The 131,546-nt window shown below is 48.7% G+C and overlaps 3 protein-coding genes across 12 annotated transcripts; 2 read left to right on the top strand and 1 right to left on the bottom strand.

Moving 5' to 3' along the window:
* The first annotated feature begins 34,277 nt into the window (after nucleotides 1-34,277).
* C23H12orf76 (chromosome 23 C12orf76 homolog) lies at nucleotides 34,278-40,324 on the top strand. The gene is made up of 2 exons (XM_059249476.1): nucleotides 34,278-34,450; nucleotides 39,093-40,324. Exons 1-2 carry the CDS (start codon nucleotides 34,318-34,320, stop codon nucleotides 39,176-39,178), a joined length of 219 nt encoding a protein of 72 aa, XP_059105459.1. The 5' UTR covers nucleotides 34,278-34,317; the 3' UTR covers nucleotides 39,179-40,324.
* Nucleotides 40,325-43,175: 2,851 nt separating this feature from the next.
* Nucleotides 43,176-75,794, bottom strand: Ankrd13a (ankyrin repeat domain 13A). 4 transcript variants are annotated; one of them, XM_059248852.1, is made up of 15 exons: nucleotides 75,651-75,794; nucleotides 61,906-62,038; nucleotides 61,152-61,276; nucleotides 58,550-58,595; nucleotides 57,542-57,685; nucleotides 56,687-56,876; nucleotides 53,040-53,106; nucleotides 51,781-51,862; nucleotides 50,438-50,499; nucleotides 49,790-49,923; nucleotides 49,245-49,402; nucleotides 48,073-48,180; nucleotides 46,599-46,759; nucleotides 44,936-45,003; nucleotides 43,176-44,348 (listed from the first exon to the last, which is right to left on the bottom strand). In XM_059248852.1, exons 1-15 carry the CDS (start codon nucleotides 75,771-75,773, stop codon nucleotides 44,153-44,155), a joined length of 1,797 nt encoding a protein of 598 aa, XP_059104835.1. In that variant the 5' UTR covers nucleotides 75,774-75,794; the 3' UTR covers nucleotides 43,176-44,152. The 4 variants fall into 4 exon arrangements, with proteins under 4 accessions (XP_059104835.1, XP_059104836.1, XP_059104837.1 ...); XM_059248853.1 differs by having other exon boundaries at nucleotides 49,790-49,920; nucleotides 75,651-75,787; XM_059248854.1 differs by lacking the exon at nucleotides 75,651-75,794 and adding an exon at nucleotides 74,824-75,044.
* An 814-nt stretch (nucleotides 75,795-76,608) lies between these two features.
* Nucleotides 76,609-125,011, top strand: Git2 (GIT ArfGAP 2). 7 transcript variants are annotated; one of them, XM_059248847.1, is made up of 20 exons: nucleotides 76,609-76,802; nucleotides 80,260-80,393; nucleotides 82,738-82,850; nucleotides 83,354-83,459; nucleotides 85,203-85,289; nucleotides 85,401-85,531; nucleotides 88,449-88,543; nucleotides 100,474-100,519; nucleotides 101,507-101,558; nucleotides 104,460-104,532; nucleotides 104,787-104,884; nucleotides 105,988-106,099; nucleotides 109,135-109,277; nucleotides 110,888-110,992; nucleotides 115,513-115,761; nucleotides 117,653-117,742; nucleotides 120,933-121,015; nucleotides 121,545-121,733; nucleotides 123,440-123,503; nucleotides 124,195-125,011. In XM_059248847.1, the coding sequence occupies exons 1-20, from the start codon at nucleotides 76,751-76,753 to the stop codon at nucleotides 124,405-124,407; spliced, it is 2,235 nt and encodes a 744-aa protein (XP_059104830.1). In that variant the 5' UTR covers nucleotides 76,609-76,750; the 3' UTR covers nucleotides 124,408-125,011. The 7 variants fall into 7 exon arrangements, with proteins under 7 accessions (XP_059104830.1, XP_059104833.1, XP_059104832.1 ...); XM_059248846.1 differs by having other exon boundaries at nucleotides 76,610-76,802; nucleotides 101,510-101,558; nucleotides 110,888-111,037; XM_059248845.1 differs by having other exon boundaries at nucleotides 76,610-76,802; nucleotides 110,888-111,037.
* Nucleotides 125,012-131,546: the final 6,535 nt, after the last annotated feature.

Raw genomic sequence — 131,546 nt, 5'->3', positions numbered from 1 at the left:
ACCGTGAGCCTTTCCCAGGTTTGCGTGGGAGTCCAGCAAGACCCCGGGGACAGCCAGGAGGACCCGGAGGGGATGTCAGCACACTGGCAGTGATGCTCAGGGAACCCGAAGACGGAGCGAGAAAGGATGGGAGAGAGGAGCAGGAAAAAACAAGCTCAAGGCAACTTATCTGTGTGTGTGCCTGAAGGGCTTGCTGCAGGTCAGGGCCCAGCCCACCCTGCCTCTGCACCCAGAGGCTGAGCTCAGTCCCCGCCTTCTGCTTCCCATAGCATCCACATACGCTGCTGTATGTACTGTCTCTCTTGACGGTTTGTCCTTGATTAGCGTCATCCTTAGTTCAGAGTCTGAATCTGATTCTAAGCAGATGTTCCGTTACATTTACTGGCTAATCATTTAGAAAGGACAATATCTAACTAAAAATGATTTGAAAATACAGACGTGCTACCATTAACAAATCACTGTGACTAGCCAGGTAACATTTTTGCTTCCCGTTTGCCTTTTCTGTCCAAAGTCGTGGCTGCCCAGGTCAGCTAGCTCCAACAGCGTGACAGTTCATCACAGAGTTCGGCATGTGGTGAGTGCAAGCACTCCTCATCTGGCTGAACCAGGGATGTGGACCAAGGACGCTGTGCCCCAGACTACAAGGAACAAGTTGGCTTTGAGCTGTTTGTCGCTGGCCCTTGGGTGTGTCCCCTAATGAAACTGAGCATCTGCGTCATGTTATTAGATACAACAACAGGGCTCTGATGTCCATCGGCTATGCATGTGGGGTCAGAAGGACCAGAGTGCTGGAAGATGTTAATCTGTCAGAATCTCTATCCTGAACCAAAGCACGTGAGCTGTGTCTGCTTCTACATGTACCTTCTGGTTAATGTGTCTAATGTGACCACATTGTGATGATGGGCAGAGCCTGGGAAAACCCACAGGCTATCCTCCTACTAGACAAAGGCTTAGGATCCAGCCCTTGGTGTTTAAGTGATACCATGCCTGAGTGATGAACGTAGGTGTACCTCTGAGTATCAGTGCCAGGATCTACGTTAAGTTAGTCTGGGCCGTTCATTTCTGTACCATCTCCCTGTGGGAATCTATTTTGTGAGGATACACACAGATCTGCACACATTCACAAGGACTCTCTCCCAGAGGCCACCATGCCCTCATGCCCACAAATCCACACACCAAAATGACGTGGCTGCTCCTGGGGACAGCAGTAGTCTGTATTCTTCAATGGATCACAGGTTCCATTCACAAAACTCCTGTTCATTTTATCCAAAAGGAAACTGGGAGCCGCCAGATGGATACTGTTCGACACAACCATGCAAAAAAGTTCAACCTTTCTTAACATGAACTTTTTTCTCAGTGTGTGAGTTAGTTGGGAATATGTGTGGTTGTCGTTGTCTGTGGAGTCTCCCAGCCGTTACAGAAATAAAGACACTAAGAGGGCCGGATTGAGCCAAGTCCCGTTTGCACAGCACTTCAGTGACACTAGGGTTGGATGGAAATGGAGGTGAAGGCCATGACCCCCAAGTGAAGTGCAGAGAGAATTTAAGGAAACGGAAGGGTACTGTATGGAAGCACTCTCAAGTCCGTCTTGGGTAGCACATACAAAATTCTATCTGAAGCAGGCAAAGGTATGCTGAGCAAAATGCTCACTGTGCTAAAGTTGGCAATAGATGGTGAGAACAACTGGGCATCAGTTGGCAACACACCTGCACTTTACCGTCCTCCGCAAAGGCAATTCTGCCAAGTCCTGTACACGGTATGTAGTTTCAGGCTTGAAGTTGATTGACAGACAGAAACCAAGTGAACAACGTTTCTATCTCAGACAAGGACAACTTTACCTTCATAAGAGGCAGATCCTCCTCCTCACAAGGAACCATCTCCATCAGGACCTTCAGGGAGTCAGAGAGGAAAACAGGAGATATCAGTGTATTGCTCTTGCTCTGGAGCCTCCCAGGTGGGGACACAGGGCTGTCGGGTGGATGGAGGCCACCAGTTGGCACAGAGAGGTAGCTGCTGCCTACACTTGGTGTCCTGGGTGCACAAAGGAATTGAAAAGAATGGAGTCATTTGCAAATGAAAAATGGATACAGCAGGGTAGTGGTGGTGGCGGCGGCGGCGGCGGCGGCGGCAGCGGCGGTGGTGGCGGCAGCGCACGCCTTTAATTGCAGCACTCGGGAGGCAGAGGCAGGCGGATCTCTGTGAGTTCGAGGCCAGCCTGGTCTACAGTGCGAGATCCAGGAAAGGTACAAAGCTACACAGGGAAACCCTGTCTTGAAAAACCAAAAAAAAAAAAAAAAAAAAAAAAAATGGATACAAAAGTGGAGGGCTCTGTTACAGGTAGGTGAATCCACGAGTCAGTTGAGAACCACTGCTATCCCTCCCTGCTTTCTCCCTACGTTGCCAAGTTCTTCAGTGACTCTCAGGGGTGGGACTTGGAGTGTAATTGGTGGACTCTTACTGATTCACACCAGCGATGTGACTAGGGAAGATCCCGCGTAAGAAAACGCACTGCCTGACCCCACAGCCATCCAGCAGCAGGAAAATGGGCCCTGAGCAAAGAGCAGGGCTGAACTGCCTGTGTCATCTCATCCGCCTGCTCCACGAGGCCTGAGGGACTCAGTGCTGAGATGGACTGGAAGGTAAGAAATAGGGTGGACCATAGTGTACATACTTGAAGTCATATTTTTAAAGTCAGATTCTTTTTCTAATCAGAAATAGCTCTTAATCATAATCTTACTTTTTTTTAAAGAGTGTTTATAGCATGTTCAGTTTTAAGGTCACGCTAATTTCATCCCAGTATGAAATCCTGTTCTCAGAATCAGTTTTCTCTCCATCCACCTGGCAAGCTCTAATCTCTGTTCCATCGCTATGGATGTGCCAATGGTTCTGGACATCTCATGCAAACAGATCTGCGCCATGCTGTGGCATCTATCATTCTTAGTGTCTTATGTCAGTAAGAGGTGCTGAGGGGTCATCTATATCGTGGCATGCATTAACAATGCCCCAGGGTTCTGTTGCCCTACACGACTGTCCACACATCTTTGTCCCTTCTGTCCATAGCTGACTTTGTCTGTGGCCCTCTACACATGATAATGTTAGTTCTCTGCCTCTCTTGACCTCCGCCAGTTCGATATGATGTGAGTTTCATAAAGTTTTTGGTTTGTTAAACTCTGGTTCAAGTTTTAATTAAGATCTGAGAGCTTTGGGCTCTCCCCATGTCACAGGTGACTGCTGTCATCCCTTCCTAGATTCTCTTTATGCCCATGCCCTTGTGCTTGATAGCTTATGTATGTATCTTTACTATGACGCACACTCGATGCTTATTATGTATCTCTACTGACTACGACTCAGACCCATTGCCGTCAGTCAACTGCTCTAAACGCTGGCTTTCTTCTGCCTGCTCAGATCTACCGCAGAGGGAAGTCATAGACTGAACTGTGTCCTCCAGGGTACATGCCTGTTGTTCAGTATTCATCACTGTGTCTTTATCTGGAAAGTGGGTCGCATTAATTAAGATGAGCTCGTCCTGCATCGGTGTGGGCTCTAAGTGAATGACCATCACTGTGATGACAGTAGGAAAGTGTAGACATAGAGACGCAGAGGCAACAGGGACATGGGATGACAGGCTGGGGGTAGAGTGGTGCACCTGAAAGCCACGATCAGCCAGGGACTGCCGTTAGCTGTGTCAGAGGAACAGCAGTTGGCAATTGAAGTTCAGCTGTCAGCCCACCAGAAGAAGAGCTCTCGGATGGGTATGGCTCACTTAAGCAAGGCTTGGGAGAATACAGACTCTAGAATGTATTTCGCATCTGTTGTGTCCCTGCATGCTTGCTGCTACAATGTATATGGTGTGGGGAGTCCCCCATTGCCTGTGTTGTAGTGTGTCTATCTCATGATTACATCTTGATCTACTGTGTTGGGGTCCACAGAGGTTTCCTAGTGAGATCTGAGCTTGCTTTACACAGCAGGGCTGCATTAGGGGATGGCTTGACCATGTGCATGGTCACCAGGTGTCTGGAATGGTCTGCACTGGGCTGTGCCTGGGGAGAGGTTTTTTTTTTTTCTCCTCCCCTTGGCATTCCTTTAAAAGCCCTTTGGCAGAGACAGTCGGGGCCCGATGGATTAGGATCTAGGCCGTCCTGAGGCTATCCTGTGTTTTCTGTCTGTCTCTCTCTAGCTATCTTTTTATTTAATTTTTCATGCTGCTCCTGCTCAAGAGTACCCTGGGAAAATGTGGGTGGGATGGCCCCCTATACTACTGGGCATTTAATTCTGTGAATTTTCAGAAAGATGATTTCTCCTTAAGCTGTACTGTCTAATTGACACAGAGTTTTGATGAATAAAAATAATACTGGGATATATTTCATAACTAAGGCCTCTTGTTCCACGAGGACTGTGAGACACTTAGGACCTGCTGTAGATCACAGCTCAGATTTATGATTTAGGAAAACATTTGTGTCCAGGAGCCAGGCTGGCTCAGATTCCTTTAATCTTTATGCTGAGATATGAAGTCACAGGTTTCTGTACACCATTAGCTGAAACAGAGCTTCAAAGGAGCTTTAGATTAGACCAGGTGCCTTGCTAATGGGTTTTTAGATAAATGTTTCCAATTTTTAATTCACAAGGGACACACAGCTGTACTGTCTGGCTAGGCTGTAAATTCAAATACAGCCCTATTATTATTGTTATTGAGACAGGGTTTCTCTGTGTAGTTTTGGTGCCTGTCCTGGATCTTGCTCTGTAGACCAGGCTGGCCTCGAATTCACAGACATCTGCTTGGCTCTGCTTCCTGAGTGCTGGAATAAAAGGTGTGCACCACCGTCACCCGGCTACAGCCCAATTATTGCTAGCTGGCAAAGGATTAATTCCTTGCACCCATTCCTGATCTCATTTTGTGAAAATAAATTCTGACTAGTCAAGGTTACGGAAAAAAAACTTGACTCTGTAGTCCCAAGTGAGGGCTGCAGGTGTCCTTGGATAGTCAGAAGCTTAGACCCAGCCCCTTGCTTGCTCATGACAGGCTACTTAGATATATTGCATGAGAGCTGTCAGAATGTCTCTGTTTTCAGACGTATCTTTACCTTTGGAATGTGACCTTTTTGTGACTCTTATTGCCTGAAAGAGTTTGTTGGGATAGATAAACAGTAAAAAGATGTCATAGGACAGAATATAGAGGAACACTTGAGAGAGAACAGCATGAGAGAGAGAGAGGAGCAGTGAGGTAGTACAAAAGAGAATGTGTGTTTTCTCCTTCCTTAAAAACCCTCAGCTGAAAAGTCCTACCCTCGCCAACCATCCTTGTAAACCCTGGGAGCAGCCTTGGGGCAGGTTCCCCGAGGCTGTAACAAGGGACTTCAGCAGACGCTGTGAGGAGGCAAGGACAAGTGTCTACAGCTTTCAGAGGAGACTGGGCACATTCAGGGTGGGATGGCCAGAGAACATGGCTCTGCCTTCAAACCAATGAGTCCCATCTGACCCCTTGACACAGGAATTTCTGTCCTCCAGAACGAAGTGAACAGTTTTCTGCTTGTCTAAGCCACACAGTGATTTGTTCTAGCAACCTCAAGACCCTACCAAAAGCTCCTCTGTCAGGAGTGAAAATTCAGGTTGATATTTTGCATGTTGATTCTGTTATGGCTTATATCTTTTATTTTCTATTTTAGGAATGTAGGCAGTGGAGAAGGTCCCTAGTGAGTGAGTGCAGTCCTGAGTGAATGTGTGTCTTGATATGAGCTGGCCATGTCAAAGACTTCAGAGCCTCAGACCCATGGAGGAAGACATTAATGCCTTTCCCCTGGGGTGAGTGAGATTCAGAGGCATAGCAAAGCTGTCCTTGTAGGACCAAGTGCAAGTATTGACAGTGTGTGCAGAATCTGCCCCCACCCATGGCTTTCTCCACTCTGGATATTTATGGCCTGAAGAATGCCACCCCCACAGAGACTGTGCCTATCAAGATTAGCTATACCTGTCTCTGTTCAGTTAAAAACCATAAACCCTACTTCCTTGTTGGTCTCTATGTAATAGCCCTGCCTCCTCGACAGCTGTGTGCCATAACCCCTCCTCCCTGTTCTGCTCGATACTGTAGTGAGTGCTAAGCCTCTGGGGTGCAGTGTAGGTTTCTCCAGCCTACAGCCCAGACCACTCAGTTCCCCCATATCTGTGTGCACCTGTCTATGTTTATCTTTTCTTCATTCTCTCACTGCCATAGCCAAGTCTGTCCTATAACTGTTTGGATATGGTGCAAGAACATACTGTCCACGCATTTAGATTTTAGGGATAGTTAACTTAATTCTTTGAATGTGTTTTCAATAGATGATTCAGCTTCTGTCTAATGTCTTATGTCCAGACTTCTTAAGGGATTGTATCTATTGCGCCCTCCTGTGTGTGTGTGTGTGTGTGTGTGTGTGTGTGTGTGTGTGTGTTGGCCTGTGTTGAAAGGTTCTAAGAGCATCTGTGGGTTTTGTAATTCTCTAGGGACTGGATTCAGCATGTACTCAGACAAATGGATAATTTGCTAGAGTAGAAACACACTAAGTAAAATGGGGTGGGGGGCGGGGGGAGAAATGCATAAGCAGAGTCCAGAGGACCAGCACAGATCTCCAAGTACCTTGTCCAAGCCAGTTACCTTGGAATTTGTGACATCCTTGTAAAAACTATATTACAGAGAAGTGCACTGGCACCTCAGTCATCAGGGCACTGGAAGGGGACAGTGGACTTGAGGGACTGCCACTTTGGTGCCCTCTTCCTCAGAAATGCTTAAAATCTAATGTGCCAGGGGGAAAAAATCAGGTGACCACTGTGAATGACCAGTAGTCTGCTTGATGCCCAACTGGCTCGGAACTCAGGGCATTCCGACCAACTGCCCGTGTGACAGTTGCATAAATAATTAGATCTGTCTGAACCGGCCAAACCCGGAGGAGAGTTAAACTGAAGGGGCTGGGAGGAGCTGCTGGGTTGGGGCTGGATGGTTCAGGGACGTCTACGGGCTCCCAGGGTCGTGTGGACTAGATCTGACCAAACCCCTGAAGCAGCCTGGACACGCGTGAGGCTGAGAAATGGCTGCAGCTGCAGCACTGTGAGCGTGCACCCTCCTGCTCACATCCTGGCTCACTGGCACTCGGCTGCTACTGTGCCACCACGGTGGCATTGCCGAGAGGAGCCCAGCCAACCCTGCACTGGGTAGATAGCAGGATGCCCTTGGTGGCTGCCTCCCCCCTGCCTCGGGTTCCCATGACAAGGATCTCTTGCAGGCACTGCAGTCTTTCTGGGTTATCCTGTTTGAATGTCTTAGCATCTTCGTCTCATGTGCCCTTCAGCCACAAGCTTAGAAAGCATATTCAAAAGAGGAACACTGGTACCCAGGGAAAGCATCCCCGTGCTTCTCCAGGTGTCCAGGTGCTCTTTTCTTCTGTTGTCCCCCAGCTGCCCTTGGGGGCCAGCTGAACCACAGCCAGATTGGGAAGAGGGTCTTACAGTGTGGCGCAAACTTAAATTGCTCAAGGGTCAGACTCCGGGATTATTTTAGAGAGAAAAGACAATACAGTGGCCCAAAGTCCAGGCAGGTGCCTCCTGGCCTGTGTTCAGGTCTCGATTAGAAGCCACGGGGCATGGGAAAGGGACTTCATGTTCTCTTCTCAGATGGTTCCCTGCTTATTTACTGGAATGTCCCTTTGGTTATCTACTAGTCTCAGGGTATAAAGTTTAATATATTGAATGCATATGAAGCCTGAGGGAAAAGGACTAGGGCTTCCTGGCTATGCCTAAGCAGCCAGTACTACCGGTCTGGAGAGAGCCTGATGTGTGAGGCTGCTGCCTCTAGCCAGAAAACTCGGGTGGCCGTTGGTTAGGTTCAGCATGGTACTGTGAGCAGGGTATTGCGAAGTTCCCCAGGAGGAGCTGTTGTCATCCCTGTGGTCCCATAAGCCCTGTGGAGTGAGGGGAACGTTATGTATTTGACAGTCCATGAAGTGACTTGCCCAGAGTCACACAGGTCTCGTAGACCAGATAGAAGAAATGTACTTGGCTCCTTGGAGACATAGAGCATCAACCAGAGTCCATGATGATGCTGTGGACTCCCTCCCAAGGGCTTCCCTCACTCCTTTTCCCAGAGTGTCTCACCCTATAGAGGCTGTGGAGAGAGAGCAGGCACCCCGAAGGACTGCTTGACCAAGAGAATGGCGTGTAGCTGACCCAGACTCCTCCCTTTGCATTGCAGTCCTGCACCAAAAGTCAGGGTGTGTTCCCCAAAGGGAGCCGCTTGAAGGAGAGAAGTCTAGTCTACTCTAGGTCCTACTTCCTAAGAATTTCCCTTGTCAGAGGCAAGGGTGAGCCTCTTGAGGATCATTGGTCTCCTTGGCTCCTGTGTGGCTCAAAACTCAAACCTCTAAAACAGTCCGTGGCCCCACCACGGTGACTCTGCTCGCTTGGACTCAGCTGAAGAGCCCCAGATAAATCATTAATTGTGATGACTCAGGACAAAGCGGTACCAAGGCTACTGAAGGAAGCTGACATGTATCTATGGGCATCTTTATTGATCTCATACGTGGTCTAGCATGAGGGCGGCCGGGCTGAGACCAGGAAATGTCTGCACCCACACTGAGTGTGTTTGCTCCCCTCACCTCCTGCTCACTGAAACTCATAGTACCTCTCATCCTGCCAAAACCCCACAGGACCAGGGGGAAGAGTCAGTAGCTACTGCCTGTGACTGGTGGCACATCATGGTTCATGCCGAGAGCTACCTAGACCTTGCTATCACCGAATGTTCCTCTGTCACTACATTAACCTGGTAGCAGGGTCCCTCTAATACAGTCCTAGTAGGACCCAAACAGCAGGGATTCTGTCCTCACCCGCCCCATGGGTGCCCCACTCTGAAATCCCAGTCTCTCCTGTCTGAACGTATTGGAGACTAAACTGCTCTTAGTGATGTCAGGTTTTGACAAGTGTCTTCAGCTGTGGGAGGGCTGTAATTCAGCTTTCCTGTGGCGTTGGTTACTGAGGGGGCATCAAGAGTGTCCTGTCCCAGGGAAAAAAAATGGGCGGGCTTCCCTTCAGATCTGCACTCAGAAGGAATGTTACGAGGTTGGCACAGTTGAAAAAAATGGACAGGCTTCCCTTCAGATCTACACTCAGAAGGAATGTTACGAGGTTGGCACAGTTTCTTCCCGGATGTTTGGTAGAACCCAGAGGAGGCTCCCTGGGCCTGAGGTCTGCCTCTTAGAAATTTACACTCGATATAAAAGAGACACATGAGCAACATTCAAAACGGGAGAATCAAACCCAACATTAATACCCTAAATTGCCCAGGCAATCTAACCAATCCAAGCCCCGCTTTACAGAGAGGAGAGGACATGCACCCAGGTGGCCGTGAGCCAGGGATGCAGGTCATTAACCTCCCAGGTGTCGTTATCTCCTGGGAATTAGCAGCAGCACGGAAAGGTGGGCAATGTCCCAGGGGAGATTCAGTGACCAGGGAGGAGGAGGCTGGCTGGGAAGCTGCTGTGTAGTTCCAGAAGGCTCCTCACATATCCTGTTACTCACATCCAGCAGCCACCGAGTCCTGTCGTGGGACATTAGCTAAGGATGTCGTGTTATGTGGGAAGAGTAGGACCATCCTCCAACAGTGAGGTTGCCTGGGCTCTCACTGGGCAGGCTTCAGGGGCGGCTCTGACAGGGACCTGAAGTAGAGGAAAGGGCATCTCTAGGACCCTGGGGTGGAGAAGCTGAGTCTCAAGTCCATGTGGACCGGCAGAGTCTGAGGCCTGATGATAACTGGGCAGAGCTATGCCGTGCCCCTCCATGTCTACCCTCTATAGGGGCCATCTTGAAGTCTCCATTTCACTATGGGCTAGCCCTTCATGTTTCTCGAAGTATTTTATTTCTGATAGCCCCACCCAGCTCACTTGGGCCTTTACCTAGAAGCAAGTCCCTATGCCGGAGGAGGATTTCTCAGGACATGCATACATTTCATGAATTTTCCCATGATCTTAGCTTTCTCGCCTGGCCACACACAAAGCAGCCACACCCATGGCTCTTTCCTTGATCCTGGTTTCCTAAAATGGAAAGCCAAGGAAGCAGAGGGGCGCGTGGGATTCCTTTGCCTCTGCCATTCCCTCCTCCTGCGCTTCATCCATTCCTGATTGTGTGTTCAGTGTCAGAGGCCGCTGAGAAGCGCATTTGTGGAAGTACACCACTGGTATACTTTGTACCTGAAATACTGGGTAGAACTCAGAGGAAGCTTCCCTGGGCCTGAGGTTTTTCTTCCCAGAAATGTACGCTCGATATAGAACAGGCACACGAGCAAGGTCAAATAGGGAAGAATCAAACACAGCCCTAATTCCCTAAATTGTCCACTAAATATCGTCAGTCTAGCCGTTCTCCATTTTTCAGAGAGGAGACGACACGCAGCCTGGTGGCTGTGAGCACCAGGGAGGCAGGCCGCTGGCCTCCCCGGTGTCAGCGTCTCAGGATAGCCTTTTGCAACAGCATAGACAGGTACAGGGAACAGGCAGGTACAGGGAACAGGGAGTGGGAGGCTGGCTGGGAGGCCCTGCAGTTCCGGGAGGCCTTTCAGACCTCCTGGTGCTCAGATTCAGCGGCCACCGAGTTGTGTCTTGTGACTGTAGCTAACGATGTGTGTGGGATGACATTGACTTTGTTCGCTCTCCTTTCTCCTGAGTTACACCCATTCCCTTTCTCCTTGCCCACTGACTCCTGTCCCAGACATCTCTAACAGGAGACTCTGTAGCTAGAGTTTTCCTGCCTGGCCCACAGTCAGGACAAATCTCTCTCTCCCGCCAGTCCCACAGCCGTCAGACCCAACCAAGTAAACACAGAGACTTATATTGGTTACAAACTGTATGGCCGTGGCAGGCTTCTTGCTAACTGTTCTTACAGCTTAAATTAATCCATTTCTATTAATCTATACCTTGCCACGTGGCTCGTGGCTTACCGGCATCTTCACATGCTGTTTCTCATCGTGGAGGCTGGCAGTGTCTCTCTGACTCAGCCTTCCACTTCCCACCTTTATTCTCCTCCTTGTCCCGCCTACACTTCCTGCCTTGCCAATGGCCAATCAGTGTTTTATTTATTGACTAATTAGCAACACATTTGCCATACAGAACATCCCACAGCAAGACTCTAGAGGACTATAGACAGCCTTTGCTCCCAGGCATCATTGGCTCCATTACTGTAGGTCTGAAGCCCTTGCCATGGGATTAGGGATAAAACAAATCCCATATTTTATCCCCAATAACCTCAGGGAAGCCTGTTAACTCTAGCAGAGAGAGCCAGTGGGTCTGTCAGGGCTGAGGTACAGGTCCTTCCTGCCCATTCTCTGGGCCTCCTGCCTGGCCACAAAAGGAATCAAGGCACAGCTGGACATAGTCCTCTCATCGTTGGGTGAGACGGAGGCTGAGCTGAGCCAGTTCACACTTCTCTTTGATGTCAGTCCTCAACTCTGTCCTGAACTCTCCAGTCCTGGATCCTGGAGCCAGCCGACCTGACGCTGCGGTGTGGAGATTCTCACCCACCTCCTGGCACCTGCCAGAGCATTGTCTCCGTGTTCAAGGCTGTGCCTGGAGAGTCTTTCCCTGGGAGATTCCTTCCACTGAGTCACACCCCAAATCTAAGTCCTGTGTGCCATTCAGTAGATGTGCTACTGAACATATCCCAGAGCTTTGAAAATCCCTGTGACAAAGGATCTGGCCTCCTAGGAAAGATCCTGTCTAAATAGCAGAGCAAGGAAGGATGGGGACAATCGGAAACATCAGCCTGAGGCACACGACCCCCACGACGGGGTCATGGAAACATGGCAAGAGCAGACTTCTGTGCACTCTTCCTTTTCCTGTTCACCACACAAACCCCTCCCTCAGTCTCTGAAGCAGAGGGTGCACGCTGACTGCTCTGGGCACAGTCTCCCATCTCTGGTGTTGCTCGGACCTGAGTGACGTCACCCACTGTGGTCAGAATCACAGCTGGCCTGTCGGTGGTCTGCCTTCTGGAACCACAGGCATAAGTAGGGTGCTCCAGACTGTCGCTGCTGTTCCAGCTGAGGTCTTGGTGCCTCACACACCATCACCTGCTCTTTCCTTTGGGTTCTCAGACCCACTCTGGGCCCTGCAGAGTCAGAGGCCTTCAGCAAGACATTGATCACCCTTGAGCTTACTGGGAGTCGGAAACCCTCAAACAAAAGACAAGAGCTGCAGCCATCACCCCTCAAATCTACACTCTCCTGGAAGATGGGTGGTATGACTGTGGCATTGGACGTCTGTGTTTTGATATTTAATTAATTGGCTAATGAAGTAATGTAGTTTCAAACAGTACAGCCAGGTAGTGATGGCTAAGCTGGGCTGGATGGCAGAGACCTACAATCCAATGAACAATTAGACATGGCTGCTCCCCCAGTGCCCTGCAGAGGAGTGGCTAGATTCATGTGCTCCTGGGGCGAATACACGAAGGCTAGACACTGTGTAAAGCAGTGAGTTCCATATCCACACCTAGTGGAATTTCTAGCAGAGTCAAGGTTTCATGCAGGTGTTAAACTGGGTTAGATCGGGCAAATGGAACCAGAGCAGTGGGTGCTGGGGGTGTGTGTACTGTCTTCAGGAGCCTGGCCTCTTGCTCCTGACCCTGCTGCAGAGCTGCAGCGGTTGCCTTTCACCTCTACAGTGTGGGCCCCAGTGGGCTTGAGTAGCTGAGTGGAAAGCGCTTCCCACATCTGAGAGAGCTCCTCACACGTGAGCAGTCAGCAGACACTCCCGGGAAAAAGCAGGCCGTCCAGGGCTGAGCAAGTGGGAGGTCTGGATCATCAGGGAGACAGCCTGCTTTTGCGCTGACCAGCCCAGCTCCCTCTACCCATGAGTAGCACACCAGGTTACAAATGATGATTCAAGGCATTGTAGAGACAGTGTCAAAGTCATATCTCCACACAAGAGAAGGAGGAGTGTGAGATGGAGCAGCTCCCGTCACCCTGCTGGTCTTTCCCTGTGCTAGAGCCCAGACACCATTCCTTCTCCCTTCTCTGAGACTAGGAAGTCTGTATCTCTCCTGGCAGCATGGTTTCACTCTGCCTTCAGTGTAAATATGTTCGTAGGCAAAACAACCCTTGGTCAATGAAGTCTACTCAATGCCTGGCTCGAGAGCTACTCCCAGCACTGGGTAATAAGTAGGAAGCTACTCTTGTTGTTTCAAGAGCTCATTAGCTGCACGTGCGTCTGCCTAAAGACCAGCACACACAGGACACTGGCACCAATGCAAAATGTTTCAGCCACACTGTGCTAGAGATAGCACTCGAGGTTTGGGCGGAAAGCGTTCTGGAGAGAGAGGAGGAAGCCAGTGGGGATGGGCTCCAGTGACTCAGTGAGCTTGCTGGTGGCTGGTGCCAGCATGGCACCTGGCACTCAGCAATGGTCCTGAGAAATGGAAGATTTCTAGCAAGGGATTTCCAGGTCCGCACACCTCCAAATAGTCCCACCCAGTTGACATCATCTTCCTCGATAAATCATGGCTGGCCTGAGAGGTCCATAGAATATGGCCAAGGAGACAGTGAGACGTTAAAAGGCTGGGTCAGGAAGGCATGATGGCTCCCCCCCCCCCCGCCCCCTCTGTCTCTTGAACTAGTTTCCCATGGCAGAAACGGAAGTTGGTGACTTTTCCCCCATTTCCTGCTGTGTGCATGCCCAGTACTGCTCCCAACACATGTCACATGAGTTGACCTGCTCTGTATTTCATGTGACATTTTCAAACTTCTCTTAGTTTCTTTTGATTCCTCGGTTCTCAAACCTCACAACATGTGTGGACTTCCCAGCTGTCTGCGCTCTGTCTAGTGCAGTTTTGAGCTGAGAATATGCTCTGTGCGTCTGCGCTGCTCTCACAGACCCGCTGGGATGCGCTGGGCGGGGGCAGCGCTAACCCCACGGGCTGCCCAGGAATGTCTCAGGTGCTCTTGAGGCCGATTCTTCTGTTGCTAGCTGCAGCGTTGTGTGAACGCTGATGCGATCCAGGCGACAGGTGAGGCTTTGCCTGTCCGTGAGGTTCTTCCTGCCTTCCCATCTTGTGCATTTATCAGTTACTACGAGGCGAGGGCTGAGTCTCTATTTCTTCTGCCGATCTACGTGTCTTTGCCTCCTACAATGTGAGACTCTCACATCAGGGAACCCGGGGGTGTGGGTGCTGGGGATGGTGACTTTGAGGACCGACCAACTGAGCCAAAGGTGAACTCTGTTTGTCCACGATCATTTTCCTACTGCAATGGCTGCTTTGCTTGATGAGTCTGAAACTGACGGGTCTACATTTGATTTGTGTGAGCAAAACAGGCTCCTTTCTCACCCCTTTACCTTTAGCTTGTGTTTCTGTATTGGAAGTTGGCTTTTGTATTTACAACATGTAGCTGGATCCTGCTGCTGTTTAATCCATGGTGCTAGTCTCTTACTTTTAAGTGTATGTTTAGGTCACTACCATTTAAAGAGATTTCTTAAGAGGGAAAAAAAAAAGACATGACACTGCTGATTTCTGTAGTAGGAAGGTTTCTTGGGTCCCACTTGGCCCCTCACGGACCTGCAGCCATTTATAAAATAATCACTCAGAGGTTTAATATTATTTATAACTGCTCAGCCGTTAGCTCAGGCCTATTACTGACTAGCCCTTACATTTAATTTAACACATAATTCTTATGTATATTTAGCCATGTGGCTTGGTACCTTTTCTCAGTTCTGCCTTGTCATCTTGCTTCCTCTGTGTCTCGCCAGTGACTCCTGACTCAACCCTTCCTCTTCCCAGCATTCTCCTAGTCTGCTCGTCCCACTTATACCTCATGCCTGGCTATTGGCCAATCAGCGTTTTATTAAACCAGTGTACAAGTGCATTATCCCCCAGCGGATTCCTGCATGGGGCACTTGTCAGGACAAACTGGAACTACAGTCCACACGCACACAGTTTTGAAAAGCAGAACAGGCTCAGAAGGACAGTCCACGTAGGGACCCCGTGGGAGGAAGTTGACTTTTAAGCTGTTTTGAAGGCTATAACGAAACTTTACCGCTGAGTGAACCGTAGACTCTTAAGAACCAGGAAGGATTGTGGGAAATGTCTAAGCTGCCATTTTACACAAAGAAAAGGCCTGCTGTTAAGACTGGAAGCAGTACTGTGACGTTTTATGAGTAACATGTGCTCGTGTGTGTCTGGGCCTGAGGGCAGGGACAGTAGTGGGCTGGCCAGGGAGTGGGTCACTATGATGTGAGAGGAGAGTACGCAGAAGGGGGTCAGGTGCTACTGTCACGTGGAAGGGAGACTGGGACAGGTGCTGTGACTGAGGCCCTGAGATGCCGAGTGGCTTGGTCTTCCCTTCAGAGAGAGACAAGTTTTTTTGGCATGAGGGGGGAAGAGCTGCCCAGCTAAGGGCAAGTGAGGCATGGGTGGGTCCTGTGATGCAGGCCTTACAAGGAGCAGATTGAGCAGGGTGTCAGGGCTGAAGCAAGGAGTATGCAGATGGGCAGGGGCGGGGGCAGGGAGGGGGTTGAGGGAAGGAGGAGGCAGGATAGCCATGCTTCCTTCCAGACATGGGATGCAGTAGCTTTCCAAGGCCCCTAGCCTGGGCATCCCTCTCCCTCCAGCTCCTGTGCCATGCTGGCACTGGAGGGGTGGCATGAGGGCCTGGGCAGGCAGAGGGGAGAGCAGGAAAGCGTGTGGAATGGGTACTGGTGGGTCTGGCATAGGGTGATGACTCTAGACACAGTCTGGGTGATGATGGTAAGAGACAGAGTCTCCTCATACAGGTGTGAGCATAGGAATCTCCCATTTTCATCCCTAGACCTTTCTCCTGTGTGTGATTCATGTGATAGTGTCTGCTACTGTCTGACACCAGAGAAACCCGTCAGGTCGACAGGGTGTCCTGTCTTTCTTCCTAGAGGATGCTGGGTGGCAGCCTGCAGTAGGACGAGGCTCCTCCCTCCTCTGAAGTGGCGGGAATCCTTAGGTTGAGTTGTATGACTGGATGGTAGCACATTGGGTACTAGAGCTCACCTGTGGGGTCCGGAACTCTGGTGAGAGCTGTCTTCAGAGCTTTATTGTAGAACCCCTGGCCTGGGCAGGAAGGATCCGGCATCCGTTGACCGGGAGGGACTTCCATACGGAGTTGCATTCCCGTTGAACCCCTGCTCTGCTGGCTTACTGTTCCGTTTGCAGTGATGCTAGTCTACTTGCTGGCCCCTTCCGTCCCTCTCCGCTCTCCCGGGGCTCTGAATGCAGTCTTCTTTTTGCAAGGGTCTTGGGCACGCCTGGGCGTGCATGGTGCAGACCTACAAACTCTCCCACCTCTACCAGAGATAAGTTCAGTAAAAAGTGCACCGGGTTGTGAGGTGAGCTCACCTCGGCAGCCTCCTCCAATGGGGAGGCCTGCAGAAACCCGCAGGGACCCAGGAAGGAATCCAAAGCGCTTGGTCATGGAGTGGTGTCTAGAAAGCACACTAGTAACTACACATGCAATGTCACTGGATCCTTGAGACGTCCTATAAGCTTGAGCAGGGGCAGCTGTGGGCTGGCCATCATTCGAGGGAAGCTGATGATCCACATGCATTCTCAGGGTGGCAAACTCTTTTTACAGGTCCTTGCACCCTAGAGCCTGGGCAGGCCGGAAGGACAAAGGCTGCCCAGGACACAGGCAGGTGGGAAGGCTGGTGCTCTGATGTAGAGAACCTACCTATACCTTCTCTTTCACCTGCTTGCCGTTGATCTCGGCAATGTGTGGCCCACGGTTGGAACCAATATTTGGAATGTGTGAGCAGAGAAGTGGTAGGTGGGGACAGACGTGCTGCCCAGGCCCGTGTCACAGATTCCCCAGGACACAAAGTGTGTGCACACCCCAGGTTGCTGGCGTGAGAGGCCAGGGGGACTAGAGTGCCCAAAGGCTGCAGATCTTCCCTCTGGGCCTTGGAGGCCTCTGATCCCCTGAGAGGGTGGAGGGGCTCTCCCTGAGGGCCCTGAGCTAGAGAGCAGGACTGGGCCTGTTCCCTGCTCCAGAGCTGTGAGCACCACTCAGGAGCAGTGCACCCCACAGAGGGGCAGCTGCTGGCTGAGTAGCTCCTGCAGGAGGCAGCAGCCTTGGGCACAGCTCCCGGGGGTCCTCCTGCCCTTACCCTGAGAAGCCACGGCAGGGTTGGGGAACACTGACACCAAGACAATAGACACTACTCAGAGATGTTGAGGCAGCTGAGCTGTGGACCAGGGCAGGCTGGGAAGGCAACGCTACCCCGTGAGCCTGCATACCCCTGCCCCATGCTCTCACAGAACTCTCTGCGAATGCTCTAGGTCCTTTATCTCCTAGACAGAGGAGCACTGCACCCAGTCTCTCTCCAGTGAGTGTGCCAGTGTGCTCAGGTTGTTCTGGGAATAAGTAAATGCTGCTCTCAGCAGATGTCCCTGGTGGGAAGAAGTGACCTTCGGATTCCCACTTCGCATCCTTCTGGAGCATAAACAGTTAATGAAACACATCACTTTAACCTTTCCTGTTTCTTAAGAAAACATTTCACTGTGTATCTCCGGCTGGCCTGGGACTCACAGGGATGAACAGTGAGTGCCACCACCGCCAGTCCACACACATTGTTTAAAGATAGTCCTTTGAATCCCTCTCCTCTTCCTCTTCCTCTCTTCATGCCTGCAGACTTGAGGTTGGCACAGGGAAGACTTATCCCTGCACCAGCTGTGCCTAGCTTGGGTGGGCCTCAAAACGAGTCATGGAAATGCCTTCTGCCAGTTCCTAAAAATCCTGCTGAGTCTGCTTCAAATTTCCGACTCCATTCAGACAAGAGAATTGTCCAGTCAATCCTGATATTTCTTTCTAGCATGTCAGGTTTAAAGGTCCCATTCTACTGTCATGTCCCTCGACAAAACTCTAGCCTGAGCTCCATGATGACCATGATGGCCGTTGATTTAGACTGCTTCCCCCTTCCTGCGTGATGGCTTCTTCCCTGGGTGACCCAGGTGCCTGCTCATGCTGCCCTTGTCAGCGGGCGCTGTTTCATGGACATCTCTCAGATGAGAGAGTTTGCTGTAAGACAGAGACCTCTTGGGAAACAGGGACCTTGTTAGGGTCCTCTGGGGGCTGGGTATAAGGCTTGTCTGCTGGCTCTCTACTGGTCTGAAACTGGGGCCATCACACGGGGAAGCTTCCCGGCTCCCTCTGCAGGGCTGACTGTGTCCTCGAGGCTGCTGTGGGCTGAATGGTCCCCCAAGGTGCATATGTTGGAATCGTAATCCTCAGTGCAACAGGCTGAGACACGGGGAGTTCTGGAGGTTCTCTCTGATTGGTGCTGCATCCATGAATGGATGACTCAGTGGCTGCAGGAGTGAGGGGAGCATGGGGTCCTCAGGTGGACAGATTCAGCCCAGCATTATCATCTTGCCTGGGGAATGCGACAGGTGGACACAGTGGGCTGGCCTAGCTAGGCACCAGCCCCTCGATTTCAGACTTTTCCAGACTCGAAAGCTAAGAAATAATACCCAGTCTCTGGTCCTCCGTTATAGTTATATAAGATGGACTAAATGACCAATTAGAATATTCAGAGGTCCCTATGCACAAAGACACAGTGGCACCACAGAAACCCAAGTATGAGCCTTCTCCTTTAAACCATTTTTATTTACATAGCATGACATAAGTGATCAAGATATGTGGAAACAAATTTACATAGTATGGTAGTTTGAATGTAATTTGCCCCCATAAGCTCATGGGGAGTGGCACTAGTAGGAGGCATGGCCTTGTTGGAGGAGGTGTTGTCACTGTGGGGGTGGGCTTTGAGGTCTCCTATGCTCAAGCTACGCCTAGCTTTGTTCAAGATGAATTAGCTCTCAGGTCCTTCTCCAGCACCATGCTTGCCTGCGCTCCGCCACGTTCCGCCATGATGATAAACCTCTGAAACTGTAAGCCACCCAATTAAATGGTTTCCTTTAAAAAAAAAAGTTGCTGTGGTCATGGTGTCTCTTCACAGCAAGAGAAACCCTAAGACACATGCTGACAACCATATTCCAGAGTCATCCTTTGTATCATAAAATAGAAAAATGACATGCCATCAATATTCTTAAGTCATAATTTTATGACTTCCATGTGACTATTAACTATGTATGGCAAGAGAAGGAAAAGATTTTTTGAATTTTTAATTTTATTTGATTTTTTGAGACAGAGTCTCTCTGTGTAACAGTCCTAGCTGTCCTGGAATTTGCTTTGTAGACCAGGCTGGCCTCAAACTCATAGAGATCTGCTGGCCTCTGCCTCCCAACTGCTGGGATTAAAGGTGTGTGCCACCGCCGCCCATGGGGAAATGAAAAGTTTAGCCACTTCTGATTGACACTCTGAAAAGCAGCATCAGTCACTCCTCAAGACGGTCACAGTTGATGACCTTGAGAGGCTATCTCCTGGCTTCAGCCAAGTAGAACTCTGAGGGTGTTTGATGGGCCAAGACAGCGTTCTTTTCATAAGTGTAATTTTGCTGCTGTTATGAATTGTAACGTAAATATCTGATACGCGGGATGGCCTTTTGTGACCCCCATGAAAGGGTCTATTGACCTCCAAAGGGGTCACGACCCACAGGTTGAGAACTGGTATGCACAAAACTGCCAAGAAATGTATGGTTTCTGTTCCCTCGCTGGTCATCTGAAGGCAAGATGGGTCACCAGCCGCTCTACTGGAGTCACCCAGGGTTCCCATCTGCTCAGTGCCAAGGTCTGGCCCAGAAATACAGGCTGACCACTTGCAGGCAGCATTTCCGTCTGCACTCAAAAGGACCTGGGTTTTATCAAGTTAACCTAAGTGACTTTTCCTTGGATTATTCAAGTCCATCTACGAAGTGAAAGACATAGGACTAGTCTTTATACAGTAAAGAGTTAAAAACTTTTAGACCTTAAAAAAATGCACAGTGCTGTGGAATAACCCTTCTCGACACTGTGAAAACGTGTTGCTCTCATTGTTAATAAAAACCTGGGGCTGGAGAGATGGCTCAGAGGTTAAGAGCACAGGCTGCTCTTCCAGAGGTCCAGAGTTCAATTCCCAGCAACCACATGATGGCTCACAACCATCTATAATGAGATCTGGTGCCCTCTTCTGGCATGCAGGCATACATGCAAGCAGAACACTGTATATATAATAAATAAATCTTTAAAAAAAAAAAAAGCTGATTGGCCAGTAGCTAGGTGGGATTTTGGGGGCAGAGAGAATGCTGCGAAGAAGAGGGGTCATGAGGGGGTCATGAGCCAGACTTGAAAGAAACACCGTGGGAAAGTTCATAGATGAGGTAAATGAGCCTTAGGGCAGCACGTAGATGAACAGAAATGGGTTAACTTAAGTTGTAAGAGCTGGCTGCAGACTAGCCTAAGCTGTCGGCTGAGCATTTATAGTAAGTTTCTGTGTGGTTATTTAGGGAGTGGCTGCCAGGACACACAGAGAAACTCCTCCTACAGTAGTTTTCCCAACTTTAGGAAAATACTTAAGACAGCCAATTTGAGAGAATAAAAAACTGAGTAATAAAAATTTAAAAAATCGGTACAGAAATTTGATGGGGGTAGTGAATGCACAGGAAGAAAAATGCATTTTTGTGAAATTGAGCCAGTCCATCTGAGGAAGCTACACCCATAAAACTGAGTGTGAACGCACCTCCGAAGCAGCTATGTGAGTTTTCCATCTCAGAAGACCCCCGGAACGCCTCTGCTGCTTCCAGCTCAATGAGTGTCATTTGGAATGGAAAACTAGATGTGCCTTGTCACGGGATGGCAGTGGTGATCGATCACCAGGAAATATTCATGTGAGCACCTGCACCCTCTGGGGTGCTCCTGTAGGGCGCTGTAGGCCAGTATGTCCTCGGGTGTCATGAAGAATACATGTTTTAAAACTAAACCCTGAACTCACACATATTAATCAAGTGAGTTAGGTGAGCTAAAAATGACTTGCTCTCTTTTTATTTTATTTGCTTATATTTTGATTTTCCTTTTTATACTGGGGATTGAACTTAGGAGCCCATACGCTCTGTGTGTGTGTGTGTGTGTGTGTGTGTGTGTTGGGGGAAACTGTACCACTAAGGCATTTCCATAGCTCCTGCAACTGTGGTAGTATTGTGTTCCCCAAAATGTTGTGCACCCTAATAAACTTATCTGGGGTCCGAGAAGAGAACATCCACAATATTAAACATAGAGGTTAGGCAGTGGTAGCACATGCCTTTAATCCTAGCATTCCAGAAGCAGAGATCTACCTGGATCTCTGTGAGTTCAAGGCCACATTGGAAACAGCCAAGCATGGTGACTCACGCCTTTAATCCCAGAAAGTGAGCCTTTAATCCCAGGGAGTGATGGCAGATAGCAGAAAAGTATATAAGGCGTGAGGACCAGAAACTAGAAACTTTTGGCTGGTTAAGCGTCAGGCTTTCGAGAAGCAGTTCAGCTGAGAGCCATTTGGATGAGGACACAGAAGCTTCCAGTCTGAGGAAACAGGATCAGCTGAGGAACTGGCGAGGTGAGGAAGCTGTGGCTTGTTCTGCTTCTCTGATCTTCCAGCATTCACTCCGATACCTGGCTTCAGGTTTGTTTTTATTAAGTCCTTCTAAGATTCCTGCTGCATGCAACCCTCACCGTTTAATTTTGAAGAATGTCTCACTAAGTTCCCAAGGTGGCTTTGAACTCAGTAGACACACCCTGAACTTGAGGTCCTTCTTTGTCAGCCACCTGGGGAGCTGTGTCACCAGGCCTGGAAAACTTAAAAGGGTGTAACATTAATATGTTCAGAATGAAAAGAGGCTTATTCTCATTTTGAAATTGAAAACCTACATGGCAGCACTATTTCTGGGTCTCTAGGCATTTGTAGATTAAAATTTTAAATTTGTTTCTGATTCAATGTGTGTGTGGGGGGGGATGGGGGAGGAGAGATGCATAGCTGTGCACCTGTTATCCTGGTGTTTATGAGGCAGGGAGAGGAGACTTGGGACTATCCTGGGCTATGTAGCAGTACTCTCGGTTAGGAAGATACCACGTAAGCCATTTGCAGGTGGGATGTCAGGGCCGCACCCACTTATCCGAATGTGGAAACAAAGCTGTACTGTCAGTTCGGTGCCTGTGAACTCACTGGATCCATTCTCCTCCTGCGACAGCCCCGGGGCCTTGTTAATCCCTTCGCTCAAGTCTGGCTTCTCTGAGTGAGCTCATCCCATGGGGCATCAGGATTGAAGAGGACCTAAATGATATCTTTTTTTTTTCCTTCCTTTTTTGAAGAAAGATGAAGTTTAGTATCCAGTAAGTTGAAAGAGGAGAAGCAGGATTATATCCAAAGTGTTTGAAAGTTGAAAACAAAGTGGTGAGGATCCCAGTAGACAGGGGATTGAAAGGATTCAAGAGAAGAAAGCACCAGCTTCCCATCCCCCCCATCCTCCAGGCTGGGGCCTCACCAGTACGACCCTGTGGACTAGAGAGATGGTGTCTCAGTCACTGTCCTCCTGCTGTGAGGAGACACCATGACCAAGGCACCTTTAAAAGCAAGCATTTAAGGAGGCCCACAGGCAGGCCTGGGGCTCCAAGGAAAAAACATGGTCCTGCCTGGGCCTTGTGGCACTGGAAGATGGGCAAATGTATGGTATGGTATGATAGAGAGAGACAGAGACAGAGAGACAGAGACCGGTTCATGTCCTGGACAGAGGCATATCTGAAGAGGTGGAAACGGTTGAGGAGCGGGCTGAGGCGGATGGCTTGATTGTCGCCCAGGGCCTTGTTGATGTCTGGGCCTGGGCTGCTGCTGGGGCCCATGTCTGAGTTCAGGCTCTGGTGCAGCCACGGTCTGTGTTGATGTCCGTGGCTCCTGATACCACCAAAGGCTGAGAGGACAGGGCTGTGCAGAGTAGCTCCACCCCTCAACCCACTGGCTGCAACACTAGGGAGAAGTGGCCCTGCCCCTCACCAGCTGAAGCGCTTGGCAGAGAGGGTCCTACACCTCACCTGGACAGCACACCAGAGCTGACCCTGTTTGCAGGTCGGGGGGGGGGGGGGCGTGGGTGAGCTGGCCCCGAGGGTGTGACAGTTGGGAGAGCAGGTTGTGCCCCTCTCGTCTTCCATGTGGTAGCGTGGGTGAGGGAAAGATATCTCTCCTCCCCTTGCCCCTCGACACCTGAGGCAGTTTGGAGACCTGACTCGATCCCTCACCAGCTGCAACACTCTGGAGAGCAGGCCCCGTGCCTCGCCTGGGCAGCACAGTAGCATTGACCCTGTAGACAGGGTGCAGGTGAGCCAGCCCCCTGAGGGTGTGAGGGGGCATAGCTGGTACCACCTCCCTTGTCTGAGGTGTGGTGGTGGGGGCGAGGGAAAGATGCCCTCCCCCCTCATCTGTCTACTGCCTCCAACTGGTGAGGGAGCTGATCCCTCCCCTTTATCAGATGCAATACTCTGGAAAACAGGCCCTGCACCTTGTCTGGGCAGCACAGTTGGAGCTGACTCTGTTGAAGGGGCACAGGTGAGCATGGGAGACCTAACCCTATCCCTCATCTGCCACGCGGCAGCATGAGAGATGCCCCTCCCCCCCTATGCCTGAGGTGGTGGGAGAGCTGGCCCTGAGGTCATGAGAGCAGGAGAGCTGTTCCTGCCACCCACCAGCTGCAGCGCTCAGGAGAGCCGGCCCTTCACCTGGCTTGGGCAGTAGGTAGAGCTGGCTGGCCCTGATGCTGGGACTGGAGAAATGGCTCAGAGGTTAAGAGCACTGGCTGCTCTTCAGGGATCCTGAGTTCAATACCCAGCACCCACATGGCAGCTCACAACTGTCTGTAACTCCAGTTCCAGGGGATCTGGCACTCTCATATAAATATGCATGTAGGCAAAATCCCAAAGCACATAGCATAAAAATAAATTGTTAAAAAAAAAAAAACCAAGAGAGTATCAACTGTATCCATGGGGTGGCTCATAGTCACCTGTAACTCTGGTCCCAGGGAGTCCGATGCTCTCTGAGGACACTGTGCAAATGTAATGCAGAGACATACACTCAAGCAAAACACTCAGTAGAATGAAATAAAATCTCAAATTTAAATGACCTTGTGATGTCAATGTTAGGTCTGACCTAAAACTGGCAATTTAATCTTTGTATGGAAAAAAAAAAACACTCCTAGGGTTAAGGATTTTAACAAGATGAATGCCACCTAGAGAGAAATCTCCAGTGAGAACTTAACCTTTTTTCTGCTGTAATTAGATTTAAAAAAAAAAAATCTGACTTGGTTAGGGATGTGTTACAGAACTTAATGATGAAGGGAAGAGAAAACCTCGAATTTCCCCAGCATAAGACCAGAGCTATTGATAGCATAAAAGCAACTGCAGATTGGGGGGGGGAGGGGGGTTGGGGGGCAGGGTCCTATGCCTTTTCTTCCGAGAACCAGTGGCGGTCAGGACATGGAGGGATGAGAGGAGCCTGGTCTGGCGAACACTGAGTCTGGCACGTGCTGTGCCTGCCGGAGGCCGCATGCCTCGGAGAACCTGCCTCCAGGATCCTGCCCTGTTTGAGTTCCTGTCCTGACTTCCTTCAGTGAGGAACAGTGGTGTGGAACCATAAACCAAATAAACCCTTTAAGCCTCCTCAGGTTGCTTTCTTTGGTCATGGTGTTTCATCACAGCTAGGGAAGCGATACATATGTCATTCTCACGAATGAGTTCATCGCCAAGGTCACTCCAGGGGAGTGAAATGGTACTGCTTCCTGGACGAGGGGTCCTGTGTCTGGGCACCTGTGCCGAAATAGATGGGGCGTCCCCTCCTCCACTTCAGCTCACACACAACGGCAATCTGTGACTCCAAACCAGTGCCGCGTCTTCTGTCGTTGGTTCTCAATATAGCAAAGCATTTGTCAATTTTGTGGCCGGTTTAAGAATCTGCCCTGCTTTCACACCAACCATAACTGCTCTTTCCTCCTCCTTAAAATGTTCGACTTTGTTGATCGCTGCTCTAACCTCTGTTATTCCTTTCCCTCTGCTCACTTTGGCCTTGGGTTCTTCATTTTCCCTGATACCTCCAGGTCTATTTATTGAATTGCTTATTAAGGGTCTGTTTTTCTTCCTAATGAATTTATTGCCACACACTTCCCCTTTAAAACTGCCTTTGCTGCATTCTAGAAGCTTGATGTGTGGTATTCCTGTTATTATTATTTTTGGGTTGTTTGTTTTTGTTTTTTTTCAGACAGGGTTTCTCTGTAAAACAGTCCTGGCTGTCCTAGAACTCACTCTGGCCTTGAACTCACAGAGATCCTCCTGGCCCTGCCCCCCCCCCCCCCCCCCCCCCAATGCTGGGAATTAAAAGTGCGTGCCGCCACCGCCCGGCAACATTCCTGGTTTCATTCGTCTCAAGCTATTACCTTTTCCTTTTGATTTCTCCTTTGTTCCAGCCCAGCCTAGGGAAATAAAGAGGCCAGAAGGATTGATGGTGTTTGATATAAAGGGAAACAGGGCTTCATAAAGTTGGGGATATTTTAAGTGTCTATATGGGAAGTGAGTGGAACTCTGGGAAACTCAGAGTGGGATTTCAAGCCCTCTCAGATAGTCTGGAAGTTCAGGTGCAAGTTCTAACCTAGAGCCGCTTTGAAGCTCCACTCACCGTGAGTGCTGGCGGTTCTCACTCTCCTGCAAGCCTCATCACCGTGGGAAATGCTGACTTGGGCTCCACGGGTGGGCGTGGCCTCCCGCCCTTCTGTCCCTGGTTGGCCAGCCAGGGCACGGGGGCGGGGCTGAGCGCTTACTTCACTCTTGGAGCTCTCTTCAGAGACAGTGGCTGCTGGCCTGTCACAGACTGCGTCCAGGTGGGTCTCCTCAGCCTCAACCCAGTGAACACCGCACAGTGTTGCACGGGACATGGTTCCCCTCACTCTATGGTCCCTTGATGCCAGTGGGGGAGCGTGGAGTCTCTCCTGTCTCAGCCCCAGAAGGATCCCTAGAAGCTCTCAGGGATTTCACAGCCTCCTGCAGCCCTCCAGGATTCCCGGGTCGAGGAATCGTTTGCTTTGGGAGTTTGCCAAGAAAACCATCCTCTCAGGTCGGGCAAAATGTGTGCGCGACCTTTCACCTGGTGAGTGGGCTCATTTATGCAATACTAAGTAAGGTCTGGGAAGCTTACAGGCGTTGCTTTGGGTTTTATGGACCAGTGTCAAGACAAGTGGCCGCGGAAAATAAATGTTTTGTAACTAGATTCCTGTGCGTGAGTTCTGCGGCTTTTAAAAGATTACTACAAACCACAAAAATAGCTATTTAAGGGTAACAAACAGGCAAATGTACGCTCCACTTATGACAGTGATCTGTTTATATGGAATAGATAACTATGTAGGGGCCAAAAGTAAAACGGGTCACTAGGGGATGGGGACTGGGGAAATAGCTGAGTTACCGTCTAATGGACATGAGGTCTCCGTTTGAGATGATGAAATAGTTCTAAAAATGGGCCATATGTGTTGATGTGCCTAAAACCTCTGAATTATACTTAAAAGTAGCTAAACTGATTCATTTCACATTATGGATTTTCACCATCTTAACAGAAGTGAGATTATCAGCTAAGGCGATTTTAAGATTGTGTAAGAAGGACTGAGAGATGGCTCTATGGTTAAGAGCACTTACTGGGTTCAGTTTCCAGCACTCACATGGAGGCTCATAATTATTTGTAACTCCGGTTCCAAAGGAGCACCAGGCACCCATGCAGTGCACACACATACATGCAAGCAAAACGTTCATATACATAAAATAAACTAAACCTTAATAGTGATTGTATAGGTTGGGTGTAGTGGGGCATGCCTTTGATCCCGGCACTCAGGAGACAGAGGCAGGTAAATCTCTAGGAATTTGAAGCCATCCTGGTTTACAAAGGGAGTCCCAGGATAGGGCTATTTATAGATACCCCATCTCAACAACAGTAAGTATTCCTCAAGAACTGGGATGGAAGGAGGCCCGCCTATAACTCATTGGTCTAACTCTGGTCATACACTCAGTTCTGACCTAGTCTTTGCAGCCAAAGGGATGGAAGATGCTTATTGGCTACTGGATAGTGTGTATGCTCCTGGAGCAAGGACTCCAGAACCCCATGGGTAGGAAGAGAGGGGTGCTTTCCATCTGGTCACCAACTATAACTCAAAAGGGAAGAGATCCCGTAACAGAGGCTATTAGGGTCCAGCTTCTAATAGTCTTTTCCCGGGGGTTTCCAGAAGAGACGCTACCAATGGTGAGAATTAATCCGAGAGAATGAGTTTAAGTCCACCGAGCTCCTCGGTCCACTCACTTTATTCTAAGATGAAATTCTATCCACACAGCTTCAGTTCTGTTCTCATGTAGCTCCTCTCTGTCCCTTGTCCTGTCCTCTCATAGCTCTAAGTTCTTTCCATTTCATTCTCAACTTCCCCTTCCTTCATCCCTCCATACCCTACCATCAGCAGTCCTCTGGCCCTGCCGCTTTCTGGTCCGTGGGGGTGAGTCTGCTCGGCGTGAGGCAAGCTAGGAAACCTGCCTCATAGCTTGAGGCACCTGGTGTGTAAAAACCCTTTTTGTTCTAAGTCTGTGAGAGAAAGGGGGGTGTGAGCTTAGTTTGCACAAGAAGCAAAGCTATGTACCCGGCCTAGGTGGTGTCTTCGTATGTGTATTTGCATAGTGGGTAGTCTGGAGAGCTTATTCTGTCTGCCATTTGTCCTTGGGTGCTTTTGTCCAGAGCAGCCCTGGCTTTGTGTGCTTGCTAAAGGAGATAATTGCCGAAGGCAGACATCTGAATTCTAATGTTAAAAAGAAGCAGCAGAAAGCCTGGAAGCAGGGAGCCTTGCCTGTGTGACTGTACCCAAACACCTTAGCTGTATATGGCTAAGGGATGATTGTGGCTGCATTCCTGCTGAGCTGCACCTGGCCTGGCTCCAGACAGTAGCACCTAGCCCTAATCCATCCTTTGTTTAACCAATACCTTTTGTTTCTCTAGCCACCCTATGTAAACATTGTCTGAGAGTCTCCTAAGGATATAAAACTTGGTTCAGGAAACCTGGAAAACCGTGGTACCTGAGAAATCGAGGAATTTGCACTTGGCATTGTGTCTTTGGGAACTCCTTACAGGTTGTTTTGAGCACGTGGAAATTAACTGGCTAAACTGTAAATAGAAAATAAAAATGCCTGAGGTGAAGGGAGTCCTTTGAGGCTGGACCCCCCTCCAGCCATGAAAGGCTAGATTCATTCTTAAGATGCCTCTGAGTCTTCTTTCCATGGATCCCCGTGAACCCACCCACCCACACTGTAACAAACAGCAACAAATGATCAATCTACCCTGTTTTGAAGTTCTTAGGAAAAGAATCAATTGGGAAAGCTGCCATAGCACACAAGAAAATCATTGCAGGAACCAGCTAATATATATATAAAAGCTAACATCACCAAGACTCCTTGAGGCTTGGCTTTTAGAAGAGCCCTGCTTCTTCCAGGTATTAGCCTTTGCTATAGTCAGCTGAATTCCTGCTTCATATTTCTGTGGCCCAGAGCAATCTCGGAGAGCCAAAACCAGCCTCTGTCCACCACTATCATACATTTGAATTTCAAATAGATAACAAATGTGATATTCCATGAGGTATTTGTGATGTACTTTAACACTTTTTAGTTAGTGTAAAGGACAATGGCTTTAGGGGCTAGAGAGATATCCCAGCAGATACATCACAACCCCTTATAACTCCAGGTGCTACAGGATGTACAGCAGCCTCTAGTGGCCACCACAGACACTGCACTTGTATAGCATGCATTCATACACACAAACATGAGTGTGCACGTGTGCATGCATGTATACACACACATATACGCATGAATAAAATTAAGGGTGCTGGAGAGATGGCTCAGTGGCTAGAAGCACTGACTGCTCTTGCAGAGGACCCAAGTTCAGTTCCCGGCACCTACATGGTGGCTAACAACCATCTGTAACTCCAGTTCCAGAGGATCCAACACCCTTCTCTGGCCTCTGTGGGCATGGCAGCTAGGTGGTACACAGACATACATGCATGCAAAATGCCCATATACACAAAATGAAAATAAGCCAGGTGGTATGTGAGATGACTCATCCCTAACAGGCTTGAGGGCCAGCCGGCCCAAACCAGTAATAAGATATTTTCGAGAGCCAACCTGGGTCTGTCTAAGGGCCCTAGCAACAGCAGCTGAGACATGATCTGGAGATGATCTGCACCAATGAGAGACAGCCATGTCACACCAGCAGATGCATATTCATCAGACCTTCCCTTGGAGTGGGGTGGGGCGTATATAAGGCTTGCCTCTTCCTGAATAAACTGAGCTTGTTTCAACATTGTACCAGAGTCTGTGTCATTGACTCTGCACCTACTTGGCCCCCTCCCCCAAAGGGAACAACAGCACAGGACCCTGCCACATCTGGTGCTTGAACAGGGACTGTTTGTCTCCTTTTCCTCATGCATGGCACTGGTTGAGAAGCCCCCTGGAGCGGTGTATTTTGGTGAATAGGCCCCTCTACATTGTGTGCTTTTCATTCCTTCAGCAGGTAAGCACTGGGACCTACCCCGCACACACACTTTTCTTGTTTGTCTTATGAGTCTGTCTGTACAGTAGGGTGGCACATACTTTTTGTTCAGGCTCACCTGGTATTTCCATGTAAGGACTGGACCCTCAGGAAATGGAGCCATGGTCTGACTATTTTTAGTTGTGTGTTTTCATGAATGCATACATATGCTTGTGGGTTGTGGTGCTCTTCAAAGGCTGGTAGTCAATGAAGGGTATGAACTTGCTTGGCAAGCTAACCTAAGCCAGGCACAGTCCATTATGCTGAGCTCTCTGGAGGTGGGATCAACAAGGTTAGGGCAATGCACCCTAGCTCCCACTGAGCATGTCCCATAAAATAATAAAAAGGGGTGGATATGTAGGATGTCTTATCCCTAACAGGTTTGAGGGCCAGTCGGCCCAAACCAGTAATAAGGTAATTTCTGAGAGCCAACCTGGGTCTGCCTAAGGGCCCTAGCAACAGCAGCTGAGATGTGATCTGGAGATGACCTGGACCAATGAGAGGCAGTCATGTCACACCAGCAGATGCATAGTCATCAGACCTTCCCCCAGGGTGGGGTGGAGAGTAAGTATATAAGGCTTGCCTCTTCCTGAATAAACCGAGCTTGTTGTTTCAACATTCTCCCAGAGCCTGTGTCGTTGACTCTGTGCCTACTTGGCCCGCTCCCACAAAGGGAATAACAGCACCGGACCCTGCCACAGTGGTAGTGGTGGCATATGCCTTTAATACTAGCACTAGGGAGGCAGAGGCAGGCAGATCTCTGAGTTTAAGGCCAGCCTGGTCTGTAGAGCGAGTTCCAGGACAGCCAGAGCTACACAAAGAAGCCCTATCTCGAAAACGAACAAAAACTTTTTAAAAAACGAAAATGAAAGTAAAACCTCAAATTTTTTTAAAAAAAGACAATGGGTTGTATTGATATTTTCACACATATATCATTGTACATCATGCATATTTGACCCCCCACTATTAGGAATGTGTTTATACTAAATACCATTCCTAGTCTGAAATTAAAATTTAACTAAGTGTCCTATAACCCCAATAGAATTTTCAATCCAGTTACATAGACAAGATGCTCTCAGATATGTGATCTGGTGTTCCACTTGCATCATCTTAACTTTTTAAGGTCTCAAGAAAAGTTGTCTAATGAAGACTGTGTGTGGATCCTGTTTCATGTCAGCATGGTGACTGGAGGAATACCACAGTGAGGTAAATTATCTATGTGGAAGGGAGGATCTGAGAATGCAGATGTTTCTATTTCAGCAAGGGAAAGGACAATGGAGGCAATCTCTCAAAAAGCATCAAATGGTCTAGAGCCATGAATATTTGGTGGTTATTATTACATTTAATTCTGAATTCACTGTGTTAGGAATTTACAAGTGTCTTAGGGTTGCTATAGCTGTGATGAAACACCATGACCAAAGCAACTTGAGGAGGCTTAAAGGGTTTATTTGGCTTATGGTTCCACACCACTGTTCATCACTGAAGGAAGTCAGGACAGGAACTCAAACAGGGCAGGATCCTGGAGGCAGGAGCTGATGCAGAGGCCATGGAGGGGTGCTGCTTACTGGCTTGCTCCTCATGGCTTTCTCAGCCTGTTTTCTTATAGAATCCAGGACCACCATCCCAGAGATGGTACTACCCACCAGGCTGGGCCCTCCCCCATCAAATCACTGACTAGGAAAATGCTCTATAGCCAGATCTTATGGAGGCATTTTCTCCGTTGAGGCTCCCTCCCCTCCAGTCAAGTTGACACAAAACTAGCCAGCACAACAAATGTAAGTCAGTAGGTGGAGTAAAGGGCTATTTCCCATCCTTTGGTTTCCCTTCAGCCCTTTTAGGTGAATGTTTCTCCTTTAGTGTTGTTGTTCTATATCCACTCAACAAAATGTCTTAAGAAAACTGCTCTGTACATATTCCAGGACTGAGGATGTTGTCTCTGCCATCTCACAGTCTGTAGTTCAGTAGGAGAGAGACAAATACCCACAGAAAAAACTGTACCGATAGTGCTGGAAACGGCAGCCCTGTGAAGATGAGTGGTTGCGGAGGTCGCTTGAGAGATGAGGAAAGGGTGTTCCAAGGGGTGGACATCGGGGCCTTGGTGTATGCAGAGGCCTGCTATGTACAGTTCCTAGGGAGAAGTTGAAAATAAAGAGAATAACCAGTCCCGAGGCAGGAAGAGAACAAGCACACAGCCTTTGGTTTCTTCCATATCTGCTTTCACTGAAGGAAATTCCCATGGGAAGAGTTAAATGCTAGGCAGCATAAGAAAGCCTGCACCTCAGGAATCCACCGACTGTTAGAGTGTGTGATTTCTAGGGCTCATTCCAAACCCACTCTTCCCAGACAGACACCCAGAGTAATAATCCTCAGAGTTCCCATATAAATCCCAGTGCATGGTGTCAGCTGCACACTTTTTAATATTTGATCTTCTAAGAGTTCAGAGGAATTGTCTTACTGGCATTTTCTAGATACAGACAGTGAGGCTCAGGGGAGGTGACATGCTCTGCTCCCTGCTTAGATTTGTACAAGTACCAGAAATTCTGCTGTCAGCATGAGCTCATCCATTCACCAGAAGTTAATGAGTCAGGACCCTGATTTGTGGTAAATAAAGGCATTCTCCTTTCTCTATTCATGGGGGGTGCTCTTCACACCCTACAGCCCACCTGTTCCCAAGGCTAGATGACTAGACAAGAAACCTACCAGCCTCATGAGACTATGCCACCCTGATGCCTAAACTCAGCACTTAATCATTACTGTTATTATTATAGCATCTATCACAATTTAAATTTTTTTATTTTATGTGTATACACATGTATGTCCATGCACCATGTGTGTGCACTTGGTGCCTGCAGAGGAAATGAGAGTGCATCAGGTCCCTTGGAACTGAAGTTACAGACAGTTGTGAGCTACCATGTGGGTGCTGGGTATTAAACCTGAGTCCTCTGGAAGAACAGTCAGTATTCTTAACTACTAAGCCATCTCTCTAGATCCACAGTTTTAGTAGTATTTCCCTTTCTAGTTGCTTATTGAATATCTGTCTTCCTAACTAGATTGAAAGTTATATGATGACAAGGGGTGAGTGTTAAGATGGATGGATGGATGGATGGATGAATGGATGGATGGATAGATGAATGGATGGATGGGTGGATGGATGGATGAATAGATGGGTGGATGCATGGATGAATGGATGGATGAAGATATTCTTTAGGATTGCATGTACTTGAGTATTATCATCTCAAGTTGACATAATGCTTTCCATTGCTTCTTAGCCTTGCTATGAACAATGTCTCAAACCAAGAACTCTACCTGAGTCCAGTGCAGCGCTGGCACTTCCTGCTGGCTGGGGTCCTTTGCTTGCTCTCTATATATTAGGGTAGGCATGGAGAGACTTCTCCAGTGCTTTTAGAACCATGTATATACATGTTACACATGTACGTTTGTATGTGTGTGGGTGCACCTGGGTCTGTGGGTGCGTGTGCACAGTATGTGTATTCGTGCTTGTGAAAGCCAGAGGTTAATGTTGAATGGCTCCTGCATCACTCTCCACCTTATATATTGAGGCAGAGTCTGTCACTTGAACCCAGAGCTCATCTGTCGGCTTGCTCTGGAGCAAGAGAATCCTGCCGTTGCTTCTCTGCACCTGGTACTCTTCTCCCCTCTCCTTCCTTACTCTTACCTCTGCTCTGAGACCCTGCTAGCTTCTACTGGTTATGCCTCTTTTTCATGTTACCAGCTCAGTCTTCTGTGAATATCAAAAGCAGACATGCACACACAAACACAAAAGACCACTGGAGAGAAGCATTTTATTACACCTAATGCTGAGACACCACGGAAGGTAGCACAGGGGAGTGTCTCTGAATGTCTCAGAGTGAGCTGAATAGTCTGCTTATTCAGCCAGAAAAGGAGTGTTGTGTTTGTACCAATCACAGCAGACCTTCATGAAGCTTGTACCAATCACAGCAGACCTTCATGAAGCTCTGCTAGGGTGGGTGGGAATGGCTTCAGGGAGAGTATCACAAGCTGTTGGAAACAGTGGTGGCTGATGTTTCACTTTTTGAAGGGGGAGTTGGGGAGGGGAGGGGAAGAGGGGGAGGAGGGAAGAAGAGAAAATACGGGAGGAGCCGTCTGTCTCATAACTGGCCCTAACACTTAACTAAGGTTTAGTTCCCTTGGTCATTAAGTGAACATTCATCCAACACAATATGCTACCCTCGTCTCCGGACAGAACAGCAAGCAAAACCAAAATCACTGCCCTCGTGGAATTTTACATGCCAGTGTAGATGGTATATGTATATGTAGATATATTTTAATAGTTAAATACGTGTTAAGTTCGTCAAATGGTGATAGGCTTAAGGCAATGAGGTTAAGCGTGACGCTGGGTAGAGTGGGTATGTTTTTGAGAGACGGGGAGGCTGCAGTTTTAGAAAAAGATGTTCAGATGTTCCTTAAGAGAGTACGTGTAAAATGGGAATGCATAGTCTGTTTCTCCAGACCACGGTGACGATTTAATACGATTTAAACGCATAGGTTTATAAAGCAAAGCCTTCCACAGGGAAGGCTGATGTGAGCGCTTGCGGTAGCAGTGGAACATTCCGGGCGGAACGTTGATCTCCTGCGGAAGTTGGCCTGGGTGCCGTCTTAAGGCCGGACCACGCCGTATGGGCGAAACCTTGTCCGGTCTATCCCGGGTCCCCCCGCCCCGTCTAGTTTCCGTGGCAACCACGCAGGCCGAGTGGGCGGGCCGCGGAAAGGGTGCGTTTAGGGGCGGGGCCTGCGGCGGAAGCGGCGTCCGCGGGCTCCGTGCGGGGCCAGAGATGCTGCCTGCGGGGCGGCTGCGGCTGTTCGCCGCGTTCTGCAGCCTCCTGCTGGGGCAGGCCCAGGCCCCGAGCCCCGGGGTGCCGCCAGAGCGGAGCCGGCCTTACGCGGTGCTGCGCGGGCAGAACCTGGGTGAGCGGCGCAGGGCGGGCCGGGGCGGAGCGGGATGCGCGTTTGCAGACAGAGCCGGGCTCGGGGAGCTGGTTCCGGCCTTGGGGAGCGCGCGGGCGGCGCGGGAGCTGTCCCCGACCGCTGGTCCTCACGAGGCCGGTTTTCCTGCTGTCAGCCCCCAGCCTTAGGAGCTGGCGCTCTTGCCCTGTGTGCTGGCGGCACCTGCTGGCACTGGAAGCTGGAGACCTGGGTTTGTGCGCTCATGTCCAGCTCTATGGATCCAGGCTAGGCAGTAGGGCTCATCCTGCATCCCTCTTCCTGCCAGATAGGCCCGTTCTCAGTGATGGCGTTTGTAACTGACACGTTTTAGCATTTCCTACACATCAGGTGTTGTGCTCAGCGCTGTTTACCTGTATTTGGGGCGGGGGGGGGGGCTTCATTGTAAGCTAATGAGAAAAGTAGGGCTTTTCGGTTTTACAGAAAAGGAAAATGAAGCCCAGAGGTAAAGTTAAGTTACTCAAAAACAACCGGGTAGGGCGTGGTGAATGCCAGTATTTGAGTCTGGGGTTTGTGGGGGCTTGAAACAACTTTGGGGAGTATCTACTACATACATGCACACACATACGAGTGCATGGCCTTGAAGAGCTCTGGTGCTGGATCCTGGGCAAACCAGAGTGAATCTGTCTGTCCTGCCTCAGCCCTCCCTTCCCGCCCCATTAGTACATCTGTGTATCTGAAGTGAGTGACCACCAGGTATCGTTTCTGGATTGTCTTTCATGTGCTTGGGTTCTCCCGCGTTTTGACCACGTACTTTGTACCTATCTAGATTTCCAGCCTAACCCTTTAGGTTTGTCAGCCTCCATATGACCGACACCTTAGATCACGTGGTTTTTGTTTTTGTTTTTAGATGGGGGAGGGGGAGAGGCTGTCCTGAGCCTCTCCTTTATTATCCTTTACTCTCTGGATGCAGTACACCCACCTCTTGTAGTCCACATAATCAAAATGTTTCTAGTCCTAACCTTCTTGGTTGAGACCCCTACTGACGAACAGCAAACTGAGGATGCTCCCAAACTATTACCTAAAAAAAAAAAAAAAAAAAGAAAACAAAAAACCCCACAGAAATAGTTTTATGAAAGTTAACACTGACATTGCAACATCCAAGCAGGTTGTGGGTCTGTACAGAATGCTTTGAGGTGGCCTGCTTAGTGATCATGCATATATCTAGAGGTCTGGGACAAAGTAGAATTGTCCTTTACTACTTGGAGTTCAAGGAATGCAGCCCTAGGCAGTTAAGGGCAGTGGGATTTTTTTGTGCCCCCCCCCCCCCCCCCCGGGTTTCTCTGTGTAGCTTTGGTGCCTTTCCTGAAACTCACTCTGAAGCCCAGGCTGGCCTCAAACTCACAGAGATCAGTCTGCCTCCCACTGCTCGGGAGACAGAGCCAGCCTGATCTCTGTGAGTCCGAGGCCAGCCTGGTCTACAGAGTGAGTTCCAGGACAGTCAGGGCTACACAAAGAAACCCTGTCTCAAAGAACAACAACAACAAAATTGTCTTTTAAGGTTCTTTTTGGAACCAGTCTGGTTACTGATGTGCCATGCGAGAGAGGTGGTACAAGGATGATAAATAGAGGAGCTTATCAAGCTCCAAGTGGATATGAATCCAAATGATATTGTATACTTAGCACATGGTTTTAATTAAGCTTTTTCCTTTCTCCCTGTTTGGAGTGTGTATGTGTGTGTGTATGTGTGTGTGTGTCCAAGTGTCCAATGAGGCCAGAAGTGGGTATCAGATCCTGGAACCGGAGTTATAGGTATGGTGTGTTGGGTCCAGTAGGGGTGCTAGGTCTTTGTTAAACACACTCTTGGTCTTAAATAAGCTAAATGCCCTATTTCCAGATAGCCCAGGTCAACTAAATACTTGGCCAAATTGTCAAAAGTCTTGAATTTCTAATTACCTAAAGTTATGACTACAACTGGACTTAAAATTCTCTTGCTCCATTTAAGCCATTTTCTTACATTTTAGAAGAGGCTTTAAAATAGTAAAGGGAAGGGAATCCTGCTTCTTAACACAGAAGCAGGGCTGGAGAGATGCTTGGCAGGCAGTCCTGGCTGTACTCCCAGAGGGCCTGAGCTCAGTTCCTAGCACCCATAATGATCTTAAAATTACATCTGGCTTCTGGAGTTGTGGCATGTTCTCTTTGTCATTTTTTTTTTTTCTATCCTTTCTTCCTCTCACTCCCCAAGAAAAGCAGCTCTGTGTGTAATAACTGGGCTAAGAGGAGGTGACGGGGTAGATAGAGGTGGGGCAGGCACAGGTGCTCTGAAATGCCCGGCTTGAGAGCAGTCAGGTCTTGGCTTTTTCAGAGGAACTGGACCTCGACCCGCACAACCATAGTCAAGGCCACTGGAGCCTGTGTGGGCCCACACACTTGGAACTGAGCATTTATAAAGGCGCCTCTGCTTCCTAAAGGTCACAGCACTTTGAATGCCACAGAAGATCGCTGCTGCTGCTGCTGCGTACAGTAGGTGGCTTACGTTAGTAGCTTAAAGCCCTGGACGGCCAGGCTGAGGCCACTCGTAGGGCCCACTTCCTCCCTGAGCACCTTGAATGTTTTAGACATGAACTTTACTCTCAAAAGCACAGCTGGGGGCTGGCGAGACAGTTGAGCAGTTAAGAGCACCAGCTTACAGAGCTTGCTCTTACAGAGGCCCTGGGTTTGATTCCCAGCACCCACATGCCAGCTCAAACCTTCTGTAACTCTAGTCCCAAGGAATCTGACCCCCTCTTGAAGCCCCTGCAGCCACCAGGCACCCACTTGGTGCCCAGGCATTCGTGCAGGCAAAACCCCCCCCACACACACAAGTAAGTTTTAAAAAAATACAGTTCGGGCCTGGAGAGATGGCTCAGAGGTTAAGAGTGCTTCCTGCTCTTCCAGAGGTCCTGGGTTGGTTCCCAGCATCCACTCTGGCGGCTCACAGCCTCTTGTAATTCAATTCTAGGGTCCAATGTCTTTTCTGGTCTCTGCAGGTATCTGTACACACATGGCATACACACTCACATGACACATAAATCTTTTTTTTTTTTTTTTTAAGATTTATTTATATATGTATACAATGTTCTGCCTGCATGTATGTCTGCAGGCCAGAAGAGGGCACCAGATCTCATTACAGATGGTTGTGAGCCACCATGTGGTTGCTGGGAATTGAACTCAGGTCCTCTGGAAGAGCGATCCATGCTCTTAACCTCTGAGCCACCTCTCCAGCCCCGACACATAAATCTTGAAGATTACACACACATGCAGTTAATTGGGCCAGCAAGATGGCACATCAGGTAAAGGTGCTTGCTGCTAAGCCCAGTGACCTGAATTTGATCTCTGGGACACACACTGAAAGAAACAGACCCCTGAAATTGTCCTTTGACCCCTGTGCATGCACAGACACATACAAAAATACTAGTTTTAGCTGGGCGGCAGTGGTGCGTGCCTTTAATCCCAGCACTCGGGAGGCAGAGGCAGGCATATCTCTGAGTTCAAGGCCAGCCAGGTCTACAGAGCGAGATCCAGGACAGCCAGAGCTGTTACACAGAGAAACCCTGTCTTCAAAAACCAAAACCAAACAAACAAAAAGAGTTTTAAATTTTTTTGGTTTTTTTTTTTGAAAGCAGATTTGTAAAGTGACGGTGTTTTGGTGAGAAGCCCCTTGTCACGATTCATCCAGCTGCTGAACTGCCTTATTTATCAAACCTTTAGGCTTTAAAGATGAACGGGCTCCCTGGCTCGCTCATTGCCCATCATCAGGTGCCTCCTGCAGCAGGAGCTAGAGGATCTCTTTTCCAACTAACCAGATCACGGTGGTCTTTGCCTGCAGCCTTCCCAAGGCCTTTCTTGACCTTTAGTGGGGGACGGGCCTGGCAGATGCCTCAGTAAGAGTGCTTGCTTGGTCTACAAGCCTAAGGACCTAAGTTCAAGTCCTTAGCACCCACATAAAAAGCTGCACATGACTGCCTATGACGAACCCCAGCATTAGGGGACAGAAAACGTGCCGGCTGCTCAGCTTGCCCAGCCGAAACCCAGCAAGCTTTGGGTTCAGTGGGAGATCCTCTCAAGGCAGTACTGAAGGGGACAATAGAGGAAGAGATCTGACCTCTTGCATTGGCCCTGTGTACATGTGTATGGCGTGTGCCCTTGCACACCCACATGCATGCACCGCATGTGAGCATCAGTCTAGGTTCCTGTCTGCAAGGCCCTGTGTACATTGGTTTCCTGATACCTCCTGTGTCTCTGCGTGCTTTCTGTGATGCCTGTCTACTTGCTGCATGTGTTGGGCTTGTTCTGGCCCCCAAGGCCCTTGCTTTGCTGACCCGAGTTGTCTCTCACAAGGAGCTCAGAGTATACATCACCTCAGGTGCCTCCTCCCCTTCCTGTCTGCTGTTGCCCAACCTCGCCTGTCAGATGCGGTTCTTCCTGGAGCTCAGGCTGTATGAAGAACGCTCACATTTATTTTCCCGAATCTGTGGGGCGACTTGAGTAAGTGCCTGTTTGTGGCTAGTTCTGGCCCCCAGCACAGTAAGTACCCTTGGTTTAAGTAGCAATTGGAAAAGCACTGTCTCTTAATGAAGTCGCGGAGCCTGGAGCTTTCGAGAGGTAACCGGTTTTCCCTTTGCAGTGTTGATGGGGACCATTTTCAGCATCCTGCTGGTGACCGTCATCCTTATGGCATTTTGTGTCTACAAGCCCATCCGTCGTCGGTGATGGCTGCACGGGATCACCCTGTTTCAAGGTTCTGGGACGGGACAAGTTATTCTGCACGTGAGCCGCTGGAGATGGTGGAATCAGCTTCTTGGAAGTCACCGTTGATCTGATGGGGTGGTAAATGTGACGGGGTTTGGAAAGGCACCCAGCAGTAATTGTTACCCTAACATCAGTTATTGGCGGCTGAGTCAACGTCTCAGTGTTTCTTTTTGTTTGGCTGTACTAGTTAAAAGTAAAGCCTGAAGCCTCAAGTTCCCTGTAAAGATGTGTCCATTGCAGTGTCCACCGGAAGAACCGCACTGGAGAAGAGGACGCATCACTAATGCTTGAAATAGTAAGAAGACTTAATATGTAGACATCCCCTGCTTTCAACCATTCTGTCACTGTGTGTTAATCACACATGGGGGCCAATAAGATGGCTCAGCAGGTAGAGGGGCTTGCCACCAAGCCCGATGACCTGAGTTTGATTCCCAGCACTCATCTGGTAGGAGAGAACCAACTCCCATGGGTTGTTCTCTGACCCCGCATATGAGTAAGTAAATATAAAAACAAAGCCCACGTTTTTGCTCTACTGAGCTGCCCTAGAATACCCTGGGTGCCAAGCCCGCGTTCCTTGCCTGCATCGGCACTGTACTTGAATGCCCACAGTTCTGCCAGGATTGTATCCTCGGTCTGTAACCGCAAGCCCCCTTGGTCTGGAAGGCTCTGGGTTGGACTGGAAATGCTCGTCTTTCAGAAGAACAACTCCACCTGACCCAAACATATTGATGCCCCTCTCACCCGCGGCTCCGGCCTGTGCTAGCTTTTCAGTGTCTACTGTGCAGGCTGCTGTGTTTACAAGGCTGCCAGCTTTTCAAGTGCTGCTACTGAACTAGATTTCCCTGCTGATGTTTTCATCGTGATAGTGATTATTAGTATTTATTTGAAAGGTGCTAGATTTAATTTTGTTATAAAATTGTTGTAATGCTTAATCTTGCGTTCCCTGCAAGCACAGCACTGGTCTTTTTTGTCTTATAATCTAATAACCTGTACTTGATGTGAATTAACTGATGAGGAGCACTGTAACTGTTGGGGTCTTGTCTGTAACCCTGTAACACTGAGCCATTAAAATGTCCAGGTTAAAGAGAAATCCTGTCTGCTGTTTTATTCATCATTATGTTCTCAAGTGTTTAGAATGTGGGGTGGGGCTGTACAGATGGCTCAGGGGTTAGGAGCACTTGTTTTTGTACAGAATCCAGGTTTGGTTCCCAGAACCCAGATGTTGGCTGACAACCACCTGGAACTCCAGTTCCAGGGGATCCAGCGCTGCTGACCTCTGGTGGACACCAAGCATATGTGTAGTAAACAGACATCACAAAGGCAAACCACTCAGTCTTTTTAAAAATTTCAGTGCAGGTGTGTTTGGTTTGTTTGAATCTGGTCTCATTTGTTTAAGGAAGACCTGTGTAGTGGAATCTAAACTGGTATGTGAAGTAAGGATGAGCCAGAATCACTCTGGGGCTGTGACAGCAGGCCTGTATTTTTGTTCAAGGCCAACTATAAGAAGCTTACCCTCCCCAGAGCCCCAGGTTCCTTAGCAGCAGTACACCAGCACTCTGAAGCCTAGGTGATGTTAAATACTGAAATGTGGGAGACATGGTCACAGCCAGGCTGCTCTCCCCAGAAGTTCCAGGTTATTGCCCTGCTGGATGAGGAATATATGGATACTGAGACTGAGTCCCAGGAGGACAAGTCCAGCCCACTTCATGAACAACCTCTTTTGATATGCCGCTGTAATACTTGTTGCCATTTTTAAGATTTTAAAAGGAAAGAGAAAAATCTTGCCAAGCCTGTGGTCCTTGTTATTTTCACTTGGTAGTAACCAGGAGACGTGGATGAGTCCCAGGGCAAAGAGTTAGACTATCAGAGACATCTGGTTAGAAATAGAAATTGTGGGGCTGGAGAGATGGTTCAGCAATGGAGAGCACGTATTGCTCTTCCAGAGGACCCGAGTTGATTCCCAGCATCTACATCAGGCGGTTCACAACCGCCTCTTACAGCTCCAGGGAGCCCTGGCTTCTGAGGGCACCAGCACTCGTGTGCACACCTACCCTCCTCAGACATGTGATTGTTTCTTAAGAACAATCAGAAATTGCCAGGCCTGGTGGTGCACACCTTTTATCCCAGCACTCACAAGGCCGAAGTAGATGGGTCCTCTCACCAGCCAGGGCTACACAGATGGATCCTATCTCAGGTGAATCGCTTTATGAAAGGGAACGCAAGGCTATAAGGAGTGATGGTCATCTGACCATGAACCTCAGCCAAACCACACCCCAAATATTACCCGTGTAGCCACTGAACACCTGAGCGGTCCAAAGCACACAGGTGTGAGCAAACGCCCGTCTCTTAGCACTGAGTTCATCTCCAAGTGCTGCTTGAGGCCTGGGAACTCTGGAGCAGTCACAGTTTCTAGCTGACTTCATTCTTAAACCCACACCCTTTTCTAGACTCGGGGCTAGGCAGCACTGTGACACCATCACTTACTGTCCCATGGTCACTTAAGATGTCTACAGTCCAGTTCCTCTCCCTTGATGTCCTGATGGTCAGGAGGGGCCTGAGGCCAAGCTGCTGCCTGTATGTTCCTATCACTCACTGTTCAAGTCAATTTTCCCTTCACACTTAACTTTGTACAGCAGGACAAGGCAGGAACAGACTCTCAGAAACCTGTTTTCATGCCAGCAACGTTTCCAGGTAGAACAGACTGGGGCGTGAGCCTTGGTGAACTGCTTGGTGTTAAGTATGCATAGGCTGCACACCCACCCCCTCCCCGTGGCCTACAAAGGGGCTGTTCTTCATGATGCTCTTGTGGCTCAAATACTGCTTACGCCCCCAAGCACAGCTGCTCTTCCCATCTTCCTAGGACAGCAAAGCCCCTTCCAGAACCCTAACACCTTTATCTAGCCACTGCCTTTTTTTTTAAGGCCCTGATTTTCACTTGAATGCCTTAAAAATAGCGCCCACCCCCCCAGCACCCTGGCTTCAAGGAGGGAGTCCACTTGAGCGGTGCTGATGTTGACCCATTTTTCCTTCTTCCTGAAGACACCACACTTCAAGGAGGTGCATGAAGAGGATCCAAACAGCCCAAACACTGGATGCTTCTTTATCTCCATCTGGCACAAGTTGTGAGGCGATGTTGACTGTGCCCTGGGCAGGAAGGCTGTGTGTGTGTGTGTGTGTGTGTGTGTGTGTGTGTGTGTGTGTGTGTGTATGCTACTTTGTAAAGGGCAGCCACTGTGACGGAGAGTGCGTGTCCCGTGAACCTCCAGTGACAAGAGGATGCTCCGCGGAAGAGACAGGACTCTGGCCCTCAGGACTGTGAGCACCCTCTATGGAAGCGTATTTATTTGCCTTTTAAGAGAGAACACATGGGGAAAGCAACACGTTGATGCAATGCTCAGTCCCTTTTTAAGTGACTTCCTAGGGACACAGTCAGACTTCAGGAAAGCAGAGCAATGGAATGCAAACACGGGAGTCACCTGGGAGTCACCTCGGAGAGTGACATGGCCCAAGGACTGCCGTTCCCACAGTATCTTTGCCCCCAGCAAACGCCAAGTAAACAGACCACCAAGCTGTACAAATGCGATGCCCATACTGGCCTATGTACAGGGAAGGAATTCTGGTTAGACCATGACAAAAGGCAGATGGCTATGAGGAATTAAAATCACAATTCTTTTTGTCTAAGAACATTTTACTGGCAACACTGACCGTATCAAACAGACATTCTTGGGACCGGTGGATTCTCTTCCTATCCCAAAAGAAGCATAACAGGAAACAGATGCAAAACATCTGTTTACCAGTGGTCAGCGCAGCCTGTGGGGGTGACGCCTGCACCAGGTGAGAGGTGCAGGGTGCCCTTGGCTGTATCCCCCAGGGGTCGGTCTGTTATGCAATAGGTATTTACAGGAGGGTTAGACAAAATAGTTAACTACTAAAGGTATCCAAAAAAGGCCTGAGAAAATCTGGTTAAAATGCATAACCTTGTATTGCTACTGATGGGAGTAGACATTTTTATATCTTTTAAAAATAATAAAAAGTTTCTGTTAAAAAATATATTTATCCAGAAAGATGTTGATTTGAACTCTGAAAAGCAATGAGTTGTCCCTTTTCCCTTTTGGATGAAGAACCTCTACTCCATGTTAGCGTCCCTCTGACTTCAGGTCCATCCCGTCCTCTGAGGAAGCCAGGCCATGCAGCTGGCTCTCGGCTGGGCCAGCGCTTCGGTGAGCTTGCCTGCTTTGAGAACCAGCCATGGACTCCCCTAGCTGCTCCTCCAAGGACAGGATTAGCTGCCTTCGGTGTAGCCTGGAGGATGCTGCTCCCAAAGGAACCGTCCTCAGTGTGTGGAGTGAGGTGGCTTAAAACTATTAGTAATTTTTAAGGCTAAGGCAACATCCGTGGTCATTTGTATATCTTAATTTGATGCAAATAGTTAGCCATAATCTAAAATAGATCCTGTGCATATCCTCTTAGCTGGGGTAAAGGGCACGGACAAGGTAGAGATGAGGAGGTGTAATGGCAACGTCCTATCCTAGGGACCCTACAGGAAGGGAAATGAAGAGGTCAGCATAACCCGTTTCTTTGGTGAGCACTCTACAAAGGCCGCTGCTCCCGTGTAGAAAGCACCCTGACCCTACAGGAACTGTTAGAACTCCTGATTAAGATGTATCTGCTAACCTGCAGGGCTTGGCGTCTGTCTAAAGCTGGTAGTAAAAATGTGACCTGCAAGCCAGGACAGCTAATGGAAGGTGACAATGCTCCCCTCCCCTCAGCCTGGAGATGGGGCCTGCCAATGCTCCCCTTCTCCACTCTGGGGAGTCCCTGGTCCTGCTCCTTTGCATAAGGAAGGGGCAGCTGCCGTCTGCAGGAAGTGTAGGCCCTCTGCCCATAGGGTCTCAGCTGACGAAGCACTCCCGTGCAGCCCCTGGACAGAAATGTCTATTTCTCGGTGAGTGACAGCTGTAAGACTTGCTGGAGTTCGGCCTCTTCCTCCTGGAGCCTTAGCTCCTGCTCCGCCAGCTCTTTGGCAGACAGCTGCATGGCCAGCTGCAGGTCACTATCAAAACGGCTCGACTCACTGAGGGCACCTGGGCACGGGCCTTCCATGGTGGTTAGGAGGCTCTCCTGGATGGCCCTAGGGTGGAAAACGGGACAGTCATTCCTGTCCTGGAGGCGGTGGCAGCAACCATCTTCTTACTGACTACTGAGAGCACACTGTACCAAGCACTCCTGGTGAGGAGGAGGTGCTGGGCCGACGTGACCCAGCATCACCCAGGACTAAGCTATGAGGGACTCGGGCTCTCCGAAAGCAAAGGCGAGGTTCTTGACCCACACTGCTCACACGGGAAAAAGGAGGCACTCGCGGTCTCCCAGGTCTGCAGCTCCTCCCCAGCCATCTTTACCCTGCATACCCTCCCCAGCCATCTTTACCCTGCATACCCTCCCCAGCCATCTTTACCCTGCATACCCTCCCCAGCCATCTTTACCCTGCATACCCTCCCCAGCCAGCCCCGCAATCACACACTGACAGAAGAGCAGGCCAGTCAGAAAACCCCTCCCCTGTGAGCCAGTCAGCACTCGGTGCCCTCCAGAAACGCACTCACTTCAGAGCAGGTTCAGTGAGGAAGCACAGAAGAGGAACGGCAGAGCTGACTCTGTACCGGGTGCCTGTGCCCACCTAGGTCTGACAAAAGCCACATCCTGAAAAGTCCCATCCCTTACCTCTCATACTGGGCTTCGTAGCTGTGGGTGGGGCTGATCCCTCCATTTGAAGCTGGTCCCGAAAGTTCCTGGCAAAACCAAAGACGTGTATAAATACCTCACAGAAGGAATAGTTGCCAAGATGACCAGGAAATGAATACAGTGAGGACGAAATGTACAGTATTTATAACCTGTCACTGATGGTGACTGCCAGGTTGTATACTTTTCTACCGTATGGAACGGCATCAGCCGTCACCCTGGATTCAGGGCCACCACCTTCTCAGGCTTCACCTAGTTCCAGCCTAGAACCACTAACCTGGGGCAACATTCAAACAGCCAAGGCAGGGCATGCTTTAGAGACAAACAGAAGACACAGTTCGGTCTTTGTGGCCCTGGACTCTAGCTATTGTAGTTACCAAGGTTTCACAGCTGTTGGGAGAGCACGGCGAAGCTCGTCCGCACAGGGACAGGAAGTGCTGACAGTTCTGTCTAGGGGCTGGAATACAGGGAGCTTCCCAAAAGCAGCCTGCCCAGTTGTCAAAAAAGTAAATAAAACCAACCCTATCCCACCCCACCCCCCAAAAAAAGAGGGTTGGAGAGATGGTTCAGTTCTTCCAGGACCCAGGTTTGGTTCCCAGCACCCACGTGGCAGCTCACAACCATCTAAAACTCCAGTTCCAGGGGATCCAACACTCTTCTGGCCTTCTCGGGCACCAGACACAGACATACATGCTGGAAAAACATCCATGCACATTAAAAAATGAATGAAAAAAAACCACAACAAATGAATTGGGAATGGGTCTGTGATGGCAATGGGGTGTAAAGACGTGCGGGACTAGAATTGCTCAAGCCCCAGAAAGCTCTGTGAGCAGTGACAGGCTCATGGACACTATGCTCACAGCTCAGAGGCTCCAGCAGAGCAGGAGCTAGTTCACCCAAGAATTCCCAGCATGCTCTGCAAATTCCTGTGAATGGACAATGGGATGAGAGAAGAAACCAGTAACTGGACAGCACAACCCGGGGCACAAGAACACTGTGGACCGCAGGAGCCCTGTCATAGGGAAAGGAAGGGACAAAGACAGTGCTGACACTCCGTTGTCCTCAGCAGGCTGGGGGCTGGCTATGTGCCCAGCGGGACCTCTGCTCAAGCTAGGCGCTGTGGACAGCACAGACACCCCAGAGGGTGGAAGAGCAAGCCTCCCGGAATAGCGGAAGATCGCTAGAAGCCGCAGGAGGGAGGGACACGCCCCCCCCCCCCCCATGTGCTCTTTTCTTAGTTCTGACTGGACAGAAAGAGTTGACGGAGGAGACTCAACTGTCAAGAGTGGGCTCATTTACCACACCCTGACTGAGCAGCCGTTACACAGTGATCGTCTTCTTTGGGGAACCGGGGTGAAGGGCCACATCACTACCTTAACTGAGACAACCGACGTAAACGTGATACTTCAGTACTAGAAGATTGTGAAGCACACCTTGAAAAATACCCAAGGCTACCCCGGTGACCAGTTAAAGGAAGTCTGTGTGAGGACAGCTTATGAACGATGCCAGCGGTGACGGCGAGAGGTAGCGGAGTCTCTTTGGTAGCGAGCTTTTGTGAAATGACCTGACAAACACCGTCACCATGCCATGCCAACCTTGTTACTTAGAGCAAGTCTGAGCTAGAAACTTCCGTGCTGACAGGTACCTGGCTCCTGCTGGACTCCAACAGGCTCTGCTGGATGGCAAACTGCATTATTTCATAGTCCTCATCCTGGAGGTGCACGTTTCTGCCGTTGTCTTGAACATGATAGGACTCGGGAATTTCAAACACAGACTGATCAACCTCAAAGCTTGTGACCTCAGAAGCTGAAATACAAAGGCAACTGTCTGTCCAGTGTCTTCGCTCATTAGTCAATTCAGACAATTGTTTTCTTTCAGGGTTTTTTTTTTTTTTTTTTTTTTTTTGAGACAGGGTCTATGTAGTTCAAGCTGGCCTCAAACTCAAAACACAGCCCAGGTTGGCTCCAAACTCATAATCTTTCGGCCTCAGACTATGGTGTGTTTTCAACTATGTGTGTCGGGGGGGGGTGTTGTTTCCTTGACTGTCCTTTCCTGACATGGGGATCTCACTGTAATACTCATGCTGACCTCAAACTCCTGGACTCCAACCCTCCTGCCTCAGCCTCCAAGGGCTGGGTTACAGGCCTGAGTCACGTGCTCAGCTTAAAGACATCTCAGGTGAAAAAGCATGAAACTGGGACCACCCAGGAGCCGGGATGCGGCTGAGCAGTGCAGCGCTGGCCTGGCACGTGAGGTGCAGTGCGGCAAATAATAAAACGTGAAAGATGAAAGTGGTAATAATCAAATTGCTATTGGAAGACTTTAAGAGAGTAACTGTGACAGTAAAATTCACCAGAGTATGGTGTCATTGTCCTTGATCTTTCCTGTGGAAACTAACGCATGATCCTAAGGAAGGGAACTCGGTGGACTGTAAGGTCCGAAGATTCTCCTCCCTAATGGAGCCAACTGAGCGACCTGGAACAGCGGCCAAATGCACCTTTCCTCCTCCGGTTCTTCCAAGTCCTTGTCACAGTGACACAATTGACCCAATGCCATAGGTTGTTCCATTGCATCTGAACTTTCCTCTTCTGCATCACAGACCTGCTACATTTCAAATGTCTAGTCTATGACATCCAATGTCTAGTCTATGATATCCAGTGTCTAGTCTACTGACATCCAGTGTCTAGTCTACTGACATCCAGTGTCTAGTCTATGACATCCAGTGTCTAGTCTACTGACATCCAGTGTCTAGTCTACTGGCATCCAGTGTCTAGTCTACTGGCATCCAGTGTCTAGTCTACTGACATCCAGTGTCTAGTCTACTGGCATCCAGTGTCTAGTCTACTGACATCCAGTGTCTAGTCTATGACCTCCAGTGTCTAGTCTACTGACATCCAGTGTCTAGTCTACTGACATCCAGTGTCTAGTCTACTGACATCCAGTGTCCAGTCTACTGACATCCAGTGTCTAGTCTACTGACATCCAATGTTTAGTCTACTGACATCCAGGGTCTAGTCTATGGACATCAAATGTTTAGTCTACAGACATCAAATGTGACATCAAATGTTCAGTCTAATGACATAGGATTCTCAAGTCACAAACGCAGTTCTTCAGTTTACCTGTGTCGGCCTGGATCCCCTCCACATTCTGACTCTCTTCAGCAGTGCTACAGCCATTAACATTTCCAAATGTAATCCGTGCGTTCAAAACGTGAAACAAGGGGATTTCTGACAAAGTAAAAGCTTCTATCAGGAGACTTCACCGAAAACAACAATCATTGGCTAGCACTATACAAAGCACACTCTATCAGCAGGTTTCCGTCAGGCTTAGGGCAGCACTACACACACACACACACACACACACAATTATTGAAGTATTAACAAAATGTTAAAAAAAAATCCAAAAAGTTCAAAATAAAATTATCCAATTTGAAGTTTGCTTACATTAAAGGTATGACATCAAAACAAGATTCATACTCTTTATTTGGGTACTGGGTCAAAGGCATACGCCACCACTCCTGGCCCTTCTCACACCCGTTAGTACCATCTATACACAGACCTACTGGCTGGAAAACTTTTCATTTTGATAGCAAAAAGGAATCAAGCATCATGCCAAGTCTTAAAATCCAGTCAATTCAGATAGTAATCCTGGCCTCTCCATTCTTGTTCTTGCTGTGGGATGTTCTGTATGGCAAATGTGTTGCTCTGATTGGTCAATAAATAAATCACTGATTGGCCATTGGCTAGGCAGGAAGTATAGGTGGGACAAGGAGGAGAATAAAGCTGGGAAGTAGAAGGCTGAGTCAGAGAGACACTGCCAGCCGCCATGATGAGAAACAGCATGAGAAGATGCCGGTAAGCCACGAGCCATGTGGCAAGGTATAGATTTATAGAAATGGATTAATTTAAGCTGTAAGAACAGTTAGCAAGAAGCCTGCCACGGCCATACAGTTTGTAAGCAATATAAGTCTCTGTGTTTACTTGGTTGGGTCTGAGAGGCTGTGGGACTGGCAGGTGAGAGAGATTTGTCCTGACTGTGGGCCAGGCAGGAAAACTCTAGCTACATGTTCTTTTTGGTTTTGTGTTTTGAGACAGCGTCTCTCTATGTAACCCTGGCTGGCCTAGAACTCACAGAGCTCCACCTGCCTCTGTCTCTAAGTGCTGGGATTAATGGTGTGCGCCACCACCGCCTGCTACTAATTTCTCTAATATGCTCCATTTCCCTGACGTGCACTGGTCCCCCTCACAAACAGGCAAACCTGCAGGTACCCCTCAATTCTATTTAACCATACCTATTTTGACAGGGAATCCAGGAGGAAAGTCCAATTTGATGAAATCTCTCAATCTTGCAAAATGAGCGCTGGTTCGAGCCATGAGGTCAATGATAGGAATGACCTGTTCCACGAGGGAGAGCGGGAACTCTTCGCACATCCACAGTGTAGCTTTAAACCTGTACGGTTTGACAGAGGAGGGCTGAAGCCAGCTCCCCGGGTGGGAGAGGCAGGCACTACTACTCAGCAGCCTAGACACACCACCCTCTGGAACCTCACACCTCCCTCATTACCCCTGAACTGAGGACTTGTGAGGGACTGGAACCCTGAGGAACTCAGCTCCCCTGAACGCTGACAGAATTTCATTTGATCAGCTGAGGTTTACTGGCAATGAATAACATAGAGCGCTACAGGACAAAGGTGCTCTTCTCTCTCAGTTCTCTAGACAAAGGCTAAGCGGAGAGCCGTTACTGTTAGATTTTGTCAGGTTAAATAACTTCAACAATCCCTTTAAAGGGAAGGGCAAGGAGTGGCCAAACCCAACGGAAACCTCGTCCTCTACTCACTTCTGTGTTCGGATCGTCAGCTCCTTTGGCCTTCCAATGTCCCTGTCTTTCAGATCAAAGTCTTCGTCAAAGTACTCGTCGGGTGTGATGGCCGTGGGGTTGTTCACGGTGGCACACTCCGTAGTGAGGTCCTGCTGAGCCAGAACTCAGGGGAGTCACAGCTGCCCGACTAAAGTGCAGCCCCACAAGTGGCTTCACTAGAGTCCGGTTACTGCAGGAACAAGCAAGTCTAACATGACAGCCCGGGTTTGGTCCACACCCTCTTCCCATCTTTATGTGCTGGGTAGAGAAGACAACCACAGCAGCCAGTGTGGGATCTGGAAGCTGCATTTTTCTGACCCTCAATGGCACCCACTGACCAAATGTGCGGTGGGGGTCAAGAAAATGCTTGCTGAGCAGCGTAAAGCCCGGAGCCTGTCTCAAGCACCACGCTCAGAGAAGGCCTGTGTTCATCACAGACGAGAGCCCGATTCTAGGACCTACCCTTCCTCCAAAATCTTGATGTTTCAAAGTCCCATTCATCTACTTCTCTCCCCCAAGAGTATCTGTAGTACACTTTGGGAACTGATGTTACTTTCTAAGTCAAGTGACCTACTCAGGACCCAGCGGTCGCCATCACAAACAGGAGAAGCCTTGTCTTCAACTCACCCCTTGAGCACCAAACTGATGTTCCACAGTTCCCAGCAGAGACTCCAGTGGATTCCGGTCCTCTAGAGAGGAAGGAAGATAAACAGAATCAAGGCCCTCGCAGCATTTTCCGGGTCCTGAGCCAAGCTCCCTACAGTAACGATTCCATTTGCAGGCACGGAGATAAAAACCACCCACAGGGTGAGTTTATCCTTAGAGCATCCTTCCATTAGGAGCTTTAACTTGGGACCATTATAAGAATCCAAAGGACTGGAGAGATGGCTCAGCAGTTAAGAGCACTGGCTGCTCTTCCAGAGGTCCTGAGTTCAATTCCTAGCACCCACGTGGTGGCTCACAACCATCTGTAATGAGATATGGTGCTCTCTTCTGGCCTGTAGGCATGCAGACAGAACGCTGTATACATAATAAATAAATCTTAAAAAAAAAAAAAATCAAAGCAGCAGCACCATAGAAACCATTGTTATATGTGATTAACACAGATCAATTAGGAAAGTGAAAAAAAAGAATTCAAGCAGAGTAGTTTTAGCACCTGGTTTAGAGGAGAGCTGGGCGTGGATCTCTGCCACCCTGGCCACTCAGGGCTATGCTCTGGCACTAGCCTGCCCACCAGGAGCACGGCTGGTGGCCAAGTCACTCCTGCACGTGCTCAGTGACTAACAGTGGTCTAGCAGCACCTCCACGTTACTACACAGGAGAATGAGCCTCCTGCAGGACAGCTGCACAAGGCCACGGAGCCGGCAAAGCCAGGATGTAACAACCGCATACCCATGGTGACTCGGCCAGGAGCCCGAGTTGTTCCAGTACCTTCTCACGCTCCATTTTTGTTGCTGCTGCTGCTAAATCCAACAGTTATTTGTAGTAACACACAGACACGCCCTCATGAATGGCTTTAATTACAACTGAAACCAACCATGAAAAACTCCAAGAAAAAGTCAAACTAAGGAAATTTTTATGAAGAAAAGTTAGGATCTGTATGTCCAAGTACATTTACCCCAAACTAAACAGAGCTGTCTAGACCAGTGGTTCTCAACTTGTGTGTGGGTCACTAACCCTTTAAGGGGTCAAATGATCTTTTCACAGGGGTCGCCTAAGACCATTGGAAAACTCAGATATTTACATTATAATTCATAACAGTAGCAAAATGACAGTTATAAGTAGCAACAAAAATAGTTCCATGGGTGGGGTCAGCACAGCACGAGGAAGCGTGTTAAGGCGTTGCAGCATTAGGAAGGTTGAGAACCGCTGCTCTCCCCCAGTCAGTCAGAGGGAAGGAGGCGGGGGGGGGGGGGGGGGGGGGAGGCAGGGGCGGGGGGGGGGGAAGGAGGCAGGGGGGTGCTGATTACCTTTGTACCTCTTCTTTTCCTCCTCTGTCAGGTGTTCTGTGCGGATTTTGGTTATCACACTCACATTGTTGACCGTGTAAACCTTGAGATGTGTGTGCAAAAGAGAACAGTGATACAGGAATCAAAGCCAGCTCAAGCACAGCAAGTCCAAGAATGCTGAAGCAAAATCAAGCAAATCCAGCCAACTAAAAGTGAGACCGGTCACCAACCCCCAGACTCCCCAACCCCTGGGAACCCGGGGGACGCAGCAGCAGCTACCTGCCCTTCTCATGTGCCCTTCTTATTGCTAAAGGGCTCAGCAGGTATCTATCCTGCACAGACAGAGGGTTTGCACTGGGCTCCTCTTGCTCCTAACCCTGCCTCCTGTGATCCGTGGTGCTCTTTCACAGTACTGCCTTAGCCGAAGCCAGGTTCTCTAGACCTGGGAGACAGGGAGCAACACACCTTTTCTCCTGCCGGCCGGCCAGGGAGCCGTGCCGTTGTGCTGTCTGCGGGGCGGGTGTGCTGTGTGCTGGCAGCTGTCCAACAGTCTGGAGCACAGCAGCTGTTTCTAAATGCAGCATCTGAGCATGATGGAGCTGATCTGCTCACCCAGAGGCCAGCAGAGGACCCTACAGCACCTGGCTCCCTCCATCCCCACCCCCGCCCCCGCCGTACACTAAGGAAAGTCCAGCAAAAAGCTTGTCAGCTGATAAAACGCCAGATGACATGACAGACATCCCTGTCAGTTCGTAGATGCCATGTAAGTGGGCTGGGATGCATCAGCTCTAGAAATCAACTAAAATCTAAGTAACAAAGATTCACAGAAGCTCCTTACTAAATGGTATCATCTTTAGAAAAGACAGACTGGTTAAATTTAATGTAAAAAACAGAATCAACAATCACTTTTCTTTAGGAAAGCTGTAGACCTGTTCAGGGAATGCTATCCCATTTTCTGAAAATCAGTTAAGATAAAACATCAAGCTGGGCGGTGGTGGCGCACACCTTTGATTCCAGCACTCGGGAGGCAGAGACAGGCAGATCTCTGTGAGTTCGAGGCCAGCCTGGGCTACAGAGTGAGTTCCAAGAAAGGCGTAAAGCTACACAGAGAAACCCTGCCTCGAAAAACAAAAAAACAAAAAAACCATCAAGTAGGAGACACATTGGATTATTCCCCAGGGATCTTCTCATACAGATGCATGAGAACAATCAGAACAGATTCCTCATTTGCATAGAAGCAAAAAGCTATATGAAATCTTATTGTAAGAGTTTCCTTTTACCTTGGCTTCGTAACCATTAACAACTTCTGCTTTATCTGTCCTCCAGCCCCAGAATCCGGATTTAGTTCTGATAAAGAGTGAACACCACAAATTTCCACATGTACAGTATGCCATTCTGAGTTTACCCCACAGCCTTTACAGTCCCCCAGCTTAAGTCAGTCAAGGACACTTGGAAATCATGGTCCCATTGTCCACAAAAGGATGCCACCAATGACAGATGGCTTAACCCCCCCCCCCCCGCGGCCCCCCGCCCCCCATAGTTATCAATCAATCTGCCTCACTCCAGCAAAGGAAGCCTCCACTTCTGGCTTCTAAACAGGAACTGCCAGCACAGGGGACAAAGGTCGTGACATCTGTGGGACAGCTATCCCAAAGAAGTGGAGATGACCAGTGTCCAAGGTCTCGCTTGCTCCAAGGAGGAATCTGGGTCAGAGCATTTATCTGGGTCGTCTACTGCAGGCAGAGGCGTAAGAGCCTCCATCTCCATACAGGAATTCTCAGAAGTGAAGCCCAGAGCTCCCCACCTCTTGGGGAAAGGCAGATGGAGTAGGAAAGGCCATTAAAGCTTTCACAATGACTGGAGAGTCACGTGTACATCAGGTCAGGTAGAGTAGAGGGGAAGGACATGAAAAGTGACTGTCCAGCCCAGCCACTGACTCCCAGGTGGGGGGCAGCGACCTCTGAGGTGCCCCAGGGTGTAGCTGCAGCAGTAGCATGGGCTGTGTGCTTAGAAACCCAGTCACCTAAGGCTACACACTTCTGGGGGAAAATGTATTCAGGATCCAAGAACAGCCTCTAGATTCTGATTCTTTTTCTTTTATGTGTGCTGTTTTAAAGACAGGATGTTGCTATGTGGGCCAGGATGGTCCCAAACCAGAGAGCCTCTTGCCTCCACCTCCAAAGTGCTAGAATTACGGGCAAGAGCTTCCTGCCACTCCTGGGTGTGAATCGTTTTCAGAACACCTTGCCCCAGGAGGTACACCGCAGGAGTCGTCCAGCCCTTTGCTAGGACATCACATCCTAGCTTGGCCTGGCACTGTGTGGAGCGCTCAGAAGTCTACCCTTTACTCTGTCTGACTGAGTGAAGTGGACACAGGAAGCTCAGAACGCTGGCAGGTAAGCCAAGTCACAAAAGCAAAATGAAGCTTTTCAATTTGATGTTTTTGGTTCCCTGTCCAATGGAATTTGGTCAATCAAATCAGGGACACAGTGAGTTTTATTTGTCTGTTTTAACCCATCATAAAACGAAGACCCATGGATGTTAGTTTTCCTCTTGGGTGTCTACAATCAGTGCATCAAGATCCACACAGCCAGAGACGGAGTCCTGCAGGGACAGGGGCAATGCCGGCCACTCTAGCTTCCACTGCACAAACAAGGCCAGGGACTCGCAACTACGCCCGACTGACTAAAGCACAGCTCTTGCTGTCCGTCACCAGTAACAAAAGTCAAGATATCCTTCGAGTTAACTAACTCATTCCTTATTTTTGCAGACATCGACGTTTTCAGCTGGGAAACTGCTGTTTCCAGACACACAGCCTGGGGCTGCCGATGCCGCTTCCTGCCCTGCTGCATTAGTGTGCGGTGGGCCCTCCACGCTCCTCACTGTCCACACTTGCTCTCGCACAACCCTGGCTTCTGCTGCCCCTCGCCCTCGGCAGTTCTCCACTGACAGCAGTTGAGTTAGAACGCTCAGTGTCAGTGTCTTGTATTTTAAACCCAGCTGCTAAGCCTCCTTGTGCCTCTGTTAGCTCGGCGTGCATGGGCGTCTGAAGATGACAGCAGCCAGCTTCTTCCTGCCTGTCCACCTGAGACCAACACACTGAAGGCCACTTAGCAGGCACTGTGACGTGGTGACTACTACATAATTTAAAGGCAGCCCTGAACTGGCAGGGGTTTTTGTTTTGTTTTGTTTTATATGGCACAGCATAATCTTTCAGGAAAAGAGTAAAATCCCAAGTGCGACCAGCACACACCGCCTGCCAAAGCTCATCAGGGAGGGTAGTGATTTGTAAGCGTCAGTTTCCTAGCACAGACCCAGGAAAAGGACAAAAGTAAACGGTGTAACGTGGCAAAGAACCACAAGGAGAGCCACCATCCCGATCGTTCACACATCTTTGAATCAGCAAACCTCCACTCAGGAGTGGCCCAAATCTCTACTTATGCCTGAGTTCCCCAATCACATCCGAGCCTCATGAAGACAGAACAGTGCAGAAGCAACAGCTGTCTTGTAGCACAGCCGCTGCAGCCCACTGTCAGCTCCAGGGGAGCCAGCTTGACCACACGAATACACAGTGTACCTTCGTCTTCAGTACAATGGAAGACACTCTTGTTTCCCGTCTGCACTCAGTGGACGAAAGCCAGTCCACACACCCTGGAGAAGCCACACTTCATCACAAACAATGGCTCCAACAATCCCCATGAGCAACAGGCAATGGTCACCTCAGGGTCACAGGTCTCGGGGGCTGTGCTCTGAAGCTCACTTGCCTGTCGTGAGGCGGGCCGCTTGCCCACAGCCACTGCTGTTAGTCGCCCTGCTCTCACCATGCTGACAGGCTGTGGCAGTGACAATGGCCTCTTCCAGTCTACAGCCTCACACTGAAGGGCCTCCCTGCCTGTAGAGGCACATGCTGAAGCCTAGAGACATCTAGCAAGATCCCACAGTCTGTCCCTAACTCTCAGTGTCCCTAGCCAGGAGTCTTCAAGAACCTAGTTCCTACTTCCAAAGCAGAAGTGGCCCCCAGACACAACACAGGCTGCAGGCCCTAGCCTGGTACAGACACCCTGCTTTCATGGCTTTATTTAAACAAACAGAAAAGGGTAATTATGTTTTAGATTTGACTAAAGAGACATCTCTCTGTTTTCTTTACCAACTGTACAATGGAAACAAGAAAACAATTTTAAAGAGATCAGTTAGCATATTCATAGGAGGAGAGAATGCCTAGGTCCAGAACGGTGCCCAGATTCGCTCAGGTTACAGTAAGTCGCAGGCAGCCAGATGTGACATCCTCAACAAACACCAGGGACACTGCAGACTCCCACGGCAGAGACACATGACAGTTTCTACTTCTTCATACTCCAAGTACCCTGGACATGCCCAGCATGCCCCACAGGTAGATGCTATGACCAGTGTGTCCTCGGGATTAACCAGGGCAAAGACCCCTCTGGAGAGCTATGCTCATAGGAACTGGAAAGAACTGAACACCCCTGAGACTCTTCTACACATTGAGCCTCATAGGTGGGAGATGGGGAGTCATAATACATCGTAGTAAGTATAAGTTTGACTGCCTACTGTCAGTACAATGTCAATGCCAATTCTAGCTTCAGGAAACTCAAAGATCCACATTTTGGGATGAAGGAGTGTTGTGCATTCAAAACTACCAAAACAAAAACAAGATCCAGAGGACCCAGAAGACAGTGTCCACAGAAGCATACAAAGATGAGGCTTAGACACCCTGCTACAAAAATGATGCACACAGGACATCAGTTAGGAGTCTTATTTGGTGAACATCAGTGATCACTCTCAACCCCACTAGCGTACTGGAAAAGAACAAGTCCTGATCCAGTCACAACTTCAGTTACTGCAGACATGCCGTTAATGAGGGCAGGCAGGCCCCGACCAGATGGTGAACCGGAGTCCAAATCCCTACCTTTCAAAGGCAATATTCTTGGTGTCGAGGCTGGTGTTGATGACTGGGCTTGTGAGCCGCCTCTCAACCTCCCTGCTCTTTGGCTTCATGAGGTCCAGGGTGAGGCGCTCCATTTCTTGGGAAAGGTCGAAGTGTTCAGTGGTGACCACCCTGTCGTCGTGGTTGACTTCCATCAGCTCTGCCCAGTTGTCTGTTAACAAGAGCACCAGTGTGAGGAGGAAGCACAAGGCTAGGTGACAGGGGGCACACCGCCACTGAGCACCTCAGGGTGACAGGGGGCACACTGCCATCGAGCACCTCACCTCCAAGACCCCCGGCTGCTCACTCTCCGAGCACAGTATTTGTCTGGTCAGCCCTCTACAACTTGTAGGAGACCCCAGAGCATCTTTCCCGAAATGGAGATTTTAAAACTAGTTTTTCAACACATTTCACCTATGACCTTTAGAAAACACTGCTACAGAGCTGACGTGAATGGTCTGTTCACCACTCTGGTGAGCAGGGCTACTTGTGCCTTCACTAGAGACTCGTGCCAGTTCTGAAGGGCGTACGGAACGACAGACGTTCAGGAAAGTGAGTAGCTCGCCTGTGACAGACAACTCCAACCACCACAAAGATGAAGTCTCGAACAGATAAAGAATAAAATACAAATACATGCTGATGGTTCACAGTTACTGTGCTACTTACTGGACATGTGGTGCACACCATCAACCCAGCATCAGGAGGCAGAGGCCAGCCTGGTCTACAAGGAGAGTTCCGGGCCAACCCGGGCACCACAGTGAGACCCTGTCTCAGTGACAGCAACAAAGTGACCCGGCACTTGGCTTGGGCAGGGATTATGACAACGGAGTCACTTACCTCCTCCCTTAAATATGAAACTTCGTCTCCCTCTTATCCAGCTCATGTTCTCAAACCCCAGCAAAGTGATGTCCACGCGCAGCTTAGCACCACTCTTCCAAATGCGACAGACATCATTCGGGCAGATCCTAGAGACCAAGGGCACTGGAGGAGAGAGGCGTACTACTGAGTAAAACACAAGGGCTCAGCAGAAAGCGTGAGCCAGGAACTCGGGGTTCTGACGTTAGCAAACAGGGCAGAGTGGTTAGGTCATGACTGGTCAAACACAACTGGACTTCGCCCTTCACACTTGTAAAGGAACTCATCCTGAGAAACAGAAATGGAAGCTGGGCAAGGTGGGGCAAGCCTCTACTCATAGTACTCAAGAGGCTGAGCAGGAGTTCATTTTGAAGGTAGTCTGGGCCACACAGCAAGTTTGAGGCTAGCCAGGACAACCTAGTGAGGCCACTTTAACTAAAAAACAAACAAACAAACAAACAAACAAACAAACAAACAAAAAAAAAACAAACCCAAAAACATTAAGTGGCTGGAGTTCTATCCCCGTGATAGGTCAGTTGCATACACTAAGTTTAATACCAGCAGCACAGACAGACAGACAGACAATAATTAGGAAGGCTAGAGGTGTAGTTCACTAGTAGAGTGCATGCTTAGTATGTATCAGGCCCTGGGGCTGAATTCCCAGCATTAAAAAATATAGAAAAAAGAGCCTATTTCAACACATCAGAGAAACAGTAAACAAATTTCCCAGCAGTGGGTGTCAGGGATACACAATGCAAGGGGGAGACAGAAGTGTCTGTCAGAAGTGCCAAAGTCAGACACTCAAAAAGACAGACTAGAGGAAACTAAATGGGAATTCGGGTCATCTACCAGATCTGGATTTAAGACACACACACACAGACACCCCCCCCCCCCACACACACACACACGAGCTTTTGCCAAGGAACATAAACCTACCAACAGGCTATTTAAATTTGGAAACACATAAATTCCAAGCCCACAGCCACTCACCCCAGCTGGTGAACTCCCATTTCATCTGCACATAGAAATCCGGGGCCTGAAGGGCAGACAAAGGTTTAGAATAGGTGACCCATGACACGATTACTCAGACAAGCACAGCAGGGTTAATGTGGCTTCTTCAACAATAAAGGGAGGAGAGAGAGAGAGCAACCATGAACACACTCAACCAGTCACTGGTGTCTGAACTGTTCCTCCGTCCTGATGAAAACACTTCCAGACAGCCAAGAAGGTCCAGAGGCACCTGGTGGCCGGCTCAGTGGGCAAAGGTGCCAGCAGCCAAGACTGGTGACCAAGTTCCTTCTCTGGGATCCACACGGTGGTGGAAGGAGAGAGCCAACTCCCACGGGAGTCCTTTGACATCCACATACACGCACCCCTCACCCCAAATAAGCAAATGCCACTTAAAAGAAGAAAAGAAAAGGTTAACAGAAGAACATTAGGATGGAACCAAGATTAAACCTGACGTGGGACCAGCAGTCTCCCAGTATTAGAGAATTAAGAATGGCTGATGGCTATTCACCGCCAAGAGAAGGAATTCAGTTCCGGCTCTTCTCCGGGGAACTTGAATGGAAGGGGCTGGACGTGCTGGGAAGTCCTTTACATCGATTGGCCAACAGTACAGAACGGCAAGGGAGGCAGACACCACACCACATCCTCAGGAGTGGGTTCCCTTCGCTTAACCAATGTCTCAGTTTCCTCAAACTTTTAGAATTTGGCTTTCTGAAGTGTTATGCCACCATAGCATCCTTGTTTTAGGACTGTGCGTGCGTGTGTCTGTGTGTGTGTGCGCATGTGTGCCTCTCATTAATTTCTTACAGAAGGCTCTTGAAGAGCTACTTAAGAAAGCCAACTGATCATCCAAAAAGAGATTGTCGGGCATAGTGTTGCATATGTTTATCCCATTACTCGGGAGACAGAGATATGAGGGTCTCTGAGTTCGAGGCCAGGCTGGTGAGTGAGTTCCAGGACAGCCAGGGCTACCCAGTGAGACGCTGTCCTGGGGACAGTACAGGTCAGACGGTCTCCTCAGTCCCCCACTACTCTTCCCCTCCAAGGCTCTGCACTGGCTTTTGTCCCTGCAAAGCAGAAGGCAAGGAAATCTACCCTGAGTGAAAGCAGCCCGAGATTTTAATTATTGGGCCAAGACAACATCCAAGGGTAACTGGTAAGAAAGGAATGCTAATATATGTTCTAAAAGACATTGCTGAAACATACAACTACCAACAATAGCTTCTGGTGCCACTGGAAATGATTTACAGACTGTCTGTACCTGAAGCGTCAAACACAGAGCAATGAAACCAGTTCACTTCTAAGGGTCAATACAGGTCTTCAAAAAAAGTCTCTACATTCAATCCTAATTCTTTCCTGTCAAACAGACAACTGAAAGGCTGGTACACAGCGCAGTGGACAGAGCACATGCCTCCCAGGCCAGACGCCCTGAACTCCATCCCAGCACTACATGAACCCAGCGTGGTGCAGCCTGGGATCCCAGCCTTGGGAGGGGGAGGTGGGAGGACAGTCAGTCACCTGTGCTGACCAGCCTGAGCTACATGGGATAATTGCTTCAGGAAAAAACAAAACAAAAACCAACAAAACACAAATGACTGGGTTCCGCTTGTAGTAGCTCTGATGAACACACAGCGGAGCCATGTGACCTCTGCACACACCTAACCGGACATCCATTTTTAAAACAGGCATCTAACTACTTCACACTGCATGGGGAGTTCTACTGTGCTTACATGAGAAAGGAGTGTCTTCACAAGCTTCCTCTTAAGCTGCATAAAACTGTTCTAAAGGGTTGCTCAGACAATGGCCGACAGTTGAGTTCTTCCTCCTCTCCATACAGCCATTTTACTCAAGAATGTCCTTAACTATCGCTGTGAAACCGACTTCACTAGCTAATAGTGAATTAGCTAATTAAGTCACTTCCGTGCTTAAGCTGAGACTCTGGAACAACGAAGATGGAGTCTTCTCCGCTGCCTTCTGTCTGTTGCTGCTCAGGGCATATCACAGGTGCTCCCAAGATAGTCCCCAGACAGCAGAGATCAGCTACAGAATAGCAGCCATCATCCCAAACTACCCTGGAGCCTAGTCACTGGTTTTTAAAGGAAGACCCCAGAGCCACAGCGCTCTCACAATGCGATTCACAAGATGTCCCCAAAGCCAGTGACTGCCAATGAATGAAGGAAATGGATTTGAAGCCATACCACTGGCTACAAGTGACGGAGTGCTGAGGAGATGCAGTACACAGACCCTGGCAATGCCCACACAGCAGCTGTGCCCATCCCTATTTCTGTGAGGTCACCTTAGCACAGGGTGCCCTGTGGGGACACAGGCCTAGGCAAACTGTCGGCTCTATGTGGCAACAAAATACCACATTCACTATTCTTCTTTTTTTCCGAGACGGGGTTTCTCTGTGTAGCTTTGGAGCCCGTCCTGGAAATCACTCTGTGGCCCAGGCTGGCCTCGAACTCACAGAGATCCGCCTGGCATATTCACTACTCTTAAGGGAGACACACAAGGCCGTGGGGCTGTCTCCCGCGATAACGGCAGTGTCTGGCTCAGAGGAAGGCATGCGCAGTCTTACGGTTACCTCAAGAATTTTGTGTAGCAGCTCAGGTACACCTTCGAGGGCCATGGATGTGTTATGGTAGTCTCGGTGTTGCAGGACTGTGTAGACCATCTCGGGATCACCTGTGCTCACAGCTTCATGTAGAACTAGAAAACAAGGGCAAAACTGAATCACGAAGCATCCTCATGTTCTCTGACAGATTCCTGTGCCAGCATGAAGAGCCATCTGTGGGGCTCAATATGTGCCTCGGAGAGGCAGAGGATGAAGCTGGAGTTGATGAGGCATGGCCATGACTTCTGATAACTAACTCATCACTTCATGAAGGAAAACACAGCACACTTACTGGCCTGATCACACCCCCTCATGCACTCACACCGCCGTGACTACACTTAGCTCCGGCAGGTAGGACTCACCTGCACATACAACTGTCCTTGCTTGGCCCACACAAGTCTATTGTCTCTAATAGTAAGAGGGTGTCCAAACAGCGAACACCAAGAGGCTACTTCTGGCATTCATATCTTTGATTTCACCTACACTGTGGGCCTCAATGCAGTCCCTACCATACCAGGGTAAAACTGGCATCGCTGACAGATGCCAGAAAGGCCATTTCTGGGAGAGGAGTCACCCTCTACCGAGGGTTCAAGACTGTGAGAATCAAGCTTCCTGGATTCATGTTGTCGTCATGCCCAGCTGACAGAGAGGAAAATTACCACTGAGACTATTCATTTGCAGCCAGAAACATGGAGATGAATGCTTGGGTAATATGTATACTTGCCTGTCCATCCCTGGCCATTTTCTTTGGTCACATCTGCTTTATGTCGCAGCAACACTCGAGCAGATTCCAAATGCCCCAAAGAAACTGCAAGGTGTAGTAATGTCCGACCCCGGGGGTCCAGAGCTTCTGCATTCTGTGAAAATCAAACAATGCATTCATATATTGGACATATATAAAGAGCACGAAAATCACACACTGGACCTCCATAGAGAGCATGAAAATCACACACTGGTCATATATAGAGAGCATGAAAATCACACACTGGTCATATATAGAGAGCATGAAAATCACACACTGGACCTCTATAGAGAGCATGAAAATCACACACTGGTCATATATAGAGAGCATGAAAATCACACACTGGACCTCTATAGAGAGCATGAAAATCACACACTGGTCATATATAGAGAGCATGAAAATCACACACTGGACTTCTATAGAGAGCATGAAAATCACACACTGGTCATATATAGAGAGCATGAAAATCACACATTGGTCATATATAGAGAGCATGAACAGGCACTTGTGAACCTCACGAAGTGTAAAAAACAGAACACACCACGCACACACTTCAGCAATAGATGCTACAAGGTGTGTGTGTGTGCATGTGAGCACTGGTCAAACACGAACGTGGGACCAGAAACAAAGGAGATGGCCAGTGAGTTGGTTGGGTTTCATTATTGTTTGAAGCAGGTTCTCAGGCAGCCAAGACTGGCCTGGAGCTCCTCATCCTCATCCTGCCTCCACCCCCAGGTGCTGGGGTTTCAGGAGGACACCATCACAGTGCCCAAGTTCTTTTTTCGTTTTAGCTAATTTTTTAAACAATGAGTTCCTGTTTCTATAAAGTTATGGGCCCAATAAACAAACAAGACTCTGGGCCTCATGGCTTCCACCATAAACCATAATCTTCAACACCATTCAAGTGAAACCTAAAGAGGCCAGGGCTGTCAGGGAGAACAACTGTCCACCGAGGCTGACGACTTCAAGCACGGGCCAGCATTCGTGTTCAGAACAGGAAGTGCAGGCCTGCGGTCAAAACTGAAAGCACGGGAGATCAGCTAAGTCCCATCAGGATTACAGTCCGAGCTGGGCTGCTACAAAGCCCTTCCTTCTCTGAGGTTGTGTGCTGAGGTCTCAGTAACTGTGAGTGAGCCCCGTCAGGCACGTCTGTGGACACACGTGTGGAGAAATGGGAGAAGACACAGAGCACACACGCAGGGTCTGCGGTCTCCTTTCCTATTGTGCTCTCAGAGCTCCCCTCTGGAGCGCCGGAGCCAAGTGGCTGAGTCTGGTGTGGTGTCAATGTCCCGGCCTGCCTGCATGGCACAACTCGGCATAGCTCGGCAAGTTCTTCCCAGGACGCAGTGAACTGCTGCGGACTGAGGGAACAAGAGCTTTCTAAAGGCTGAACATCCTCGGCAAAGGTGAGCTGCCTTGACCCACAGCTGTTCGGGTAAACTGTTGTCTCCAGCAAATGCCTCACAGGCTGCTGAGGAAAGGAAGGGATGTGAGTGAGACCGAGGGTTAACGGCCACAAGCAGACAGTTACGCAACCTCCTGTTCTGCAGTTATATCACAGCTACTGTGCAATGAAGATAAGAACTGTTATCGAGGAGGAGAAGTGGGAAGCAGTGTGCTTGCTGAACCGGAGGCCCCCCGGGCCAACCCCAGGCCGCGGCACTCGCCCAGGTGCTAAAATAAGATACCCTCCTTTTTTCATGGGGTATAGGTCCCAGGAAACCTGTGAAAGCCTGAAGCTAAGTACAGTATGAACCCCATAAATGCACTGTGCTTTTCCTACACATACATTCATACAATAAGATGAAGAATTTTCACCCAGCAGGGTGGCCCATACCTTTAACCACAGCACCCTTGAGGCAAGGGTATGTGAATCTCTCTGTGTTCAAGGCCAGTCTAGTCTACAAGGCAATTTCCAGGCCCGCAGGGCTACACAGTGAGACCCTGTCTAAAAAATTAATCCATTAAGCTGTCTCCTCTTTGCACTGAGAGGACCAGCTTTAGCTTCCCCGTTGGCACATCCCAGTTGCCAATATCGTCTTGTACTTTGGGGACAGTAGTACAGTAAGAGGCGTTGGAGCACCAGCATGGTGATGGCTCTCCACCTGCAGAGCTGCTCCACCCAGCGGCTGCGTGGGGACTGATGGCGAGCAGCACACAACTGTGTGGGCCTGCTGGACAAGGGTGACCCGTGCCAGCAGCAGGACTGGGTGCTCGGCAGGGATTTCATCACCCTACGCGGAGCAGAGCAGCACACAACTGAAAAGGGCCGAGTTCTCTCTGCAATTTCCCGCTCAGTAGGTGCGGACCGTGGTTGATCACGGGGACTCTGTTTTCACTTCTGTTGCTGTGGTGAAATACCCGGACAATAGAGCAATTTACCAGGGAGGTTTCTTTGGCTCATCATTCCAGGTCATCAGCCATCGCTCTGGGTAAGCTACAGTGGCAGGAGCTTGAGACAGCGGGTCACATCACATACACAGTCAAGAGTAGAGAGAAACACATACATGCATGCTCACTTGCCAGTTCTCGACTTCATTTCTCCACTCTTTTTTTAAAAAGATTTATTTATTTTATTTTATGTATATGAGTGCTCTATCTGCATGCACACCTTTATGCCAGAAGAGGGCATCGGATCCCACTATAGATGGTTGTGAGCCACCATGTGGTTGCTGGGAATTGAACTCAGGACCTCTGGAAGAACAGCCAGTACTCTAAACTGCTGAGCCATCTCTCCAGCTCCAATTTCTGTACTCTCAGCACATTTTAGAACCCCCTTCACAGAGAATGGTGCCACCCACAATGGGCTGAGTCTTCCCACATCAACTAAGCCAATTAAAACAATCCCTATAGACAGACCCACTGGCTAACCCAGCGTAGACACTCCCTCCGACTCTCTTCCCAGCTGATTCTAGGTTGTGTCAGGTTGACAGAAAGGGAAGCCCTGAAAACGGAGACCACTGTACCATCATGTCTCCATCTACAGTCCACACCCCTCCCTCCCAGGTTCCCCAGACTCCACCAAGGGTATGGCTAGTCCACTGTACCAAAGAGACTGAAACTATAAAACAAAACAGCGTCTAAGTATTGTATTTCTTAGCTCCTGCCATCCTAACCTCTAACTTGCATTAAATAACTCTTTTCCTAAAAGTAGCAGGACTATGAACTTGTGACGCTGGAACACAGTTGAAGCTTAACAGCGAGGAAGTAATTAGCAAACTCATTAGCTTCCCTCCCCTCCATTACACACACTCCGTCCTCAAGTGCAGTCTAAGCCTGGCGCAGGCTCAGCACACTGCAGCCAGCCACACAGGCCGGGCTTCACAGCTTTTACCGTGTTTACCATAGAAAGGGAACTAATACTTACTCCTCCACACCTAGAAACCGAGAAGCATGGACTGAGGCTGCAGACGGCACTCACCTCCTGGGCAGTTATCTCAGACATGATATAAAACAAAAGACCCAGCTCACTAAGCTAGCTTCCTTCTGTCCTAAACCACAGAAAGACACATTCCGGCATCACATTTTGCATGGCTGATGAGAACTCTTCGGGCTTACCAGGCCTCCCTTTCCAACCTGGAATGAGAAAGGCACGAAGAAGCCCCGGCGACACTACGGTGACAATGTGATTTGAAAACTATGGGAGACTAGAGATGAGGGAGAAATAAGGAGCTCTCAAACCAACAAAGCCAAAGGTCCCCAAAGTCCTCCACTGTACTGACAGATGCTAAGAAAAAGCTCTGGGTTAGTAAAATCAAGAATGAACGCATGCTCGGCATGTGGGAGCACTTCCCACACAAGCTCACCTCCTGAGCGCTGTCCCCAGAGCCCAGGTCAGGAGGCTGGGCTGGAGAGATGGCTCTGCAGATAAAAGCTCCTGCTGCTCTTGCAGAGGGCTCACACAGAGGGAGCTCACAACCACCTCTAACTCTAGTTCCAGGGGAATCTGCACCCTCTTCTGGCCTTTCTGAGCATCTGCACTCACATGAAATACACTCCTACAGAAAAACACAAGGCAACATACTTAAAATGTAAAGAAATAAAAGCATCTCTACTCATAGGATGATGTACACAGAAAATCCTAAGGAGTACACTACAAAACTAATACTAAATGCATTTAGCATTCACACACTCATCAATGTTGTAAGATAACAGATCAAGGTATAGCCACGGTGATGGTACACACCTTTAATCCCAGCACTCAGGAGATAGAGGCAGGTATATCTCTATGAGTTTGAGGCCAGCCTGGTCTACAGAGCCAGTTCTAGGACACAAAAACCTTGTCTCAAAAAACAAACAAACAAACAAACAAACAAAGCAACCAAAGAAAAACCAAACCAAAACAAAGAGATCTCGGTATAAAACAAAGCCAACTGCATTTCTATACACTTGCAAAAAACAAACAGAAAACCTTAGGAAAACAATGCTTCGTACAACAGCATCAAAAACAATGAAAAACACTTGAAGGAAAAAATGAAAATAAAGACAAAGCTCACACTCTGAAGGGTCTGAAGAACCACTGAAAGAATTTTTAAAGAATTTAAAGAAACATTAGCACAGCTGATGCTCACGGTTCAGAAGACTAGCTAGAGACAACCTATGCTGAACTACAGTAGACTCAATGCAATGCCCAGCAAAATCCCAGCAGGCTTTTGTAGAAACTGACAAATTGATTCTAAATTATATGGAAACGCACAGAACCCAGAGTCATCAGTATCAAAAGAAAAGCCAGGGGCTAGAGAGAAGGCTCAGCAGTCAGAAGCACCAGCTGGGTGCAATCCCCTGCAGCCACAGCAAAAACTCACAGCTACCCATAACTCCATGGGATCCAACACTCTCTTCTGATCTCTGAGGGCAGGAGGCACACACATTGCGCACAGATATACATGTAGCCAAAACACCCATACACTAAACTAATTTTTTGAAAGAGAAAAGCCAAGTTCAAGGACATCCATTTTACAATTTCAAAACATATTACACAAAAAACACAGGACAGTGTGGTACTGCCATGAGGACAAACATCCCGTCACCACGATAAAATTTAGACCCCCGGAATAAACACCTTTTTTTTTTTTTTTTTTTTTTTTAAGATTTGTGTTGTTGTTTGTGACAAGGTCTCACCTGTCCAGGATGGCTTGGACTTGGTACGTAGGTGAAGACCGCCTGGGGATCCTCAGTCTCCTGCCTCCATGTCTGCATTATAGCAGGCACCATCCAATTCAGTAAAAGTTCAAGAAAGGCGCCAAAATAATTCATTGAGAAAGGAATATTCCCTTTAGATGAGCATGCTACTCATACTTGGGACCCAGCACTGAGGGCAGAAGCAGGAGGTTCAGAATTTCAAGGCTACCAAAGGCTACATAGCACATTTCAGATGAGCAAAAGAAAAAAGCCAGACAGTGGTAGCGCATGCCTTTCTTTGTGGGTTCGAGGCCAGCCTAGTCTACATAGCAAGTTCCAAGATAGCCAGAGCTACACAGAGAAACTTTGTCTCAAAGGAAAAAAAAAAGAAAGAAAGAAAAAAAGAAAAGTGCAATCTCTCTGAAAATCAGAAATTGCTCAGAAAGTTAGAGTGACCATATTATAAATGAACAGGATACAGTCTATCAACGCAAAAGAACTGCTTTCATCATAAAAATGGAGAACCAGTCAGGCGTGGTGGCTCATGCCTTTAACCCCAGCACTTGGGAGGCAGAGGCAGGCAGATCTCTGTGAGTTCAAGGCCAGCCTGGTCTACAGAGTGAGATCCAGGACAGGTGCAAAGCTACACAGAGAAACCCTGTCTCGAAAAAACAAAAAAACAAACAAAAAAAAAATTAAAAATAAAAATGGAGAACTGATGCACGCTGTAAATCATCATGCTAGACACAAAAGACCACAGGCTACACAAGTCTAATCATGTGCAACCCCCGGATGAGACAGATGTACCAAGACAGGAAATGCGTTAGCTGCCTCGACTGAAGGGTTAGGGAAGAGTGAAGAGTAGATGCTAAGAATATACGGATCCTTTTTTATTTCTTTATTCTTTTTAAAAATAATCTAAATACTTTTTTTAGACTTTCAAGTGTTAACAGGTTAAAAACAAAACCCACGTTTGGATTTTGTCAGAACTAGCACATTGAAGGGGCCAGGCTGAGGCAAGCAGACCAGGCCACTGCTCCACTGCTTGGTGACAGACAGTGGCACAGGTGACATGTGGCACTTGGCTAATGGTAGAGGACATACTAAAAACGTCGAGCTAGGACACCTGAGACGGAGAGTGCTGTGTGAGACCAGTGCCGTGATCACGGCAAGTGAAAGGAAAGCGGTTATTTGGCTCACAGCTCCAGAGGGTTAAGAGTCCACTACAGTAGGTAGTCATGGTGGTGGGGCAGGAAGCTGTAACTCACACCCCAATCCTACACACAGAGCAGAGAGTGAGGACACACACACACACACACACACACACACACACACACACACACACGCCATATAGATATAGTGGGGCAGGAAGCTGTAACTCACACCCCAATCCTACACACAGAGCAGAGAGTGAGGACACACCCACACCCCCACACACCCCCACACGTCATATAGATATGTGTGTGATCTCAAAGTACCCCTCCAAGTACTATACTTCCTCCAGTAAGGCTGCACCACTGAAACCCCCCAGAGATACCACTCGCTGGGACAGGTACAAAAATACAGTTGGTTCAACCACCAGAGATAGATTTATGGTAAGTGAACTGGGTGTCAATGAAGAAGTCAGAAAAACCATGTGTGTTTATATGTGGCACATAAGACTAATCTACCATCTATAAACCGTTTTATTGCCTGGCAAGTTGCTTCAATTCTCCTGAGCTTGGGTTTGCTCCCTTGTAAAGGTCCCCACCTCACAGCTCTCACAGCTGGCACCCCGAGTGGGTTCCTCGGAGCAGCCACCCACTGTGGAGGTTCAGATCACTTGTCACGCTCCCTGAGAGATGACTGAGAGATGACGTGCTGTTTCATGAGTTACTCCGGAGCTCAGCACTGCCAGCTACCAGCAGCTCAGAGAGAGAGGATGGGCTTTCAGAATTCAACCAACTCTGATCCTTGACGTTTTGACTCTTGTTTCCTCAGTCATGAGCTGTATCAAAGTAAAAGTCCTTGCTCTCCTTTGAGTCTGGAATGAAGTCAAGGAGGAAGATTCCCACATCGCCTTTGTGCTTGCTTGCTAATTCCCCTTTCCTCGTACACCGGCCTTCCTCACCGCCCTGCGGTCAGAGGCCAACTTGGGTGCCGGCTGCAGACAGCCTGGGCCCCAGCTCCAGCTTCCCCACTGGTTTCCGGGAATCCTCAACATCTCTGCCACCTAGCCCGGGGCAATCACTACCTGAGGCCTCCAACAGAAGGGTGCAGCACACCGACCACCCTCACCCCTCTCCTCTCTGACCGCCCTGGGCCTCTGTGACTGTGGCTCCTGCCTCAAGTCAGATAGGAAAAGGCAAGCCCCGGTGGTTCTGTGAACTTGAGTTCACCAAGGAGGAGCGCCAGAGAGCCTGCAGGTGTTTCATCTGAGGTGGCTCACACTGGCCTCCAGACAAAGGACACGGACTAGAATGTGTGCCCAGTGACCTCCCCGGGCTGCCACAGGCCTCCAACAGGCTCCAGGGACGACTGCTGTCTGGAACATTCTCTTCCCTTCCCGCCGCTGTGCTTCGGCTGCTAGCTTCAGAAAAGTGCTCTATCTGCCGCTCTCCGCCGACTTGATCCCAGGGTTCCTGTGCTCAGATGCGTGGACTCCCCTTTGCCTTCATCCCTGGAAGTGTTCACTCACTCTCTAGCATCAGTGGAAGGTCAGAGAGTTCCAAAGACCTCCTAGCCAAAAGACAACCGAACACAAACACTTTCACCTATGGCCACCAACCTCAAAGCCCCACCGACCATTAAAGAGCTGAGGGGTGAGAGGCGCTGTGGTGCCCTTCTGAGGCCTGAGATGCTCCCAGTTGGCCAAGTCACACCAGTGCTAGCTGCCAGCAACACTCGAAGCTGCCGAGACCTGATGTCTTGGTCTGGATAAACTCAACTCTTTTGTGCTGCAATAGGTCCTGGAACAAAACACAGTCGTGCTGTGCCAGCTTCCAGCCCCACTCGGGTGCGGGAAGACTGAAGGAGTGGACCGCGGAAACTCAATGGTGCGGCACAGCAAGGCAAGTAGCAGTTCATTGTCGAGGTGACAGGAATTCTTTGTTTTTACCTTTGCAGCCAACTCCCAACTCCTGTAGGAAAACTGGAATATGCATAGAACAACTAAATCCCCCAGGTTCGGGAACTCGGTGGCTATTGCTGGGTCTGCTCAGGGGCATTGCGCCCATTTACTGTACACCAGATGTTAGTTAGAACTATTGCTGTCCTTAGATCCCCTGAGGGAGAGGCAGGCTCCCTGAGTGGTGAGCAGAGGTTAAGAAGACAGGTTTGAAGCCAGCCTGGGCCAGTTGGTTGTAAGATTTAACTGCTAGCCAGGCGTGATGGAATACCTCTACAATCCCAGCTCAGGAGGTTGAGGCCGGAAGAGTGCAGAGGGCAGGAGGTACTGCACAGTGAAGCCTTGTCTCAAAGAACCACACAAAGCAGGCGCTGGGAAGGAGGCTCAGTGAGTAAGGTGCTCACTGTGCAAGCATCAGAGGACCTGAGGTCAGATCCCCACTGCCCATGTAAAAGCCAGGCATGGCACACACCTGTCACCCCCACACACACACACACACTAAGGACACAGAGACAGGAGACAGGAGCATCCTGAGGGTTCACTGGCCAGCCAGTCTAGCAGAAAGCAGGAGCTCCAGGTTCAGTGATAAACCCTGTCTCAAGATCAGAGAAATGATTGAGGAAGACATCTCAACACCAACCTCTACCCCCGCCCCAGGCAAACACACCAGGAACACACATGTACTACACAAACACATACAGCATCAACCAGGAGCACACATGTACCACATAAACACATACAGCACCAACCAGGAACACACATGTGCCACACAAACACATACAGCATCAACCAGGAACACATGTGTACCACACAAACACATACAGCACCAACCAGGAACACACATGTACCACACAAACACATACAGCATCAACCAGGAACACGCGTGTACCACACAAACACATACAGCATCAACCAGAAACACATGTGCCACACAAACACATACAGCACCAACCAGGAACACACATGTGCCACACAAACACATACAGCACCAAGGAGAAAAACCCAAGAGGAAAAAATTTTGCTTTTGATTTCTCCTCTATGTTTGTCCTTCTCTCCAGAGGGGAGGGGGATAAGGAGGGAGGGAGGGAAGGAAAGAGACAGATTCAGACAGCCCAACTCTCCTCTCAGGCTTCAAATTGTGGCTCAAACACAAGCTAAGCATGCAAGTGAGCTGCTGCTCTTCAGAGCTCTAGGAAAGGACACACAGTGACAGCTTCCTCAGAGAGCTGGCAGATCTAAGTCAAAGACTCCAGGGACCCAGAGATGGCTCCGTGGGTAAAGGCAACTGCCACCAAACCTGAAGAGCTGACTCTGACTCTGGGACCCACAGGGGAAGAGGAGAAGTGCATTTGTGCTCCTGTGTACGTTGTATCCCCCTTCCCTGGAACACACACACACAATTCAAATATAAAAATATTTAAGATTGCATTTAAAAATACTTTAGCAGAAGCTGGGCAAATGGCTCACGTCTTTAATTCCACCACTCAGAAGACTGAGTGAGGCAGGACGGCAATGAATTCAAAGCCAGCTTAAGCTACATAGTTAAGTTCCACCAAGCAACAAACCAACCAGTCACTTCAGCCCAGCACTCAGCAGGAGCAAGCTGCCTTCCAGGGTCCATGCCCACCTTCACAGGTGACAGTTCGCCCAGGACAGGTCACGTGCCCAGACACACGACTGAGTGAGCATTAGTATCGACCATCAAGGTAGCTATGTCATAATCAACAAGGAATCTGGATAAACACAAGCAACACGTATCTCCTGCCATGTTTGGTGTTGAAGGGTATTTTAGTGATATCGATTATCTTGACCCCAAACCAGTTCTATAATCTGTAGGGACAAAAGCAAACTGAAAGTGTAAGATGCCCCTTATTCAAAACAGTGAAGATTTTTCACAACAGTGATGGCAGAGCACGGGGCCACACAGCTGCTCTGTCTCTGCCACTTCAGTAGCCAAACTTCAAGGCTGCAGCTGGACTGTACAGTATGACAGTCAAGATGTCCATGCCAAGGTCCTCTCCCTACAGCAAGAGCTACAATATGAAATGGCCATTGTTACAAGAGCAACATCAAACCAGAGAATCAGCAAGTATGAGCGTTCTTTCTCAGCCTTGAAGTCAAGGGCAGGAAAGACCTAAAGTTTTCTCCCACAAAATCTATTGCAAGATTGTAATTCTGGGCACTGCCAAGCCTCTGATCCCAGCATGTAGGGAGCAGGGGTGGGGTGGTATCATCCAGAGGGTTTGAGGCCAGCCTGGGCTACACAGATGACTTGCAGGCTACCTAGAGTTACACAGTGACACCCTGTCTCAAAACAAAAATAAAATCTTTGGATTCCTAAATCGTAATCACAAAGGCCCTTAAGGGTTGCCACCGTCAGAGACAGAACTTTCAATGGAGGCCTTTACCAGAGTTGGCACCCCAGCGCTTGGCCACGCTGAGCCCAGGGACCAAGGTGAAGCTCTTACTTTTGCAGACAGCTCTTTCTCTTCGATGAGTGGAAGCCGGGGGTTGATGACAATGAACCTTTTCGTCATACAGGATTTTAATTCTGTGACGTTCTCTGCACTCTCACAACTACACAAGCTGAGAACCACAGTCTCCAGCGAAACCAGCCCCGAGACTGGGCCCAGAGCCTTCCCCAGGCCTTCCCAGCACTGAGCTATACACCCCAACATCTCTTCTGTATTTTTTCTTCTAACTTTTATTTTGAGACAGAGTCTCACTTGCCCATACTAGCCTTGAACTTGGAATTCTTCTGCCTCAGCTTCCATTATAGGTGTGGGCCACTATGCCTAGTCAAAACTGGCTCCTTTTTGAAGTGTCCAGGATGAGATTTGGGGAGAGACCTAAGATAAGAAGGTCTCTGAGCTGTGTCTAATAGAAAGAGAATTCTATCAGCAGGTATACTGAGATGGTTGGCAATGAATCATTCTCTCTGGGGGCATGTGTCATTATCTCTTTAACTCTTAAATAGTTACTGTGTCATCTAATTAAGAACAATGACTCTTACAAAACCGTGTTCTGTCTGGCTATCCCCCGCCCCACGCTGAGGATGAAACCCAGGGCCTCCCACACAATAGACAAGTGCTGTACCACTGAGCTTTCTTATTTATTTTCAGACAGGCTCTTACTAAATTGCCCAGGCTAGCCTCCAACTCCAGTCTTCCTGCTTCAACCTCCTGGGAGCTGTGGGTTCCTGGTGTACACCACCACACCTGCCACGGATTCCTTTTTTTAAAACGAAAAAAGTGAGTTCTGAGTCTTCTCGGGTGCCCATCCAACTTAAAATACATATGGCAAGCTGCAAAGGAACACTTAGAACTGTTTAAACAGCAGGCTATGGAGTGTGCCCAGTGTTTACCAACTAGAAGAACCAAAGGTTCTTGACAATTACAGAGTCGATGTTAAGTCATTCAAAAGCAGGCCTTTAACACACCGGTTAAGAGGAACAGTAACAATCACGCCCGATTTCAGGAGTAATTGTACATCCTTATCTTATTTGCTAATTGTTAGTATGGAACTCGAGGGCACCAATACCTACTAAAATTGCTGCAGTGCCATTAATGCCATTGTCTCGGGCCAGGTGGTGGCTCAGCATTCAGGAGGCTACCTCCTAAGTTAGGAGCCAGCCTGGGCTACCTAGTGAACTCCAGGTTAAGCAAAGCAATACAGTGAGACTCTGTCTCAAAAAATAAATAAATAAATAAATAAAAAGGAAAAGGAAAGAAAAACCAAGAAACCCAAACAACAAAATAAGAATATACATACAAGGCAAACGTATGTTAGCCAAGGCACTATTGACCTCTGGAGTCACATAAACTCTCTGTTGTGGGTGGGTGGCTACCTTGAACACTGTAGGGCACAGCAGGGACCCTGGCCTCCACCCAACTAGACGCTAACAGCACCCACCTCCCAAGTATAACAACTAAAAATGTCTCCTTGCACTGCCAAATGATCCCCATCGTCTCCAATTGAGAATCGCTGATTTTTTTTTTTTTAAAGGAAAGCACTTCAGAACAGAGAGGGGTCCCAAGGGGTCTGAGCACCAGAGAGTCTCGAACTTTCCACCAGTCGTCCTGGGAAGCTCGTTAAATTCTGATTCGTAGGCCCAGTCCCAGAACCATCAATCTAGACAAGTACTGGGTTTTCCCTCATCACCGCCAACATCCTCACCCTATGGGTACGGTAAAGTGGGCCCCGGAACGTAACTGCTTTGCCCAAGGTCACAGGGGAGTTAGAACCGGGCCTCCGAGGCCAACCAAGGTCTTCCCCAGCACAGGGTGGGTGAAATAAGGTGTGTGTGTGTGTGTGTGTGTGTGTGTGTGTGTGTGTGTGTGCTGCTCTTCCGCCTTCAAGGCCATAAAGCTTAAAGGTGCATTCTGAGGCCAGCCAGCCTGAGATAAAAGATCCCGACTTGGTACTCATTAGCCTGGCGGCCTTGCGCAAGGCAAGTAGGCTCCAGGGTCTCTCAGTTTCCTTCCCTGTCAAGTGGAATTACAAGCATTCATTCCTAGCGACACTGGAAAAGGGATCCTGTACCCAAAACCCTCGGCATAGGCCCCGGTCTACAGGAATCGCTCGATGCGGGTCCTAGTGGGACCCGACAAGCTCAAGGGGTCGAGCGGGGCTCGGGAGGGGAACCGACCCGGACTCCGCGCCGCGCACCTCACCTGGTCCCGCAACTCCTTCTCCAGCTGCCGGTAGTCGTTGTTCCAGACCAGGAGGTGCAGCGGGAAGCGGCCGCTGGCGTCGCGGGCCGAGGACATGGCGAGGAGGCCGAGGCCCGGGCCTGACCGCCCGCCCGTCCGCCTGCCTGCCACCAGCCTCGACCCGACGGGGTCTCGGGGGCCCGCCCGACTGGCCGGAGAGCGAGGGGAGGAGAGCGGCGAGCGGGCGAGTGCGGGGCGCGGCGGGCGGCGCGGGCCTCCGAGGCCGGAGCGGGCGGCGCTGGAGGCCCGGGGTCGCGGGCCGGGCTAGGGACCGGCTCGGGGACCCGCTCGGCCGCGCCCACCCCGCGCCCCGCGCACTCGCGCCCGCGCTGACAGCTCGCGCACCGACTGCTGCGGCCCGAACCGCCCCGAACAGGGAAGTGCGCGGGCCGTGCCACCGAGCGCCGCGGCGGGGGGGACGCGGCCCCGCGACCGACCCGAGCCCCGCTCCGTTTCGTCCCGCCGCACCCCCCCCACGCCGGGACACACGACGATCAGAGTTACGTGGAACCGCGAGACCCCGCCGGGAAGCCAGAGATCCCCACGCGAAAATTTCAGGATGTGCGCTCCCCCGACGCTCTCCCCCCCCGCTCCAGCCCTCCCCAGTGGTTCGCTCCACAACTGGGCCCCTTCCATTGGCTCCGCAGCCCGGGGGGTGCGAGCGGAGGCCTGGAGCAAACCATCCGGCTGGTGCCTTCCACGATGGGTCGGAAACCATTTTGGAAGTGGGCAACACGAAATCGTTTTTTCACGGAAGAACTGTACCCTGGAGAGGTGGCCCCGGTTACCCTCATGATAACGGGGTGGTTGTGTCTCTGGGCTAATACACTTGGAATCTGAACCGGGTGGTTCTTTGTCGGGAGGTTATCCGATGCTTTGTAGGAGGGTGAGCGCTGCCTATTCGATGCCATCAGCACTCTCCCCAAAACTGTCTCCAGACGTTGGCAGTTATCCCCTGAAGGAGAACAGTCGCCCCGTTGAAAACCACTAATTTTGTCTGAATTCCCAAACTCGGCTCTAATTCAAAGTACTTACCGTGAAGGTTTATCCACCATCAGTCTCATTAACCTAGCCATTCAGATTTAGGATTGTGTCCAGGTTGGCCCACAATGTGCACAAGTAAAATTCATCCTCTGGGGTGCGACTCCCAGGCTCTGTATCTTCTTGACACCACGAAGAACCCCGTGTTGTGTCTGCCCAGATGTTCACAACTGCCACGACGAAGTTGTCCAGTGCAACACGCAAGCATTCCCTCTTCCCTCCTGGCTTTTGACATACATCCAGCTTCTCAGATGAGTGCAAGGGCTGGCTGGTCAAGGGTTCTCACCGACCTAGTCCATTTTCCTCGGGGGTGGCGTCCTTGAAGACTGAGGGGAGCTAAGACGGGATTCGTAACATCAAGATGGTACTTAAAATCTTTAATGGAGGAGTGTGGTAACCATCAAACATCACGCTGGAGAGATGGACATGACCCGTGCTTCTGGGAATGACTAAAGGAACTTAGCTGTTGTCCCCGGGAGATTATATGTTTAGAGTTTTTGTCGCAAAGGTTTGCTTCTTCCTCTGGCACTCATCAGTACTGGCTCGAGGAATCACTTCCCAAAAGGCAGAGCCCAAACGCCAAGAGTATTTAGAGACAAGGTAAAGGATGCTCAGGCAGACCTCTGCCCTCATTCAACATGGCGATAAGGAAGCGTGCCCTTTCCGGTCACATGACCTCCCCCGCCAGGCTCAGCGGGACGTCTCCCCCCGCGCATGCGCAGTGTGCCGGGGCTGCTAAGGCGCTGAGGGGGAGAGGCGCCGCCAGCGCCGCCCGGGGACCCGTTAGAGCGGAAGCGCAGCCGCCGCCTCTGCCGTCGCGGGGTTCCCGGCAGGTGAAGCGGGAGCCATGTCGAAGCGGCTCCGGAGCAGCGACGTGTGCGCCGACTGCAGCGGGCCGGGTGAGTGACGCCGGCGGGGCCCGCTCGCCGCGCTCTCGGGGGCCGGGACCCCTGGCGGGGCGGTCCCCCGCGGGCGGGAGGGTGACTGCGGCCCAGCCACGCCGACTTCCCCGGTCCCGGGCCGCCGGGGCGCGAGACGCTCCCGGGCCTGTCAGCCGCGCGGCCCGGGGGGTCCCTCCCTCCGGCGGCCCGGCCGAGGACCGAGGCGACGGGTCCCGGGACGGGACCGGACGGGGCGGGAAGGGTTCGGCAGCCCCGGAAAGCCGGTGACAGGAGTCGGACGCGGGCGGGCCGAGGCTGCAGGTGTTTCCCCTTCCCGGTCCCCCCCGCCCCGCCCCGCCCGTGCGTGTGCGCGACCGCTGGGCTGCGCTGCCCGCGGGGCCCCGAGTGGAGGATTGCCCTGCGTCCGGCAGCCGCTCCCGGGGGCGGGGAGGGGGACAGCCCTACCTAGCTGAGGCGGGGGGGGGGGGGGTCTCAAGTTTGAGGACCTAAGTTCCCACCGGATTGCGCTTCTTCTGCGTGACCTTGGACTGATGACTTCACTTGCTCAAACCTTGATTTCCTCGTTTTTTCCCCCCGCGATGGAAACTTTCGCCAGACCAGTGCGCCGTGGTCAATGGATAGTCTCTAGGGATCGTCTCTTTTGTATGGTGTGGCTCAGTTCAAAACCCTCGTAGTTCCTTCAGCTAAAGTTTGGCTTCAGAGTCGTACCAAACACACACACACAGTCGCTGGCGGCGTCACTCCGGGACATCGAACGGCCCAAACCGTTCTTACTGTAGCTAGTATTTGGATTTGATGATTGGATCTCGTTTAGTAACTGGAACCCAATGGACAGGTCTCGATTTAGATTTTTTTTTTTTTTTTTGTCCTTGTTTTGGTTCTTGGACTGGATTAACTTCGAGTTTGCAGCCGCTTAACACGTTAGATGACTTTCCTGGTCCAGCAGTGTTCGGTAAACAATCTTAATGAAGTCGTTGAACACCAGCGGCTTGCAACTGTTCTCCTCATCTTGTCATTTAGAAGCAAAGGCCTGATTTTAAACGGTGCCATGGTAACCCTTACTTATATCATGGCCCTCGGTACTGCGAGCGAACAGTTCAGGTGGAAGATGAGGACAGGCAGGGAGGGATTTTAATCTTTATACTGTGAGCCACGTTTATACACACTGTCATTTTCTCTAAAAATGTCGTTTGTTCCGCTTCCTCCTTTATTGCCTGTTTTGCGTTGATTCATGTGTGTCTAACTTAAAACTTCCTCTTGGGATGCACGTTCCTTACCTCTCCGGAGGAAGGTACACGGCAAAGGCAGATTGCCTCCCCTTGCCACCCTGAGTACCGTCTTGTCCGTTTGTGGCGTTTCAGGACCTTTTCTGTTGTTTCATATTAGCTGTCTTGAATGCCAAAATCTAGAAGGGCTTGAGTCACTTCCTTCCTGTTTTGAATATAATGAGGCTACCTTGAAGGGTGAACGAACAACTAGGAATCTGTACTGCCTTTTGAGCTCAGCTCAGGTGGAGGGTTACCTGTAAGATTAGGGCTCCTTTGACATCCTAATAATAAGGCCATCTCAAAAGATGCTCAGATACTTAACTCTCCTGAACAAAATTTGCATAAGATGGGGGGGGCACAGATACTTTTGAAGTCCATTTGTGGTGTTCATGGAGCCTTAAAAAACCCTGCCTTCCAGATAAACTGGAAGAGCTTCACCCAGCCTCATTCATAAAAGCTTGATTTTCATTTTCTATGTTGTCAAGTATTCTTTCCTTGGGATTCTGACCCATGGTGTTTAAGTGATTAATTGAGACCATTGCTCACTACATCTTAAACCATTGCTCTCTTTTTTCCTGGCTGATTTGTCCAGGAGTACTGTGAACCTCTGATAATGAGAAGCAGAGCCACATCCAGTCTTAGTACTGACAGATGGATGCAGGAAGCAGTGTTGCCGCAGTCTGTGCAGAGTCCTCATGCTTCCCACTCTCCTCCGTAGCATGGCCCAGCGGCACCTATGGTTAAGCTTGCTGGCTCCTTTTCTGTTTTGTTTTAGAGAAGACACTTCACTATGATTAAGTCTTGTTTACCTTTCTGGTGCTGGGGCTCAAAGCCAGGACCTCACAATTGCTAAGAGAGCCACACACCCAGCCCTGATTTCTTGTTTGTTTTTAAGGAACCTAGTTCATTTAAAATGCATCATTCCTGTGCCCCCATGATAGACACTTTATTTACTCTTTACATCGTCCCTCCCCTCTCGCTCTGAGAGGACACTCAAAGAAGTAACTTGCCTCAGATTATTGCACAAGAAGTGTGGCAGAGTTGGGGTTCAAACCATGGACTGTTTGTCTCCATAACCAACCCTCTTAACCACTGTATTCTCTGCCTCCCAGGATTTGTCTTTGATTGAAATCCCATAACTTTTCATTATATGGTTTGAAAGGGTTAGAGTAAACTGTTTAAAATGGTAAAGATGATATACATGCATTTTAGAGATTTTTGTGGACATTGAAGAATTTTTAAATATAACCCTTAGGCTAGGCAGCTGGCATAGCACCTATTGTCACTCTGCTGTGAGTCTGATGGAATGGGAAAGGCCTGTTTTTATTGGGGTTTCTAAAGCTCAGGTTACTTACCCAGATCCGTCCTGTCCACCTAGTGTAAATTATTCCTCTTATGAAAGGTTGTCGGATGAAGTTCTGTGGATTTCAAAGGAAAAAATTATAGTACCCAACAAGAAATACTGTTCCATTGGTTTGTCTTTGTCTCTGTGAGGCCCTTCCTTCAAGTCAGCTGCAAGACTGGGTCCAGCAGGTTGTCTAAAACAACTGGTGTGGTCATAGAGCATCGCCTTAGCAGAGTGGGCCACCCTCTTTCCTGCCCTCAGAAGAGCTGAGTGCTTCTGCAGTTCTCTTCTGGCTTTCTGTTAGCATGTGGGGCTTGACTTCCTGCACTGGGCAGCAGTGAGTTCACTGTTTATCTTAGATACTGTTACTCGGATAATTCACTGTCAAGATTATTTAGTCTTACTTACAGAGATGGACTCAAAATGATTCATTGAGCTGAAGGAAGATGGAGCTCAATGGTAGAGTGCTTGCCTAGCGTGGACAAGGCCCCAGGTTCAGTCCCTAGCACTGCAAGAAAGAGCACAGGAGAATGATCCGCCCCGCTCGCTCCTTCAGTCTGCTTCTTTAACGTTCTGTAAGAGTTGTGTCTGTGGTGGTCGACCCACATTCAGGCTGCAGACTGTGGCCTGCACAGGAAGGTAGCTGATGTGTAAGGCTGTGAGTCTTAGTTAACATTGTGCCTACTCCGTCATTTGGACAGGATTCTCAGGCTGGTCCATCCGATTGTATGTTGAGGATGTTCTGTTGTTTTCTTAAAAACCAAACATCAGCCATCTTTGACCGTCATGTATATAGCAACCAATTAGTGTCCTTGCCACTGAGGTGTCATTCTTCTTCCAGATCCTTCCTGGGCATCAGTAAATAGGGGAACTTTTATATGTGACGAGTGTTGCAGTGTTCATCGGAGTCTAGGGCGCCATATCTCCCAAGTAAGGCATCTTAAACACACACCATGGCCTCCAACACTGCTTCAGGTAAATGATAAGAAAAATTTTCATAATTGGAAATTTGTGGTTTAGAGATTGTTATCTTATCAACTAAAAGATCTCCTAATATACATTTTAAATCTTATAAAAATGTTTGGATCATAATTGGATAAAGTGTTATTATGTATAATATAAAGTATTATCCTGTATTGAAATAGTTATCTATTCTTTCTTTGCTCACCTAACATAATTTTGTTCCCCTAAACGGAGTTATACCTAGACAGATGTATCAATAGACTGTATCAATAGAAATCTAAATTTCTCAATTAGTTTTTCACTGCTGACTTTCTAGATTGTCAACAGAAATTGTTTTGTTTTATTTGAGACAAGAGTCTCACTATGTAGCCCTGGCTGGTCTTGAACTCACAGATATCCTTCTGCCTCTGCTTCCTATGTGCTAGGATTAAATATATGCACCACCATGCCCAACTTTAGAAATTATTTTTTAATTTCTTTTTAATGCATTGGTGTTTTGCCTGCATGTGTGTTTGTATGAGGGTGTTGGGATCCCCTAAAACTGGAGTTACAGCAGTGATCTGCTATGAGTGCTGGGAATTGAACTCAGGTCCTCTGGAAGAACAGCCAGTGCTCTTAACCACTGAGCCATCTCTCCAGCCCCCAGAAATTATTTTTGTTTTTTTAACCTTTTTTAGATTTATTTATTTTTATATGTATAAGTATTTTTCCTGCATGTATGTATATGCCCACAGAGGCCAGAAGAGGGCATGGGATCTCCTGAAACTGGATTTACAAATGGTTGTGAACCACCATGTGGGTGCTGGGACTCAAACCCAGGTCTTCTGCAAGAGCAGCCAGTGCTTGGATAGAACACTGAGCCATCCCTTCAGCCCCTGGAAATTATTTTTCAAAAGTCTATCTATCATATATAGTGTGATGAATGATCCTAAAAGCCACTGCTGAGAAACTTTTCATTAACATTCAATTCCTGAGTACCTGCTCACATTTTTAGACCATTTTTTCTTGCTTTGATAAAAGCATAGACTGGGATTCCTCAGAAATGTCTTCAACATCTGAAGTTTTTTTAAAGCCCTCACTGTCAAGCAGAGACTAAGCGAGCATGTTTTGATTGAATGTCTAACACTTGTCGGGGTCTTTGTCTTATTTGGGATCTGTTGTCATGTTCCTTGTACTTCTATTTGGGGTGCACATTCTTCATTCTTCTGAAACTCGGATTAATTGTGCACTGTAGACGGAGTTTTTTGTCGGAACATTTTTTCAGTGTACAGAAGGAATATTCCACAACAGTACGTTTTGTGATTTTTGTCTGAATACACATCTCACTAAATCTGCAACAGCTGTCTGTACACAGTGCCCCTTAAACTCGAATGAGCCAAGATACCACAGCAAGTGCTTCGGGTTGCTGATAATTGAGCTGCCCAAACAGACGGGCCTTCCTAGGAGTCCTGTTTGGAAATGAAGTTGAGATGTTTGTCTACTTAAGCCAGGCAGTGGTGGCACATGCCTTTAATCCAAGCACTCAGGAAGTGAGTTTCAGGACAGCCAGGGCTACACAGAGAAACCCTGTCTCCAAAAAACAAAACAACCAAACAAAAAGTTCGCCTTAGAAGTTTCCAAAGGCCCATTCTCACATGAAAGGAGTGTGCTACTCCTAGGTCTGTCTTTGTTTACCGCTTTAGACTTTACAAATGGTCCAGAGATGAGTAATTGAAATTGCCAGGGTTGACACTAAGGCATCAGATTCTAAAGGCTGGAACGTGATGGGACGTGTGAGAGAGATAGCATTCAAATATTTGTTTATTACATTACTTTATTTAAGCGTTTATAACTAACAATTATTAATTAATTTTTTGTTTTGTTTTGTTTTGTTTTTCGAGACAGGGTTTCTCTGTGTAGCTTTGCGCCTTTCCTGGAACTCACTTGGTAGCCCAGGCTGGCCTCGAACTCACAGAGATCCACCTGGCTCTGCCTCCCGAGTGCTGGGATTAAAGGCGTGCGCCACCACCGCCCGGCTTAATAAAATATTTTTAAATAGGTGGATTTAATGAAAAGTAGTAAGTGAATAGTGTGTATGTGGGTAAAATAGCATTTGTTCAGGCAGGGAAATGCCACCTTAAAGCATCACTTTTCCTTCAATTTGTAAGTATGTGCAGTCAAGCTGGATTTGGCTATCCTACAAGCAAAGCCGAATCATACCTCGAGCTCCTCAGTCTCCCTTTACAATCAGAAATGGTAATGGAGTGGTACACAGATGTGGTAGTGTTTTAATGGAGTGTTATTTTTCCATGTTTTTCACCGATTCTTTTTGAATATTTAAGGAAATAAAATATCATTTCATACTGTTTGGTTTCAGATGGTTGAGACCTTGTATAACAATGGTGCTAATTCTATATGGGAGCATTCTCTGCTGGACCCCGCATCTATTATGAGTGGACGACGGAAAGCTAGTCCGCAGGATAAAGTGCAGTGAGTGGAATGTTTCTAACTCCTTCTGTTTCTTTACAACAAACAGCCCAATTGGAAGGGATGTGGCTGTTTTGATCGGCCTTGTGCCCGGGCATTTTCTGTTAGAAAGGCAGAGTGAGGCAGGAGGCCATTGCTTGCTTGGTCACCCAACTGAACTTAATCCTTTCTCCAGTTGGAGACTGGAGCTTGGCAAGTAGGTGTGATCAGAACTAGTGGCAGTCAGACCAGAAACCTGGCTGCTGGCAGCATTCTGCCTGGTGCCTCACCTAGAACGAGGACTAAATGCTGCTTCCTCCTGGGGTTCCATCAGTTAAGGAAGTTGGAAAGGGAAGAAGGATGCTATAAAAAGTGGTGTTCTGTAATGTGTTACAGACCAGGTCTTCAGCACTGCTGAAACGTAGTCTCAAGTTGGGGGTGTGGTCACTTCCTCTTCTTAGGATACAAAGAGTGAGAGATGTGTCTGAACTGCAAGTGAACTATTTTCTCTTTTGTTTTCAAACCAGCCCCAATAAAGCAGAATTCATCAGAGCCAAGTATCAGATGTTGGCGTTTGTCCACCGGTTGCCCTGCCGTGACGACGACAGTGTGACTGCCAAGGACCTCAGTAAGGTGGGCTCACTCCCCACGGTCCCAGGAGCCTGCTGACGGTGGGCTGCTTCACTCGGAGGGAGGAGCGGATCTCTCCCGAACCTTTAACTGACTGCTCTCTGTTACAGTTGTCTTAAATGGCAGTCACTCCTCCTCTTGGACATGCTAGACAAACAGGAAAAAGAAGTGTCTCAGAAACAGTCCCTTTTCCTCTTTTTAAGAGTTTTAATTAATTTGTGCTTTTCAGTATAGTTTTCACATACATATTTTGGTAAGTTCTGTACTTGGAAATAACAGCCATTTCAAAGGAGTGTTTCCAGAAGGGCCTAGGAAGTTTTCAGGATGCTTGTTTCTAGGAGACTAGAACAGCAGAGGGAAGAGTGCAGGGCTAGGATCTAGAAGGTAGAGTGTGACCAGAGCTGTTGCACACATGGTCTGTTATGCTGGTGAGCTGGCGCTTTCTCTGGGGGCCTTGAGTGTCCGGGAGATGCTGTAGAAATGCACGTCTTAGCTCTTGGAGCAGTGCTTTGAACTGGATGCTCACTCAACAGAGCATGTGCCCAATTCAGAACACTAATTTTACATATATACATAGATATGTTTTCTACTAATTAGTAAGACTTAAACAGTTTCTCTCCTTTTTTACCAAATAAAAAATACAGCCAGGTGTGGTGGCATGCATCTTTAATCCTTGGCTTTTGGGAGGCAGAGGCAGGAAGATAGCTGTGAATTCAAGGCCAGCCCGGTCTATATAGTGAATTCCAGCCAGACAGGACTGCATAGTAAGATCTTGTGTAAAAGCGTATGTATGTGTTTAAAATAATAATAATAATAATAATAATAATAATGATAATAATAATACAACGTGGGGCTGGAGAGATGGATCACCAATTAAAAGTGAGTGCATAGTGTTCCTGCAGATGACCCATATCAGATGACTCACAACCACCTGTAACTCTAGCTCCAGGGGATCTGACACCCTCTTCTGGCCTCTGGGCACCTGCATTCAATCAGTTTGCACATACATACACACATACATTTAATTAAAAATAAAAACAAAAACAAAAAAAAAGGGCTACAGTGGATTTCTCTGTTCCTGTGGTACCAATCACTGCATCTGGAACAGTTCTAGATTAAACTTGAAGGAAAGCTTTTCTGTGATAATAAGGATTTGGTGTAGCAAAGGTCTGTTTCCCACCAACAGCAACCTCTTGAAAGCTTTGTGTGGATAGATGAACAATGCAGATTGATAGTGGATGGTGTAAGGCAGGTGTACAGCTTATGCAGTGGGCAGCTGGAGATAGCAGTACCCATGGCAGCAGCTAATAATTGCTAGTGTAGCAGCGTCTGAGTTTTGAAACATTTCCTGTATCATTGAATCCTCACAATAACCCCATTGGCAGATGGCACCATGGTACCCAGGTTCCGCTGCCCAAAGAGTTTTTCTCAGATCACACAGCTGGAAGGCAATGGGCCTTGGATTCCTTTCCACCCAACCGCAGTCTTCTCTTCTAGTGCTTCCTACCCGGGTCATAGTTGTGCCCCTACCTGGCAGGCCCCACATCTGGGTAGACTGGCCTTTGCAGTTCTAGCTCCTTATGGATAAAAAGTGCAAGACCCACTCAGCCTGCAGCCATTGTGTCAGCAGAGACTCCCGTCTTCCTGAGCCAAATAAAGATCTGTTTCTAGTGGAGCGTGTCAGCTGCTCCAGTGTGTCGTCACCCTAACACTTCTCACAGCTGCCCTTCCTTGTCTCTTTTTCAGCAACTCCACTCAAGTGTGCGAACAGGGAACCTGGAGACCTGTCTGAGATTGCTGTCTCTAGGAGCCCAAGCCAACTTCTTCCATCCTGTACGGAGACCTCAGTTGGTTCAGATAATAGATTGAAAATGAGTTGGACTGGAATAGGCTAAGTTTACTTAGTTTGATGTTTTTTTGTCTACTTTTATTAATAATTCTTAGGAAAAAGGAAGCACTCCACTCCACGTCGCCTCCAAAGCAGGACAGATTTTACAGGCTGAATTATTGGCAGTATACGGAGCTGACCCAGGCACGCAAGATTCCAGTGGGAAGACTCCTGTTGATTATGCAAGGTGAGGGGCTGAAGGGCTGGCTTTGCCTGTGAGCTGAGTATGATTCCTTGTTAAGTGACTGAATTGTGTATGACTTGTGTTCAGTCCCTTTAGAGATTTATATTCTATAATAATAGATTTTTTGTTGATAGAATGTTTGTTGATGAAGATGTTTCAACATCAGCTGAGACAGGCAAGATCAGGGGATCTAGAACCATAAACTGGGGTGTTTAACTTTCAGTCTTTATAACAAATGGTGTTCAAGCCATAGCATACAAATCAGGTATCAAGAATGTTGGGGTGGCTGGAGAATACACTCAGTGGTTAAGATCACTGGCTGCTCTTGCAGAGGCCTGGGGCTCAGGGTTCCGTTTCCAGCACCACGTGGTACCTCATCTGAAACTCTAGTTCTATGGGTTCCAACACCCTCTTTTGGCCTCCAAGGGCACCAGGCACACATGAAATGCACTTAACATGCAAGCAGAACATTATACACATAAAAATAAATAAATCTTAATTATAAAAATTAAATAAAAGAATTAGAGAGGAGGCTAGGGAAATGGTTCACTGGGTGACGTGCTCGCCTGTAAGCCTGGGGAATGAAAATAGGGATAGAAGCACCACAGGGCTGGAGCGCTGGCCTAGCATGCGTGGACAAGTTCAGTCCCTGGCATTGGGGGCAAATACAGTACCCACTCTTCAAGTTTTTAATACATCTTTAATTTTTTCCTGGTGTGGTGTTGTTTTGTTTGGGGGCCCAGGCTGATCTTGAACTTCTGAATTTACACAAACTTCTTACTGTGTGCCCCTGAATAACTGGGGCTGCAGGCACACCACCACACCCTGCTGCAGCTGAAATGCTGGAGTGTGGAGGATCTCCACAGGGTTAAATATAAATCTGCAGGTGTGGGTGATGGAAGATGGCTAGCTTTCCTTCTCTTTCCAGATCTATTTTATTAACTATGAAGCAGCATGTTCTGCTTCACAAAGAATTAAATGGGAAATGACAAACTCTGTCCCAGAAATCTAGCCTTACATCTCTGGAAGAGAGGACTAATGAATGCCTGAAGGAATGGAGGCAAGATGATAAATGAATCGTTGGTAAATGGACAGTTAGCCATGTGGTGGTTCGTTTTGTTTTGTTTTCCTTTGAGACAGGGTCTGACTCTAATCCAGGCTGGCCTTGAATTCCCAGAAATATTCCTGCAGGTGCTCTCCTCTCTCCCCCACGCTATGATTATAGGTGTGAACTGCCGCGCACTGCTGCCCGTTGGTCTTAAAGAGTCCGTGTGGCTCGAAGGTAAAAGCCCTGTCGTACAGCCCTGAAAACCTGAGTGTGGTCCCCAGAACCCACATGCAAAACCAGGTGTGGTTCATACGTCTGTAATCCCAGCACCCACAGCAAGATGGGAAGCAGAGAGGAGAGTCATAAAGCTTGTGAGCCAGCCGTCCTGGTGTGTACAGTGTGGCAAAAACCAGAGAGACCCTGCCTAATAAGACAGAAGGCAAGAACCCACTACCAAAAGTCCCCTGAACCACATACATGCCATGAAATCCGTAACAAATTTAAAGCCTATGTAAGGGGCTGTGGAGACGGCCACTGATTAAAGCTCTTGCCGTGCAAGCCTGAAGACCAGACGCCTTGTGAGCGTGGTGGTCCTCCTGCATTCCAGCAGTAGACGGCAGAGACAAGGGTCCTGTGGCTAGCTGACTAGCAAGACTAGCTGTGTCATCAAGTTCTGGTTCACTCAAGACTCTGCCTCCCTGATAAGGTGGAGAGCAGTCATGGAAGATTCCTGATGTAGGCTTTGACTATCCATATACATGTGCATACACACACACACACACACACACACACACACACACACATATGGGCTCACATACGTGCAAACATGTGTTTCATACACACCACACACACTGACATGTAACAGAAAGTGAGCTTATGTAAAGTTTCTTCATTGTGGCCCCAGTGATCTTTGAGGAGTGGGTTGATTTGGACCTATGAAGGAGGAACTAAAACATCCTCAAGAGAGGAAAGACAGTCAAGGGTGGGAGGTGGAGATGGGCCTGGAGAAGCTGAGAGGAATGCAGTGTTTGATCAGCTCTGCTGGACCACACTGCTCTATTTCAGCCAGCACAGAGCGACCTCCGCCAGATGCACCACGGGGCAGTTCACGATTTCACAAACAGTTACCGACTAAGAAAACAGGGCGTCTATTAGATTCCGATATGTGTAGCAGGTCAGGAAGTATGTGGAGAGAGAAACTGGCTGAAGCTAGATTTGATCTTTGAGGATAACAGAATCCAAAGTAAACGCTTTTTTCACTTTGGAATCTCTCGTGTACTTTACATATAATAGTGTCAATGTAAAAGTTTACTAATATGCTAAAAGGATTCCAAGGAGCCTAAATACTTTATGAATAAAGAAAGGCAAACACTGTTTCATGTTGCAGAAATGGTAGCTGCAGGGATGAGTTCTGCATCGGGTTAATCTGCCTTGAAGCCCTTGAAGTGATTTCTGCCTTGTAGGCTCTGACTCAAGGCCAGCTGGCCACAGGCATCAGGATCATGTGAAGGAAGGGTCTTCCTTCTTCGGAACGTTGGCCTGGGCCGTCCTGTCCTTACTGATCAGAGTTCCCAAGGCTGGATATTTCTGGGAACACTCTAGTTGACTTTTGAGAACCTCTTCTGTTTATTAGTTTGATTTTTCCACCTCATTAATGAACTTAGGAGTCTTTACACATTTGTAAAGGGAAGAGGGGTGTCTGGGTAGGGGCACTGGCTCCTGGAGGAGACACTGAAAGTGATGGGTCAGCCGTGCACAGCCTTCCCGAGAGTCTGGTTGATAAGCTGCTCGGGTGTCTCAGGACGGCCTGTGCTCTTCTGACTCAGTGCCAGCGCGCTGGGCTGTGTCAATGGTGCTTTGTCTTCTTGGTAGGCAAGGAGGGCACCATGAGCTGGCGGAGCGCCTCGTGGAGATACAGTACGAGCTGACTGACAGACTGGCCTTCTACCTCTGCGGCAGGAAACCAGGTGAGGGAGAGGAGAGCAGCCTTGCTACACCTCGAATCTGGAAAAACAGGTCCGGACAGCATTTTTATGATTTCCTCTGCTTTAAACTAGCCTCAAGAAGATTGCGTAGGGGTTCTGTTTGGAAGGGTAACATAACTGCAGAATCTTTGTTTTTGTTTTGCTTTTTAGATAGGGTCTCACAGTGTATCCCACCTTGGCCTGGTACTTAGCTGTGTACCCTCAGCTGATCTTAACTGTTTTTTAAATAATTTTTTTGAGATAATATAATTACATCATCTCCCCCTTCCCTTTCCTCCCTCCGGTCCCTCCCATGTTCCCGTAACCTTGCTCTCCTTTGAATTCATGGCCTCTTTTTTTCTTTAATTGTTGTTGCTGTTGTTGTTGTTGCTGGTGGTGGTGGTGGTGGTGTGTGTGTGTGTGTGTGTGTGCGCGCGCGCGCGCGTGCATGCATTATGTATTCCTAAGTGCATGCATACAGTTTGTATTATGTTACTTGTATGTGTATTTGCATGGTTGGGCATTTAGCATTGGTTATAACTGAAGTGTTCCCCTGGGGAAGACTGTTTGTTCTGCCCTCTGCAGTCCGGTTTCCTGTCATTCTCTGTGGAGGATTGAGCCTCATGAGCTTCCCCTTCCGTGTTAGCATGTCTGTTTGGGTCCCGTTCAGGCAGCCATGCTGGTGAGACGTTATGGATGTAACTTCTGGCATCTCTAGGAGACAGTCTCACAGTAAACTCCCGGTTCCTCTGGCTCGTACCACCTTTCTTCCCTCTTCCACGATGATCCCTGAGCCTTAGGTGCAGGAACTGTGATGTGGATGTATCCGTTGAGACTGGGCTCCAAGTGGCATTTTTGATTGGCTGTGGTCTTCTGCAGTGGTCTCCATCTGTTTCAAAGAGAAGTTTCCCTGAGGGATGAGGACTGTCCTTATCTGTGGGTGTAAGGACAAATATTCAGAACATAGGTAGGGATGATGCTGGTTTAGTAAAGTGGCAGTTGTCGGTTCTACAAGATCCAGGACTAGCTTCACTAGCTCTGGGTAGTCGACTAAGTTTCCAGTACCAGGCATGAGTTCCCTGTTGTTGAGAGGATCCTGAGTCCAGTTACAGAGCTGCTGGTTACTGTCAAGGTATGCTGCACCCTCAGGGTTACCGTGCCGTACTGTGCGCACACAGGCGCTCATCAGAGGACACCTTGCATGATTCAGTTCTTTGTTTCTACCTTGTGGACTCTACAGATAGAACTCAAGCCGTCAGCAGCTGACGGCTTCACTTACAGAACCATCTTGTCAACCTGAAATTTTAGTTTTTAAAACTACTTTCGCTCTAGAGAAAGATCTTTCTCAAGAATCCCAGAGCAAAACTGAACCAGTGTTGAACGTGCACCACAGTTTGGAGCACTGTGGAGCTAGCAGCAGAGGAGCAGAGCCGAAGCCTTTAGTTTCTAGAAGAATCCAAGGATAGAAACAGTCGTTGGCTTTTCAGACCTCTTCTCTCAGCCATTTATTCATTTTATTGTCACTTCATTACATGAAATTAATCTTTATCCTCTGGTAAGTCTTAAAATCCTTAAGTATCCCATAGTAATTAAGAGAGTAGTTCAGGTGAGACACCAGCTTACAGAGAGCGACTGAAGGTATAGATCTCGACAGTCAGTCTCACACAGTGTTCCAAAACATTAGGGTTTACACATTGCTCACGTGTCTCAGAGCAGTTTCTCAATGTGAACTTGACCTTTAATTGACCTTGTTTGTGAAATGGAGCAGGAGTCAGCAAACGATGGTCTGAGCCCAATGCAGCTGGTGACCAGTTTTGTCAAATAACATTTTATTGAAAGGCAGCTATGTCTGCTGATGCTGTGTGGGCTGCTGGTCAGCAGAGTCAAGTCAATTACAGTTGCAGCAGATAAACACAGAGCCTCAAGCAGTGTCTGTTCAACCCTATACATAAGGCATTTGCCAACTCGTTAAAAAATGCTAGTGGGGAGCACATACTGGGTAGGTGAGAGAGAGAGGGAGCGAGAGACAGACAGAGAGACAGAGAGACAGAGGGCAATTTATAGGAGTTATTCTGTCCTACCATGTAGTTTCTGGGATCAGATGTGGCAGCAGGTCTTTTACCTGCTGAGCCGTCTTGTGGCTCATGGTTTACCAACTCTTGATGCACAGTGTACAGTAGTTGCTCACCCTGGTTGTGCAATGGAGTTAAGAGCCATTCTGGGGCAAGGTGGCAAGCATACTTGTACCCCAGCTCTCCTGATGAATGGAGCTAAAGGCTAAGGATAGGATGCTCAGAGTAGCTCTGTAAAGTAAACGCTAGCTCAGAGTGACAGGACCTGAAGTCCCAGCAAGCTGGGGTGCCTACCTTTCACTTCTGATGGGGGTGCTTGGTGGCCTGTGAAATGCAGCTGCAGACATTTGAAATGAGAGGAGACTTAGGCAGACAGGAAGGGGATTCCTCTGGGTGATTTTATTTTTTCTGTTCTCTCTCGTCCCAGACAATGGGCAGGCAGCACAGAGATGGCGGTTGATGGTACAGGTGCCTGAGTGACTGGCCCTGCGTGGGGGAGTGTGGTCGCTTTTCTCCTGCTGCCCGCCTGCCCAGCAGGCAGAGCCCAGCCCAAGAAATAACACTTTCCATGGATGAGTCTCAGATACAATGTTTAGAATATCCTGGATTCCATCCATAGTGACTTGGTGTATGAAGAGCCAAGAAAAACCTCAGGGGCTGTAAGCAGAAGCAGTCAACAGATGCTGGGTCTGGGGCCAGCTGGTGGCCAGCAGGACCTGAGTGACCCTGTGACCCACATGACAGGAGAGATTCAGGTCCCACAAGTTGTCCTGTTGGAACTGTCAGAACACTTTAAACCAGCTAGTAAGACCATGGTCTGAAAAGCAGTGAACATTCTCAAAGACACATAAACAGAAGAACCTGGAAGGAATATTAGAATTGAAAATTATAGTAGCTAACAATTTCAAATTCAAATTAATAGGTTTAATACCAGACTGGAAATATTAGAAAAAATACATTGAAGATAGATAGCTAGGTAGTGATGTAGCTCAGTGGTAGAGGGGTTGGTTACCTGGCATATGAGAGGCTCTGGGCTCAGTCCCCAGCACAAGGAAAGGAGAGCCAGCAGCAGCCTGGTCGGACCTGTGGGGAATACTGGAAGGCTGGGGGTGGGGCACTACACTGACACAGTGCTTGCTTTGCGAGCGTGAGACCTGTGCTTGGTCCTAGCAGGTGTCAGAAGCCAGGTATGTGGGACGTGCCGGTAAGTCCCACCACTAGGCACGCAGAGGAAGTAGGATCACGGAGGCTGGCTGGCCAGCGGGTCTGACCAGTCAGTGAGTCCCAGGTTTCAGTAAGAGACCCTATCTCAAAAGGGTAGCATATACATATACATGTATGCATATAAAGTAATTAATGAAAAAAGAGTCCATGAATTTGAAAAAGCAGGGAGGCTTGTATGAGAGGGCTTAGATGGAAGAAAGGAAGGGGGAAATAATGTAATTATAATCTTTTTTTTTTAAATGCTCCATACTGTACAATTTCCCTTTTTTTTTTAAGATTTATTTATTTGTTATGTATACAGTATTCTGCCTGCATATGGGAATTGAACTCAGGACCTCTGGAAGAGCAGTCAGTGCTCTTAACCTCTGAGCCATCTCTCCAGCCCTGTAATTGTAATCTTAAAAATAAATAATTTTTAAAAGGGCTGGAAGTGAGGTTCATACCTTTAAATCTCAGCACTTGGAGGCAAGACAGGAGAATCTCTGAGTTCCAGGCCAGCCTGGTCTACAGAGTGAGTTCCAGGACAGCCTGGTCTACAGAGTGAGTTCCAGGACAGCCTGGTCTACAGAGTGAGTTCCAGGACAGCCTGGTCTACAGAGTGAGTTCCAGGACAGCCTGGTCTACAGAGTGAGTTCCAGGACAGCCTGGTCTACAGAGTGAGTTCCAGGACAGCCAGGGTAGAGGAGCTGGAGAGATGGCTCCAAAGTTAAGAGCACTGGATACTCTTGCAGAAGATCTGGATTTGGTTCCCAGTACCCACATGGTGGCACACAACCACCCCTAACTCCAGTTCTAGGGGATACAAAGCCCTCTTCTGCCCTCTGCAGGCACCAGGCACAAATTGGTGCTTGTATATACATGCAGGCCAAACACGCATGCACATAAGATAAAATAAATGTTTAAAAAAATACGGGTAACGGGTTAGAAAAGCGATGTAGGAAGACACACTGTGTCAATCTCTGGCCTCTCCATGCACTGGAAATATTACCAAAAATCTAAGTTTGTGAAAAGACAAAGATTCGTGCCGGGTGGTAGTGGCACACACCTTTAATCCCAGCACTCGGGAGGCAGAGGCAGGCGGATCTCTGAGTTCCAGGCCAGCCTGGTCTACAGAGTGAGTTCCAGGACAACCTGGGCTGTTACACAAAGGAATCCTGTCTTGAAAAACCAAAAAACAAACAAAAAACAAATTAATGAAACTCCAAAGAAGGTGAAGGCAAAAGAGAACTGCACTGAGACACATCAGATCAAACTGCTGAAAGCTAACGTTGAAAAAACGTATTTTAAAAACATCCAGAACACTATTTCACACATCAAGGTTGAATATCCTTTATCGGAAATGCCTAGGACCAGAGATGTTACAGGTTTCAGATTTTTCTTAAAAAATATTTTGGAATATTTGCCATAGATTTCTGATGCAGAAATCTGAAGTGCCAAACTTTCTGAGCATCCTGTTGTTTCCCTGATGCTCCTCGGACATCATGGAGAGGAAAAGGAAAGTAAATGTTATTGTTAAAAGAACCGCCTGCTTGGAGCCCCATAGCTAGTAAAGCCTTACCTTTAGCGTGGAGACAAATTAAACACATTGCAAGATGAAGAAAAACCAGAGACTTCACTGCTCTAACAGCAGTGCTAGAGAAGGAAGGGTCTTCGGGTCAGCGTGGACCCGAGAGCATCTTAAGACATTGGGGTAAGGAGCTGCATCAGAAGTGCGTGGTCGCAGAGGAGCCAGGCTGTAGATTTGCAGCTGACAGCAGTGGTCTGCCATGCAGTGTCCAGCAGACTGGGTGTGTACTAGGCAGTTGCAGCAGGAATGAGAAGGGGAAAGAAGTACAGTAGCGTTCCTACATTCTGCTTGAGGTGGGAAGGTAACGCTTCTAAGTAGATTAAAAAGTATGGGTCGTGTAATCCTTAGCACCGCCACGACAAGAGGAAGATAAAATGGTGTGATCAAAAAAGTCTAGACATAGGGGCTGGAGAGATGGCTCAGAGGTTAAGAACACTGGCTGCTCTTCCAGAGGACCCTGGTTCAATTCCCAGCACCTGCTTGGTGGCTCACAGCCATCTGTAACTTCAGTTGCATGGGATCCAATGCCGCCTTCTGACCTTTGCGGGCGGTGCACACAAATAGTACAAGAGACATACATGCAAGCAAAACGCGCGCACGCGTGTGTGAATCTTTTAAAAAATTTTTAGAGATAAATTAAAAAATGTTAAGTAGTGCTCAAATAATTGAAAGATCTTTATTGAAATATTAATAAAAAGAAAATAGGAAAATAGGAAATCTGAAGCTCAAAAAGAACATAAGTAATAAAATGACATAATCTAGACACAACCATACTTGCATTAAGTGTTAAGGACCTAAACAGAGCATTTAGAAGCAGTGGTGGCAGGAAAGGGTTAAAAGCTGAGCTGTGCACTATACAAGAAACCAACTTCAATACCACGACTGGATCATCACCAAAAGGTGTAAAACAACTTTGGAGCTGTGCCGACATGAGACTGCCTGTGGCCTTACCACCCTGAGTGACCCAGATGTGGTCTGAATAGGGCAGAGTGGACCTCAGAGCAGGGATAGAGGGGGACATGAGACAGTGACAGAATGTCAGTCTACACCAAGACGATGCACGTCTGAATGTCTGAATGCCCAGCTGCAGCGCACGCTCCAAATCACATGAGCAGGTGTTAATAGAACCAAAGGAGAGACACCACGGGGGCTCAGCAGGCAAGGGCACTGGACCCACCTGGTAGAAGGAGACAGCTAGTCCCCGAAGTGTCTTCTGACTTGCACGTGCACGCCTTGGCACACATGCACCCACATGTACACTTGCACAGAGTACTGAACCCAGTGGAGTTGAGAGGAAGGTCAGAGGCACACTCCTTACCACAGACCCCATATACTGCATTTGAAGTTTACCTTTAGCAAGGGAAGCCATGCTCTGAACAGTAGTATGCTATAGCCCAGGCTGACTTTGCACTCACCAGAGTCCTAGCCCAAGTACTGGAATTACAGGTTTGTACTACATGCCTGACTCAAAAGTACTTTCAACTAAATGAAAATAAAAATACAGTGTCAAAATTTGGAGGGCCTGGTGGTGCATGCTGTTAATCCCAGCACTTGGGACATCTGTGAATTCAAAGCCAGCTTAGTCTGTACTGTAAGTTCTAGGCCAGTCAGAGCTACATAGTAAGACCCTGTCTCAAAAACAGAAAGGGAGAGGGAGGTGGGGAGCGAGAGAGAGAGATGTTCATGGGGTATAGTTAAACAATGTTTACAGGAGGTTTATTGCATTAAACACTTGGGTTTGAGAAGAAGGGATCCCTCCAGTCAATCTTCTCACAGAGGAGCTAGGGTGAGCATGGCTAGTCCAGCACAGGACTGTTCCACCGAAAACAATGGGAAAATTAACGTTACCATGGCAGATGCTTCATAGAGATCAAGAAAATGGATAGAAGGCTATTCATGCCAGAAAGAAAAAAACAAAACAACCAGACTACAACAAGAGGGATCTTACTAACAGCAGCAGACAGTTAGTGACTAATGAAAAGCAGGAGCGGAGACTGTGACTCGGTGGCATAGTTCTAGCATGTGTGTACAAGGCTCTGTGCTGATCCCCAAGCACTAGCAAACAACAGTAGGAAGATATTACAACTACGCACATAAATATGACAGCTTAGATCAAATGCACTAATCCTTTCAAAGCCACAGACGACCAAAAGCCACCCGAGAAAAAGGAGAATATAAATATATAATTTTTGTTTTGTTTGTTTGTTTTTTCTTTTTGAGACAGGGTTTTGTGCTCACTTCGGCAGCACGTATACTGGAACGAGACAGGGTTTCTCTGTAACTTAAACTCTTTCTGTAGACCAGGCTGGCCTCGAACTCACAGAGATCCACTGCCTCTGTCTCCCGAGTGCTGGGATTAAAGGCATGCGCCACCACTGCCCGGCTAAATATATAATCTTACATGTATGTTCATTTATACACTCATATTTCCTGTCCAGCCTCTTTCTGCAGTGCTGAGGACCAAACCTGGGGTCAGATTTCATGCGTGCTAGGCAAACACTCTACTACTTGGCTGAGCTCCCAGCCCTGTAAAACTGTATCTTTCAAGAATTTGAATTTATACCTCAGCATATCCCCTTAAAGAAAATGTCAGGTTCAAAAAATAGGAAGCGGGCTGGAGAGAAGGCTCAGCAGTTAAGCTTACTAGCTAAGAGCACCTGCTGCTCTTGCAGAGGACCCACAAGTTAGCTCACATCCATCTGAAACTCCAGTTTCACAGCATCTGGCACTGTCTTCTGACCTTGGGCACACAGGTACACACATGGAACCCATACATACTTGCAGACAAAACACTCATACACACAAAATTCTAAAAAATCTTTTTAAAAAAGAAAATCAGTTAATGTAGTTCAGGGCATTGATGAACTAAAAGGCAAAGATTACACAGTTGTCAGTGGGTATAGAACAGGCCTTTGGCCAAATTCAACATCCATTCATAATTCAGAAAAAAGTTAGCCAAGTAGAAACAGATGGGGCTGGCTTAACTGGATCCTGACTGCCCCTGAGAACCAGCTGCTCTCCTGGGGCCCGTGTCCGCTCTCACTACTCCTACTCAGCAAAATTCCAGAAACTCTACCTCCCATAGAGATTGAAAAGGGAAGAAATAAAACTTTCCCCACTCAAATGAGATACTATATAGCTATATGGAAAAATCCCAAGGAACCTACAAGAAAATTCCTAAAACTAAGTGTAGGAAGATCCTAGAATAAAATCAACAGCTCCGAATCATATTTCCTTTATTACTTAGTGCAATGTACGTGGTATTGCCACACAGGGACACTGCACTCCATGTGCACCAAAACTTTACACCAGAATAATCTATGCAGAGATCTAAGACCTAAAGCTATAAACTAAGGAGGGGTCTTGTGATCCTGGTTTAAAGTTCTTAGATTTCGTTTTTGTTAAATTAACAAGTGGTGCTTTGTCAAAAGCTGTCACTCTTACTCTGTCCTGTACATCTGTCATCGAGGTCATGCAGTCCTCTCTGCTGGGCCCCGCTCGTCCTGGATTACAGGTGTGCACCATCACACCCAGCCTCAAACCAAAAGCTCCTGCTCTCAAAAACTAGAGAGGGGAAAGATGAGCCGGATACTGGGAGGAAGTCTTTGGAAATCACATTTGCTTTTTCTCCCTTCCTTCCTTCCTTCCTTCCTTCCTTCCTTCCTTCCTTCCTTCCTTCCTTCCTTCTGTCTTTCTTTGGGGGGGGTAGGGTTTAAGACAGGGTTTCTCTGTATAGTCCTAGCATCCTGGAACTTGCTCTGCAGACTAGGCTGGCCTCAAACTCAGGGATCTGCCTGCCTCTGCCTCCCAAGTGCTGAGATTAAAGGCACGGCACGTGCCACCATTGCTGGGCTTGGAAATCACATTTTTGGTAAGAATGTGCATCAAGAACATTTAAAAACTAAAGCTCAGCCTGGGCAATGCTGGGCACAACAGATCTGCAGCACCAGCAGTGGGCAGCTGAGGAAGGATCGTGTCTTCTTTATTCTTCTCTCGTACAGGACATCCTTGTATCAGGCATTCTTGGACCGTCAGCCAGCTCCCAGATCATGGCACGGAGACTTACTGTTGGTTACAAATGCTCGATCCTATCTTAGGCTTGTCCCACTAGCTTTTATAACTTAAAACTAACCTGTTTCTCATCTACGCTTTGCTTTGGGGCTTTTTACGTTTCATTCTGTATGTCCTATGCTGTGGCTTCCTGCCTGGCCCCAGGCCTCTCCCCCTCTTACTCCTTCATTCTGTTTTCTCAAGCCCAGAGTCCTTCTACCTATTCTCTCTGCCCGCCAGCCCCACCTATCCCTCTCCTGCCTAGCTCTTGGCTGTTCAGCTTTTTATTAGATCAGTCAGGTGCTTTAGGCAGGCAGAGCAACACATCTTTACATCATTAAGCAAATGCAGCATAAACAAATGCAACACATCTTTACATAGTTAAAGCGATATTCTGCAACATAAAGGTAACACATCTTTATCTAAAGTAATATTCTATTCCACAATGCTGACTGCAGTTTCCTCTCCCTCCACTCTTCCCATCTCCCTGCAGCCTTCCCTTTCCCCCAGAAAGGAGCAGGCCTCTGAGGGATATCGAGTCAACATGGGATAATAAGATGCAATAAGACCAGGCACAAACCCTCATCTCAGGACTAGGCAAGGAAACCCAATAGGAGGAAAAGAGTTTTAAGAGCAGTCCCACTGTTAGGAGTACCACAAAACCACCAAGCTACCGATCATAATGTACATGCAGAGGACTTAGTGCAGCCCAGTACAGGCTCTCTGATTGTCACTTCGGTCTCTGTGAGCCCCTATGAGCCCTGCTTAATTGATTCTGTGGGACATGTTCTCCTGGTGTCTTCAACCCCCCTGGCTTCTACAGTTCTTCCTTTCCCATTTGTGGTGAATTCCCCAAGCTTCAAGGGCAGGGATCTGATGGAGATCTCCAATTTAGGCTCTCTCTCTGCCTAATGTTTGTGGGTCTCTGACGACAATTGGGCTAGGCACTGATCTGGTTCTCGCCATACTCCTCCCACATACTCCTGCTATAAGAAATCTGAGTGCTTGACTGTCCATGAGGGGAGCCAGCAGTGACAGTTAAGACTCTTCATCTCTTGAGACGGAGTCAAAGAATGTAGTCATATTTCTTCTGAAGAATCATTTCTTTATCATATTTTTGAAAACAGGATCTTGACTGGGAGGTGGTGGTGTATACCTTTAATCTCAGCATGTGGGAGGCAGAAGCAGAAGGGTCTCTTGAGTTCCAGGCCATCTAGGACTACACAGTGAGACCCTGTCTAAAAGAGGGTGAGGGCGGAAGCAATAGGGAGATGGCTCAGAAGTTGAGAGCTTTGCTACTTTAGCCGAGGGTCTGGGTTCCATTCCCAGTACCCACATGTTGGCTCACAACTGCCTACAACTCCAGTTCCAGGAGATCTATTGACCTTTTAGGCTCTGTGGGCACAAGGCCCTCTTGTGGTATGCAGGGAAAACATGTATGCACATAAAAATAAAAATTAAAAATTTTAAAGAAGAAATGAAGCAAGAGCTCATTAACTTAGGCTGGTCTCTAATTTGCTATGTGAACTAATGGTCAGCGTAAGGGCTGGGATTATAGACATGCAATACCATGCCTGTGTATGTGCGAGAGTGTGTGTACATGTGGGCCAGCGTTCTGGAGTCAGTTCTCTCTCTCCACTTTGTTGAGCATGAGTCTTTCTTGTCTCTGCACTGTACTCCAGCCTAGCTGGCCCGTGAGCTTCCAGGAGACTCTCGTCTCCCACCTCCTTGCAGGCGTGCACGCTGCCTGCGTGCGTGCGTGCGTGCGTGCGTGCGTGCGTGCGTGCGTGCGTGCGTGCCGCTGCCATCAGCATCTGAGGCTGGGCTTGTCAGGCTTTCGAAGCTAGAGGTTTTACTTACTGAGCCATCTCCTTGGGCTGTGGGCCATTTCCTACACTCGAGTTCAAGACCATCTCCTAAAGATGAAAAAGAGAAACAGAACCTGAAGACAGTGTCTAAACGACCGAAGCAACAACAAACACCGAGCACATGGAATGTAGCGTCATCAGCCCTTTCAGAAATGCAGATGAACACCGCAGTGTGATGCACAGTGTGATGCACCTGGAAGTCTCGCACACTGCTGTGCGGACAGCACTGAAGAGGGTTTGCTCTAGTGTTCGTTTTGAGCAGACATGGTCTTGCTGTGTGGACCTCAGACTCCCAGGCCCTCTGCCTAGCTCCCGTTGTGCTGCAGGTGTGGCGTGTGCCACCACACTGTGCTGTTGAGAATACAAAGCAGCAGAGCTCCCAGAGGAATGGCAGCTTCCTCCCAAGTGAGACACACATTCCCATGTGCCCCCACTCCCAGGCACTGCCTAAGAGGGTACCTGAGTGTCCACAAAAACCGCATAGGTTCTTGTAGTGGTTTTGTTCATTGGAATGTAAATCATTGTTCTAGAATCTGGGTTAGGGCAGAGTCCCTCAGCAGATGGCAAGGTGGAGCCATGCTGGATCTACATGCAAAGCACACCTGCTCTAGCCCTGGCTGTTTGCCGCTGATTGTCTCATTGAACCTCTCCCAGACCTGGTGCAGCTCTGCCATCTGCCACCCAGAGCTGACAGCCTGCTCTGAGCTAACCCGGCTCCCTCAGCATTTTTCTTTTTTTGGTTTTTCGAGACAGGGTTTCTCTGTGTAGCTTTGCGCCTTTCCTGGAACTCGCTTTGGAGACCAGGCTGGCCTCGAACTCACAGAGATCCGCCTGGCTCTGCCTCCCGAGTGCTGGGATTAAAGGCGTGTGCCACCACCGCCCGGCTTCCCTCAGCATTTTTCTGTCGGTTGTTCTAGGGGTGAGTTAATCAGTTGCAAGGATTGGGGTGAGCACAGGTTCTTTGCCCAATGAGGTCTGGAACTGGACAGGTTTCAGGGACCTTGTAACCAGTCTCAGAACTTCTGTTTGCCCACGTGATGCATGATTATGAAAACTGACTCATTGGAAAACTTAAAACTGAAAATAAAAAATGGTGGTACTCCTTTCTATATCTCAATATTGATATGAGCAAAACTTTGGTTTCTGTTTCAGATCACAAAAACGGACAGCACTTTATAATTCCTCAAATGGCAGACAGGTAAGGACCGGTCCAGTTTATCTGCCCAGCATTGCCTTGGTTTGCAGTATGTAAGTGTGTTGTATTTTGTGTTTAACAGAGCCCATACATTTTTCTCTTTTATGGCTATACACTTTGGAAATAAGACGGCTGTAAGTAAACCACCATGTGAAACTGCACTTGGAAAGAGCACAGATCACAGACACATTAATAAGGAGTTGGGGCCAGGGATGCTGCCACTAGTTTGGCCAGTTGTCCTGGTATTTTGTGTTGATAGGTTATATCTACAGGTGTTCTGTGTCAGAGGAGATGAATATTCCTGGTCTCTAATAGGTTGGCAAACTATGTTGTCAAGGGCCAGGAAATGTTAAGCTCTGTGAGCTGTGAGTCTGTCACAGCCGTCAGCTTGTCCTCCAGAGAATAGCAGAGGGCACTTAAGATAATGGGCCAGGGACTGAAACTCGAGTTTTTAGATCTCGAGAAATGAATGTTCTTTTTCCTTCTCTACCCAAAATGTATGAAGATATAAAGCCATCCTTAGTTCATGAGCTAAGCAAAAATGCCCTAACCCGCTGTCCCCACCTGTAAGGTGAGATGACATCACTGCCGTGGCAGTGACCCTGCAGCCCTGGGGCCGGTGCTGCCAGAGGGCATCACTGCTGTTCTGTGCTTCTGTCTTCCCGGTTTTCTGTTTCCCCTCTGTTTTCCTTTTTACCTTGCCTTTTTTTTCCCCCCCTTTGTGCTGTGGATAGAACTCAGTGGCTCACATTAGACAGACACTTTACCACTGAGCCATACCCCAGGGCCTAGAGATGAACCCACAGTAGCCTTTGTCATTCACTTGTGGGGCAGTGCCAAATTGTCTGTCTCTTCAGTGACTCCTCAGCTACAGAATGCTTGGTTCTAACAGTTCCATGAACCGTAGTATTTTCATCCCTTGGGTGTCTTAATCTTGTAGAGCGTTCACACTTGTAGTTCCTTGCTTAATGGTTTTGTGCATTTCCTCAGCAGCCTGGATGTGTCTGAGTTGGCAAAAGCTGCCAAGAAGAAGCTTCAGTCTGTGAGTATCTCTTCCCAGTGGACCCAGCATGGACACCCTGCTGGTCCCTAGTATCGGGCTGAGTTCCCTGTTGTGTCTGATGACTGGTGCATTAGAAGTAGGCTGTCAGGTCTGTGTATAGCAGTGAAGACCAAACGCACTTGAGCATATCCAGTCCACTGACTACTTTACACAATCCATGTTCTTCTCTGTCGGGTTAAAAATGCAGCCCCTGCCTGTGGTAGTGGGATGGTGTTTTCTGCCAGAGTTCTGGGTATTTCTCAGGGTGAGTAGGGTACCCTGCCGTGGCATCTCTTACGTTAGTCACATGGGATACTACGGAATAGCAATAGCTGATGCTGCCAGGGCACCGAGTCTGGTACATTATCTACTGGAGTGGTACGACTCTTGCCCATCGTATGCCGTTCCTCGGAGCTTTTTATATTTACACTTCTGAAGCTGACGGTCTGGACCCGTGTGTCTGCCCAGGCCTGTCGGGCACACTCATCTCTGTGTTTGAAGAGGTCCTGGGAGAGAGGTTTGCCTTTGTCAGTCTTTCCCACGAAGCCTCGCCAGGTGCTTATTGGTCCCCTTGTGAGATTTCATGCCTTATTTCTTCTCCATGCTCCCTGCATCAGAACCAAGATCCCTTGCTTTTTTAGTCACCTTTAAGTACCCTTCAGCCCAGTGTCACTTCCCGTCTGGTTAGGTGTACATGCGTTGTTGGGGTGGCTCTGCAAATTAGCTCTCCGAAGCCAAAAGTTAGCTGCCTTGGCGCTCTGCTCCAGGACTCTCTGGCCTGCGTGTTTGCCTCCCTAGTTCTCATTTCTCTTAGCACTTGCAGAGCCTGAACACCTCCATGGTGTAGGCAAAGCCCAACTTCCCTGTCTGTGATTTTCCCTCCTTCCCCTTTTCACTAGAGCCTCATACAGTATCATTAAGTATCACATAAAGGAAATTTATCCTTACTAGTATTTAACTGTATTGTGAAATAAATGTGTTTTATGCAATTTGTTTGGTGTCTCTGTGTTCTGTATCTGCAGTTTGTGTGTTTGTGTGTTTTAATGCCTTTCTTAAATTAAGGAGGCCATATAGTAAGATAAATGAGATGTTGAGCTTTCAAGGCGGCATGTGAGTGTGTGCTTTCCTTTAGTTATTGGTCAACTGTAAGCAAACTTGTGTTATACACAACAGACAGACTCCTTCTGACTGTTGGCTAGGCTGGATGCCACAGAAAACCTGAGCTTTTCTGTAATATCTAACCAGGGACAGGCATTAAATAAATACCTTGGACAGAGTTTAATATGCTCTCAAGACCTTAGGCTGTTTGTCAGGCTCAGCGGCCAGGCTCACCCTCAGCCCTGCCCGCAGAGAACCTCCCCTCCAGCAGGGGTGCTGGGAAAGAGCATCCAGGGTCTGCTGCTGCTCATAGGTGGCCGCTCTCTCCAGTGCCAGGGTGCGTCACTCCCACCACCTTTCTCCTCCATACACCTTCTTTTCTCTCTTCTTCTTTCATTCCTTCCCTCCCTCCCTGTGTCTGTCTCATACTCACTTTCCTCCCTGTAGAAAACTGAGAGAAATATAACAAAACCAATATATTCTTAAATTATTAAATGTTAACATGTTGAAGTCTTAAGGCCAGTAGTGTCTCTTCCGTAATTTCCTTGTCTGTAAAATGGGACAATATTAATTCTGTCTTCACTGAGGGCATTAAATAGCAGTGTGGGCCGTGTTGCCATTAGTGATAACAAAACAGCTTGCAGTCCAGTCCTTGGAGGTAGAAACTGGATGATTCTCAAGTATGTTCGAGCCCCCAGACTTCCTCGTATTCCCCAGCAAGGTTCGGGGGGGGGGGGTATTTCGAACAGTTAGTGTAATGTGAGTACAAGAGAAAAATGAAAAGGCTGATGGACTGATGTGCTCGTCTTCAGTCATCTCTCTCTGTGAGCTCAGGCTCAGCATTTTGGTATATTTCCTTCAGTTTGTATTTCCTATTTGTACCTATTTGTGTCTTTTTTTCTTCTTCTGGAAATGGTATACCAGAAATTCATACCCTGCTTTTTTTTACCCAGTGGGTATCAGGCATTTCCTGTGTTCCTCTGGGGTCTCTGTAGCCAGGGTTGTTTTGTTTTGTTTTGTTTTGTTTTTTAATTGTTGAATAAAAGACCTCCAGGTTCATCCAAGTGGATGTCCCTCCAGATGTCAGGAACAGAGTGGCAGTGTGACAAATTCAGCATCTGCCCTCAGAGCACAAAACAGTCAGCAAAGAAATCACAGCTGCTAGGTGTCAGGCTGAGCCGGAAGAGCCAGAACCTGGCTGGGCTTCTTGACTCAGTTGGGAAGACCTTGATAGTCCTCCCAGTTCCTGGCTACTGCCAGCGAGGACCTTGGCCTGTGGGATTGTGTTGTAAGCTGTACCCCACAGTGCCCTGTGAGCCATATTGTGCTTTGCTTGGTAAAGAGACTCAGCTCTTGTGTTGAAAATCAGCAGGAAACCTAGCCGAGAAGTGTCGTGCGGCCCCATACTTACCCACTCCCGACAGTATGGCTGTCTAATCCAGAGCCGCACCTTCTGCCACTGCGACCATCAGCTGCCCTCCTCACCTGAGCCTTTCACTTCTTTATCCTGCCAGGGTTTAGGGTCCCTTCCTTTTGGGAGAGCAGACAAGTCCTCAGGACAGCAGAGACTAGGGCGCTGACTGGCACGGTGAGAACGGGCCGAGTAGGAACCCATCTGGCCTCTTTGTGGCCTGTCCTAGAGCAGGGCCTGTGAGAGGCAGCTGCTGCTGGCAGAGAAGTGCTAACGGCAGCCTTCACTAGGTTCTGGCTTTGACCGAGACATTGGAGAGAGGGTGACCCCACCACAGGCATCCTCCTGGTGTTAACTCTTGTCCCTTGTGTCCCTGATATGTTTACTTTCAGCTAAGTAACCATTTGTTTGAAGAACTTGCCATGGATGTGTACGATGAAGTTGACAGACGAGAGACTGATGCAGGTGACTTGCCATGCGGCTTTATCCACTGAGCTTCTGTTCTCCTTGGGTGGTGGCAAGCTGCCAGCCTGTGTTTTACTGCCCAGTTGCTACTGTCCTCATAACCCGTGTGTTGACATGTCCTTTTGTGTGTGTTGGCTTCGGAGTGTGCTTCCCCAAGTCTCCCTCGTAGTGTGTGAGCCATGCCTCCCAGCGGAGCTGTGGCAGGCACCGCAGGTGTGATGAGATTCTGTCTCTGGCTCTTTTCCTCCGGCTAGTCTGGCTTGCCACGCAAAACCACAGCACCCTGGTAACCGAGACAACCGTCGTCCCCTTTCTTCCGGTCAATCCTGAGTACTCCTCAACACGAAACCAGGCAAGTGGCTCAGTGTGAAAAGTTAATATTATTTGGGAAATGGCTGATGTCATGGTAGTTAGTATCCGTGTACACGTGAACAGACAACTTGAGAATGAATAAAAGTGGATATGAACAGAAATACAAACAACTTTCAGACATGAAAGGAAGTGGTAGCAGATAGTAAAGGACACTAGGCTGGCGGCGGAGTGTGATGGGCTCTGCTGCTGCTGCAGACAAGACTGTGAGCGGCTGCAGGTGACAGACACGTGTGTCATCTCAGTGCTCAGGAGGCTGGGACAGGAGGACCTCCAGCTGGAAGCCAGCCTGGGCTCCATAGCAAGACCGTGACAGATGGGGAGAAGAGTGGGGAAAGGAAGGGAGGAAGATTGTTTACTGATGGATCAGATGCCTCAAATGTAGGTGAATCCTTGTACAAAGGAATCCTCCTTTAAGAATATTTCCAAAAAAAGGGCTGGAGAGATGGCTCAGAGGTTAAGAACAGTGGCTGTTCTTCCAGAGGTCCTGAGTTCAATTCCCAGCAACCACATGGTGGCTCACAACCATCTGTAATGAGATCTGGCGCCCTCTTCTGTATACATAATAAATAAATAAATCTTAAAAAAAAATTAAAAAAAAAAAAAGAATATTTCCAAAAAAAAAATGGAAGCAGATTTATCCATATGTGTTGTCTGTAACAATAGAACATTAAAAGGAGCCTCACTCTTTGACAGAGGAGTGAGAAAATGACTAACGGCTGTCTGAAGGAATGGAGCCCACATCCACACTCTAACCTTGTCTTGAAATTTGGAGATTTCCCTCCAGATTGACTTTTCACTTACCTCGAAGTTAAATCGTTGATAATAGAGCTACGTTTTTATATTCTGATAGTGCTAGAAGTTGAACCCGGGGCCTCATGTGCTAGGCAGGTGTCCAGCAATGAGCTATACCTCCTGCCAGAACCATTTTATTTTAACTCAACAGCAGATGTTGGTGTTAACTGGAGAATGCTGGTGACTGAGTGAATGCGGTCGAGCCTAAGTCTGACAGTGTGGAGCACTTGCTGTCACTATTCACGCTACATTTTTACATTGGACACTATTTCCATTGTTTTCTCCCCTTAGGGCAGACAGAAATTAGCTCGATTTAATGCCCATGAATTTGCTACGCTGGTCATCGACATCCTCAGTGACGCCAAGAGGAGACAGCAAGGCAGTCCTCTGTCCAGGTCAAAAGGCAAGTGTCCAGCTCTGAGAGTGTGCCTGGGCCTTCTAAGACATGGTGTTCAGTCCAGAGCCGGGGGCGATGGATAGTCAATAAACGTAGCCTAGCCATCCTGAGAGTTTCATTGCTAATTTATTATGACAGGAGGGCACCTGTTGGAGCTCTGATGAACAAAGAATACTTCAGAATTATCAAGGATAACTCAGATTTATCTTATGTGTAATTGTTTTTCTAGTCACTTATTTCCCCATAAAGTTAGCACCTTGAAATTAACCCCAAAGCCTAATTTAAAGTGTACAAAGGACATAAATAAGAAAATGACGGCTCTTGATTAGATATAGTCCCCTGCTGTCACTTACATTCAGAGCCCCTCTACCTCTACGTGATTGGAATTTGCTGCTGTAAACTTTAGATGTCTATAGCAAGAAGCATTGTGATTGGAAGTGTAAAGCACGCTGAGCGTCCGTTTCAGAGTGGCTCTTTTTTCTTTTTTTTTTAAAGATTTATTTATTTATTATGTATACAGCATGTATGCCTGCATGCCAGAAGAGTGCACCAGATCTCATCACAGATGGTTGTGAGCCACCATGTGGTTGCTGGGAATTGAACTCAGGACTTCTGGAAGAACAACCAGTGCTCTTAACCTCTGAGCCGTCTCTCCAGCCCCCCAGAGTGGCTCTTACAAGTCCCATCTGCAGACATAGGAACCCACTTCCCCGTAGCTAGCCCATAACTCTAGTCTCGGTTTTTCTGTGTATAGAAATGACGCTTTTTATTTTTGAGGCACTTAAACAAGATATTTGTACCATAAAAATTAAGGTTCCAGTCAGTATCACATTCCCCAAAGGCAGACAATAAACCGACAATAATTTGTGTTTCCTCTTGTTTGTTCAAGAATTTGGTTCTATTAATTCAACCAAGAATAAAGACTGGGAAGGTGCAGTAGATTGGTAAAGATGCAGTCTGGAGAGTCTGCATTAATTTGAAACCTCAAAAGAAGCCTCCTCTTAAAGAGAAATGATCAGATGTTTCATGTGTGTTGTATATAATATCAGACGTTAGAAACAGCTAAGTAATAAATTCTAGAGAAACAGTCACAAGAGGAGCACACAAACATTCCAGAAACACTTAGTGATGGAAAGTGAAATAGGACATTTTTAAAGGTTTGGTGTAGTCTCGATTTTGTAAGGGAAGTGTATTTCTAGAGACTGGACCGTATAAGAATATGCACATGGAATTGCTCCTCACCAGCAGATTCAATATTTGCCCAAAGGACATCCTTGGCTGAGGTAAGAGTCTGGTTCCTCCCTGCTTCTGTATTTCAGTCCTCATACTGTGGAAGTGCCTTTCATAGACTACTTCGTGACATGTTTGTAAACGTTCTCATACTTGTTGTTGGTGATTTCACTGCTTAAAAAAAAGATGGCTCCAAGCACAGTGGGGGGTCCCTGAGCCCGAGGAGGTGGAAGAGAGAGGTAGTGGAGGGTGTGTGTGGTAGCTTGAGCATCTTCCTGGCATGACTTGAAGTGCTGTTGGCCAACAACTGTGGTCAAGAATCCACGGTGTGTGTTACATCGGGAGTCCTTAGACAAGCATATAAAACAAGGCTGTGTGTTGATTGGCTCATGAAAATGCTGTGGCCAGTGGCTCTCAGGAACTGTAGTCCTCTGTCTCCTCTAAGAACCTCAGTGACAAGGTTTTAGAATATATTCACTGAGAATAACAAGACTGTGTGCATACATACACAGAGAGATGACTAGAGAGAAACAGGCCAGCGTATCAGAGAGACTGCGGTGGTCTCCACTGTCACCCATTAGTGTCTCCATCCTCTCTAGTCAGCCTTTGTCCCTCTGTGTTTTAAAGATTCATTTTAAAAATTAAAATAACACCTGTGCTTCTTAAGAAGCCAGAATTCACTTCCAGATGAAGCTACCTATAAAACAGCATTAGAAATTGGAGCATAACTTGAGTTGCCCCAAATAAATCACAAACTTAGGTGGTTTGTGAACTTTTATTCTAAATGCATCAGAGCCTGTAAGTCACTGCTGGTCTGTGGAATTGACAGGACTGATGATGTACACGTGTGTCACCTGGATTCAGATGACTCAGTGTTACTTGTTCCTCATCTGTAAGCACCTGGTTTCTAGGCTGTGCGCTTCCTGGGTGTTTGTTTTTGAGGCATGCTCTCTATGTAGATGAGGCTGGCCTCTAACCTCTAGGAATCACCTGCCTCTGCCTCCCTGGTGCTTCGATTAAAGGCGAGTGTCACCATGCCCAGGTACTTTCTGTTAACTGGCCACTCCCTATACGAATGTCACAAGTATCATCCAATTGCATCACTTCGCCTTATGTTCTCAGCTGTGACGCTGTGCTCCGTGTGTGCAAACCTGGGACTTAGCTCTCAGTCTGGCAGCCCCGGAGCTTGTCCAGCCACAGCGGGTGGACGAGCGGGTTTTTTTTTCTTCTCTCATACATTATATTCCCAACCGCAGATTCCGCTCCGCCCCCCCGCCCCCCCCCCCCCCCCCCGCCCCAGTCTCTCCCTGACTCTTCCGCTTTCCCCCAGATCTACCTCCATTCTGTTTCCCCTCAGAAAAGAGCAAGCCTCCCAGGGCCATCAACCAAACACGGCATAACAAGCCACAGTAGGACCAGGCACATACCATGTCATCTAGGCTGGACGAGGCAACCCAGTAGGAGGAAAAGGATCCTACAAGCAGGCAAAAGAGTCAGAGACAGCCCCCCAGTCCCGCTCCTACTGTTAGGAGTTCCACAAGAACACCAAGCTACTCAGCTGTAATGTATATGCAGAGGACCTAGGTCAGATCTCTACAGGCTTGGATCAGGGACTCTTGACCCTTACTGTGTAGCTGTCCATTTGGCTGCTTACTTTCTGTTAGCCCTCTGTGGGTAAGAATGTAATGTTATTATTTCTCTCATTTTCTTTCAGTCCTTTAAATGGGTAAACCAGAAAGTCATCCTAGTAGTTTTTTAGGAGGAAAGAATGGATTGTAAGTCTGAAATAGTTTTCCCACTTCTGTGAACAGAGAATGTGGAACTCATACTGAGAACCGTCAGTAACCAGCACAGCACTGAGAGCCAGGACAACGACCAGCCGGACTATGACAGTGTGGCCTCAGACGAAGACACGGACGTGGAGACCAGAGCGAGCAAGGCCAACCGGCAGAAGGTGAGAGGACACACGTAGACAGGACAGACGTGTGTCTCTTCAACTTCTTCTCCCACTGGGCCTGACTCTGAGTGGCACAGAGTTTGCCGAACATGAACAAGGCCCTGAGTTCAGTTCCCAGCACCACCAGAAAAAGCACACATACACATGCAAAAACAATAAAACTTGCCTGCAAAATTGCAAGGGTTAGCCCTTCAAAGGTGCTATGGATGAAACTGGGTTCCCTGCTACCTCAAGATAAGCAAAGATAAAAAAGTAAATGCTCTGAAAATAAGCAAATGAAAAGTCATCCCTGTTGGTGTCATGACTGTTTTGTGGGGCATGACCAGAAGCTTTTATGTGCTCAAATTTTTATCAGGTGGTTTTTCTGCATGCTCTTCTCTCAATGAGGCTCTTCTCCTTTCCCCAGAAGAGGTCACTGTTGGGGAAGTGCATGGTGACAGGAAAAGGTGCACCACATAGGTGGTGTGAGTCGTAAAGGACAGACAGGCTAGGAGGGGCAGAGACTGAGTACCAAGGGTGGAGGCTTGGACAGTTTAGGGATCTTAAGCAGAAAGAAAGTAGAGCAGGGTAGGCTGGGCAGAGAGGAGGACCAGCCTACAGGTCAGTCACACAGCACAGAGGTTGTGACACCACCTTGGAGGACTGAGGCCTAGAAGGCAGTGCAGAGCCCAGAAGCTTTAAGCTGGAAAGGGCTGACCACAGAGCTCCCTCAGGGCTTAGGCCAGAGGGGCCAGTGGGAGAGACTGAGACACTGTACTATGAACATGAGAGAAGGCCCCACCCACTGCAGGCTGGAGCCCCAGGACTGACCCCCAGAGGCACTCCACAGACACTAGAATACTGAACAAGAAGATAGGCTTGAAGCAGGGGGATGGACAGAGATGTGTTCAGCATTTGCTACCTCACATTGGCAGAAGGGACTGTCTGGACTACCCAGGTGCCAGTCCAGGCAGTGAAAGCCAAGGTCATTCCCAGACCCTTGAGCTAGACCCTCCACTGAAAGACTAGGTTCCCACTTTTCCTCCAAACATTGGCTCCCTCTAGCTGAGCTCTGCTGCTGGTTGGAAGCTTCTCCTCCGGACATTCTCACTGATGCCCCCCGCTCCTCAGACACTACTTAAAGATCACCCATCTCCTTAACATGCAGCCTGGTCCAGCTTTCTCCCTTCCCTGCTCCACTGTATCTGTCTCCACAGCACTAATCACCTCAGTCCTGCTGTGATTCCATGTTAGTCCTCCCTCTCACCTGCTGGGGCACACACACCATGGAAGCGGCAGTCTATTTTCTCTGCTGATACATCCCACTCACTGGAAATGGCTTGATGCTCAGGAAGTAGTATGGAATGAATGAATTCTTGAAAGAATGGGTTTTTAAATTAGCAAGTCAGGACAAACCTTAGACAGTCAGCGTCCGCATAGGCTTGCAGCTCCCTACCTGCTCCTGTAGGAAATTCTGCCTTTCAAAGTCAATAGTACTACAGGGCCTCTGCTTCTCATTTGGTTTAACTTTGCAGTTCAGCTGGCATGGCCAGAGATTGAGATTCTTTAGCTGTAGTCTTTAACATCATCATCTCAGATTGTGAACGTTTTCCCCAATTTATTTTTAGAGCCTAGATTCAGATTTGTCAGATGGACCAGTCACTGTGCAGGACTTTATGGAGGTCAGAAGCGCCCTAGTGGCTTCTGAGGCCACGATACAGCAGCTAATGAAGGTGAATAACAACTTGAGTGACGAGCTGAGAATTATGCAGAAAAAGGTAACATGTTCATAAATGCCAGGATGGTTGACTCACTGACCCCAGAGTAGAAGGGAGAACCCTAGTCACCATGAGTGTGCCAAGGGAAGGGAAACATTGACTATAGCAGACCTAGAGATCTGGGGCCAAGGAAAGCTGTCGTCTTCTTGGAAGCAGGATGTGTGTGGATGTTTGAAATGAAGTGTTTCTGATGAGAAATGCATCCAGAGGAGGACTAGGGACTGTAGCTCAGTGGTAGAGCATCTGCTAGCATGCATGAGGCCCTGGGTTCAGTTTTCATGTTTGCCTGGGGATGTAGTTCAGTGTGTGCTTCTAAATGCATCGTTTGCATCAAAAAATGCATCCAGAGTAAACTCTCCACTCAAGAAACCTAACCAACAGCCTAGTGCTTGTGTGAGGCAGCATAGCTTTGCCCTATCCTGGGCTTCCTGGGAGTCTGGAAGCTACTTCTTGGTGTGACACCACACCACACACACTCCAGTTACTGATTCTAAAGAAATGCAGAGAAAGAAGGTAAAGAATGTGCTTATCAGCATGGAGGTCTTATCACCTACCATGCAGGGTGCTTCCTCTGTTGGCACTGACTGACCGCTACCCTGCAGCCCTCCTCTCCCACATCTCAGTCCACACATTCCACCTACTAGCAAGGAGTGACAGCCCCTGTGGTCAGCACATTCCTAGCTAGTCCCCTAGAGCAGTGGTTCTCAACCTGTGGGTCACAACCCCCAAAGACCACTGGAAAATACTGGGAACTGCATGAGTGCATTCATCTGTAGGAGTGGTTGGTAGTAGGAAGCTGTGGGGCAGGGGGTGAGAGTGGGACATTGAGAAGCAACAAGTGCCACCCCCAGATTGTGGTTTTTGCACTCATTGGTTCTCTTGAGAAACAAGCTTTTTATGTACCCCAGAGACTGGTTTGTGTTTTTATGTTGTCATCAAGGAATGCTATTTCAGATTTAAAAACTTTTTAACTTTTTTTTTTTTTTTTTTTTTTTTTTTTTTGGTGTTTCAAGACAGGGTTTCTTTGTGTAGCTTTGGAGCCTGTCCTGGATCTCGCTCTGTAGACCAGGCTGGCCTCGAACTCACAGAGATCCACCTGGCTCTGCCTCCCGAGTGCTGGGATTAAAGGCTCCGCCACCACCATCCAGCTTCAGATTAAAAAACTTTTAAGGCCAGGTCACAAAGTGCACTTCCTAAAGGAAAGCCAGAGAATTGAGCTCTTGCTTGCTGGGATTCAGGTTGTGAGACCCTCAATGGGTGGTCCCATACCTGTACTGCAGAGGATGAGAATGCCTTAGATCATTCAGCCCCCACAGACCAGTGCTCGGTCCTGCCTCACAGCCCCATCTAGGCTAGTGCACAGCAGAGACCGACAGGCTGAGATCCCTTTGCTAGAACATCAAGACTTGCATTTCCTCCACCTTTTCTGAGACACAGGATGTAGTTTAATGTGTCATCACACAAGTCCTTTTCTTGGAGTGATGTCTTTGTTCTGAAACTTGCCTTTGTAGAGTACTCTGTCAGACATCACCTTTTTCCTATAGCTCTCCTCTTAGTGTCTGTAGAGTTCATCAGATGGTGCTGGGAGATGGCTCAGTGGGTAACACATTTGCCGGGAAAGGTGAGGACTGAAGTTCACACCCCCAGAATCCATGTAAGAAGCCAAGTTGGGCACAGTGGCCCACTTGCAATGGCCGGGCACCAGAAGCAGGATGGGTTCTCCAGAGCAAGCCACTAGCCAGGCTAGACCAAACAGTGAGACACCTTGTCTCCATATGTAAGGGAGAGATCGACTGAGGAAGGTACACACACATGCAAAAAAATAAGGAAAACTACAATTGGCTGGGGTGATGGCTCAGCGGGCAAAGGAACTCACTGCAGAAGCCTGACGGCCTGCATTCAAGTCCCAGCACCTGCATAGAGGCAGGAAAGGACTCCACAACGTTGTCCTCTGACCACCCCAATTCACATTTCACACCCATGCACAGAGTCATTTTTTGTTTTTATTTTAATTTCTAGAGGCAATCCATATCTCTGAAAGCAGGTGTCTTGAGTTTCTTTAGGAAATGTAGAGCAGAGATTGGGGAGGTGGCTTATGGGTAAGGCACTTGCCACCAAGCCTAATGACTTACGTTCAGTCACCCGAACACACAGTGGAAGGAAGGACCCAATACCCCAATATCCGCATATGTGCCATGGTGTGCACTCACCTAGGCGCATACATGTATACACAAAGAAAGAAATAGAAATTTTAAAAAGGAAATGTTGAGCAGGGCCATTGTCCATTGATTATCTTTTCAATTCTTATACTTTTGGTTTCTGAAACTATTGAATTATCTGTAACTTTTTATTTCCTGCCATATTTTTTCCAAACAGTGTAGCTTTTGTTTTTTGTGTTTTGTTTCTCCAGACAGGATTTCATTGTGTTGTGTAGCTCTGGCTGTCCTGGAGCTTACTCTGTAGACCAGGCTGGCCTTGAATTCACCGAGATCCTCCTGCCTCCATGTGTTGGGATTAAAGGCATGTGCCACCACTGCCTGGCTGCCTGGTTCTTATAAACATCGTTAAAGTTTATCTAAGGGCATCTTCTTTGTAAATACAGAGTAAATTTTTTTTTAAGTTGACACAGCCTTGTAATCCCAGGCACTTCAGAGGCTAAGGCAGGAGAATCACAAGTTCAGAGACTTCTTGGGTTAAGAACTAGTTCAGACCAACCTGAGTAACTTGTATTCTGTCTCAGCATGCCAGGGTCACGGCTCTGGTAGACCATGTGCCTCTGTGCTTGAGGCCCTGGATTAAATCCCGTGTGAGGGGCTGGGGCAGTTGAAACCAAGAACTTGTTCTCATCTCAGAAGACAGTTAGCAAGACCCAGACTGGACATTTCAGAGGCAGCAACAGTGTTGAGAGAGTTTCTGATTTCACAGCCTAGTCTGAGATGCCACGGTGGGCTTTTAATGTAGACAGACACCTGAGTATGGCACTCGGGGACGTAATCCCTTACGCTCTTCACTCTTTGGACTGTGGCCATTTCACTGAGGCCACCCAGTTCCCCGTTCATAATCCTGACAGGCCAATCACACTTGTCTGTGTTCTGGAATGCAAGGATTGCTGGAGGCGCTCCTTGAAGAAGAGGTTGCAGATATAGGCAAGGAAGCCATGCTTCTGTGGAAGTGTGGCTCTGCTGATGTAAAGACTTGGGGCTTGTTTACATAGCAAAGGATGTATTGATTTTATTTCAAAGCTAGATATAGTTTTTAATAGAATTGGCAAAGTAGTATGATTTATGTCTGATCTTTCACATTTAACAGTTGCTTGGAAACGATGCTAATTAATGAAGAGGACCGGCCACTATTGGTGTATTTTGCACAGATGTGTGCTTTCTAAATAAGAATTGAAAGTTAACTCCTAATACTGCATGAGCTTGTATTGGAAAGCAAGGCTCTCCCGGTGCAGACACAGTTGCTTATGGACTTAAACCTTGTCGATGGAGGGCAGTTTGGTCAGAGCGTGCATTCTTCAAAGAGTAGGCAGTTGATACAGTGTCGGGAAGTTGCCATACAGAGGGGAAGCACCAAAGAGCATGGATACGGTTACTTGTATTTAAGTCACCAGCCCCACAATTCCTTGTTGCTCTCTTCACCTTGAAGCACCCTAGATGTGAACATGGAGAGTACTCAGGGCCTCAGTACCTCAGGTGTCAGTGTCTGACCAAAGCCAGGTGCCACCAGGCAGGCTAGCTCCTTTAGAGCCACATCGTCACTGACGGCATGGTTTTTGAGTGACAGAGCCAATGAGAGGAAGGTCGGATGCACCAGCCCTGGCAGAGGACTGGTCACCAGGAGAAGCACATGTGCCCCGTGGAATGCCTTCATGTGAAGATGCTAATGTAGTCCAATAGGTTGCCAGTTTTCTGTGATACGGGAATTTAGTGAACTCACCATGGTTTGGTTCCCTCATACTCTTAAAGACATGCTTGAAAGTGCTTGGAATATCAAGAGTGCCGTGCAATAAAAAATTTTTATCCCAGTTTTTCTTGTTGGGTCTTTAGAAAGCAGTAGGCACTGGGGTTTTTCCTGAGCTGAACCTCACTCTGTTTCCTGCTTTGCACAGCAACTCTGGTTTCTCTGTGCTGCTTCCGTGGTGTCTCCCGTCACTTCTCCTGTTTGCAAATGCTCAGGGATCATGTAAAAAGAATCTAGTTAACGCTCTGAACCGCTTCCTTGAAACAGAGTACAGCTTGTCTGCAGATGTTTCTGGCCCCACCACAACAACTTTTTAGGTGGTTAGACTTGAGTTTCTCGTGAGCCTGTGTGACAGAAAAGTGGGTTATTCCAGAGGGAGAGTTATGGCTTCCACTTGCAGCCCCGCTAGCTTTACTGTTCGCGTGAGGCCGGTACTGTGCTCATGTATTTGATGTTTGCTTCGTCTGCTTACTGTGCGAAAACACAGGCCCACTGCCTGACATTTCTTTCAGCTTCAAACACTCCAGAGTGAGAATTCAAGCCTCAGGAAGCAGGCCACAACCAATGTCTGTCAGGTGCAGACTGGCCCTGACTACCCAGACACTTCCAGCCACTCGTCCTTAAAGCGCCGGCCGTCGGCCCGGGGCAGTAGGCCCATGTCCATGTATGAGACTGGATCAGGTCAGAAACCATACCTCCCACTGGGGGAAGCGAACCGCCCTGAGGAGAGCAGGACGAGACTTCAGCCCTTCCCTGTTCATGTAAGTAGCACTGCTGTGTGTCTGTCCCTACTGTGTGCTCTGACTTCGTGCTCCTCTTCTGACCATGTGATCTCTGGGCTCTGAGAAGTGCCGTGGGTTTGCTGAGTGGACATGACTACAAGTGCTCCCAGTGTGCCCATGGGCGCACGGGCTTGTGGGCTGAAGTGTTTGGGCCAGGTTGGGCATTCTGGCATTCAGTTCCTCTCTTTCTGTGATGTGTTTCCCAGACAGCTTCTGTTGCCAATTTTTGTGTAAAGCATCCCTCCTGATTCCACAAACAAAAGCCAATTGTAAAGGTCCCCAGCCGAAGTGTCTTTGTCTTCAAAATAGGCAGAGATTGGGGCTGGAGGCATAGTTCAATGGTTAGAGCACTGGCTGCTCTTGCAGAGGACCTGGGTTCATGTCCTACACCCCCAAAGGCAGCTCACAACTGTCTGCAACTCCCCGTTCAGGGGATTTGACACCCTCTTCTGGCCTCCAAGGGCACTGCATGCACATGCCACACAGACATGCCGGCAGAACACTCCTAAGTAAGATGATCTTTAGAAACACAGCAAAGTAGGCAGAGGCATGCCCCCTCTATGAACTGTAGCATGTAGGACCAAAGATGCTCTTTGGGGCCCTGTGACCTGACGCACGGAGCTGAGACTCTGGGCTTCAGCACCCTGTTTACTGACCTCAGCATAGCTATGGCTCGGTCATTTCATAAAGACACAGTCTAAGCAGCAATGAAAGCAGCACTCAGGAAGCTGAAGCAGGGGGATTTCCTGGACTATATGAAGAGAGCTTATCTTTAAAAAAATAAAAAAAGATGTAAGTAATAGAAACTGCCATCTACCCCACAAGTGTCAGTTCTGAAGACTGCTCTGTGGCAGGCTCTCAGGATCTTTGCAGTGACTCACAAATTGGTATGCAAGTTTTCAAACATTAAAATGCTCTTTCTTCGGGATTGGTTTATTATGAAGTTGTCTGTTTTCACAGAATGCCATGAGCATACACTGCCTTCAGAGTGTCATAGTTGTTCTTCTGAGTCTAAATTATTTCTTCAAAGTAAATAGAGAGTTTCAATAAAATCCTTAGGGTAATGCAAAGTAAATGGTAAGATCTAATAAACTAGCCAGGTGGTGGTGGTGCACACCTTTAATCCCTGCACTCAGGAGGCAGAGGCAGGCAGATCTCCGTGAGTTCGAGGCCAGCCTAGTCTACAGAGCAAGATCCAGGACAATTACTCAGAGAAATCCTGTCTTGAAATACAAGAAGAAGAAAAAATCTGATAAATTAAACTGATTTTAATTTTGTCAGCTTTAGAGTGGTAAAGCTGAAGTATTGTATGTAACCAGGAGTCCATTTCTCAACTTCTCTTTATTTGGTTTAATGCTTGAAGACAATATATTTGCCTTTGATCGAAGTGAAAAAGAATCTAATTTTTATATAACTGAAAACAAAACTTAGGAAAACCCACCTTGGTAACTTACACAGTGTACTTGATTTTAGAGGAAATTAGGGTGCACGGCTGTCGTGTTGCCCCGTGTCTGTAGTGCTGAAGACTGGCGTGCTGGTGTGCACCAGTTCTGTCATCATCCACAGCACTTACGTCACATTGCCCCTCTTCATTGGAGAGCAAGCGTGGTTCACTGCAGGCTGTGCATTAACAGTAAGCGCTGCCACTTTTGACCGTATGCCAAGCATAGCTGTGATGGCTGTGCTATCTTTTCCCTCCAGCAGAAGTGGCCTCTTAGTGGAGAGTGGTTTCCAGCAGGCACTGAGCCTCTCAGGAGCTGTCACAGCTGTCACTGAGCTCATGGGACTATTGTATGATGAGCTGCAGGGTGGGAGGTGGGCCTTGGTTTATTTTGTATTTTCCCAAGCTTGTTTCTCTCTCCACTTCCAGATCGGGAGGAGTGCACTTGTGACCTCCTCTTCGTCTCTGCCTTCCTTCCCCTCCACACTTTCCTGGTCCAGGGACGAAAGCGCCCGAAGGGTTAAGTACACTCTGAATGGTCTGCCCTGGAGGAGGGGCAGTGCTCCTGGGCGCTTTGTGCTTGGGCGCTGGCCCTCCTGTTCCTGCCCCTTGCTAACTGCCCTCTGTCCTGCATGAAACGGCAGCAGCGGCGCTTTGCTCCTGGTTTCTCACGGCAGCAGCCACATGCACATCTGTCCTAGAGGTCCAGCCTCCCTTCTGTGTAACTCCACATCGCTCCTTTCACCTGTCTAACCAAAGTCACAGATCAGCCTGTAGCACTCACTCTAAGCATACTGTCTTCTTAAACAAACAGAACATTTAGCTGGCTGCTGGTTAACTATAACAGGGCAAATATAAGTTTTTGGAGCTGCAGTTATTTAAAGTGTTGTGTTTGGGTTAGCACGAAAGTGTCCTGACTTACTCTATGCTGGCACCATCGTGTCTGACAAACCCAGCCCTCAGTGGTGCTGTCACGCTTGTGCAGAGGTGAGGTGGCCGTAGGCTTAAACTGTCTGCTTGTACTGATTGACCAGACCCTTGTGCTGGTGTGTGCCTCACCCTCTGAAGAGTAACATGGTCAAGCCCCTCTAGAGGGTCGCCTCCCCCACACGCACCTTTAAGAAAGGCAGCTGAAGGGTGCAAAGGAGCTAAGTGTTCTGGTCCCTGTTCCCAGAGGACCGCCATGTAGAAAGGAGAATGCTTTCGCATGTGCAGAGAGCATGATGACTTCCTCAGTTCTAGCTCAGTCTGTCTGGAGCAAGGGTGAGAAGAGGGAAGAGAACTGGAGGCAAGAGAGCACCTCCCCCAGCAAGGCTTTGTGGGTCCCCTCCACCCCTCAGAGTGATGGGGACCCCATCTGCTGCCAGGGTCACGTGGCTAGCCAGGTCTGAGTTTCCTTTTGAAGTGGTGACGTCCAAAGAAGTCTTGCTGTTTGGTACTTGCAGTCTTTTGAGGAGTCCTGACGGCCTACTTAGTGGTTTGTTCCAATCCAGCGAGAACAGCAAAATAATAAGGAAATCCCCCCATTTTGTTCATAATTTTGTTAATGAGAGCCAAGTAGGCCCTCCTTACCCACCATAAAATTTTGTAGTTTTTAAAATGTATGGCGTTTTTGTAGCCTCAAAAAAGACCAGTTGCTGAAATGGTTTTGTGCAGTGATGAGTGAAGTCATTCAGGCCCATCCGAGCTCCTGGCAGCTTTGTCGTAGGTTAGGTTTCTGTGGTCTGTCTGTGCAGAGAAAATGGCAAGTTGTTAAAGAGCTGAAGAAACAGCAGCTATAAGGTAACTTTTCTATTAACAGCTTTGAGAGCAGCACTTAACAGCCCTGGCTCTGCATGTTCACAATAATTTTCATAAACTTAAATGCTGGCTACATTGAAATCCTGTATGCTTTTTTGACGACGGAGGAGGACTCAGTGCGTAAGTAATTGACCCTGGGTGATTGTCCTCTGCACTGGAGGAGCACTTCCTGAGCACTGGGAGTGGGTGTGTGGCTCACTCTTCAGAGGTTTCACACAGAGCTTGGCACTTTGGATCACTGTGGGTAATGTATTCCATTTCTGACTGTCGTCTTGACATCAGGGGAAGCAGAATCATCTGCTGTAGAGACAAGGGATTGCAGGAGACAGGAGGATTACAATTTTAAGACAGACCTGGCTACATAGCAGGGCTCTGTCTCAACATCCAAAATATAAGGTGTGGAAGATATTAGTCCTGTCTTCCAGATTTTTGCTCCCATGGGAGCAGCTCTGAATGGACTGTCCAGCTTCGTGTGTGTGCATGTGTTTGTGTGTGTGCATATTTGTTTGAAATAAAAAAAAAAAAAAGATTAGCCAGACATTCCCTGTAAAAGGTAAGAAAGGTCTTAGAAAGGTGTGGTTCTGAGATCAGACCCACAAGGTTCCGCTCTCACCGCCCTGCACTGAATATGGCGCCCTCTGTCTTCTCGGGGCCTCTAGTGTCGGTAACCCACTGATTTGAGCCGCAGTGAGCAGGCGCTCAAGAGTTTAACCTTAATCTCACAAGGTTCCAAGCCAACACCTGGTCATTTATTTACCAGATGAGTGGGAGCGGGTAAGAAAGTCGGTATTAGGAGGCCAGCCCTAGTGTCTTCTTAGAGGGGGAGAGGAAGTCCAGGAGGAAATGTGGAGGACTTCAGCAGACAGACAGACAGAGTGTGGTGGGACTGAGGAGACGCCCCCCTTGGAGCTGGCCAGACCACAGACCTTAGGCAGACTTCCTCAGTCAGCTTCCTCTGGCAGCCATTCTTCTGGAGGAGGCTGCACCGTCTCCTGTGTCTAAGCAAAGCCTTCACAGCGGCGGCCTTTACCACACTGTCCCGCCGCACCGGTTAAGTCCCTGTCGTGTGTGGCTGGAAACAGGCAATCAGTAATGGTGTAGATTTTGCATCGACGTACGCTCATTTCTAGATAAGGGATTGTCACACAGTAAGATGAGCGCCGAGAGATGGTTTCTCCACACGCTCCAGACCAGACTCCTCCAGAGGATGTGGTCCTTGCCACATCTTGTCACACTGAGAGGCCCTGCCTTTAATGGCACTGCCTTTCCCTTGCAATGTTTTTAGGCTTTCCCACTTTGAATCTACAGCTCATTTTGAACCTCCATAGTTAGATCGAATCTTTGCATCTTCAGAGGTAAATATTTAGAGAAACAAGTGGTGTGGAACTAAGAGTCATACTGGGCTAAGCCATTTGGTTCACAGGCAGCATGTGGCTTTCTCAAAGAGGGCTCATAGGAACCATCCCTGAAGGCAGTTCTTAGCAGCAGTCACCCAGACTTCCCAAGCATGTAGTAATGTGGGGATCTGCAGAAGGCTTGAGCCCCGGCTCTTGGCTCCTCTACGGACTCTGCCTGAGGGTGAGCAGCTAGCTCTTGGTCCTTCTTCCCATCTGGTGTTAAACGGATGGCTTACAGTCAGCTGACATGGGCCGCTGTGTTTGTTATTAACTGCATCTCGTTCCCTCCACTGAGAACTAAATGAGAGGCTTGCGTGTGTGCCCTTGTCAGTGTGTGTCTGTTCAGGAGTGGACCCGGTGTTCACTCACCTTCACTGCGTTCCCACTAAAGGGCTGCTTCCTGACCCACATGAGCTCTGGGTGTGAAGGTAACCCAGCCTGGCAGGCGTGCCTCCCTGGGAAGACTGAGGAAGGATGGGATGCTCAAAACTAACGGGCCCGTCTCTTTGCAGGCATCCAGGCTGGAGAAGCAGAACAGCACCCCAGAGAGCGACTACGACAACACCCCCTATGACACTGAGCCAGATGACACAGTGTATGTGCAGGAGGGAGCTGGGGACAGTCGGGCGGGCGGGACCGTCGGGGCTGTGAGCACAGACGCGGGAGCCTGGGCCGCCTTCACCCCTTTCCTGCAGACCGTCAGGGTCTTAAGCTGCTTGAGTGTCCTGGTGTCATAGGCTGTGTGTCTTCTGTACTCACATCACCACCTCAGTGCCGGCCATTTGCCCCTGTACCAGCCTGCTGCAGGGCTGCAGTGTCTGCAGTGGACGGCAGTGCCGCATGCCAAGCTGATAGGAGCTAGAGGCTGAGTGTTTGTCAAGGAGTCGGCAGCCTGGGGATGGCTGTTTGCTGCTGCCCCTCCCCATCTGTTTTCCTCAGTCTCTCTCCTTCACCCTGTCTCCAGCAGCCCTAACTCCAGCCGGGACAAAGTGAAAGGCGGAGTGTGGCTGTAGGTGCCGGTGACAGGCAGGGCTGGCTGTGGGTCTCCTGTTAGGCGGGAGAAGGGAACCACAGAAACAGCTCGTGAGCGCTCCTCGGGCTTAGCCGTTCTTCACTGTCCACAGGTCAAACCGGAAAGGACGGCAGAGGAGTATGGTGTGGCCAGGTGACAGCTCACTGCCAGACACAGCAGAGCTCCACTTGGTCCCCAGCTCCACGCTCCCCAGCACAGAAGATGTCATCCGGAAGACTGAGCAGATCACCAAAAACATCCAGGAGCTCCTGAGAGCAGCCCAGGAGAACAAACATGACAGGTACGAGCTGCAGCCATGCTGGGAGTGCGCACCTGTGCCAGCGGGGGTGGGGTGTGCTCTGAGTGTGCACCTGTGCCAGCGGGGGTGGGTATGCTCTGAGTGTGCACCTGTGCCAGCGGGGGTGGGTATGCTCTGAGTGTGCACCTGTGCCAGCGGGGGCGGGGTGTGCTCTGAGTGTGCACCTGTGCCAGCGGGGGCGGGGTGTGCTCTGAGTGTGCACCTGTGCCAGCGGGGGCTGCTTGAGTTCCGCTCTGACTTCAGGGTGGATGGAAACTTAAACACGATGTGTGTGGCTTGAGTTTGGGGTTTTTAGTGTGGAGGTTTTTGTTTTCATCACGTTACAAAGTCATCTAGAATAAATATATCTAGAAATAAAACTGCAGTGTCCTGGGGACAGCACAGGGGAGGAGACCACCTCACAGTTCGAAGGCCCCTGCTGCTCTAGAGTCAGTCCCCTTGGAGACTAGGCTTCCAGACAGGAGGTGTCCTGAGGGGAGGCTGCTCTTGACCTCTCTGGCTCCCTTGTGTGTGTGACACACACACACACACACACACACACACACACACACGCACACGCGTGCACACACACACATGCAGAGTAATATAAAATTAGAAATAGAGATGGCTTTTGATAGTCTTTACTCAGAAGTCAGTTTTATGGTTTTAAAAAAAACAAGGAAAGACTGTTACTTGCTTACGGCTTTGAGTCTGTGGTGATTAGGAACACCTTCATCAGGCTAAACCTACAGCAGCCTGGGCAGTGTTTCTTTGCAGAAAATACCTCCCAGCATTCTTTCCGGGTGCCCATGTCCCTCCCAGGCAGCGAGGAAGTCCTGCACACATAGCCAAGGCTTAGTGGCAGTGTTGCATTAAGAACTGTCACTCAGTACCCCATCAGCTTGTGTTAGAGCACATAGTCCCTCCCCAGGCTGCAGACCTGACATGGTGTGCTGTAGTAAATCCCCTGCGCTCTGTCAGGGTGCCTCAGATGAGACTCCTGCTCAAAGCCGGGGTCTTGGTCCTTCCCTTTCTCTTTTTTGGTTTTTCGAGACAGGGTTTCTCTGTGTAGCTTTGCGCCTTTCCTGGAACTCACAGAGATCCTCCTGGCTCTGCCTCCCAAGTGCTGGGATTAAAGGCGTGCGCCACCACCGCCCGGCGGTTCTCCCCTTTCTCATTACGAGTCAGCTCGCCATGCCTGCGTGGAGGGAGGCTGTTTACAGATGACAGTGTGAAGCTGTTATCTCCTTGCTCTCGGAGCAGCTGAAGGAGAGGAGCTGTGTGCCTTCCATGGCCAAGCAGCACATGGTGAGGTGGAGGCACTGGTGGAATTGGAGGGATTTTTTTTTTTTTTTTTATCAGTCTTTCTGCTTCACCTTTGTGGAACTTGGCACGGGACCGTTGCTCCTCCTCCTAGAAACCTGGAAGGTAGATAGGAGAAGTAAGCGAGCAGGCTGAGCACGTGGTTGTCTTCATCTCTGTGGCCCAGAGCACACAGTGCACATTCCAGGCCTGGAGACTGTTATGGGGTGAAGGTGTGTTCCTGAAAGGAGGGGAACCTGCTCTGTAGCTGTGTGTCTGCCGTCAGGTGTGCACACAGCCTCAGCCCTGCATTAACAGAGTGGAAATGGAACCTGTCTGGCCGCTGAGCACTCGTTACCTCTAAGTCATTTGAGCTGCTTCTTAACGACCTCTTCAATATCTTACAGCTATATTCCCTGCTCAGAGAGAATACATGTCGCTGTTACTGAGATGGCAGCCTTGTTCCCCAAAGTAAGTCACTCCCTACCAGCTCTCTTTGACTGAGTTTCTCCACATTGCTTCCTGACCTTATATACTGTCTTTGGTGAGGAGTGGGGTGCTGGGATGGAGCCTAGGACCCTGCGTGTACTAGGCCCACTCTGCTGTAGCGCTGTCAGTAACCCATGACCTTTCTCTTACATTTTTGTAGCACATAGCTCTTAAGTACATCGCCTTGTAGGACTTTGAGATGTTCTTACTATGCACAAATATCCGTTTTAGTGAGACGTGGATATGTAAGTCAGGTGCTGCAAAGGCAAAGCAATAGAATAAAGTTTAGGATATATTACCTATAAGATTATTTTCAAATACCTTAAAACAGCACATACTGCCGGGCGGTGGTGGCGCACGCCTTTAATCCCAGCACTCGGGAGGCAGAGCCAGGCGGATCTCTGTGAGTTCGAGGTTACCAAGTGAGTTCCAGGAAAGGCGCAAAGCTACACAGAGAAACCCTGTCTCGAAAAACCAAAACAAAAAACAAAAAAAAAAAACAGCACATACTACTAAAATTCTTCTCAAATGTAAGCATTTCCTCACTGTTTAGGCCCTTGTTGGCGAAGCTGGTAACGTTTAAACACAACTCCAGGTGCTCTCGGGCAGCTTACTCCTTGCTGCTGGGGTCCACCCTGCAGCCCACAGCCTACCGCTGTCCTCTTCATTTTAGAAACCCAAGTCTGACACGGTGAGGACTTCCCTCCGGTTACTGACGTCCAGTGCCTACCGGCTCCAGTCGGAGTGCAGAAAGGCCCTCCCGGGAGACGCGAGCTTGCCCACAGATGTGCAGTTGGTCACTCAGCAGGTCATCCAGTGTGCCTATGACATCGCCAAGGCCGCCAAACAGCTGGTCACAATCACCACCAAAGAGAACAACAACTGAGCTGTGAGGCGGGCCCTGTTTTCTAGGCTTCTGGAAGTCCAGCTTCGGTGTAGACCTGAACTCCTCAGATTTTTACAGAAACGTTAATGATGATTTGAAACTTTTTAAAGAAAACTCAGTATTATTTTTGCATGTTTTCTAACAGACTTCTGACTGTAACTTACCGTTGCCTTATCTGTGCCTGTTTGCAGCTTCCTTCCTGTTGTGTTGTCACCAGGTGCTTAGATCATGACCAGATGTGTTTCAAGTCTCTGTTCAGAGTTTGCTAAAACTCTCTCATCCCTTAAAACTCTCTACCCATGGCTGAAACTATAACTGATATTTTTAGTAAAACCTTTTCTTAAGAGAGTTGGATTTTTTAAAAATGACTTCTCTGTTCCTTCCAAGCATCGTGCAATAAGTAGATTGTCTATCCTGCCGTAGACTCTCAGAGCTCGGGGTATCTCCAGGCGTGTGTGGAGAGCAGGGTCCTTGCCTCTTCTAAAGAGAGCGCATCTCTTGGGAGAGACAAGGAAATGACCCACATCTAACTTTTGTATCATGTTAAGTGTGTGTTATTTAATATTTTTATCTTGATTTTCTGTCTATAAAGATTTTACCATCATGCTGAAGTCTCCGTAGTGTCCAAATAGTAGTTACGAATCCTCCTCTACGTCAGGTTCCAGTTGGCCACATTCAGAGCAGGAGCGGCACCCATTGTCAGGGACCTACCTTCCCCCCAGCCTGACAGTTGACTCAGAACTTCCTGCAAAGAGAACCGCGGGTCTTGCCCTGGGCAGACACCACGGTGCCCTTCATTCTGTGACCCCTCACAGCTTCACATGACTCCTGCTCTGGAAGGGTTTCTTCCCAGGTAAGACGTAACGGTCTCGGTTTCTTCCTTCACCTCACTGCTACTTAGAGATTAGGAAGTTCTCAGCATGCTCCAGCTGACTGCAGCTCTCCCATAGCTCTGCAAGGGCAGAGGTTGACACTCAGACCACAGCAGCACTGGGGTTTACATTACTTAAGGCTCTTCCCTAGTGTCCCAGCTTACCCCATCTGTTTCGTATGGGTGGAACTCAGGCCCTGACGTGAGAGAGCAGGCAGTGTATGGCTGTGAAGGCAGCCTGGTGTCCAGCAGGGCAGAGGGCAGCTGGGGAGCCCCGCCTGGCCTGCAAGGACAGCGGCTCCTCTCCCTCTCCCTCCTCTCCTGTTGCTGTGGAGAAACAGACTTGAAGTTGCTACAGCTTTGGTTTTTCCAGATACCAGAAATTTGGGTCATTTTATGCCATTTTTCTGGTTAGAAATGTGGGTAGTCAATCCAGACATGCCCACTGAACAGGCGGAAGTGACCTGTAGCCCCTAGGCTGCCTCTCAGCCTCTGCTGGGGTCTTTAAACTGCAACATGAGGGCTGGCTTTTTTTTTTTTTTTGGTTTTTCGAGACAGGGTCTCCCTGTGTAGTTCTGGTGCCTGTCCTAAGTCTCACTCTGTAGACCAGGCTGGCCTCGAACTCACAGAGATCTGCCGGCTCTGCCTCCTGAGGAGGGCTGGCTTTACTGGCCACCAGAAGTAGGCCTCTGAGCCAGCCGTGGAAGGCAGCGATCACCTGCCGTGAGGTCACTCAGTCTCCTCCCCTGTGTGCTCTGTGGGGATGATCAAGGTGCAGGTTTCCTCCCTGAAACAGCACCGCCACAGTCAGGTTCTCCAGGTCAGGTTGCCTACATTGTGTGCATGGGAAAGGGCCTGCACTCCAGAAACTGTGCCCACTTATCTGTCCATAAAACCCTAAATGCCACATCGCTGCTGAATGCCCAGGAGTGCCTTTCCCAAAGAGGTCTGCTAGCTTGAGCTCAGGCGTTGACTTTGACAAGCTTTTCTGCATGCTTCAAGGACTCTGCTGCCCTTCCTGGCAGGCTCTGCGGAGCTGGTTCCAATCCTGAGCTGGTTCCCATGATCCTCGGGGAGGACAGGCCTCCGTTGGAAGCTTCTTGGAAGAGAATTTTTCGTTAGAGGCAAGGACGTGCCACAGAGGACACTGTCTGTCGACAATTAAGGAACTTGGGGCCAGTGTTTCCAACTGCTCTCCAAACCACCAGAGTTCAGTCAGTCCTGAGTGCTCCTCAGGCCTTCCAGGTGGACGCCAAGGAAACAGCAGGAGGTGCCCCACACAGCCCCTCGTGCGACCTGGGGTCAGAACATTCTGCTCCCATAGGCGAATGCATCCTGTCTCAACGCTTGTCCTGGCCAGTTTTGCTTGTGGGTCCCATCGCCTTGCGCAAGTCAGCCCTGCGTCCAGTCCAGCTGTTCTGTCCCTTCTTCCCTGTTCTTCCTGCCTGCCTGCGTACCCCACTTCCCGGGACCGAGAGGATGAAGGGCCTGTTGGTGAGCTGGCCCCGCCCCAAGCTCCATTTGCCGAAGGCACCGTGGCCTCAGTGTGACGGTTCTCACTTGCCAAAGACGAGTCCAGTGTTGCCACAATCGGGACTATAATCACACAGTGTGGGGTGCTCCCCTGCCTCCAGTGAGTCCTCCAGAGTCCTCCACAGCTCCCATGAGCCTCTTGTAGTCCAGTCTCCTTTCCTTCCTTGTGCTAGTTGAATATAACCCGTGCTCTTACAAAACAAAATGCTGCATAGACAAAACGAGACGCATGTCACACCAGGTGTTTACCTGCGTCGCTCCTTCACCTGCACTGTCCCTCGTTGTCATTAAACATCCTGTTCCTGACGTTACTGTCCCATCATGTAAAACCGTTCTGGAAACTGTCCCTGCCAGTTACGCAATAAATAGTCTCTTCAAGTGCCTGTGGTCACTTTCTCTCCTCCAGCCGGTGGACGTCTCCGGACACTGGGTAGGGGTGGGGCAGGCCCCCACGCCACTGTATCTCTGAGGAGAGGTAGTTTAAGTCTCCCCACCTTGGGGCACCCAGCTTAGCCTTCTCTTTCCTGTGTTTAGCATGTAGCCTGTGTGTTTTGTATTTGAAACCTGTAGCTCAGGCGTGCCTTGAGCGGTCATCCTCCTGCCTCGGCTTCCTGAACACTGGAACTACAGACATGTGCCATCATGCCCATCCTAGTGCACTTAGCCCTTTCATGTCTAGGTCGTCCCAAGGCAGCCTAACTCACATGCCCTCACCCCTTCTCAGCAGGCAGTCGGGTCATAGAATGAGTTCGTGCTGAAGGCCAGCAATCTTTTCACTCTCAGTGTGCATGGGGGCCGTGTGCTCGGGTCAGTCAGGGCCACCTAGTCTTCTGGAGAAGCGACTTGGTACTTCCAGGTAGAAGGAGGAGGGGACACTTGACCATCTCCAGACCTCTCCAAATGAAGCCCAAGAAAGGCAGGACGTTACTCCCTGCTAGGGAGGACATCATGGGAGAGCCTGCAGTCCACAGGCCACACCCAGCAGCAGCTCACACCCAGAGTGCTTCCGGGGCCAGGTTCCCAAGAAGCCCTGCGGAGTTGCTGAGCCACAGGAGGCTGGCTCGGCTGTGCGGGTGCCCCTGCGGCTGCGCGGGTGCCCCGTTGCTGCTGCCCGTCTGTACCACGCTGGAAGACACTGCTGTAGATGCTCGGGTCTGTGCGCACACAGCACTCCTCTTGATCATGACATCATAATTCCAGCTGCTGTTGACGATCGGCCGTGACTATTGGCACTGCTCAGTTCTTTACGTGGGTGACCTCTTCCAAGTACTGGTGAGATAACTCAGCCGTAAAGGCACTTGCCTCCAAGCCTGATAAGCTGAGTTTGAACCCAGAACCCACGTGGTCGAGAACACCAGCTTCGTTGAATTGTCCTCCAAAGCCATGAATGCGTGTCTTCAGCAACCTATGGAGGAAGATGTGTTTCCACCTGACGGAAGAAATCCGCACACAGGGCGGGGCGCTCCCCTCCTGGGGAAGGCGAGGGACCTGACAGTCAGTCAAATGAGGCATCTTTGAGAATGTGGCAAAGCGGCCAGTGACGGAGCTCTGGAAGCCTCGAAGCCCCACTGCCAGGGCGCCCCGAAGACTGCTCAGCTTGTGACCCAAAGCCTGGGGTCTCCCCAGCAGGGGCTGTGCTGAGCGCCTCAGGCCCTCCTCACACCTGGACTGTCCAGTGTCGACTGCTGAGCTTCAGCCATGCCTCAGCACTGTGTGGACATGTCCTCCATCTGTAGGCCAAGCACAGACCACCTCACACAGGGACCCAAGGGACCTGTCTGCCACCCAGCAGGCCAGGAGTGTGCGGTTGTCCGGGAACAAGTCTAGAGGGTGCCCACCTCGGCCCTCTGACCACGGCTGTCTCTCCACGATTCAGCCCATACAATCCTTCCACCTGCTTCCCCCTTACAGGGCATCGGCAGCCATGACCTCAGCCCTGCACATCTGACTCCTGCTCCCCGTCCCACACACCCCACAGCTTCCTCTCTTCACAGGTTCCCGAACTGTTCACACTCCCAAATGGGGCATCTCTCCAGCGACTCCAGAGCCTCAGCCTACAACAATCCCTCTTCCCAACACCTTCCCTCCTTGGAGTCATCTTCCCCTCCTGTCTGCCCTCTCTCAGGCCCTCTTTGGTCAGCCTCCCCTTCAAAAGCCCAGGCTGACACTCACCTAGCCTTGGCTACTTGTGTTTGCTAGCCTTGGCTACTTGTGTTTGCTAGCCTTGGCTACTTGTGTTTGCTAGCCTTGGCTTCTTCTCTTTGCCTACTCTAATCTCCATCTCATGCCCTGAACACCTAAGAGATGGGCACATTTTGAAAGTGCAGTTTGACCCGTCAATCCAGAACCCTGCTTCAGCACTCCTCCAGTACGGTCTACGGTCCCCCCACACCCACCGTGCCAGGGTCTTTATATCTTGCAGCCAGTTATCCAACACCCGGGAACTAGGAATTGAAACCTCCCCATTCCACAGATGAGAAGCCTGAGGCTCAGACCATCGAACATATGTAGTCGTGGAGCAGCCCAGAGTACAAGGCCTGTGCTCTGAACCCAGGCAAATGGACATCCTGTATAAAGACAGCAGGCCTGTCTTTATATAAAAGGAGAGGCCAGGAGGGGGTCCAGACCGGCTCCCACCCCCAGTCTGTTTTGTCTGCCAGTGCTGCATTTTTCCCACGGGTTTCTCATCGGTTCTGGTTGTTGGACACCGAGGCATCCCTTCCCTTCTGCTGTTGGACACCGCTCTCTGTGAAGCCGCTGCCCAGTTCACAGCAGGAATGGTCTGAGGACCACAGGTTCCACAGGCATGTCAACAGGAGCTGAGGAGAGGAGAAGCCCCCACTCCACCCCATGCCAGGCCGCTCCTGCATCCTGAGAGGAGGGACATCCCCAGGCAAGGCCGAAGAATGATGACCGGCTCCTGGTTAAAACGGGGACAATTCTGCCCACACCTCAGGCAGACACACGGAAGGCATCCTCTGGAAGGCTAGGTCTCCCGAGCTCCCTGTTGAAGTTCCCCACAGCCTACATTTCCGTACTCCTCATTTCACAGAAGACCTGGGCCCAAGAGGAGTCGTCTGACTGCTGTGTGATGGGCACTGCCCGGAACCAGAGCCTGGGCCAAGGAGGGCTGGGCACTCTCCCTCACTGAAGGTGACTGCCACATCTGCAGTCTTTCCAAGGCCCTGTGGGCCCTCCATCCTCTAGACTTCAGGGCAGCTGACAAAGCTCGTGTGCACTCCAGGACCAGTTTGGCTTCACAGAACATGTGAAGAGGCCTCCTGAGACTGGCGTACACTCCATGTATGGATAGGTATAGTATATTAAGGCAGATTATTGTATCTGCTATAAACTGATTTAGCAAACCAACAACAGCCTTAGATAATTTGTGCTGATACATATTCTTATATATTTGATACAAATGTAAACTATTCCTACATTCCTATTTAAGATGATTGTATGTTGATACAAATACAAAATTATATGTTATATTGTACACATGTTCCTACTCCTATTTGAAATATTTTTTATATTAATACAAATGTAAAGTTATATTCGCCATACTGTATGTATGTTCTACCTCTGTTTAGGATATTTTGTATATTGATACATATTAAGGATATTGTTATCATATTGCACTATATATTTCTACCTCAATTTAAGATTTTTTTTTGAGGTCATTTTCCTTATACTGTACATCTGTTTACAGATTGTTTACCTTGTTAATGTGTAGCCTTAGTCCTTAGGTTATCTAAGTAGAGGAGACTTACAGAATTATAGTCACTCATGCTTGATATTTCTATAGTTATGTTAGTCAGGTTGTCCAGATTTACAGAAACATATGTCAGATGGATAGGTAATCTTCAAACACTTCATAGGCCTAGAGAATATGGCATTTAAATGTGTTGATAGCTTAGAATTCTGTTGATGTGAGACACGATTGCTCCTGGCACCACCAATTTGATCCCGAGAGAACGTTGGGTTTTCAGACATTCCCATTTGGAAGTTGTCTTCTTCTTGGCACAAAGTGGCCTGCTGGGCAAAGAACTGCCCTTGCCTTGACTGCTGACAGTATGAACGCTGTCCTTTCCGGATGAGCAGGACAGAAGGAAAAGTGACTACTGAACTCTGCCAAGACAGGGTAAGATGGTCTTTCAAAATTCCTGCTTCTGAAAATGGTCTGTCAGATAGTCTAGGCCTGTAGACAAAATGGATGCTCCAACGATGCTGAGAAACTTTAGGTGACTGTCCAGGCTGCCAACTGTCTCTGTCTATTCTCACAAGAATTTCAGAAATTGCTTGCTTGCATTTTCCATTTTCTCAGCTATTATTATGTTCCTTCTCAGGTCTTTGATTGAGTTGAAGACTAGATAGTTACAGTTACAATCTTCTCGTATCTTAGCTAGAGAATATTAAGTACTAGAGCTAGAATCTTCAGGATAGGACAGCTACTGGAGTAATCTCAGTAATTTGCCATTTACCTATGATCTGAACATTTCTGGACATTTAGCATGTCTTTCTTGTATGATGCTGTTCTTGTTGGTTGTAGTTCCATTTTTGTTTATGTGATTATCCTTTGTTTTTCCTGGACAATACTTGATAATCATTCTTATTGTATATAGTTTGCATTAAGTTTAGAACCTTCTTATTTAGACAAAAAGGGGAAATGTAGTGGTATTTGCTCTGCCCATGACCTTGGGCTATAGGGCCCAAAGGAGGCAGTGCTTCCTGCCAT

The sequence above is a fragment of the Peromyscus eremicus genome, chromosome 23 (assembly GCF_949786415.1).
Source record: "Peromyscus eremicus chromosome 23, PerEre_H2_v1, whole genome shotgun sequence".
Lineage (NCBI taxonomy): Eukaryota > Metazoa > Chordata > Mammalia > Rodentia > Cricetidae > Peromyscus > Peromyscus eremicus.
This window is presented reverse-complemented; position numbering and strand designations above follow the sequence as displayed.

Excerpts from the sequence above, each read along its gene's own strand:
- Git2 (XM_059248845.1), top strand. The coding sequence starts at position 76,751 with ATGTCGAAGCGGCTCCGGAGCAGCGACGTGTGCGCCGACTGCAGCGGG. Across the intron at positions 80,394-82,737 it reads GGCCTCCAACACTGCTTCAG|ATGGTTGAGACCTTGTATAA; the intron begins GTAAATGATAAG and ends GTTTGGTTTCAG. Across the intron at positions 111,038-115,512 it reads TGAGAATTATGCAGAAAAAG|CTTCAAACACTCCAGAGTGA; the intron begins GTAACATGTTCA and ends CATTTCTTTCAG.
- C23H12orf76 (XM_059249476.1), top strand. The coding sequence starts at position 34,318 with ATGCTGCCTGCGGGGCGGCTGCGGCTGTTCGCCGCGTTCTGCAGCCTC. Across the intron at positions 34,451-39,092 it reads GCTGCGCGGGCAGAACCTGG|TGTTGATGGGGACCATTTTC; the intron begins GTGAGCGGCGCA and ends TTCCCTTTGCAG.
- Ankrd13a (XM_059248852.1), bottom strand. The coding sequence starts at position 75,773 with ATGGCATCGAATAGGCAGCGCTCACCCTCCTACAAAGCATCGGATAAC. Across the intron at positions 62,039-75,650 it reads ACCACCCCGTTATCATGAGG|AATGCAGAAGCTCTGGACCC; the intron begins GTAACCGGGGCC and ends TGATTTTCACAG. Across the intron at positions 48,181-49,244 it reads TGGATTCCCTGTCAAAATAG|AAATCCCCTTGTTTCACGTT; the intron begins GTATGGTTAAAT and ends TTACTTTGTCAG.